General features: G+C 35.6%; 1 protein-coding gene across 8 annotated transcripts; it reads left to right on the top strand.

Annotated features, from left to right (window-relative positions):
• Nucleotides 1-678: 678 nt before the first annotated feature.
• Nucleotides 679-96,576, top strand: LOC138705152 (uncharacterized). Of its 8 annotated transcripts, none has more exons than XM_069833811.1 (11): nucleotides 690-3,974; nucleotides 9,706-9,906; nucleotides 23,213-23,312; nucleotides 27,212-27,355; nucleotides 36,352-36,919; nucleotides 48,325-49,010; nucleotides 49,859-50,095; nucleotides 50,779-50,926; nucleotides 88,887-88,982; nucleotides 89,355-89,462; nucleotides 93,515-96,576. In XM_069833811.1, the coding sequence occupies exons 1-5, from the start codon at nucleotides 3,821-3,823 to the stop codon at nucleotides 36,425-36,427; spliced, it is 675 nt and encodes a 224-aa protein (XP_069689912.1). In that variant the 5' UTR covers nucleotides 690-3,820; the 3' UTR covers nucleotides 36,428-36,919; nucleotides 48,325-49,010; nucleotides 49,859-50,095; nucleotides 50,779-50,926; nucleotides 88,887-88,982; nucleotides 89,355-89,462; nucleotides 93,515-96,576. The 8 variants fall into 8 exon arrangements, with proteins under 8 accessions (XP_069689916.1, XP_069689912.1, XP_069689915.1 ...); XM_069833814.1 differs by having other exon boundaries at nucleotides 690-2,895; nucleotides 3,745-3,974; nucleotides 48,325-50,095; XM_069833813.1 differs by having other exon boundaries at nucleotides 690-2,895; nucleotides 3,751-3,974; nucleotides 48,325-50,095.
• Nucleotides 96,577-144,179: the final 47,603 nt, after the last annotated feature.

Consider the following 144,179-nt stretch of genomic DNA (forward strand, 5'->3'; position numbering starts at 1 on the left):
TAAAATACAAATTAAGTAAAAATTAGTATTTTATCGTGGACTTGCTTAGTTAGACAAGGTGAATACGAATTCATGTTCTTTAATATTTGGAGGATGCTTGAGGAATAGCTTTCACTGTTTCATCAGCAGAAAGTTATTTTAGAAGAGTATAAACAATGAGTTGTTTGTAACATTTCTCACTTCTGTTCAGTCGTAGTCAGAGAGGCTTACTATGCGGGTGAAAAAGAGTCAATTGTTAGTGATTTATCGTGTTTGAGAAATGGAATCTGTTCAGATAGGTACGTTCTTACTAATGAACCTTCAATTTGGAATTTGGAAAGTATATTTCTTTGTACAGTACAGCTTAAATACTACAATGGAAAACATATATTTTTTTCAAAATTCTTCAAATATGATGTAATTTTAGTATAGCCGGTCACATCCAGTTACAACAATTATTTTGACATTTAATACAGCATCATTTAGAGTGTTGAATCCTGGTTTTAAAGTTTGAGCGTTCTTGCGCATTTATCAGTAATTAATTTCTTTTCAGTAGTGGGGCATACGTTGCTGAAGCTGCAACTGCCCCATGTTTGGCTTAACAGCAGAAAAGAATCATGGAGTAAGGAAGTTTCTAATCACTGTGTAAGTGTTTTAAGCATGCATCTCAAGACATCGAACATGAGGTTAAAATATATTGGAAAAAATTGTATCTAACTTAAACATACTGTGGATTAGAACGCAAATCTAGTAGCAGGACAAAATAACTTCTCTGCGTTCTAACTGATTGTTATGAAACATATATTTTTGTCTACAAAGTCTGATTATGTTTCTATGAGAGAAACTGCCCATTTAGGAATGGTGCATTTAGGCTACACAGAATTAGTAACACCTCTCCTATATAACATATCTTTATGAAACTCTGTACAACAATTAGCTTACAGGTAGCATACAGTTGTAACCAGAATTTATACACAAACCATATGCTACTTGTAATTATTCTTGTACAAATCTAATAACAATCTCTCATGTAGGAGAGAAGTTAATTTTGTGTAAATGTATCCCCTATAAATGGGTAGTTCCTTTTATGGAACAGTAAATATAGTTTGTACACAAAAAATATATGTTAGCTGTAACTTTCGTACAATGTTTAATAAAAATCTGTTAGAAAGGAGAGAAATTCTTAATTTTGTCTAAAATTATTTATCACTTATCTTACACAAACGTAATCAGAGTTTGTACACAAAAAATATGTGCTACCGATAAGGTCTGTACAAAGTTTCATAACAATCAGTTAAAATGCAGAGAAATTACTAATTTTGTCCAGCTAGATTTGCGTTTTTGCACACTGTGGGTCAGTGGTCGTCAGCACTCGCTGAATTGGATTACAGGTACCTATGCAGTGCATCGTAATATGCCCGGTCGTGCAGAAAAAGAAAGAGAGAGCATACCTGCGAGCAGGCATAGTGCAGTAAGGGATTCTAGACCGAGGGTGCACTGTGCTGATGACCGCTGCTCTAGGTTATCCTAATGGTTAAGAAAACGGAGTGCCATGAAATGGTGTTTCCATCAAATGTGAGCTCTGCTGGACATATTTTCACTGAGGGACACCAAGACCCAAGGGGCTTTCATAGCACAATCAAAATTACCCCATGCCTATCTGTGTGTCCCACACTCCACATGAATATATAAATTGAAGTTAAAACTTATTTTTTCAAATTTCTACAAATAATATAATTATTACTTTAATAAATTATGTTCAGGTCACGATTTTTCCTTTGTTTTGCTTCACAAATGTCCTTATCACTGCATAAAGTAATAATATTGAAGTGCTAGTTTGGTTAATCTTTACAGAAGTTTAACTTTGTCTTGTTCTTGTTTTGCATCTAGGTATTTCGCAAACAGAATACTAATTAATGGCATTTATGAATTAAACAATGATGTCGTTCTAGCAATCTTATTATTAATGTAGACAGAACATCATGTTTATTCTTTAGTAATAATGTTAATTTTACATATCGAGTATTTCAATGACATGACTTTAATCTTAAATCATCCTTACTTACTTACTTACTTACTGAGAAATGGCTTTTAAGGAACGTGCAGGTTCATTGCCGCCCTCACATAATCCCGCCATCGGTCCCTATCCTGTGCAAGACTTTGCTGTTATTGTGCCAGAGAATCAATCCCATTCCGAGGCTTTTTGTATGGATTCGTAAGAAGCAGTTTTTTACGGTGATGGGTTTTAGCTCTTCGTCCAACCCCCAATCTGGAGGACCATCCCTTATCGACTGTCCATGAGTGCTTATTCAATATATTCGCAGCTACCCTCCATATCTGGAGGCCGTCTCCTCTATCCGCAACCTGAGGACTTGCCATGCCGTAGTGATAGGGACCCACAATACATGGCTTAAATCATCCTGCAAGACTAAATTTCTTGGTGTCATGTTCGATAAGGATCTTAGTTGGTCTTTTCATAATGGTGACAATTATAATGATTTAGACTCAAAAAGGGGGACAAAGGCTAATTGGGATTTCTCGGTCTGTGATCGGGTCAAAAACCCTGATGAAAGTGATATTTAGCCCTTGCGGTGAATTTCGGTGAAGTCCGGAGGGCCTAATTAAATCCACTCCCCTCACCTCCACACTGGGGCCCCCTGGGATCTTTTACGATGCGAAAGAGAGAGTGGTGTGCGGACAGCAATGGGAAGCTGAGTCTTTCTCCGGTAAAAGATTCCAGACGTAAACTATCCCCCCAATCAGATGTCCGGGAGGGGGATACTGGGGAAGGACATATCATGGCCCAAGCCAACGTACAGGAAGAAAGAAGATCGACGAATGCAGCCACACAAGCTCCCGAAGTGATCCAGAAGATCCACGCAGCCACACAGACAGGAGAATCCAGCATTTCTGAAGGTACACTAATGGTTTACATCAAGCTGTAGTAATATTTCAAAGTAGGGAAGAAGTAACTAAATACAATATATATTTAGAAAATAAATTACCCACTCATCTGTCTTTTAAACTGCAGAACGATTCTCCCTTTTTGTTTGTCAAATTGTCTATGACGACATTGTAAAATCGAAATTGTTGTGACAGTTCCTTAATAAAGAGTTTTCAGTTTCAAAACTGCCGACTCAGATATTCGTTCTTGGCCTATAGAGTTTCTCACAAATGCCTTTACCCTCTTTAGAATAGAGAGGAAGTGGTGGTAGGAATTGTTAGTGCAAGTTCACATACTTTGACAACTGCAGAGTAGGCCGCTTCTAGTTAATCTTCCTTACTAAATTTCAACAACTCACTCACGCACCCAAAGATAATACAATATAATGGATTTTGAAACTTTTAACTTGTTGTGCTGTAAAAATAGTAAAACGTGACTTATCAGGTTCTTCCCCTATGGTATTCATATGACATGGCACAATATATGATACAATATGATATATGATACGATTCTTGCATTTCACTTTTCCTCCTTCAGTGTCCTATGTCTTTCTTGAATTCTAATTGTTATCTTTGTATACCCCATTTTTTTCCACATATTGCCCTTTTTCTATTTGTATTCACGCTGTTCTCCTTGTATTCAACAAGTTTGCTTTGCTTTGGATTTGTTCCCCTTGTACTCCTGAATTTTACAATGTTAAATTAGAACATAATAATGCGAACAAAGTAAAATATTTGAGGAAAGGGCACTTCAAAATTTGCAATGTAGTTATGATGTTCAATGTTATATTAATTTTGCTTTACTTAACTGATTCGATGGAGACCAAGAGCCCGATTGTCATCCGGACGGCTCTAGAGAAGGCGACCACCAACTACAGCAGTACCGGTACCAACTTAGATGAAGACGATGGAGGCTCTTCATCTGGACCGGCATGGCAGGGAAAATCATGACAGAAGCAGCCACTCAGACCAGCAGAACTTGTACGTGGAACCTGTACTTATTGTGCTGACGCAGGCATCCATACAAATAATGGAATCTAGCATTTCTGAAGGTACAGTCATTGTTTACATCAGTAATATTTCAAAGTAGGTAAGCAGTAAATAAATACACCCCATAGAGAACAAATGCTTAGGGTTGTCTCTACATTCGAAGTAACCGGTACTAATTGCTTCATCTTTGATTGATTTACTTTTATGATTCAGTTATTGTTAATATTTTGATGAGGTACATGTTCTCATGTTACTGTCTATCCGAGTTATTATGTTGCAGGGATATCACATGACAGTTACTTACTTAACGTGACCCTTATCTTTAAATTATTTTAAACAGTTGTATAGGCTCCATGCATATAGCAATGTGCTGCTACAGGCGGACACTATGAGAACTACTTGTAGGCTTGTCTTCAACAGCTGTATGTGATCTGTGTTGACAGCCGACTGCTGGAAGATTCGAGTAGGAGTGATTTTATATGCATTTATTTAATCTTTCATAAAGTGTTGCCTTTAGATTGCTATTTTAAAAATGTCAAAGCGGTCCAACAAAATTATATGCTGTGTTTTTAGCTGTAACAATAGATATTGTAATACAGAGCAAAATGTGAGGTTTTATAGTTTTCCATCATGACCCCACGAAATGGGTTTGAAAAGACGATGGATAATAGCAGTAATTCGGAAAGAGTGAGTTTAAATTAAGTATTTGGGATTTAAGTATTTTAATTAATACCTAATTAAGTTTTTACAGAACTTATCGTAATCGAGGGTTTTACAATAAACTAACAGTAACTATTGCATGCAAATAATTATGTTAATGTTATACTTACAAAATAAGCAGCTGTAGGCCATATTTTTAAACACATCATAATAGTAGGGCGCATTATATTCAGTAATTATAGCAAAGTCTTTATGATAGCCTGTATTATATAATTACAGAAATAGTCCTATATGACAAATACAGAAACATAGTATCACTACATACATATTTTACAATTACAGAATCATATTATGAATATAGAAGGAATTACATATACACAAAAATAATATAAATAAAAGTACATTACAATATTGTAATAGTCCTAAAGATATAACATTACGAAGACATAAACAAAAAATAATTTATATCATTACAACAGAAATTACAAAACATTTAATAGAAACCAAAGCTACATTGTATTATATCTATTTGAAGTGATTTTCTAAATATCATCTGCCTTTATAGTTTTGCCAAACATTAAAAAATATGTTTACATTAATATGTCACATTTACACGAATTATTTTTATAGGGCAGACGGCACTTTATGGACACCTTCCAAATCATCTAGAATCTGTAGCGAACATTTCATAGGAGGGTGTAAATCTCAAAATCCTGCTAGTCCAGCATATGTTCCAAACATCTTTCCTGATTGTTACAAAAGGAAGTCAACAGGAACAGACTCTCTCACCAGATTTAAAAGATTGAAGAAAAGAACTGAAATAATTTCACAGCCGGATACATCAGACCTTTTGGAAGATAGTGGATCTATCCTAGTTACCACCAAAACTGATGCCCAAACTCAGACAGATAGAAATTATGACAAAGAAAGCAATTTTGAATTCAGTTGTGTGCTGGATGGAAACAATGTCAGCACACAAGCATGCATATCAGCCTTCCACGCATTATATGCCAAACCTAAGTGTTCCAGTAAACTGTCTGGGCCTGACTCCCCATATGAAAAAAGAGGAATTTTTTGGTTATAGTTCAATTTCTGATGAATCACAATTAAATGTCCTGGCTGGTGTTAGCACAGAAATTTTTAATTTATTTTTGAACTTACTGTCAGACAGTACCCAGCATAAAATTAGTAAAGAAAATAAATTTTTAATATTCTTAATGAAAATGAAGTTAGCCTTGCCATTTGCTGCCCTTGCTGTAATTTTCAATGTTCACTGTAGTACTATTTCTAGAATATTCCAATCTGTTTTACCTACACTTGCACAAGCAACTAAAAACTTTGTTTTCTGGCCCAGCAAAGATACCATTAATGCAACATTGCCTACTGTGTTTAAAGATAATTATCCGAACTGTAGAGCTATTATTGACTGCACTGAAATTAAAACAGAACAACCTCCTGAAATCAGTCAGCGTGTATATATGTACTCTAATTATAAGTCTGCATATACTGCAAAAGTTCTTATTGGAATTGCGCCTTGTGGTATGGTAACATTTATTTCCAAATGTTATGGAGGTAGAGCCAGTGACAGTTTTATCACAAATGACTGAAATTTTGAAACTGATAGAACCAGGAGATCAAATTATGGCAGATAAAGGTTTTCCCAGAATAAAAACTGTATTGGAGGAGAGTAATGCAATTTTGGTAATGCCCCCCCTTATGAATGAAGGTCACTTAACACCTGATCAAGTTGATGATACTTATAATATTGCTAGTGTGCGGATCCACGTTGAACGCTGCATTCAAAAAGTGAAAGTGTATAATATACTTCAAAATTGTCCAAGTGAACTATTACATTGTATTGATGACATTGTGCACATGTGTTGTGTTATGACTAATGTACAGCCTCCATTGATTTCTGAAGATCATTATTAGAACAGTATGCCAGTTCCTTTAAATAGTGTGTGAAGTAAAACTGTTGCAACTTTTCAATACAGCCATTCAGGAACATATAATTTCTTTGAATTTCTATAAGAATGGAAATATGATTCTCTGTATAAATGAAAAAATCACAGAGATCAACGCCACTACAGTACATCAGCAGTTGACACTGAGTGAAATATGTATGACTTTGTTTTAGTTCCAAATTTCCTTGTGAATTTTTTATAATATGGGATACATTAATGTCCCTATTCTCACCTACAATGGGTTTTTCTTTACATGAAATAGGACATTTAATTTCTAATACTCTTTCTGGCTTACCATTCATCATTACTATCCCATCAGGACTAGCACACAACCAAGGTTGAGTTAAGTGAATGATAAGACCACAACCAGCAACTGTTCTGTCATATGAATTTGTGTATTTGTCAAGTGCAGTTTTTTCTAATTTACTTCCAAAAGTTACATTCCTAAGACCCCTACCATGAAGCACTTTTGGGTTCATTAGGGTATTTACCAGCTTCTCATGATCTTTTTTTTCTAGTTTTAATTGAATGTGCCCTACTCGCAGAAATCCTTATTTTTCTTTCTGTAAACCATAAGTCTGATTTTGATTGAAGCAAGGTTTTTACACAAATTTCAGTTGCTCTGGTCTTATCAATTAGGACATGATTATCATAAAAATCATTTTCTAATGCAGAAATGTTGCTACTACGTTCATTAATTATTATAGGCCTAGTTTCTTGTTTCATTAATAATGTTGTGATTAGCCTTTTACATGCATTATTCTCAACAATAGCTGTGATATCTGTTATTAAATGTCCCAGCAGTTCATTGACAACTTTAAGTGATTCTGATTTTTTCTCTTCATTTAAAATTTTTGTCAGTATACATGGAGTTTTCAGTGCAGGAATTTCAATTGCTTCAACTTCAAGCCTCTGCTTTTTTTTTTTTTTGGGAAAAAGTTCTTCTAATCTCTTCCCCTTGCTATATTTCTCTTTCCCCGCATTTGAGATATGGGGTCGAGACCATTCGCAGGGTTGATCAGTTTGCGAAGTGATGCTTTTGGAGTTAACTGCATAAACAACAGTGGAAATGTGTTTACACTTTCCTGACGATCCAGCAGGACATTCGCAGGAACTATTAGTCGCTTCTCTAGCAGCATTAACCTACGATAACATGAGGTCGTCTTTTTAAGTCAGCATCGTTTAATGTATAAATTAACATCAATCATAAATAGTAATACATAAATAACTACGTTACCTCTATGGTGACATGGTAAGGTTTCAGGCTAACTGATGTCTGTCTTATTACTAGACATCGGATTTTTAGGCACTAAAAATTGCAGTTTTAGGCGCCTAAAATAAGCTCAAAATTTGTAAAATTAGGCTCTATTTTAATGAAAATAGGCATTTTAGGCACATCAAGGTATTTCTGCTGAGATTGGATGAAGTAGGCTGTGTTAGTAAAGTTTGTTGCAGTTGATTTTTCTGCTGAGTTTTAGTCTTATGAGCCGCTCCTTGCACATGCTGCTTTAGGTGGCACTTCTTTTCTTGCAAAGTCTAAAAATCTAAAGTAAACTGAATTAAAATAAAATCCTAATTGTTGTATTGCCGTATTTCTATCACAAAGTTAGTGGGTTCGAACAATCAAAATTTTAATGACCTGCAAATACTTTAACTATCGGAATTTAAAAGGTTAAAGTGTAGTGGTCTTAAAAAGAATTATACCTCAGGATAGCTCAGTCAATGTATAAATATTATAGGCCTACTCATTAAAATTAATAGAATTTATATATTTCAACTATTGTTACATACCTGTTTGCTACAAATCTTGCAGAATATTATTTTTCCATCATAAGTGAATTCTGAATATTTTGTTAGCCATTGCCGGATCAATGTAGATTTTGCACTTATATTTTTCGGCATTTCGCGTTAAATTTCACAGGAAAACGTCCTACCGCTCAAAACTTCTCAACACAAATAAGGTGAGGGAAAGAGCAACTGTTAACGAGCATTCAAATGAACCGTTGTTATTGAGATTCAATTGGACAAAAATACAAAGTTCCACTTATTGTCGCATTTCCTGGTAGTGTTAACACTAGGAGGGCCATTCTTTTAAATATTTTGTAACGGTTTACCCTACTAATTCGCAGTTTTACGACTTTTCATAAATATTTCAAAAACACTCTTTCTCCAAAAATTGTGATTTTATGACACTCTGAAGGGCAGTACAGCTAATCGGTTTCAGACCGAAAACAGTCATTTTTATAGTATAATATATCTCTGAATCGGTAGCAGCATATGTTGTGATTGTTGCCTGCTTCAAAACTAAGGTTGGTTCTTTGTCGGCATTTATGCCTCCAAACATGTTAAATTCAGTGAAATCTATTGCGAGTGTCGTGATATTCAAAACATTTTGTTTCCTTTATCAATGGTTTCATGGCCGGTGTGAAGCAAACTTTCCACTTTTTAAATGCCTTAAATTTCGCAGTGAATGCATGTATAAATTATAAAAAGTAAGAGTAAAATGCGAAACTTTACAGTGAGTTAGGCATTTTTAGGCGAATATTAACAAATTAGGCTCTAATAACCGTTTTAGGGCATTTTAGGGCACTATAAAACTCTTTGAATACCTTTCAATTTCCATGAAACACAAATATTAATAATTATTTTTACTTTTCTCCTAAAGAAACAAAATAGGCATTTGCCCTAGAATCCGATGTCTGCTTATTACATTTGCAGTTATTACACTCTTGCAAATTCCAGCGAAATGTTTTTCTTGTAAATTTAATACATGACCACTTTCTGCAAGTAAACGACCTTCCTTAGAAGAATTTGGCCGATTATTGTCATAGAAAATACTTTGAAATCCCACTGTTATTATTAAATCTGCCATGGTAATACACTGTGAGATGACAGCTGATGCTTGCGCGGTAACACGCAAGAACTTACAATTTTCGCCACTCAGAGCGCAGCGGTGCATTTCTCCCTGCCACGCACTGAGCCTATAATACTACGCAAAGTTCCAATTCCGTACAGCAAGTATTTGCAGAGAAGAGCCTAATAGCTCATCCACTAGCCCTTACAAAGAGGAGTGGGGCAAAGCGGGATGCGACATAACCATTCAGCGGAGCAGTACCTATTTATCCTAGGCATTACAAAGATTTAAACTCATAATTACACTGCTTTTTAGGTGGACTTGGAACAACTGATAAGAAGCTCGCAGCATCCATGGGTCCCATACCAGCGCCATCATTCGAAAAAGAAGAAGAAAACGAGGAAGTTTCCATGTTTGGACTGTCAGTCGTCAAAGAAGAAGATAAGAGAAGGGCGAAGGATGGCTGCTGTCCCTGTTTAAAGAATGTATTTGGTAGGTTTCGTCGTCTTTTTAGACGTAAGTATTTACAAATTGTATGTCTAAGAGCCAGTTTCAGATAGATCGCCCTCACGTGTTTCCTTCCCCACTTGTTCATAGTTATGCAATTCTGTTACAGTAATAGTACATTACATGCAGTCCTTAATGTTACTAACCATTAAAGCTTTCGTTTTGTTTGGCGGCCCTTTTCTTTATTTGCTAAAATAAGTCTGACTCTCACGCTCCGTCCCTTGGCTCCACTCAATATGGTGATAATTAAGCACGTGTAGTAGCATTTTCCATTTAATTCTTTTGTATCCCAATAGGCACATCACGCTTAGAAATGTTTAGAGATGTAATATTATGAATTAATCATTTTTATGGCCATGCAACAGGAGAGGAGTGTACTTTTTTTCTTGGTGCGTATTTTTTTCACACTTCTGTCCCGAGAAATCTCTTTCCCTCTAGCTGGCACTAGAGTGCACTGAAAGTAATGTGTGAACGACAACAGACTTACTGCAAGCTAAGCTCATGCATTTGCTTTGTTTTCTTCAATGTAGTTAGTAATTACGAATGTTCTAGAATTTTTAAAGATTATGTGGTACTTTGTCTGAAACTAGATTAACAACTCCGTCCTAGCTCGCCATTTAATAAGGAAACATGATAAAAAGTTCGAAATATTTTTTTCTAAACTCTATGTTTGGCGGTAAAGTTATTACCACTGAACCAAGCCGAACAATCGAGTGCTCAGACTAACAAGGTTCTATCTTCTGTTTTGTAAATTTTACCGGAGAGAATTTTTAAAGCTTGTTTAGAAATAAAATGAAAATGGAAAACATTTCTAATCATCACTCTGGTCTGTTAACTTCGTAATGACTTGTTTATTATTTCGAGAACCTAATGTTCGGAATAATATTATTTTATATAGTACTGAGTTGAAGGCTAGATGTGCGTTAGAAGTAACTTTAGTACACGTTTAACTTTTGATTCTTTTTCAAACTTCACTTTTATGATTTATTTATTGTTAATAGTTAGATGACGTATATGAGGCGCTCAGTTCTAAAGTGGATCAAGTCCATTGCATATAGTTTTGAGATAATTTGACTTAAAGTTAACTTGCTCTAGTGAATTATCTAATTTGACTAGCAATAATTTTATTGTCCAACATTGCTTTAGAGATATCAACTTAAATATAGGAAATGACGTATCAGCTGCAAAGTTGTTTGTTAGCGCTTAATCATATTTTGAGAAAGAAAAAGTGGACTTGATCCATTTTAGCTCTGAATGTTTTTCATCATGAAGATGAATCAACTAGGAACAATGGCAAAATGTGTGAATAATGGAATTGTTATTGGTTCTTTGCAAGAAAATCAACGAGTCTGTTCTTCCACAACTCAGCTCATCTTTAATCGACATAGAAGGGCACATCGTCATCCGAGAGCATAATCATTTTGGTAGACCATCGACCTTGTGACTGCTTCTGTCCGCAAGTTTTTGAAGTGGTTTTGGGCCACTGGTTCCTCTAGTTGGACGAATCATGAAAGATACATCATATCTGTCTTCATTGCTATGGTCTGCCCTTGGTGCTGTCTCACAAATTTAGTATCTGGATAAGACATGGACACTTTCGAAAAATCTATCAGTGTGCTCAAAGTAGTTTTAACCTGCAGAGTCCAACGTTCTATTCGCTCGCACCTCATTCACCTTATTTCTCACCACTTAATTGATTTGCCATCATCGATCTTCTTTCTGTTGACCATGATTTTCCCAAGTATTTTGGCAGTTAAATATCTGGTGTAGTACTTCGATTACATTCAAGGGATTCCTAATCTTCGCATTCTTTATCACTTCAACTCAGTCTTGAGGTGTAAAAATTTATTTATTTTAATGAAACTTTGAATTTTTTCCCCCCATTGTTAATTTATATGTTGTAAATCTAGAATTACATATTGTAAATATGTACAAAAAATTACACAAACACAAAATACGGAATATATAACAATAGAAATAGAATAAAATAAATAATACATAAAATAAAAGGAGGTCACAATAATATTAATAATGAGAGGATATTTTCGTGAGCTTGACTCTATGACACCAAAATGTCGGTCATTAGGTGGAAATGAGTGGCGATAAGAGGAATTTTTGGTAATTTGTGTCTATCTTTTTTTACTTGTTTATTTTACGGCGCTTTATCAACTGCGATGGTTATCTAAGGTCTGAGAGAAATGAAAGTGGTAATGTAGCAGACAACTTTATGTTTCCATTTTGTCCTGTACATGAGTTTGAGTAGAGATTTACAAATATGATTTTTGGCTTTATGTTTGATATGTTTCACGAGGTCGGCTGCTACCCCTTGGGATACTCTGCCATCTTCGGTTTCGTTCCACACGTACATGTAACCATTCTGATTGTTTAGTGAGTGGATACCGAAATTGTATATGTACATATTTCTATTGTAATACACTAAGGATGTCGTCAATTAGGGTACTGGAGTGCTACTTCTACGTCAAACGTGGGAAAATAGCACGTTTCTGAACTGTAGCTTCATCAGTTTTAAGTATATTTATAACTTGATTAGCTTTGAGCAGGTGCAAATTTTTCTAGGCCTGTAACTTTTCACGCACATCAGGATCACTTTCGGCTTGTATGTGAAGTTCCATTTGGTCACGTGGACTACATGTATCCTTAGCAGGAGGTTTAAAATGTAAGTTAAATTTGTATGAAAAGATACCGTATGATAGTAAAACTTCTGCTTCTAAGACTCTTTGCATTCACACTCACAATTTCTACAGTACAAATCCCACATTTCTCTCATATTCAAATTTGTTTTGAAATACTTTCTGTCATGATTATTTTCCTGTGGTAATGGTTCTGAAAGGCCAAACAAGATTTTGTATGTGTCACTATGTCCAAATCATCAATTTTATTGCTGAGGGTCCTTTTCACCTCAAATCTAAAATACCATGGACCTGAGGTTTTGAATGCGTCGGTAAATTCCATCAAGGTTAACTTGAATATCAAGATGATACTAGAATGGCAAAAGCCTCTTCTGAATCAGAATCCATCTTTAAATTAAAAATTTATAAAATAGAAATATGTGTGATATTAATTGGTGCAACGCTTTAATGACTTGTTCAACTATGGCTCGGAAATTTCTGGACAAATATTCTGAGGCAAAGGTGACTGCTGCCATTTACTGGCGAACTCTTGAAATTAGAACCTGTTTTGTTTGTTTGTTTGTTACATTTTAAAATAATTCATGATAAAGTTTGAACAAACATAATTCAGTGGCGGCTCGTGACGTAAAAAGTACGTGAAGCAGTGTTAGGTCGATTTTTTTTAATTTTATAACAACATAAATCATGTACATAAGCCTACGTATATTAAGTGCCGGTTTATTAAAAATACGTGACATTGATGATGATGATGATGATGATGATCATAATAGGCCTAGTAATAATAAAATAATAAAAAATTAACAGTAATACGTAATCATACTATTTTTTGAAGACAAGTTGAGTCCTTCTGTTCTTCATGGCAGCGAATTTATCGGTCACATCATCGTGGAAAGGTTGATTCTTCATAATTTTGTTCACAATTTCCTTCTGCATGGAAATATTTGCGAATGACGAGAGTCTTTGTTGTGACATGGAACTACGCAAATAGTTTTTAATTCGATTCAAGGAAGAAAAACTTCTTTCCGCAGACACACTTGTTGATGGTACTGTCATAATTAGTGAAAGTAGCTTGTACGTTTCACTAAAGACATCTTTATGAACTTAATTTTCCCGCAATAATTTAATAACATTTTGAATGGGGACATTTTTGTACTGACTGTCAGAGTAAAGCAACTCAAGTTCAGCTTTAAGACGCGACATTCTTGGGAACAATGCTGGATAATGTTCATGTAATGAGTTTAGCTCACTATTCGGAAACTTTTTTGAATCATCATCATCATCATTGGCGCTACAGCCCTTGGTGGGCCTGGGCCTCCCTTAGTAATTGTCGCCATCCATCTCTATCTTGTGTAGCAGCCTTCCAATTCTTGCACCCCAACTTTCTGGCATCCACTTCCACTCCATCAATCCATCGCAAGTGCGGTCGACCTCGTCTTCTCTGACCTCCCGGATTTGTTATTACAATTTTTTTGCAAGGTTCACTTGGGTCCATGCGTATTACATGTCCTGCCCACCTCAATCTGCTAGTTTTAACTGTATTGATTATATTTGGCTCTCCTAGAAGTCTATATAATTCATAGTTGCATCTCCTCCTCCAGAGACCTTCCTCAAATGTTGGGCCATAGATCCTTCGCAGAATCTTTCTTTCGAAAATCTCCAGTCTTTTTTCATCATTTTTGGAGATTGACCACGTTTCTGCCGTATATGTCAAAACTGGTCTCACTAATGTTTTGTAATAAATGTAAGAATAACTTTTACTTTCCTGGATAGAGCATGCGAACTAAAGTGATATTTCAAGCTGAAATATGCTCTATTTGCTTTCATTAATCGATTAGAGATTTCTTTGGACATGTTATTATCGCTAGTGACCACTGATCCTAAATATGTAAAGTTGTCAACTTTCTCAAAATTATAATCTGATATCTGCAGGCTGTCTATTTTGTCAACTATCTTTCCATTATCTGCCAACATATATTTTGTTTTCCTCTCGTTGATGATGAGGCCTATTTCTTTTCCAGCCTGTTCCAAGGAAAGGAACACTTCCTTTACATATTTCATGGATCTGCCAATAATGACAATGTCATCCGCAAATGCCAATATTTGTGTGGATTTATAAAAAATGTTGCTCCGTGTTTGCACTTCAGACTTCCTGACGACACTTTCCAATGCAATATTGAATAGGAGGCATGCTAATGCATCTCCTTGACGAACTCCATTGTGTATTTGGAATGGTTTCGATGTTAGGTTCTGTATTTTAACTTGGTTGTATGTGTTACTCATTAGCAATTTAACCATTCTAATTAATTTAGTTGGGATATTCAATTCTTTCATTGCCATGTAGAGCCTTTACCTATTAATACCATCATAGGCACACTTAAAATCGATAAAAAGCAGATGAATTGGGATACAAAATTCCTTCATTTTTTCTAAAATTTGTCGTAAAATAAAAATCTGGTTAATTGTAGATTTTCCGGTGCGAAACCCTGTTTGATAGTCCCCCAATAAGTTCTCTACGTAAGGACGAAGCCTGTAGTATAAGATATTAGACAACGTTTTGTACACTGTATTTAACAAAGTAATGCCTCTAAAATTTGCACATACTAATTGATCTCCACTTTTATGTAGTGGGCATATAATTCCTATGAGCCAGTCTTTTGGGATTATTTCAGTATTCCATACTAAGTTGAAAATGTGCTCCAGATATTAATTTAGTCCTCTTCCACCATTCTTTAACAATTCAGCTGCTAGATTATTTGATCCACATGCTTTATTATTGTTAAGTTTGTTTAATGCTGTCTCAATTTCTTCCATTGTTATTGGTTCTATTTCATCTTTTACTACATTCAAAGCAGATTGGTTTGTTACTGTGGTTGTGCTTGCTTGGCCGACACTGCCCCTGTTTAATAAACAGTCAAAATGTCTTACCCAACGCTCAAGAATATCATTGTTGTTACTAATGAGAGATCCATCCTCATTCCTGCATAAGGTTAATCTTGGTTTGAACTGTTTCCTAGCCATGTTAATGCCTTTGTAGAAATTTCTGGTATCTTTCTGGTCTCGTAAAAGTTCTAATTTCTCTAATTCAGCATTCATCCATTCTTTCTTTTTCCTCTTATGAATTGTCTTTTCTACTCTCCTTTTATTCCTATACTCTTCAAGTAACCTTCTTGTTCCATGTCCCTGTTGTAATTTCCTATATGCTATATTTTTGTTTTCAGTGGCGTTTTGGCACTCCTCGTCAAACCATGTCTTAGGGCGCTGGGATTCCATTTCTCCAAATTCCTGTTCTGCAGCTGCATGTATTACTGCTTTTCCTTTTTCCCATTGCTCTTCAATATTATCTTGTATTGATATGATCTGTTTTAATCCCTGTTCCAATTTAGATTTGTACTTTTGTACCACTTCTGGCTCATTCATTTTCATTATATTATATTTTTTAGCTCTACTACCATTTATTTGCTTTGCATTAGATATTCATGCTCTTAGGCGTGCAGTGACCAGAAAGTGGTCGGAGTTTACGTTCGCACCACGGTACGTCCTAACATCCAAAAGATTAGATCTATGTCTTTTATCTAGTAAAAGATGATCAGTCTGGTTGAATGTTGAATTGTCTGGTGATCTCCATGTTGCTTTGTGAATATTCTTGTGTGGAAAGAGTGTTGTTCCTACAACCATGTCCCGAGATGCCGCAAATTGTATTAATCTAGACCCGTTGTCATTTGTTAGTTCATGAAGGCTATGACAACCAATAGTTGGACAGTACACTTCTTCCTGGCCTACTTGAGCATTGAAGTCCCCTATCACTATTTTAATATCGTGTTTAGGGCAGTTGTCATAGATCCTTTCTAAGGAATCATAAAACTGTTCTTTTTCTATATCATCTGATACTTTTGTTGGTGCATGTACATTAATAATGCTGTAATTAAAAAAGATTTCTTTCAATCTTAAGACACAAATCTATGATAGCAGACTTAAATTTATTATGAATTAGAAATCCGGTGCCCAGGACATGTTGTTTAGGTTCACAGCTATAACATATTGTATAATCCTTCCTTTCCAGTATTCCACTACCCGTCCATCATATTTCCTGTATGGCCACTACCCCTGGTTGGTATAAATTAAGTTGTTCAACAAGAGCTTTTAAAGTGCCTGCTCTATAAAGTGAGTGCACATTCCATTTGCTAATCTTTATGTCATGTTTACTCTTCGTCTTTGTTCGTGAGCCATGTTCGTTTGCCATTTTCTGTAAACGTTTTTGAATATACTTCGAATTTTGAAGTATCAATCAAAGCAACAAATTTGAGTTTGTTTATATCTTGAAACCTGATATTCATCTGCATTAGAATGTTATCAATTATTTCGTAATATAATATCTTATAACTATCATACAATTGCTCCTTTGTTAGATTCTTGTACTTTCTTGCAGAGATGTCACCATTTTCATGCGCCATTTCAAATATTTTTGCAAAAGAATCCTCACTTCTTTTGCTGCTGACAACACTGCATGTGTTTTGTATTGCTGCAGCGCAATACGCGATATCTAAGGACTTCTTTTGTAGAATATCAAAAAGGATAGTAGTAAGCTCAAAAAGTTCATGAAACACAAAGCAAAAAAATGCATATTCAAAATCATTCATGTTATTTAAATATCCCTCTGAAAGACGCACTGCACTCTCATCAGATTCTGGGTCTTCCATTATTTCTTCAAATACAGATTTCATATTATCCCAGTTTTCCACAATTACTCGGAGAAGTCTGGAATTGGAGGACCAACGTGTATCTACCACTGTCGGTATACATCTTCCTACACTTGTATCCAGTAAGCAAGTTCTCTTAGCGGAGTGGTGAAAGAATGGTGGTATTCCGCTTATGTCAGAAAAAAATATCCGACACTTTTGTATTTGTTTGCAACTCTGTTTCAGAACAAGGTTCAGGTGATGAGCTAAGCAGTGTACAAAAATAGCTTGGGGGCCCACGTCTTTAACTTTCTTCTGCAGGCCATTTAAATGGCCAGCCATTACACTAGCTCCATCATAGCACTGGCCAACAAGTTTTGATTTGTAGTCATATTGCTCTAAAACTGAGTCAACCAGCTGGAATAATGTTTCTGACGACCGATTTGAACTCACATCGTAAAATCCTAAGAATCATTCTACTAGTTCAGCATCTGAATTTAGCAATCTTATTATGATGCAGCATTGTGACTTTTGAGCAATATCGGTTGTGTCATCGATTTGTACAGAAAATAAATCTGATTCCTTTATCTCAGTTCTTACATGTCATTTATCAGTTCAGAAATGCATTCTACAACTTCATTTTGAATTGTTTTAGATTCACTACTAAAAACATGTTTGATTTTTGAATAGTGATCTTGAATTTCCTGGGAACTTCTTGAAATTAATAGATTAAGGAGTTCCTTAAAATTGCCGCGATTCAAAGAAGTAACGCTTTCATCGTGGCCACGAAAGGCCAGCTCTTGTTTACTCAGATACAGAACTGTATCAATAACAATATGCATGATGAGTCTGTTTAAACTGACAGTTCCATTGAACTGTGCGATGTAAAACCTAGAACTTTCATGCAGAACATCGGCAATTGTGTTAAGATTTTTTTCAAGCCGCTTGAGTCCTAGCACACATTTTAGGTGTTCCGCCAAATCTGCATGCTTGCGAAGCCTACGGGATATATTGAAAAAATCTGAGAATCCTACCTTATTCCAATTGTGTTTATTGACACCAAGGAGAAGGCACAGCCAGCAGAATAATTTATTTAAACATGCACTCCCACACAGCCATGAATTATCACTATACCAAGCATTGTTGAAGTGTTTAGTGTAACTTTTTCCAGTAGATGGATTTACTTTATTTTTGTTTATGTCCAGTACAGGAGTCGGCCTTCCTTTAACCAACACATCCTTCTTATCTTCATCAGTCCAACGGGAAAACTGAGTTTCTAAAACACTACACACAATATCGTTGTGTGGTTCCATGTCACAAGTATTACACAGTTCCCATTTACTGATAATATAAACAGCACTAAATTCCTAAAGCACACTGATTCTATGAATATTACTCTTAAATTAAAAATAATATCTAATGTAGGCCTAATAAGAACAGTCGAGAAACTAATGACCTAATCACAATGCGATTTTTATGCACACTCGCTCACGTAACCGCGGAAAAATTTAACTTTGTATATAGGCTACAGTAGTACAACGCTAACAACATAACGAAGTTTTTTTTTCAATTCCTCTTATATTATATTTTCACTTTCCTCAAGACTCGTGCTCGCTTCTTTAGCAAACCAGTTTTAAAAATTACAAACATATTAATTTATTATATACTTCCTATGGGCGAAATTAATTGTACGCTTTTAAATTTCTGTAATTTTCATTGTTAGAGTTGGCTACTCTGATTTGTCCCCTTGTCGTTGATTGGCAGAACATTGTGAATTTGTCTCTTTTACTATTTCACGTCTGCACAAAGCCATGATCCTAACTGTTGTTGGGGGGGCGAGGGGTTTATGCTCGTTTCCATGGTAACCACAGCTGAGTGAAACACTAACAGGATAAGAATGGAGCTCGCTTCACCAGCGCAGAACTTAAACGTATTGGAGTCTTGTTGCTACGAAGCAAGCGAAATAGAAAGTCGCAACGCAAGAAGTGGATTCACCGGCGCTACGTTCGTTAATTCTTCATCGTGGCGCGATTTTTGAACGTATATAAACATAAATATCATAAAATAAGTCGCATTGTGATGTACAGTGAACCTAAATCGAACTTTTTAATTTTTTTAAATTTCCATGTGAAGTTGTGCTTCACTTGATTCACCTGAAAAGCCGCCTCTGACATAATTCAAAAGTAGTGTCTGTACTGTACTTTTATCTATTGAAAATTGAAGTTTATGTAGTCATATCAAGGCAAATTATATTAGGTAAAATGTTAATTGTTACAATAATTTATTCAAACTACAACCAATGTTAAAGAGGAACGAACAAAAATTTCGAATCTTATAAATTTTGATAAATAGTTTGGTTCTTGAAAAGGCCAGTTTCGTGGCCTATGTTACCTTAATAAATATATACTTATTTTTTAAGAATAACTGTAAGAATACATTTTTAACGATCTGGCATTTTTTCCGACCCCTTTCACAGGTTGGGCATAAAACCTTAAAAAAAAAAAAAAAACATATTTTACCTATTCCAAGAACCTGAAATGGTCTTTTTAAAAACCTAAAAATCCGGGCCCTACGCATTAATAAGTTACTTCGTTTTCCTGTAGTAATATTTCTCTTACAATTTTTTATTGAATTTCACTTTTCATTAACAATACTGAATGCTTTATAGCCGTGGGTCGGTAGTAGCCAAAGCTGCGCTTATGTTTAAACCTAAATCCTAAAGCGCAATGAAATGTTAAAGCGGTCGATCAAGTCTTTTTAGTAGTGGTGGTTGATTGATGTTTCAAAAAGTAAAAAGTTAAATTGGTAAATACGTAGTACATCACTTCTATTTTTTAGGAAATCCCTGTTGTATTTTTGGTCTACGGAAAATACTCGTCTTTATGAAAAACACACTCCCGCCACTCCGTTACAACAACGCATTATATTTTCCCTGGACCAAAGACACAATGCGGCATTGCTACAAAGTGACGCTGAAATGCTGTACATGTTAAATGAACTTAATGTGCGGTAACAGTAGAGTGTGTAATTGCGTGTGCAGATGGTACAGTATAGGGCCGCAACAAGCGAGCGGCACTTTGTTCTATTCCTGGCTAGGCAGGACTGCACCTTCGACAGGTAGGATAATGTATGTGATATATATTTGAAGATGTAGCGAGGCAAATCTCCACCGCTCTGATATCGGCCCAGTGCACAGAAGAAATGTCACAAGTCTAACTCCCTTCTTCCTGACGCGAGTCAAGGATTTTAAATGATACACATAAGAGCGTGTTGATTTTATATTTTACTTTATTTGTAGCTGATTATTATTTCATGTTTACATTGGGATTATGAAATTTGTGGTTACCTTGGAATAAGTTATATATTATTTGTGTTTTTCCAGCTTTTACCACATTGACGTGGATCACTGTCATACCCACAGAAAGCTTGTTTAGCCAGGTGTGATACTAACAAAGAGGTGAAAGACCTAGCGCAGTAGATGAGAAGTGATGTGAAGGATGAACTAGGGTTTAAAAGGAGTCGAGTTGTGGCCCTTTAAATTGGTACTCCGCCTGGAGAAACTTCCCAAACATACACTCATAAGTAAGGCCAGGGTTTATACACAAATTCTCCAAATGTGCATAATAAAGCAAGACATTTGCAAAAACAAGCAAAATCCAATTTAACTAAAATTTACTACTATTGCAAAAAATGAGAACAATATGCCAGGCATTTTGCACCAAGATCCAATATGTGTACTTCATTTCTTTGTTTACCTTACTTTATCTAGTTATAAAACACAGCCAACAGCTTTTGAAGCTTATCTGTTGTCATAATTTGCTTCTTACAAGGAGATTTTTCAATGCTAAAACTTATCGTTTAACATCACGTGAAGTTATTGACAAAATGTTTGTGTGCAAATTGTGATATTGTAAGATTCAGGTTCACGCACGCCACATTTTCTCGTTATTTTCTACGTTGAGCACAGTGCTGTAACCAAGGTATTTCGACAGTACCATGTCCAGTTTTGTCTTCAAGTGGTCCCTTGTGCGTGGGAAAGTTAACGTGTTCTGTTAGGATTCTACTACTTGGAATAATTTTCCAGGAGGCTTACGAACAGATTCACACAATCTGCACACATAATACAATATCACACACTCGACAATCAGACTGCTGCCTTGCCAACAGAGAAAAGATGGTTATTGGTTTTTAAGTCAGGTACATAGGGGTGTTTGGAAATGCTTCTTGTTGCGCAGTACTGCAGAGGAACAAAGACAGAGAGTAGTTGTTTGAGCTTCTCCATACCTACCCTTAATATAATATGCAAGGATGTTTCGCCATCGAGTAAAATTAACGAAAAAATAAAAACTGTATTATTTGCTTACAAACAATCCAAAATATAATATTTTTCCGAAGTATGCTAATTTGGGGCTTTCTGACAGAAAATCCTGAAAATTACTACACTGTATGCTCTACAGTCTTTTACATAGAAGAGCTCTTGAAATGTGCAAACATAGGGTAGAGTAGCATAAATCACACCGCTTCCTAAATGGCACCACTACTAGTTTAAAACAAGTTACTGTAGTAGTGTAGCATCTAGTGGTATTGTTACAATCTACCATATGAACGTCCACCATGTCACTTGATTTCTGCCACTTCTTTGTGCTAGCAACGTGGTGATAGAGTATTTAATATAATCGGTCAGGTGGATGTATATTTACCTAACATTTTGTAACTAAATAACGGATTTGTTTGCAAAGGAATCCATAATCTTAAGATGTTATTGGTTAAAACATGTGGTGATTATAGGCTAGAATGAAGAAAATAATAACTTATGACGTAGTTTCTTAATTCGCACCACTTTGTAGGTGCCTAATTCGCACTGTATGAGCAACTGTAGCAATTCTAGCCTTTCAAAAGAAGGCCAAAAAATTTTAACTGAACGAGGAATGCAACAGGTGGGTGCAATATCAAGTGGTGAAAAGGGCGTTAATACAACAAGTGTGTGTTGTACAAGTGCACCAGATATTTTGTGCCACCTATGAAAATTTTTAAACGTCGAACAGTGCATCCTACATTATCAGCTGGTTTCTTCCAGGATCGTTATTTGTTTGCTCTGATTGAGGTTACATCAACAGTGAACTATTTGTCGAAGAGCTCAAACATTTTATTTGCCACTCAAACCTGCCATAGAAAAAAGTGCTATCCATCTATACAAACCATTCCAAAAATGTAGAAGCTAGATTATCTCGGAAAAATGATGTGCTCCTATTTCAGCTTCCTCGTCATAATACTCAGAGGCCCACCCTTTAGATGTTTCTATCTTCAAACCATTTCAGACAGCTAAATCATGAAGCAGTTCTTAGGTGGCTTCGAGATAATCGTGGAGAAAAGGTGATGCAGTTTACAGTTTGAACTGCCTGGTGAAGCACATGGAAAATGTGTAACAATAAAAAACGCATTCAGAAAGTTTAAATGTTAGGTAATTTATGCTCTATTTTTTCAATTTCATTTGAAGATGCGTTACTCTCTTTTATTAATTTCAATAAACTTGTAATTTGCATTTATCACATTATTCATATTAAATATGGTTCAATATATTCAATATTAAAAGATTTTCTTCATCCTGTTCCCTGCAGTTAAAGAGGTGCGATTTAAGAAACCACAGGTGCTATTTAGGAAACTAACTGCCTAAATGGCACCATTGACAAATGTTTCGAAAATGTCATTCTACTTCAAAAATATTAAATCAAATTCAAGGATTCTTTTTTACATGAAAGGTAAATGTTCTGGGAATGTATTTCTGTAAAGGAATGCAGAAAATAAAAATTGTATTGTTCAATAAAAATTATAAATGCTAAAGTGGTGTGATATATGCAACCTTATCCTATGTACGTGTACAAAATGTTTTTGCATGACTAGCCTACGAATCCTCACTCTATTAATATGACATTCAATGAAAGCCAGTGAATACATGCTTAATGATCAAGTTCATTTTGCTATTTGCAGAAATACAGTTTATGAACTATGAAGCAGAAGAGGAACTCAGAGTTGAGAAGGAGGAGAAGAAGAAGGAGACGAAGGCAGAGGAGAAGAATAGGAAGAAAAAGTATGGTATTTTCCTTAACCTACTTTGTTGTTTGTGTCTGAGGCGTAAAAGTAGTGAATTCTAAGTGTATGAGATGTGGTAAGGTGTTGTGCGCGTATCCCACCAATATTCTCGTATTTTCCCTGATCTCCTCACGTTCCCCCTAGTCCTCCCGTAATCCCTTTCTTTGCCTTGTAATCCCTTTGTTCTCTTCGAATTCCTCATTTTCCCCTTACGTTTCCCTTTGTTCCTTATGTCTCCCATGTTCTACTAGTATCCTCCATATTCCCCTTGTATTTTCCCTATTATCCTTGCATTCCCCCTATTCTTCCCATAATCACATTCTTCTTCGAATTCGCCATGTTCTTTTGGAATTTCTCATGTTCTCCTTGCATTTCCCTTGTTCTCCTTGTATTTCCCATGTTCTCCTTGAATCTCCCGTGTTCTCGTATCTTTCGTATTCTCCTCGTATTTTCCTATTATCCTCGCATTCCACCTATTCTTCTCGTAAACCCCTTGTTCGCCTCATAATCCCCATGTTGTTTTCGAATTTCCCATGTTCTCCTTGTATTTCCCTTTTGTCCTGTGTTCTCCTCGAATTCTACTCGTATCCTCCCTATTCTCCTTGCATTGCCCCCATTCTTACCATAATCCCCTTGTTCGCCTCTAAATAATCCCCTTGTTCTCTTCGAATTCCTCACGTACTCTTCGAATTTTCCATGTTTTCATTATATTTCCTTGTTCTCCTTGTATCTCTCATGTTCTCCTTGTATTTCCCTTGTTCTCCTTGTATCTTCCGTGTTCTCCTCGTATCCCCATATTCTCTTCATATCCCCCGTATTCTCCTCATATCCTCCATATTTTGCTCACATTCCGCAGTCCCCATGTTCGCCTCGTAATCCCCTTAATCTCTTCGAATTTCGCATGTTCTTCTTGTATTTCCCTTGTTCTCCTTCTCTCTCCCGGTTCTCCTTGTATCTTCCGTTTTCCCCCTATAGGCTATTTTCTCTATTCTCCTCGCATTCCCCTATTCTTCCCATAATAACATTCTTCTCTTCGAATTTCCCATATTATTCTTGTATTTCCTTTCTTCTCCTTGTATCTCCCGTGTTCTCCTTGTATACCCCGTATTCTTCTCATATTTCCGTATTCTCCTCGTATTTTTCCTATTATCTTCGCATTCCCCCTGTTCTTCCCGTAATTCTCTTGTTCGCCTCATAATCACCATGTTCTCTTCGAATTCTCCTTATTCTCTTTGTATTCCTCTTGTTTTCCTTTTATTTAACTTGTTCTCCTTATATTTTACTTGTTCTCCTTTGCTCTCCCAGATTCCTCGTAATCTCCTCGAATTTTCACTATTCTCCTCGCATTCTCCCTATTCTTCCCGTAATCCTCTTGTTCGCCTCGTAATCACTATGTTCTCTTCGAATTTCCCTTCTTCTCCTTGTATACTTCGCACGAAAACATGACGACCTTCCCTCATACCCTTCACCAGGTAATTGCAGGCACGTGCAAGGGATAAACCCTTAGCCGAGTTGGCAATTCTTGAAGTCATTGTGATTTGCGAACGTTTTTCAAACTGTGTTCCGTGAAACCGCGATTTTCAGCGAGACTATATTATCTTTGTAAATATACCTTAATTTATAATTACTAAAACAAAATTGGTATAAAATGAACAAACTTATTTTAAAAACACTGTATATTTATATTTTCACTAACATGTTTTGCCTAAATAAACAAAGACATGCAGAATTATATCCTGTAATAAGTGTTAAATTCTCATGTTATTGAAGTTCCAGAATTTTATACTTAATTAAGGATGTTTCACTGGTAAAATTTTCGGAAACTGTGATCATTGAATAGCAATTTATATTCGGAATATGTATTATATGACTTCCTTGTGTTAAATTCTATTGTACCTTGTTTACATGTTTCGACCTTTTATGGGTCATCCTCAGAACTGGTCGTTGTTGGTCTTGGCGCCTCTTGTTTTGTTTCCTGTGAGGTTGTGTTCGTGTGGTGTAATGTAGCAATTTATAGTACAAGAGAGTAAAATTAGATTTTATCCGCTTCGCCTTAGGTGATAATTTCCACGAGTGCATAAAATCTGTTTACTCTAGTGTGCTATACAATATTTTATTCATTACTGACTGGTATGTAAATTTAATTTTAAATTGTAGTCTTTTCTTTGTAATGTATTGTTGGCGAAAAAGTTCATATATATTCATTTTAACTATCCTAATATGTTGTTGTCATGTAGAGAGTGATTTAAAAACATTTAATTCACTGCTGTAAGTTATAAAACTTTTAAGCACTGCTGTGAATAATGTCATTGTTTACGTTCCTAAGGACGGTGAAATAAAGACCAGTTTGGATACCAATCATGGATAAATGTATTCCTTTTACATCATTTTTTCATAACACGAAAATCATATTAAAGCACAAAAGAATATATTTGTTTCTCTGCCAGTTTAGTTGCTGATTCTATGCAAATTTTCTATAGGCCTAAGGATCATTATAAGATACGAAATAGGACTGAATTAATTAAGGGGGCATGTACACTTCTTATACCTTAAAATTCCGTTATGTAAAATATAGGCCTAATATAAAATTTAAATTTCTACACTAACTATTGAAGTTAATTCAGGCAAAACAACCTATATTAGTTTTTTTTTTAGTTTAACGACACTGTATCAATTACTAGGTTATTTAGTGTCGATGCGATTGGTGATAGCAAAATGGTATTTGGCGAGATGAGGCCGAGGATTCGCTATAAATTACCTGACATTCGCCTTACTGTTGAGAAAAACCTCAGAAAAACCCCAATCAGATAAATCAGCCAAAGAGGGAACTGAACCCACACTCGAGTGCAACTTCGGATCGGCAGTCAACTCAGCCAACTGAGCTACGCCAGTGGCTTTGTATTAGTTCTGAAGTTATGATTTTTAATGTAAAGTGCGGCATTGGCTATAATAGCTGTTGCGTGGAAAACGACATGAGCTTTTTTTTCTTCTTCGCACACTATATTCCTTAAAAAACCCTTTTCCTGGTAATTCCGAAAGTGCTGGATAGAATCGAATGAAATTTTTTCTGCATTCTTAAAGATAATGTAAAAATCGGGCCAGAATATTTCCGCAAGTTTATTTGCTGTTGGCGATATCTCTTTCGCGTACTGTTCACATATTGTTCGACGAAGTACATCACGCATAAAATCGTCTATCTTACCGAATTCTGTTTTAGTTTATTCCCTCTTTAGTTGGTGAAGCGTAATTCTTAATTTCTATGCCCCATATATATTTTTTTTACCAACTCCGCCGGTTGCGTCCGATGTTAAGTGATTAAGATTTGTACTTATCAAACTGCCTCAACTTTCGATTACTCTATGGATAGAATTTCTAACGTTAGACACAATTTTAACACTTTGTTTTTAATAGCTACGCTCCTCTGCAAATAAGATATTCTGTTTTCTTCGACGGTGTTATTTGTTCTTGTCGTGATCTTCAGGTGAATCAGGAGGCCTGACTGTGGATCATCTGCTCCAACACTCATTAATCATGGCCGGAATAAATTACACATATTGAAGTGCACAACGGTATAAAACAACACATCGATAAATGTCTAAAAAGACACTGAGAACGGGTGAAACCCAACAGGTAGAGGCAATGACTGCTAAATTTGGCAATGCTGGGATCTATTGTATTTCTGCCACCCAGCTAGGAGTTGAGTAGAGGATGGGGGTTTATGAGAGATTACCAATTCCAAGAAGAGAGGCCGTCATGTTTTCGAGGCAAGTATATTTCTCTTGTTCTCCTTGTATCTCTCGTGCTCTCCTCGTATTTTCCCTATTCTCCTCGCATTCCCCCCATTCTTTCCGTAGTCACCTTGTTCGCCTCATAATCCTCTTGTTCTCTTTTTTTTAGTTGGTTATTTAACGACGCTGTATCAACTACTACGTTATTTAGCGTCAATGAGATAGGTGATAGCGAGATGAGGCCGAGGATTCGCCATAGATCACCTGGCATTCACCTTACGTTTGGGGAAAACCTTGGAAAAAATCCAACCAGGTAATCAGGCCAAGGGGGGATCTAACCCACGCTCCAGCGCAACTTCAGACCAGCAGGCAAGCGCCTTAACCCCCTGATCCACTGCTGTGGCTCTCTTGTTCTCTTCGAATTTCCATGTTCTCCTTGTATTTCCCTTGTTCTCTTTACATCTCCCATGTTCTCCTCGTATCCTCCGTATTCTCCTCGTATTTTCCTATTCTCCTCGCATTCTCCATATTCTTCCCGTAATTCCCTTGTTCGCTTTGAATTCCCCATGTTCTCCTTGTATTTTTATTATTCTCCTTGTCTTTTCCTTGTTCTCCTTCTATTCCCCTGGTTCTACTTGTATTCCCTATGTTCTTCTTCTATTTCCCTTGTTCTCCTTGTATTCCCCTTGTTGTTCTTGGATTCCCTTTGTTTTCCTTGCATTTCCCAGGTTGTTCTTGTATCCCGGTTGCTTTCCTTTTACTCCATTTGTTCTCCCTATATTCTCCTCTTATACTTCTTGTATTTACATCGTCCTTCTGCTTGTATTCTCCTTTTTCTTCACTTATTGTCCTTTTGCCTCTGTATTCGCCTTGTTCTCTTTATATTCTCCTTGTTCGTTTCTCATTTTTCTTCTATACGTAAATATAAGCAGCTCAGTAAAACTATGCATCTGTCGATAGGTGTTCGCACCCAAATCTTATTTTACATCTTAAGATATATATATATATATATATATATATATATATATATATATATATACGCACCTGTTGATCTTTTGTGAACTACATAGGCTATTTACCAAGAAAATAATAATACGAGTATGTACTTAATGTAGGCCTTCTCGCTTTTATATCTTGAAAGAATTTAACCCCGCAATTATTTTCATAACGAGAGTTTTTTTTCTGTGGTGATAATTTTCGTACAATCTCGCATGCCACTTTCAAAATTACGTTTATTTGTATTGAATAAGGTATCAGATTTTCAAATAATGTCATATGCTTATCTATCATAGCGTAACAGCAGAACACAATATATCTTTTACCAAATTTTCTTGGGCGCGAAAATCAATTTAAGGTCATTGCAACAACAAGATAAAATAAAACTCTTTAATTATAACATATATTTATATAGATAATAATAATAATAATTATTATAGTACTATTATTATTATCATTATTATTATTATTATTATTATTATTATTATTATTATTATTATTTTGCAGTATTGATGTAAGATTGTTATAATATTTGTTATATTATTTAGTTGTAGGACATTGTGGACGGCAATATAATACAGTGAAGTAAATAATATAATTATTACTTTAACTTTCTCTTAATGTGAATCAGTGAAATAGGCAAACTGCAACACACACGGTGTCATATGCACACACGGTGTTGCAATAATTTCCGATTTCACTGAAGACTTCTTCTAAGACTTAAAAATATAATAATTATTTAAATGAAACTCACAGCTACGTATTTCACGACACAAGGAGATGTTCTTATTTCGGTTTTGCGTCCCTTCATACCATCACTTCACTTCGCGAACTATCTGCTAAACCTACGAAGTGGAATAAAAATGGTGGTTTGCAAAGATTTATTGCCTGCAGTACGATATCGTTAAATTCATTCTTTCTTCCTGAAATAGCAGAATGGTTTGACAAAACTCAAAGTATGAAGTACAGCTAAAATTATTCCTTTATTCACACAGGCCGAAAGCAACGTTTCTAAGTTGTGGTCGAGCTATGTATTAACTGGCGGTCAAAAATATTTTTAGTCAGTCTCAACGTATATCAATAACATCAAAATATTTAAATATGTACCGAGTATTTCTAAGAAAAGCTGGACATCATTTTCTGTTAAAACGAGTTAAGTTAAGAAATACATTATTTTTCATACTTGTCGAAAAAATTCGCCTGTAAAGTATTGTCACAGATGAACTAGACTTAACACTAAACATGCACATGACATTCACTTTAATTACCATCAGAGAGTAGTACCAAAATCGCAGTCGCTGCACTAAATTCATTGAGTGTCGATAAGAGAAATGAATTTGTGAAATAAGGATAACCGATATAACTAACAACTATGTAAACTCGAGGAAAGAAAAATGATCGGCTTAAGGAAATTTTCATGGTGGTCATGCACTAAGTTTTCCATCATACTGTCTTCACGATCCCGTTGACTATTTCCACCCACGCCTTTACAAACAATCTAACCCCATCCTGTCATGTCTTTCTACTTTAGACAGTGATATAGGATAACTCACTAAACTTCTTAATACAGGAATTCAGTGGTGGTTCGTGCCTAAAATAATAAGGGTTCACTATTTTTATGATATTACATGATTTTCCAACAATTTAAACAATATCCCATTTATGAAAAATTTAAAAAATACTACAGTACTTCAAAGTAGATAATTCCCTTAAAATGAGCTTAACGGGAATAATTGTGAGCAATTATCTTAGAAGGAACATAGCGATTTTTCCTTACTTGATCATTCTGTCTTTCAATATTCTGCCTGAAAGCTGAGGTAAGCTGTCGCCTAATTTCTGTTCTTCCAAGGACTGATAAATCTAGGCAAGCATTCTTATGATGAACTACCAACTAAATAATAGGAAGAGAAACCGAAGAAAATGAATGAAGAAAATGGAGAGAGGAAGAATAAACACGCAAAGAGATATTGCAGAAAAATATAAGAATAATCACAGAATTACTGAACAACAGAAATACAATACCCTACGATAGAAAAGAAATGTACAAAGAAGAGAAGATTATTTTATATCCATGGCTAAGAGATGATACATCGTATCTACAAAAATGGTTATTTAGTTGAATTGCATTATATTATTTACAATAATTACTTTATTATTATGTTTACAAAACTCGACAGTTAACTAATATTTTGTCCTTGAGTATAAGATCTTGCGAAGGAGAACCATATATAAAAAGTTTTTCTATTTTGAGAGAAACTAATTGAAAACCTTAATAATGATAACCCTCAAAATTGTGATCGACAGTTTTTTCGTTGTTAACATGCTCCAAGTCACATTATATTATTGGTTAAATAATTATGTAAATATGTTAACAAATTATTGGAATATGCTGCTTGAAAAGTATGAAAATCCTCTTCTATTTACAGTAAAAATTAAAATGTATACAATTTATATATGTGGGTTATCATTATTTACCCCCGAATTCTTCAAGCAATTTTTTTATTCACCTGCAAATTCACAGATACGAAATTTGAAAGGCATGTTGGTCCGACAAGTTAACAAATTTAAAGAAACAAATATCAAAAGTCCTTCAATAACTGTCTATTCAAAAATACAAAATATTACATAGGTTACATGAACATATTCTGACTAGCGCTTTCGCTATTATAATAGCATCTTCAGGTCAGACTTTTGTGATGTTATGCTTTTCATATAAAGACATGGATGGACAAGTAACGTCGAAAAGTGTTAAAGTACATGACGTGAAAATATAAAAATACAATGATAAGAAAAGTAAAAAAGACTTATGAACAGTCTGATATATATATATATATATATATATATATATATATATATATATATGGCAGTAAAACCTTCATGAGGTCTCAAAAATTAATACATAAAAGTATTTGACATGTGTGCAGGTAATAGATCACAATTTGTTAAAAAATTAAGGTCTGCAAGATATATATGCAGCTTAAAATAGCGACACAGACAATAAAAAGAATAACAAATTATAACTGATCCAAAGCAATATTTTAATTTGTTATTCTTTTTATTGTCTGTGTCGCTATTTTAAGCTGCATATATATCTTGCAGACCTTAATTTTTTAACAAATTGTGATCTATTACCTGCACACATGTCAAATACTTTTATGTATTAATTTTTGAGACCTCATGAAGGTTTTACTGCCATATATATATATATATATATATATATATATATCAGACTGTTCATAAGTCTTTTTACTTTTCTTATCATTGTATTTTTATATTTTCACGTCATGTACTTTAACACTTTTCGACGTTACTTGTCCATCCATGTCTTTATATGAAAAGCATAACATCACAAAAGTCTGATCTGAAGATGCTATTATAATAGCGAAAGCGCTAGTCAGAATATGTTCATGTAACCTATGTAATATTTTGTATTTTTGAATAGACAGTTATTGAAGGACTTTTGATATTTGTTTCTTCACAGATACGAGGTATTACTTCTTAGTCATCGATGTTATGTCAACTGAATGTTAAGATACTACCTAATTCTTACTAGTGACAAATGGAAGTAAAGAACAACTTATATAGAAACAAAGAAATGTAACTAAGAATGTGATATATGTGATTAGTATAATATTATTAATTGTTATGTATTGGACTACAAGAACATCTTCATGGAGCCTTTCAAAGCCTCAGATAAAGAGTTCTAAAATGGAACGTTAATATAAATACAAGACTGACATTGTTTCACTCGAAACATTCTGAAGACATTAACAGAAAATTATACATGGGTAAATAACAATGAAGAGTCCTTGTCCACAAGGTAGGCAGGTTGGGATGGGCAGGGCGGAACTCAACATGCAGCTACCTCCTCGTGGTGAGTATGGCGGTATGGAAGCATGTTTCCACGTGGATGTGCAGTATGTGTTTCATGGTACCAAGTCATTATTTTTTGTTCAGTGGTATTGTTGAATTGAATTTTAAGTAATATTATTTCATTGTGTTGGTGAATGTAATGTTACGTAAGTATTTTTAAATGTGTTGGCGAATTTAATCTTCCACAAGGTAACCAACGATACTGGCAGAGAGCATGATCTCTGTTTTATATAGGTCTAAATATTGTAGCTTTTATTAATCATCATGCAATGACATTTAGTTATTTTTTATATTCTTGTAGTAGAAGACCTCAAGTAAATAACTGGTTAGAAACTAATGCCATTCAGTGTCTTGTAATAATAATTTACGACATGGGTTTTAGGACGATAAAAATATTACATTATTAACGAAGTCTTATTTATGTTATTTTATTGCAGAAGCTTAATTGTTGCATACCGTTCTGTACAAATGAAAGGAGAAAAACGACAGGGATAAGCTTTCATGAATTCCCTGTAAATGAAGATATGAGAACCAAATGGTTAAACACAATTTCCAGAGACAAGTTTGTACCTAATTCATATTCAAGTTCGTCCTAAGTCTGTAGCTAACATTTCACTATAAATGATTATACACCGAATTTGAAAAGGAAAGTCCTAAAAGGAGGTAGTGTTCCAAGTAAATTCCCTAATTATCCTGCACATGAAGTACCACAAGTTTTAAAAAACCAAGGCGCCGTATAGTGCGGCATAATTTGGAAAGAAAATACTAAGAAACGTAAAAGGAGCAATAGCCCGCAAGAGGAAGAAGGTTTTATAGCTTATATGACGGTATATAAATCTAGTGATGTTCATATAGATGAGGATTTTGATTCTAAATTAAAAAGTCTAGGAAAGGAAAACAGAGCTTTGAAAACTAAGATTTGGTGTCTGAATTACAAACTTGCTCGCGTCGACCAAAATTTAAGAAAATTATCAGACTGGGAAGAGTATTTAGAAAATAACGAATACCATAGGAATCTAGAGAGTATTCTGTCAGAAGAAAACCACTCTAAAAAAAAGATTTTGCTACTTGATATAATTGTAAATTATAATAAAAAAAAACCAGAGTTTCGTCTTTATTTGGAAAGCATAAAAAGGGAGAGTCAGAAATCTGAAAAAAAAAACAATTTCTAACAAATGAAACTTTCGAAGAACTGACCCATACAACAGCTTCCACTGTAAAGTGTGTACGCTATTTGTTAAATGGTGGGTTTCATTTTGTCCTGACAAGATCTTTTAATCCAGATCCCATAGAATTATTTTTCAGTGGCTTACATCAGACGTAGGTGGCAACGATCTGCTAGATTGCAGAGCAGTGACTTTTAGTATGAACAAGATTTTGAAAACTGGCTTAATTTCTACAGTATACCCAGTGGCAGCTCGTGAACTTAGTAAACTAGCGTGCTACAAAAATAATTATTATTGACTTATCCATCAAAGGCGAAAGTTAAAATCCATTCTCCACCTTTCTTTGCTGGCAAACTTCTCTATCACTTTGGTATTGAAATCTCCCATATTATTAATAAGTTTTTTCTCTATTGAAAGCATAGCAAGAGCTGTTAACCGTTCTTGGTGCATAGAATTTCTGACAAAATTCTTAATCCTGTTTAAAGTTGAAAAACATCTTTCGGGTTCGGCTGTTGTCATGGGTATTGTCACTATTATTTTAAGGAGGGTTGTAATTTCACTAAATGAATTCTGAAGATTGCTATTATAAATAAGCTGAAGAAGAGGGACGGCACCATCAATATTCTTAAAGTCTGGTCTTTCATATAGCACAGAGAGTTCGGTGTGTAGTATTTCCTTGTTTAACATAGGGTAGTTCTCTACTGTCAGATTAAGGATATTTTGAGGAAATTTCTTAGAAAATTCTTCGAAGTTCGCAGAATCCAGAAGTTTTGCTGCATTAAGATGACTTGTTTTCTCAAAACGATCGCGTGTTTCTGTAGTAATGCGATCACAGACTTCCTTTGCATCCAGTACATGGCATGATTCGATTCGTCGACGCTTGCTTTCACTATCCGTTCCTCCCGTCATGATGTCATTCACTTCATTTCGAACACGTTCAACTGCAGTGATACAATTTTTTACATTATGTTTTACTTTTATGGTGTCGATTTGCCTAGACTGAATTTGGCTGTAGAGAATATCGACATGGTACATAACTTTATGGAAGAACTGCAACCAGAACAGAAATTCACTATCTTCTAAATTACGGCGAAGAGCTTGGGCTTCATGAGCTGTGTTCTTGGAATAGGATTTTTCTAGCTCAGAAAAACACTCTTTCAGTGGTTCCAAATTCTCATACACAGAATTGACGGTTCTCGACTTGAAATTCCATCAAGTAGCCGAACTACCTCGTATGCGTCGCGATGTCACATTTTCTAATGCAGCTACACGTGGCAACCGTGAGAAAAAAGCTGGGAATGCAGAGACATTGCAAAAAAATATTCTTGCCGACTGGTTTTGTGACGCAGCTCTTTCCATTATCAAGTTGAATTGGTGAGCGTAACAGTGGACATAATGTGCCAAAGGAAAATGTTCTTTTATTTTGGACTGCACCCCATTAACTGAACCCCGCATAACTGATGCTCCATCATATGTCTGAGCAATTATTTTATTACGAGCGGCATCAGTGTCAAAAACTTGCAATTCCTTAAGGATGCATTCAGAAATTTCTGTGGCTCCTTGACCTTCAGGATTGAAAAAACCCCGAAATCGCTCGTATACTTTTCCTTCGAGTTCGTATCTGAACACTAAAACTGTTTGTAAATGCTCAGAAACGTCTGTAGTGTCATCTGCCATGAGAGCTATGAAGTCAGATTGATGCAGTTCTTTCATGATTTTGACATGACACACTTCTAACATGCATTCCAACAGCTCATTCTGAATAATTTTAGAGGTGCCTTTAAATACAGTACTGCTCTCCTTGTGTTCCTTCACAGCACTGTCAATGCTACTGACTAAGTCAACAAGACCACGAAATATTCCCGGATTTTCGGAACTTTCTGTTTCATCGTGGCTGCGCAATGCCAGTTCAAAAACAACACAGAATTTTATGCAATCTATAATTCTGGATAAAATATATCTATTTCTTTCTACTTGTTGATTATGCTTCTCTATGGATTCCTGGTATGCGAAACTAAGCCTAACTGCAATGTTTACTCTGCCTAGGGCACTGAGATTGACGGCATTATTAATGTGCTTCTTACTCTGTGAATGTTTCTTAGCACATTCATACAAGTGTCCAAGATCCTTCACGCCACCCTTCGTCCAGGAATCAGTACTCCCAAACAATAAGCAAGGGAAACAAAATAAAGCATTTCGAATTTCACATCCACACAACCATTCATATCGTTCATATACTTCTCTTTTAAATTGTGTATTATAAGAACGAGATTTACTACCCTTAGCTTGTTGAACACTGGTTAAGTACGGCGTGGGTCTACCTAAATTCTTAACTTCAACCCTCTCCTCTAACGTTCTAGAAGAGAACGGTTTCTTTAATAAAGAATCAACGGAATTCGTATCAAATATTCGCACGTTGAGCAGCTCTCACTAATGCTTTTACACAGATTTAATATTTCACATTACACATTCACTAATTTACCAGATTGTTCTGTAACAGTCACTAATTACAATAACGAAATCACACTGTTTCCCAACACCTGATTATCTGCTGTACTAACACTACTAACCGCGCTACTCTTCAAAGAGCACGCCAGAGTACGGTTCTCACATGTAGCAGCAGTTGGCTGGGGATTAAAGACGTGAGGGGAAACGCAGTGTTAAAACAACATTCTCCACGTGCTCAGTTTTAGTTAGCACGTAGTTAGTTACTAGCTATGTGTGCAGAATGCGCTAATGTGCAGCCGAAAACAACATCACAGTGTATAAAATGGCAGGCCGGCTTCGCTGGCCCACTATATCGTTTACAAAAGAATGAGGGCCATTTAAACTGAAGTACAGTTTTCGAAAACGAAAGTAATTTTATGATTGAATTATTTAGCAGATTTTAGAAGTGTGCTACAGCACGGTAGCATGTATTGAGGAACCGCCGCTGAGTATACCATTATCAACAAATCTTGATGTACAAAATAGGTCACTCTCTGGATGGAATAGTGAGTTTTCCCAAGACCACAGCGACTGAGGAAAACAGTAGCGCATCAAGTACACTGCCTAATCATGTGGTAAAAATTCAGACTGGCTTGGAAGAAACCCAACGTGAGTTGTAACATTTAGTTTCTGAAATGAAAATTGTGTTAATTTTTTATGCAATTATCATTTTATTCTTTAAAATTATTACAACTGCAACTCTAATACGTGTAGTTTTATGTCTATCTAATTTCACCATGCAATTTTCATCAAGCTAGAAAAAATATAACTTTTTATTTATTTGCAGATCCCAACATAGACAGCATCAGGCTTTCTTCAATAGTCTGTGTTGGCGGATACGTGCTAAAGAAACTATAAGCTGATGTGAAGTGCAATTTATGCAGAAATATAATTGCTACATCTTCCTGCAGTTCAGTTCTTATGGATTTAATATACAAGTGTGATGTTAGTGGAAACAATTTATATTATACCACACTTTCTTTTGTACATGTGTTAGCTTTTATTTCAGAATTTGTTGAGAATGCTGTGAGTACTTGCCCTCGTATGGTGTGAGGAAACAATAACAATCGTATTTAATACCAGAGCTAAATAGAATTCTTACAGCTGCATGTGAACACTGTGAATTGCAATATCATTCAACAATTCTAGCAAGCGGTGTATGTAAATACTTTTTGCCTACAGTGTTAAAACTTGTGGCATTTGTTCAAACTGAGACGTTTGAAAGACCAAATATATAAACTCAAAACCTCTTCGTCGCAAGGTGTTACGTTTATAGCAGCAGAACGCGAGGAGGAATAGTTGGTGATCAGCGCCACAGCGGAGAAAAAGGAAACTACGTACTACAACATACAGAGGTATGTATTGCCAAGGCTGGAAATATTCTGTCCTGGGTCCGTCTCAAAGAGCAAAGAACTATTCACTCTCTAACGTTACTCTACAAATATTCTTCTGAACTCAACACTAGCTACAGACCGTTTATTTAGTCCTGACACCTCAGCGACTCGAAAGAGGAGAAGTAATAGGAGTAGTGGGGAGAGCTCCGTAGTAGAGATAATTGCAAGCGGTCGAATGCAATACAGCTTAACTGTACTATAGACATACTGCTCTACTGCACGTATGTCATTCTATCGCTCCGAAGGCAAGAAAAGTGACTAATCCAAACATCCCTTGGCGTAACTAAATGGACTCACCTGACACAGGCGCACATCTCCGGCGACTGTCAGGACTAAATAATCGTACTGTACTTAGTTTTTCGTTTTCAACATTTGTCCTTAGCATGAAATAGATACTCGTTCACAACACCATATCATACTCTCCATTCCTAAACAAAGAAACATTCTTCTACTCTTCACCTTTCACTGTCTCTGCAGCTCATCTCTGGAACTCTCTGCGACAGCATGTCAGAGATGGTCGGACATTATCTAGTTTCAAAAATAAATCAAAATTGTACTTTTTGAATTCACATTCCCTTCAATTACTAGTTCTTTTCTCTGCGATGTTTTTCTAAAAATTAAATTTTATTTATTCTTCTTCCTTGTTTCATTTATTCATTCATTCATTCATTCATTCATTCATTCATTCATTCACTCATTCATTCATTCATTCATTCATTCATTTTCTCTTGATCACTAGATGAATTCATTATCATAGCCTTTATTGCATTACAATTGTTGTATTCTTCCTTATGTTTTCCTATTAACTATTTGTACTGAGTTGTTTTTATTATATTCCAATCTTTAGATCTGTATTTTACTTTCTTTTTTCTATTATTGTATTATTTTCATATTGTTTAGTGTTGGTTTTGTTATGCTATTACTTCTTGCAAATGGGAAATGCGTGTTATTATTCGGTTGAGAAGCTCTTATCATCCAGTCTGCTGTCCAAAAATCTGAAAGTTAGAATTTATAAAACAGTTATATTACCGGTTCTTCTGTATGGTTGTGAAACTTGGACTCTCACTCTGAGAGAGGAACATAGGTTCAGGGTGTTTGAGAATAAGGTGCTAAGGAAAATATTTGGGGCTAAGCGGGATGAAGTTACAGGAGAATGGAGAAAGTTACACAACACAGAACTGCACGCATTGTATTCTTCACCTGACATAATTAGGAACATAAAATCGAGACGTTTGAGATGGGCAGGGCATGTAGCACGTATGGGCGAATCCAGAAATGCATATAGAGTGTTAGTTGGGAGACCGGAGGGAAAAAGACCTTTAGGGAGGCCGAGACGTAGATGGGAGGATAATATTAAAATGGATTTGAGGGAGGTGGGGTATGATGATAGAGACTGGATTAATCTTGCACAGGATAGGGACCGCTGGCGGGCTTATGTGAGGGCGGCAATGAACCTTCGGGTTCCTTAAAAGCCATTTGTAAGTAAGTAAGTAAGTATTACTTCTTGCAATATGTTAGTATTCTGTTCTTTAATATTTTGTTAAATTTTACTGCTTCTAATTTTTATTATAAACAAATCAGCGTCACTTTAATTCGAAACATACATTCTCACCGAACCTTCCAATATTTTACAAAAATACATAGGCCTATTATTTGTCACATTTCTAATGAAAATAAAGTTGCAATTTATACTTTGTTTTTTGCACTAACATTCGAGAGATATATGTAAATACAATAACTTTAGTAAGTATCCAAATCGTAGAATGAAAGTTCATATTCTGAATTACTGATAATCACAAAATTAAGAATTTATTTTGAATAATGCATAGTAAGTTTTCAATTGGTACATGTAAATAAATTAATATGCATTTGTATTACTGTTGTTGTTTAGTAAACTGTACGAAGACAGGTCTGGACCTCATAAGTGGTACCAAGAAGGAACCAATTATGACATAACTACGGCAGGAGATAATGGGGTAGGGTGGCCAGATCATATCCCCCTGCATTGCATACATCACCGATTAGTTATATATTACACTAATCAGACTTCAGATGCATACAAACAATTGTTCTTCCTCTGACGTATCAATGCCCAGTATTTTTTATTTACACAAATCATCATTTCAAGTGATGTAAATGTTAACATATATTTACATTAGCCGTCCTCTGAGGTGTAGCTGTTACCAAGATTCGTGGCCGAGGCAGTGGATTTTAAAAGGTGACACAATCGTAATAACTTCTTCTAGAAGGAAAGAAAACGCGAAGGATGTATAATAGTAGCTCGTAAACGAACCCTGTCATTTTCCACTCTCACAGAAATTTGAAAGCTGCATAACGACTGATACCAGAAGCCTCAATTCACATGAGCTTCTCCCACTCTTCACCTCTCAATGTATCCATTTATAATACAAATTCCTTTAGTGGTTGCCTCAGACTTAACAATATTGTGTTTCTCACACTTAACAATATTGTGGTTATGTCAAAAGTTTTTCATCCTATAATAATGAGATGCTGTTTACTAAGGTTCGTGACTATCTGGCTTGTCTTGGTGAGAGGGGTCTTTCTTGTGACTTTGGGAAAAATTTGCAAAGAAAATAGATGTAATTTTGCTGATAAAGTTCACTTCCTCGAACCGTAGTGTCTATGGCATTGTGGGTAGCTTATTTCAAAGCTTGGAATACAGAGCCACTTGGTAATGTCCATAAATTACGTGCGTATTATTTTATATTCGCTACTTGAATGCCTATGAAATGAGGCTACAAAAAAATCCAAATATAGAAATCGCACAAAAGAAATTGGCAGAATTAGAATGTACCAGTTATAACCTATATTTTAATAAGGTTATGATACAAGGTATTATATAATATTTATGTACTTATGAATGTGCAACAGATTTTGTTTAAGGACATATTCAATTTATACAACTTGATGTTCTCTAGCAGTCAACATGAACGGAAGTACAGAAACATTAGTGTCGCCATAAATCACATAATTAAATCTCTGTATCTTCTATACCACTATTCCAATTTGTTGTAACGGACCATTCATCACTCTTCTCCTAAGATCAACCTTCCATGCAATGTCTTTATAGTATTGTTGCAGATAACTTATTCTATCAGCCACTAACTTTTAAATCCTAGTCATAACATCAAAAAATCCTCTCCCGATGCAGTAAGAATCTGAAACTTTCACTTGTAGAGTATATTGTCTCACTACACACCCGATGCAGAGAAGTTGTCGGCACATCAGGCGTTTAGACTAATATTTCTTCGTCCAGATTTATGTTAAAATATTGTGTGAAAGAAGAGATCTTTGACCATCTCTGTGCTGTATGGTTAGCATGCTGGTCTCTTACGCAGAGAATCCGGGTTGAATTTCCTGGTTGAGGCTTTTCAGAGTTCTCCCTCAATCGTAAGGGAAATGCCATTATATTGAGGCCACAACATCCCTGAATATCACTGGTTTCACTATTCACCAAAATCATATTCATAACAAATCAATGATACATCTACAGACGCCATCTAGTTCATAACAATAGAACCAGTCTCAACAATAGTACACAGGCCCACAGATTTCATCCAAAAGATTAACTCGCGATTTGATCAGAGATGCTAAAGCGAGTAAAAATAACAGCAGAAAAAAAGACATCTTTAATCCAATTCACTGGTTTATTTCTATTATATCACTTTTACCATTGAAAATGTTAACTACTGTTTCATTGTTTTAGTAAAGGCCCTATATAACATTAATTGATATGGGATCCCACGATTTATTGCTATTTTCCACAATATATAGGGGGTGTCAAAAATGTATACACTCTTTCCATGACTACAAAGTTAAGAATTATAATACAGAAAAGTTACAAATTTAAAAATAATATGAACCAATGTAGAAACCAATCATTTATTGAAAGTGTTCAAATTGTTGGCCATTGTTGTCCAGGCACAGCTGATAACGCTGACCGATGGAATCCAAAATGTTCCTAATCATTTCGATTGGTATTTGGGCATACTCTCTTTCAAAGGCTGCTCTCAACTCATTGATTGTAGCTGGTTTTGTGCTATAAACATTATGCTTGACATGTCCTCACAGAAAAAAAATCCATCAGAGTCAAATCCGGTAAGTGAGGGGAGTACTCGGTACTACCTCTTCGTCTTATCCATCTGTTCTAAAGGCCCTCACGTAGCGTGGAAGTGGGGAGGTGCCCCATCCTGCTGGAAGTACCATTCTTCATTCCTAAATATCTCTTCGATCCATGGCATGACGGATTCCTTTAGCAAGTTGAGGTAAATTGCACCTGTCACGGTACCATAAAAAAGAAAGGTCCAATTAAACCAATGCTCACAAACCACACCACACTGTAACTCCTTGTAAGTTCACATGGTAATCCAATGCCACATGGGGATTGTTTGCTGCCCAGTAGGTGCAATTATGACAATTAATTGAGCCATTTAACTTAAACGTGGCCTCATCACTCCAAATAATCTTGTATGGAAATTGATGGTTCTACTCACATTTTACTTGGTACCACTCACAAAATTCAATTCTCTGGTCATGCTCATCTTCATTGAGAGCATGGACTAATCTAGGAATGTAACGTTTCCATTGAGCATGCTTCAAAATGCGATGGACACTCGATTTTGAAAGCCCTGTCTCACGAGCCGCCTGCCGAACAGATTTTCTAAGAGATTGCTGAAACCTTTCAATGACTCTTCTTTCTCTGTGGGGCTGGTGGATGTTTGTCGTCTTCTGGAATTGTTCTTATGGATATTCTGAACAGTTCCTTCATCTTCAAACCTATCTCGCAAACGAGCAATTGTGAGTCCCGTTCGCGAATCTCGTTGAAACTCCATTATAAACCGTCTATGCACTTCACTTATGTTCTGAGTCTTCCAGTAGCACTTTAGAATTAATTTTCTTTCCTCAAAGTTCAGTCTGACTTCAGCCATTATTTTAAGCGGTCACACTTGAAAAATGTAAAAAAGTGAGTTAATTATGTGTTATTAAAGAGTGTATACATTTTTGGTACCTTCTGTATTATGATCAACTATATCATCACAACCTTGTTATAATTTATAACAGTGAAATAAATTGGTCAATTAAATCCTCGTCTGTTCAGTCAATTGTGTGATGGTTTAAATACAATCTGAGCATGATCCCATCTTCCTGGTTACATCATCAGCGTCTAATGCTACCAAGGTTGCCAGACTAAGGAAACGTAACCATCGTAACAACTTACGAAAGTTATCGTAGTTCAGCATACAATTGAAGGACTCCATGCAAAAAGGGTGTGGCTTCACTTTTTGGTCAAATTAATATTTTGCTTGTTTCATATGATAAAAAACATGCCCGATATTTTAGTTCAAGAACGGTGTGACTCTGAGCATTTGGTAGCAAGTTACAGTGGAACTGGAGCTGAGCTCCCAATCGTTTCGTTGAAAAAAAGTTAGTGGCTCCTGGAGCTATAGATTATATACATGGGGTAGAAAATGGCGAACACTGACATCACAAGGCATGACATCATTTAAATGCAAATCGTTCTAACATAGGAACCATGGATCTATCTTGAAATGTTAATGGGTCAAATGCAAAAATTTGAAGTAAATCAACCATTTATGCAACATTTACAACCTTAATCCTTATTGTCATAGAACACATACTATGCAGTACGATCATAACAGCCCTCTAAATATACTCTAAAAACGAGATTTATTATTAACAAGTGGAACATGCTTTGATAATGCTTGTAATGTGTGTTGCCTATAGAAACGACGTCATCATCGAGAACACGCTCTAACTTTAGCGACACTAGCGCTGTGTAAACATGAACAAACGTGTTTTTAGTGGCTCATATTAAATCGTCATATCAATTACCAGGTTATATAGCGTCGATGGGTTTGATGATAGTGGGATGGAATTTGACGAGACAAGGGCAATAGAGTGTTGAGAGACCGGAGGGAGACGTAGATGGGAGGATAATATTAAAATGGATTTGAGGGAGGTGGGATATGATGATAGGGACTGGATAAATCTTGCTCAGGATAGGGACCGATGGCAGGCTTATGTGAGGGCGGCAATGAACCTCCGGGTTCCTTAAAAGCCATTTGTAAGTAAGTAAGTATGGGGGCGAGGATTCTCCGTAGATTACCTTACATTTGTCTTACGGTTGAGGAAAATCTTGCTAAAAGCCTAATCAGGTATTCAATTCAATTCAGTTTATTAAGCCATTAAACATAGTGATAGGCGAGCCAAAGCGCGAATCGAACCAGCGACCGAGCGCAACTCCGGATCGGCTAAGTTTATTAGTGCAGGTAGTGAAAAATGGAAAGAGGAGAAACTTGTTGGAAATAGTTTTTGAATCTAATATGCTTGAATATTCAAAGAAGAATGCTCCATTGTGGCTGTACATTAGTATGACACACCTGCCAGTCCCAATGCTGCATTATTAGTGACTTTTCGGCTAGTTCTACCGGATTTTAGATACTGTATGTATTATTAAACTGAGGAGAATAGTTGACATGCAGAGTTTAGCTGTTATTTAACTTCTCACAGTGTAAAGAAGCATTTCTTTACATTGACAGCATAAGAATTAAGACGAATTTCATTCTTGCCTGGAGGTTTTCCCTGAACGTGTATTGGTACCAGTAACACTGCTAATCATCGTCATAATTTCGTAAATTATGCGATATGCTACGTACCTAAACTCCGGTAAAACTAGCGGAAAATCCACTAATTTCGAAACATTTGGACTGTCAGGTATGTTGTACTAGTGCACAGCCTGAACAGTGTATTCTATGTTGAAAATTCGAGAGCATTAGACAGGACTAACAAGTTTTCCTTCTTTCCATTTTTCACTATCTGCACTAAAAATGGCGTTTGTCTATGTTGCGTGACATTTGAATCATCCCGTATTGCTGAATAAATCCATGTATCTACTCTACTTTTTCTCCCAATATAATTCACTTGAAAACACCTTGAAAGGGGAGGGTGAACACCTAAATCTACGCCACAGTGAACTATTACGCCAGTCCCTGGTGAGGCGCATTTTCATCAGCACCACTTGACTACGCTAAGGTTAGCTGCATATAGACATACTGGTTTCATGTCCGCAGTCCAGCCGGCCTTATCTATATGTCAGTGATCAGAGAAGTGTTATGAATATGATAACGGCATAGAGGGCGGCCAGAAAAATATTAATGCCTAACACGGGGAAACGGAAGAATATCGAGAAGAACCGTAATTGCGACCTTGCCCGCCTCAAGTGTCGCTATGAATTTTTGAATGAAAAATCTCAAATTACCGAGACTCAAACCAAGACCGCCTGCACGATAGACTGAGGGTCTATATTACGCAGCCATCGCAGGAACCAAGACAGATCAAACCTTCGAAAAGACGTGTTGTATATTTTGGTCAGCATTCGAAAAAATCCAATTTGCGTTCATCTGTAAATAGTATAATGCACTGTTCAAGATGGCCTTGTATATAAACTGTAGATTACCGAGTAACAGTATTCGTTCAATAACATGCACAAATTGCCTATTCACAAAGAGGAACACAGAACGAAAGACAGAGATTCTGTTCGTCAAGTACACAAATAATAATAATAAAAAATTTAGCTTCCCTTATGAAAAGGTTGCCAGATTTGACAAAGCGTATTACATATAACTTGGAAACACACCTAAAAGGTAAAATTATATACATTTGAAACGGTTAGGGAATCGAATATGCAAAATGTCAGAAAAATTTACACCTAAGTAGCATTTGTGCTCATTTACAGTTAAGAAAGTGGGGGATATCATCAGATAAGTTAGAATGATTTGAATGCCATATACCGCAAGAAAAATAATAGTACGGACTGATTGGCATTGATATCTAAACCAATCAACAGCCATCGGTTAAGATAACTTGAAATTTCCATTATCACTCCCATACAAATGATTTCTCAATATCTGAACCGATCCTTTGAGGGCACTAATGGCTATTTACTTCACAATGCTGTGTGTTAGCCCCAGGTTTTTACAGGTGTTGGCAAAGAAGGAGGGTATGGTACCTCGTGCTCCCACCATCAGACCTATTACATCAATGTGGGACAGGCTATATTTATCTTTATAGAACGGGATTGTTGGTTCATAGATCCGTTTCTTTTCACTGTCCACCTCATGCGGTTGATCTGCATGTGTCTCAAATCTGATGGTGGGATCGAGAATGTATGCAGAGTTGTTCTTAATGGCAATGATATCAATTCGCCGAACACTTCCTTGTGTGGCTAATCCCTGCACCTCTTGATGGACTGTAAACCCTACTTCCTTCAGTGCCTCGGCCAGCATAGAATGGACAGCATGGTGACGGATGTTGTGAAGGGTCTCACTATAGGGGCAGAAGCCAAGGATATGGGGAAGAGTTTCAATCTCGCTGAGACAGTGCCTACAGCGGGTACCATCCCTACTTCTACCCGGTACAGCTTGGACCGGAGCAACACAGCCTACCATTTTAAGGGCTCTATCCATTCCGAGAGGGTTAGACCTTTGTGATTTCTTATCCAGCTGTTCGCTGGGGGGAACTCTTTGTTAAGAATCACTCCTTTACCCTTTTGTTGCAATGTACACCAATTTTCAAATTCTTTGTTTGGTCAAACTATATATTTTTAGTAATGCAATTGCAATTATTGTAGTAATAAACATCCATTCGATTTATCTAATACCGAATTAATCTATTTGTATTGCATTAATATTTGAAAACGTTCTGATTTCTACAGAAGTTTCTAGTTTATATTTTCTATCAGTACGGTATGTTAATTACCATACTGAGAGGATAAAAATAATTACCATATGAATGACAAAATGTAGTAAGTTAAAAAAACGGTGAAATTTAAATTGTCTACTTTCACTTGTTGCAGAGAAAATGGGGACACATGCAAAGAAATGTAATTTTTTTTAAAAAGCAAATACACACATGAACGTGGGAGAACTACGTTTCCTTAACTGCACAGTCGCAACATTAAGGTTCACCTCCTATTACGAAAACGCATCCAACATAGTATAGAATGAAGTTTCAGTTAGAAAATTAATAAAAAGAAGAAGAAAAAGAAGATCTATAAGCCAAAGAGTTTTGAAATTAATATTCTCAGAAAAAATAGAGATTTGTGATTTTTATACAGATAAAAATGTACGTTAATCAATTTCTTCAGAAAACTTAAAAAATACGATTTAAATATAACAAATTAAAACGACAATATTTAAATTCTCTTGCGCCAGTTGACTACATTTAAAATCAGATCAAAAGTTCTCAACCCAAGCAGTATTAATTTTCTTATCTACAGCTTCTACTCATTGATGCTAGTTCCATTTTTTCATTCTCTATGGAATTCGCGTTCATTGCTCCATGCGTAACAATGTCTTGTTCAACAATGCAAATGACATATTGGACCGTCATTATGAGTTTCGATTTCAGTTAAAGCAAGCAAAAATAGCGTCTTATGGAGAGTACATGCATTGAGGAGCTCGGTTCAATTCCCATGGAACAGCTAGGATAAACTTCTTCCCACTGAGGTAAGCCTTCTAAGTTATATTACGAATTATTCTTGAAAATTACAACAATAAGTAGGGAGTAAAAACATTTATCAACGTTTTGTGGCCTCAATGGCGATTCTAACATTAAATGTCTATTTTAGGGGGCTGATAATTTAGCTACGATTGGACAGGCATATTAGTTTGCAATTCTGTGAATCTTAAAATGTGTTTAAATAGTATTTTAAATTTAGAGAATACTGTAAATGTGTACAAAGTCACGAAAATACGAATCAATGAAAACATGAAACATCACCTATGTCAACAAAACAATTAAGTACTAGATTTCACATAATTACGTGTATTATTTATTAAATAATAGTTTCATTAAACATAGGGAAGTTAGAGGTAGAATATATTCTTGTCTACAAAGTCTGACTATGTTTCTATGAGAAAAACTGCTCATTTAGGAATGGTGCATTTAGACAAAATTAATAACTCCTCTTCTATATAATATATTTTTATGAAACTTTGTACAACAATTAGCCTACAGGTAGCATACAGATCCAACCAGACTTTGTACACAAAACATATATGTTACTTGAAATTATTCCTGTACAAATCTAATAACAATCTCTCATGTAGGAGAGAAGTTAATTTTGTGTAAATGTACCTCCTATAAATGGGCAGTTCCTCTTATGGAATTGTAAATATAGTTTGTACACAAAAAAATATGCTAGATGTAACTTTCATACAACGATTAATGAAAAACTGTCAGATAGGAGAGAAGTTCTAAATTTTGTCTAAAATTAGCCCTTAGTTCCTCTTACACAACCGTAATCAGAGTTTGTACACAAAAAATATGTGCTATCGATAAGGTCTGTACAAAGTTTCATAACAATCACTTAAAATGCAGAGAAGTTATTAATTTTGTCCAGCTAGGTTTGCATTTTTGCACACTGTGGGTCAGTGGTCGTTAGCACTCGCTGAAATGGGTAACGTGTATGCAGTGCAACGTAATATGCCCCTTTGTGCAGCAGGAAGAGAGAGAGAGAGCATATCTGTGAGCAGGCACGGATGCACCATAGTGCAGTCCCTTATCCACGAATAAAAGACGCTAGACTGAGAGTGCACTATGCTGATGACCGCTGCTCTAGGTTATCCTAATGGTTAAGAAAATGGAGTGCCACGAAATGGCGTTTCCGTCAAATGTGAGCTCTATTGAACATATTTTCACTCAGGAACACCAAGACCCAAGGGGCTTTCATAGCACAATCAAAATTACCCCATGCCTACCTGTGTGCCTCCCACTCCACATGATTATAAAAATTGAGTTAAAACTTTTTTTTTCAAAATTCTACCAATCATGTAATTATAATTTAAAAAAATTATGTTCAGTTCACGATTTTTCGTTCTTATTGTTTCACAAATTTTCTTATCGCAGCATAAAATAATAATTTTCAAGTGCTAGTTTGGTTAATCTTTATAGAAGTTTAACTTCGTCGTGTTCTTCTTTCGCAACTAGGTATTGCACAAACTGAATATTAAATAATGGTATTTATGAATTAAAAAATGATGTCGTTTTAGCAATCTTATTATTATTGTAGACAGAACATCATGTTTATCCTTTAGAAATAATGTTAATTTTACATATCGAGTATTTTAATGACATGATTTTAATCTTAATTCATCCTTACTCACTTACAAACGGCTTTTAAGGAACGCGCAGGTTTATTGCCGTCCTCACATAAGCCCACCAACGGTCCCTATCCTGTGCAAGACTTTGCTGTTATTGTGCCAGAGAATCAGTCCCATTCCGAGGCTTTTTGTATGGATTCGTAAGAAGCTGTTTGTTTACAGTGATGGGTTGTTAGCCCTTCGTCCAACCCCCAATCTGGAGGACCACCCCTTATCGGCTGTCCACGGCAATGTATTCACAGCTACCCTCCATATCTGGAGGCTGTCTCCTCTATCCGCAACCTGAGGACGCGCCATGCAGTGGTGATAGGGACCCGCAATACATGGCTTAAATCATCCTGCAAGACTAAATTTCTTGGTGTCATGTTTGATAAGGATCTTAGTTGGTCTTTTCACAATGGTGACAATTATAATGATTTAGACTCAAACAGGGGGGGCAAAGGCTAATTGGGATTTCCCGATCTATGATCGGGTCAAAAACCCTGATGGAACTGATATTTGACCCTTGCGGTGAATTTCGGTGAAGTCCGGAGGGCCTAATTAGTCAAATCCACTCTCCTCACCTCCATGCTGGGGCCCCCGTGTGATCTTTTAAGATGCAAAAAAGAGAGTGGTGTGCAGACAGCAATGGGAAGCTACCGCATTTTTGCATCCCAAGAAGATATGATTAAAAAAATGGCATGATGCGTCTTTCCCCGGTAAAAGATTCCGGACGTAAACTATCCCCCCAATCGGATGTCCGGGAGGGGGATACTGGGGAAGGCATATCATAGCCCAAGCCAATGTACAGGAAGAAAGAAGATCGACGGACGCAGCCACACAGACAGGAGAATCCAGCATTTCTGAAGGTACAGTAATGGTGTACATCAATAGCTGTAGTAATATTTCAAAGTAGGGAAGAAGTAACTAAATACAATACATATTTAGAAAATAAATTACCTACTCATCTGTCTTTTAAACTGCAGAATGATTCTCCCTTTTATTTGTCAAATTCATCTAAGACGACATCGTATAATTGAAGTTGTTGTGACAGTTCCTTAATAAAGAGTTTTCAGTTTCAAAACTGCAGACTTAGATATTCGTTCTTGGCCTATGGAGTTTCTCACAAATGCCTTTTCCCTCTTTAGAATAGAGACGAAGTGGTGGTAGGAGTTGTTAGTGTAAGTTCACAAACACAGAGTTGGCCGCCTCTAGTCAATCTTCCTTACTAAATTTCAGCAACTCACTCACGCACCCAAAGGTAATAGAATATATAGGATCTTGAAACTTTTAATTTGCTATGCTGTAAAAACAGTAAAACGTGACTGATCAGGTTTTTCCCCTATGCTATTCATATGATATATGACATGAAACGATATATATATATGATACTATAATGATATGATATATGTTACGATTCTTCCAGTTCACTTTTTCTCTTTGACTGTCCTATCTATAGGTTGACTTGCCCTTGTTCTCTTTGTATACCCCGTTTTCTCCACGTATTGCCCTTTTTCTGTTTGTATTCAGGCTGTTCTCCATGTATTCAACAAGTTTCCTTTGCTTTGAACTTTTTTCCCTTGTACTCCTGAATTTTAAAATGTTAAATTAGAACATAGTAATGCAAACAAAGTAAAATATTTGAGGAAAGCGTACTTCAAAATTTGCAATTTAGTTATGATGTTCAATGTTATATTAATTTTGCTTTACTTAACAGATTTGATGCAGACCAAGAGCCCGATTGTCATCCGGACGGCTCTAGAGAAGGCGATCACCAACTACTGCAGTACCAGTACCAACTTAGATGAAGACGATAGAGGCTCTTCATCTGGACCGGCAGGGAAAATGACAGAAGCAGCCACTCAGACCAGCTGCCAGAACTTTTACGTGGAGCCTGTAGTTATTGTGCTGACGCAGGCATCCACACAAACAATGGAATCTAGCATTTCTAAAGGTACAGTAATTGTTTACGTCAGTAATATTTCAAAGTATGTAAGCAGTAACTAAATACAACCCATAGAGAACAAACAAATGCTTGGGGTTGTATCTCTATTCGAAGTAACCGTTACTAATTGCTTCATTCTCTTGATTGATTTTCAGACTTTACTTTTATGATTCAGTTATTGTTAATAGTTTGATGACGTACATGTTGTCCTGCTACTGTCCGTCCGAGTGGTTATGTTGCAGGGAAATCACATGACAGTTATTTACTTAAGGCGGCCCTTCTCTTTAAATTATTTTAAACAGTTGTATAAGACTATGCAAACTTCCAATTCTTTACAGCAAATATTTGCAGAGAAGAGCCTAACTCTTTATCCACTAGCCCAGCAGTCCTCAGTGCAGAGCACCATGGGGCTTGCGTCTCTTACCCGCGGAAAACACAGTGCATCATGGTGCACTCGTAGCTGCTAGTAGGTATGCTCTCTACCTCTTCCTGCTGCATGACGGTGCACATGGGACGGCACCGCGTACCCTTTGCACATTTCAGCCAGTGCTGACGACCACTGCACTAGCCCTTACAGAGAATGTGGGGCAAAGCGGGATGCGACATAGCCATTTGGCGGAGCAGTACCTATTTATCCTATATTTATCCTATGCATTACGAAGATTTCAACTCAGAATTACACTGCCTTTTAGGTGGACTTGGAACAATTGATAAGAAGCTGGCTAAGCCAATGATGGTGTACGCTGCTATGCAGACCTCGAGCAGTGATCACTTGGCGGAATCCGACAGCCGACAAGCCGAGTGGGAGGAGCCTATCAGTGAGAAGGAGCCGTCGAGAAGGTATAGTAACTGTTTACATCCCGGGGCCTGTTTCTCAAAAATACTGCTTCGGTAGTTCACCAGTTACCAGTTACCAGAGTATATTTCACTAGCTCGAATAAATTCTGTTTCTCAAACTATTTTACCAGTCTAGTAAATTATGACAATTCTGCAGTAGTAACATCACACCCCCACTAGAAGAGTGTTACATCTCAAAATATCTTACTTTCGGGAAATGGAGATTGAAATTTAGTCAGTTTTGGGTGCTGGTGACTACTGTGGACAATGATTTGTAACTTTCTCACAACATGGGAGTTCAATCATAACAGTAATTGACTTTTTTGAAGGAATTGTGATTTTAAACATTTTTTTAAATATAATTTCACACGATGTAACCATATGCGAGAAAGGCTTTCTTCGCATTTTCGTGAGATGTAACGCTAATACCATTAATAATATTTTCAAATAATTAGGGTATTGAAAATATGTACTTGTTTACAATAATTGATGGAATTACTGAAGGGAATAATAATGGAAAACAAACTTTTTGTATGAATTTTGAGTTATTTTCTCAGAAAAAGGAAGTGTGTGTAGTTACATTGGTAGATCTATTATACTTATTTATCATCAAAAATGGAATTTATCACAGTTATACATTAGAATTATTTATAATAAAAGTAATTGATTCCACTAATTATTACATTATATTATTTTATCATCAACTTAATGCCATTATTCATGTTCATAGTCTCTGAGGTACCATGGTAAATTTATTATTTGTCTTTTTTCTTATACAGTTCGATAAAAATTATATAAATAGGCCTACTGTTGTTTATCCATGAGAAATTGACATAAATTAAGAAAATAAAACAAACACTGGAACAAATATTATTTCAGTCTAAGTGATACAGCATTACAAAGAGGCGTAAAAACTCTAATAAACCTATGGAATGCTTTCACAACTCAAAAAAGAATTAAACTTTGCTTCTTTCGAACAGAAATGAAATCGAACCATTGATTTTGAGTAGCTTTTGGAAATATTCTACAGGGGTGATCTTCCTTGCCGAGAGCAACTCCGAATAGCTCTTAATCTAGGAATTCTAAAGAAGAAAAATTATTCAATATGTCTTTCAAAATATAGTTATCAACAAATGGGAGATAAGAGTCATATTCGAAAGGCAATGGTTCCCAATATTTTTTGCGACAAACTTCAGGGTCCTCATTATTGTTTTCATCATTCATTTAGCATATAGGCTTATGGCCTAAGTTTTTGCTATTCTGATTGTTGATGGTTTCATTGAGGATCATTTCACTAACAGCTTACCTCTTTCCATTATATGAAAATGTGAGTTTAGAGTAATTAATTGATATGAAATATGACTTTAGAGTAGGTATTTAATTAATGTAAAAGTAAAATAAAAATATAATTATAGCATTCCAAAATTATAAAATTGCATTTTCAGGAGCTTTCTATCACCAGTATCGTACATGGGATTAAGCCTTTGCATTTTCAGGAGCTTTCTATCACCAGTATCGTACATGGGATTAAGCCTAAAAAATATTTACTTTAGAAAGTAAAATGAAGAGGCAAACGGTTATGATATTGCTTATGTGTAATTAAAAATGTCACATCATAAGCTGTTACAACTAAAAAATGTACATCCTATATAAGTGATGACAGTTGCATGTTTATTTATAACCAAATTTAAGAAGACTACAATGAAAACAAAATGAGATTCAATTACTCGAAGACTGTTACATCTCAACATGTAACACTGCTTTTAAAAAATCAGTGCAAGATGAATAGACTTTTACAGTGGAAGACAGTTGTATCTCTTCATGTAACAGTCATCTGGGATAAGGAATACAAAAAAGCAACTTATACAAAACCGAAGACCATTGTAACTCTACATGTAACACTATTAACACCTCACAACCATGAAAACTAGCAAAGCACTCAGTTATTCCGAAATGTAGCACTAGTCGAGCTTCCATCAATTCCCCAATACAAAACCAAAGAGCGTTGCATGCGCCTTCTAGCACCTATTTGACAAACTAGATTTACAACGTTAATTCAGGTGGTAGAATACGTTTTTCTGCATACGAAAATGGTGTTATCTCAAAATCGACAATTTCATAGATGTAACACTCTTCTAGTGGGGGGTGCGACATGATCTCTTTCACTACAGTCTATACAAAACTATAGAGGATTCCACTTTAAGAAAATAGCATTGAAGATATGGAGGCTATTCCAACAACTGTTTATAAGTATTTTTCTTGAGAACTGGGAATTAATTAGTTTCATTTAATTTTTAGAACATAATTTAATTGAGAACTAGATCGATTTCGTATGCTAAAACTGTGTTACACCTCTAAAATTATCATATATTTAATTTACGAATAACTGAGTAACAGTTAAATTGATAGTATAGTCTTCCGCTCTCTTGCCGAAGATCTCCGCTGAAAAACTCAACAGAGAATTAGGGGTGGTACAGTTAAGGCTAAGATTTCATACTGTTAAAACACTTAGCACAACAATGTCTGCACTTCTTTTAAGAAGTCACAAAATTTAATTGTCAGAAAAACAACAAAGGCATTAGATATGTAACTTAGGTTATTGTTTGATTGTAGTCAAGTGTGAAGTCAATAACGGAAAAAGTGTGCTGTACATAATACCAAAGTTGTATTATAAGTACTTCTTAACATTTTTAATAATGGAAAAGTGTGCTGTACATAATCTTAATTTTGGGTTATAAGCACTCCGTAACATTTAATAACGGAAAACGTGTGCTGCACATAATCTTAAATTTGTATTATAAGCACTTCTTAACATTTAAATAATGGTAAACGTGTGTTGCACATAATCTTAAGTTTGTACTATAAGCACTTCTTAACCCAATAAAATAACAGCTTATTATTATTAGTATTATTATTATTATTATTATTATTATTATTGTTATTATTATTATTATTATTATTATTATTATTATTATTATTACTATTATTATTATTGAAACACTTATACTATAAGCAGAAACATGAGCTGCTGTCAAGAAGTCAAAAGGAGAATAGCAATGGCAAAGGAAGCTTCTAATAGAAAAAGGACCTCTGAAGAAGGAACTAAGGAAGAGATTAGTGAAGTGCTCTGTGTGGAGCAGAAACATGGACATTATGACGAAGTGAAGAGAAGCGAATAGAAGCATTTGAAATGTGGATATGGAGAAGGATGGAGAGTGTGAAATGGATAGAGTAAGAAACGAAGCTGTGTTGGAAAAAGTGGATGAAGAAAGAATGATGCTGAAACTGATCAGAAAGAAGAAAAGTAATTGACTGGGTCACTGGTTGAGAAGAAAGTGCCTTCTGAAGGAGATGCACTGGAAGGAATGGTGAACGGGAGACGGTGCAGAAGAAGATATCAGATGACAGACGACATTAAGATATATGGATCATATACGGAGGCAAAGAGGAAGGCAGAAAATAGAAAAGACTGGAGAAAGCTGGGTTTGCAGTGAAATACTTGTCCTTGGGCAGAACACTATGAATGAGTTATTATTATTATTATTATTATTTTATTATTATTATTTGTAATTAGATAGATGGATGGATTTATTGAGTAATATTATACATACAGATGTTATATTATCGTAATTTTCTCTAAAATCCAGTGCATGGGTCTTCTGACCGTACATGCTTTGTACCCAAAACAAGTTATACTTTGTAGGTTTCATTCCCGTCACCTATGATTATATCCAACCACTCTCTAAAAGAACATACATATTAAAATGAAAATGGCACAACAAAACACATTATATAATATATCCTAACCTAAAACAGACATAAAAGTGTATAATTGGGTAGATATCATTATCCTTACTTCAGTTCGTATCACAACCTTCCACAGGTGCACTTCTAATCTGCCTCGCCTTCAAGAGAAACAATCCAGTCTTTTGTTCGTATTCTCTATTCCCCATAAGGTTAAGACATGCAAGCGAACTTCTATTCTCACTTAGCATCGAGGGTGTTAGATATTTTCTCCTTACTTGTTCCAATTCGATACACTGTAATAAAATATGTCTGCAAGAGACCTTTTCTCTGCAAAGGGGACAAAGGCGCTCTCCTTCTTCGTTGACAATTTTATTACCCTTCCATGTCCCCAATCTTAGCCACGCTAAACCTGCTCTGCTGTCTTTGTTACAAGAATTTATGTAGTCACATCTCCCCCAGTTAAGCATGAGATCTTATTGTAAATGTAGTGAGGACGTTTCCGAACATTGGAGTTCAATCTCCTGCCTCTCTATATTAATTAATCGCATCTTCACATTACGCCATATATTCCTTCTGTTATTATCACTTCTATCCCACATCCATCCCATTCCTATATGATGCAACCCTTTTCCCCACCCCTCTCTTTGTTGAACTTTGTAGCAAATCGACCGTAGAAGCGACTGATCCCCGAATATAATTTTTAACCAGTATTTTATCACCCTAACTTTCATATGAATTACTTCGTTTTGAAGCCCAAACTCCTTTAGCACCCCCGCAATTAGCTGTGCTCCTGCCAATTCCAAGTATTCATTTCAGGAAGTCCGTTTGTACTCTATTTAATTTTCCCGCATTTTCCCAACCCCAAATTTCCGCCCCATACAACACAGATGATCTGACCACAGCTCCATATACTAGTCCAATGTTGCTGCAGGAATATCTGGCACTCTACTCATCAATTTCAATACCTCCGCACTCTTTACCCCGCACTTGTGTTTCCTTATGTCAATATGCTTAGTCCATCTCCCGTTCATTGATAAAGGAACCCCTAAATATATGAAATGTTTCACATTTTCCAATGTGTCCCCGTCATAAGTCCATGTCTCATCCCTGCTATAAATAGATCCATTTTTAAAAGTAATTGTCTTGATCTTGTCTGTATTAACAGTCATGTCCCATTGACTACAATAATTCTCCAGGCTATTTGTAATTACAGTAATGTTTTAGGTCCCTAAAACTGTATTTCAGTGCCTACTTTCGATCAATATGGAGCCTAGTTGAGGTGTCTAAAAGTTGGTTAATATCCGAAGTCTAGTTATAATGTACATAAAATATAATATATGGTTTTGCAGGCATCATTATGGCATTAATACTTTTTTTATCATTTCAGCGGACTCAACGTACCTATCTTGTGCGATAAATTTTGTTAGAATGATGAATGTATTAGGAAGAGAGAGAGATAACATAGCTTAGAGATACTATACCTCACTCGTTCTACTAACGGAGCGTCTTGCGGCAACAGTGTACTAGCCAAGACTCATAAGACCAATGCTTTTTTCTTAAGGTGGAATGCTCTATAGAAAGGTATTGACAGTTCTCTCTCTCACACGCAGGAAGGGAGCGACGTTGTGAAGTTGTGCGGTAGAGCAGTGTGACTGATTGCATTGCTGTCTTCTGTGTCGGAATCAAGCATCTCACAAACTCGTAAATCTGTATCAGATTCTTTGCCTAGACAAATATAATAATAATAATAATAATAATAATAATAGTAATAATAATAATAATAATAATATATTTTTTTTATTTAAAAAGTAATAAAAGAGTGAATATGAATATGTTACAATATGCAAACGATATGCAGTATAAACCATAATAAATTCTGCATACTATAAATTTATTATTTGAAATTATAAAGGAAAGATACAGTTTTTAACTCCACAGACTGCCTTACATCAGCTAATAATGCCTCGTGGAAAAGTGTCAAGCTACATAAATTTGAGTGTCATAATGTGGCGAACAGTATAGAAAATAGGGGGATGTGTGGTTTATCTCAGCCAGTCGTCTGAGATATTAGTATCAGTAATAATAACGCTAAATCAATTAGGCCTATTTCATATTATACTGATGATTTAAATAGGACGAAAGACGATAGTGATCCTATTTGTGACGATCCTACAAGATGGATAATAAACTAATCCTTTCGCAATCATATAAAAAAATGGATGTTTTTCAGGAAACGAATTTAATGAAGGAAATCTTATATCACAAAAAATAATGACTTAAGCCCTTCTGCCCGACTACTGGAGATATGAAACCTAAATTCTTTACAATAGTGTGCAGAGAAGAAATGCTGCAGTGGAAGATTCTGCTTCTCGTAGTGAAATTTGCATCTTTTTGAACATAGTCGGTAATATAAATACACATGCCGCAGGAATACCTACGAAAACAATAGTCACGACAGAACCAATATTTCTGTGACACAGTACCGAAGATTAAACTCTTCCGAACAAAACAGCTCGCTACCACGTGCTCACTGTGAAGGAGTTGGCAATGCCAAACTGGCACCATGGATTCTGGTTAGTTGGTTTGAGTGGTTGCCATGTTGACGCCTTGAAGTAGCTGAAATGTCAATACCTTTCTAGTTTTGTATAGATTGTAGTCAGTTGATTGAGTTCTTTTGTTTATAGTCATTGGTAGGTATTGTTAATTGGAGTTAGAAGGCTAAGTTGTTTGTGTTTTAGTTTTGATTTCTCTTTTTGGCTGAATTGCCATCAATTGAAAGCAAATTAACCATACTCAATATGATTAACGAATCAAAGGATATTTTATTCGCTGCTTTTTCAAGTATATTAACAAAAAATGATAAAGTAAACGAATAGAAAAAAAATTGTAATGTGTGAGGTTCTGGACCTGATACCTCAGAACAAAGATTATGCATACATTAGGAACACTTACTGACCCAACATTAAGAAAGCAAATTTGATAAGTACCAATTCCAGTTCATAGTTAGGGTACAGCCACACAAGCTACATTTGTAGCAAGTTTTCTGCTACAAATGTAGCTGCCGTAATTGTCGCAAAATGGGTGGCCACACGGGCGCTACAATTACTGCTAGTTTCTGCATTAAATGTCGCTACGTGTGGCCACATGACATCCCACACGTAGCGACATTTGTAGCTAGTTCTTTTGCGTTTTGCAGCACTCAGCAGTAGTGTAGTGGAAGCTTTCTTCCGAGATGGATTATGAAGCCAAATTCGCTTTGCTGTGTTGTTAGTGTATATTATTACGGTGGCACACAATTGTAATGCACATGAGAAGAAAATTTATAGCAGTGCCATAAAGTTAACTTTTATTCCTGTGTCGATTTTACAACAGTCAATATTGTTCGTCATTAACAATCGGAAGTACGGTGTGGGTGAAGGATTTGCTGAAAGGCTGTATGAAGACCTAATTTCTCGTGGTTCTGTAGAAGGGTCATTGGGATTGTACAACAGATTAGACATGCTCTTCCACTGTCAATACACGAATTTCTGAAGCATCTCCAAGTAAAAAGGAGTTTTAAACATGACTCAAAACACAACTCAAAGAGGCAATCTGTTTGTAACATATTTGAGAGATCTGTCTTGTAAAATAATTGTGTTTTTTTTTTTTACCAAATGAAGTCGCTGTGAAGGGTTTACTGGAACGCTATTGTATAGATTTTATTATTGAAGGAAATATTTGGTCGAAAATGAAAGAAAAAAAATGTGTACTCTCAAAGAACGGTATTTTGAAAAGAGTATAGTAAACACAGTTCAGCCATTCCAGGTTCCATACGGGACACTTTAGACAGCAACTTTGAAAATATAATTGTCTATAAAATTTATGTCTTTGGTAAAATATGCTCAGTGATACATGAATAATTTTGTTAAAGTGTGAAGGATCCTCTCCCTGAAAACAGAATAGTTTATTGAACTTTATTTTCTGAGAAATACCTAAATAAAATAGGGTTCCGTACGGGACACTTTTAAACACCTCAATAGTCAACAAGCACTTTGATGGCAAAAATCTGTGATCTCTAACCCCTTAAGTAACTGAAATTTTTTCCATAAACTTGTAGGCACTGAAACATTCTAGAAAAGTAGTAACTAGTTAAAAAAAACATGTAACTGCTACGAAATAACCAAAAATACTTGGTTCCATATGGGACAGACATATAGTTCCGTACGGGATACTTGTGAATTAGGAGTCTTCTTTGAGAGGTTTTTTGTGTTTTGGAGGTAATAATGTAATTTTAATATAACAAATATTTATTTTTATCAATTTTACATGCATTTTATGGGACAGCAATGCGCAATTAGAGGAAATTTTGTCAAGAAACGGTCAGATTGATCTGCTGAATTTAACCATAAGAAGTTGTATGTTAATGATTATGTATTATACTGTACATTAAACTGCAAATTTATTTCAATTTAAGAACCTTCAATTAAATTTATAATACAATATGTCAGCTCCTTTTCTAACAATATCAGAATCATTTAGATTCTTCTTATGTGAGACATTTTGACAATGCTTTGAAATGAAGAGGATTCCTCATCTAGCTTAAAATGTTTGTCATTTTTGGCCATCTGGTTTTAAATAAAAAGTACTTTAATATCTTTATTTTCAACTTTGCCATTATATATATAGCTAGTCAGTGCTGTCATGGTAATTTTTTCCTTGGCCATATGCCCCATTCCTTGTTTTTTTTTCCTTGAAATATATTTTACTCTCCTCTCTTTATCTTTCCGACTGTCATTTAATGATTTTATTAATATTAAAGAAGGAGTAAAGAAATTGTTTTGCTTTACATTTTAATTGTACAACAAGCTTGATGTAAAGAATACACCTGTAGCACCACCGTAGATGCACACTTGTTTTGATGAATCTTGGAGTGTGTATTTGCAGCCCTTCTTGTTTTTCGACCATTATTTTATATAATTTTGGATTCCAGTGCTGCAGAGGTGGACAATTTTTGTTTATGAACATCAAACAAAATACATTAGGAACAGCAAGAGATGATCAAAGATCTGTACATGTACAGATCTCCACATACAAAACTTAGGCACCCATATGCTGTATGCCTCCGTACAGACAAAATTTTCTTTTCCCCATACAATTAATTTAAAAAAAAATTGTAGGTTCTCATATGATGTATGACTCCGTATGACCTCCACCATGACAGCACTGCATATAGTATGATATTTATGCTTTAGTCCCTTATCACTTGTCAATTGAACTTCAATGAACTTTCTAGGATTTAAATCTTCCAGATTCATGGGATCTTTTAGGTTGTGATGGCTTTGTTCTAGAGGAGACATATTTTCACATTCATCTGAAGACTTATATCTCTAGCTATAGCGTCTGATTCTGAGTCATTTGCTGTAAGTGACGAGTCAGAGTAAATCTCGTAATATAGGCTTCTTAGAGTGGTTAATGTGGTTAATTCTTTAAAGATGCTGTGTCTACACATTTCTCAGTGGACTGTTGTGGCAACAAGAACGCTTTCACAGTCATTGTAAAAACCAGTGACTTCGCTGAATTTTGGAAATCGCTGCTACTTTTTCCCATTGTTTGTTCTTGAGTTCTTCATATAGACTATGAAACAAATTCAAATGTTCTACATAAAACACCAATAATCAACAATACAGCAACCTCGAGTTCTGTTTGAAATTGTCCCGTACAGTACTGTCCCATACGGAACCTTATTTCCTTTAAAAATACCTTATTAAAAACCTAATTAAAATTAGTGACGTTATGAGAGCGGTACTTACTTAACTTCTATAAAATACTGTGCACCTATCTTCTTTCATTAACATGGAAAACAAACTTTTATATCTTTTCTAGTTCCGTACGGGACAAGAAGATGGCTAACTTTATACATTGTCACAATAATTATAGGAAATAACAAAACACAAAACCACACTGTTCACCATGTACCTAATAGGTTCTACCAATAAGAAGTAGCAAGCATACCATCTTAAGGAAACTGATTTGGCTATATCAATAGTGAGAACATAGGGATACAAATTTACATTTCAAGAACAAGATTACTACATTGTTTTGAGACCTTAAGAAATGAGAGTAAAAATACAAATAAATAAATATATTTTTGAAATCTGGCAATTTACACTATTCAGAAGCTCTCTTCGTCAAAATAAATTTTATTATCACAAATTTAATTTTTACCACTTAGGCTCATTTATCTTGGAATGGCTGAGCTATCATAAAAGTTCTCTTTTTCTTGGTTTTGCAGAATGCTTATTGGACGTTGCGGCAATTTAAACTTGACCCTTATATCCCAAAATACAACTCAAATTGGAAATGTCTTTATAAGTAATACTGATTTGTGAGGTCTGTCCTGCAAAAGAATTGTACGTTTTTTTACCAAACAAAATTGCTGTGAAGGGTTTGCTAGAACGCTTTTGTATACATTTTATTATTGAAGAATTCTTTAGGTCGAAATTGAAATAAGAAAAATGTATGTACTTTTTAAAGAAAGATATTTTGAAGAGAGTTAAAAAATAGGGCAACTCAGCTGGACTATACATAAGCGAAGCAATATTTATTGGCACCATATTGTTAGTAACAAAATATGTTATATATATTGGCATCGTATTGTTATAAATCTATCATGATAATAATTTCCCATCTAAAAGTCAATCTCCCTCTCTACTTCATTCCCTCATAAACACAAGTTAATTCTGTTGTTATGATTACATATACATACTGAGAATTTCAACCATTAGAAAAACGGGTTTTCCTTCAAATTTGAGAATGCCTTTATCCCATCGTAGGCCTATATCTTATCCAATAGAAAACAGAGTTTATGTTCTCTTAAACATGATAGATCACGTTTCTCAGATTATTAAACCTCGGGGGAGGGGGAAACTGAAAGGTGAATCTTAGGGTATGTTACAGTTTCATGTCTCATAAAGTTTTTTATCAACAAAAGAAAATTTTAACGCTAGAAATAAGCGGGGTGGTACAAATTGCGATATCTTATAGCTAATTCGAGAGAAAAATTTCACTGCTCTCATCAATGTCACTTGTTTTATTTTTAAATACATTAGGCCTGAATAAAATGCCAAGGTGTTGTATGCCTGGCTGCAAATTCAATTACCAGAAAGGAACTTAGTGGCGATATTTACTTTTCCTTCTGGTGAAGTAACAAAAAACAGAAGTAAGATTAAGAAAATAGTATTTAAAATTAGCTTACCCGTATATCCATATGCATTTGTAAATTTACATTGCACTAAATCATTGTAATTCTCTACTGTAAAATGAATAACTTTGATTTGTTATTTCACTCTTTTTAAAGTCTTAATCTGTGTGTCCTTTACATGACATTTGATTTTCGCTTTCTATCTCATTCCTAAAAAATTAAAGCATAACCATTCATTTTACACGGTTGTTTGTACTTTTATTACAATTTTTTTTTTTTTTCTTTTGCATGATATTTATTCTTTATTTATTGTCAGTTAGTAGATAAAAGTCTTTTGACATGTATATTCTTTGACTCGCTGAGTCTCCTCTGGGAATTAGTAAAGCGGAAATAAATATTAATGTTAATTTAAAGTTTAAAAATATGGATTTCATAATAAGAAATTCCCAGTAACTAACAACAATGTTAATTCGTTTAAGGTGGAAAATTATTGGTCATGAATAGACCTAACATGTCAGATGGCGCCAAACTTGTTACACTTACTACTCCGTGTGGCCGCTTCCATTTAACTCAATGCGGTCTATAATTCCAGCTACATTTGTCGCAGAAAACTTGCTACAAATGTTGTTGTCTAATGCCAGGCATTTGACAATGAAGTCATTAGACCTCTGGCACTCCATTATTTTTCAAAGATATTATCATGACCAGCCACTGAAGCACAGATTTTGAGATGTTCTGAATCCATTTCTTGGTTTGAGTTGCACAATGGACAGTTAGGGGACTGATATATTCCAATTCTATGCAGGTGTTTGGCCAAACAATCATGGCCTGTTGCCAATCTAAATGCAGCTACAGACGATTTTCGTGGTAAATCGGGAATTAACTGTGGATTTTGATGCAGAGAGTTCCATTTTTTCCCTTGGGATTGTGTTATTAAATTTTGTTTGTTGAAGTCTAAGTATGTAGATTTAATAAATCTTTTCACAGAGTAATACGTAGATTTAGTAACAGGTCTGTAAGTAGCAGTGCTGCCCTTCTTTGCTAAAGCATCCGCATTCTCGTTTCCCAGGATTCCACAATGGGATGGTATCCATTGGAATACAATTCTTTTATTGAGTGATATTAATTGAGAGAGCATTTTAGTTATTTCTGCTGTTTGAGATGAAAGTGTGTGTTTAGAGACTATTGATAGAATAGCTGCTTTGGAGTCTGACAATATAACTGCATTTTTAAATTTATTGATGTGGCATAGAAGATTCCTGAGACTTTCCCTTATTGCAATGATTTCACCATCAAAACTTGTTGTTCCATATCCAAGAGATCTATAAAGTGAGAAGAGACAGCACGTAACACCTGCACCGGCACCTTGTTCTCTGGAGGTCAAGGATCCGTCGGTGTATAAATGAAGCCAGTTTTGTGGAGGGTACCTAATATTAATTGTCTCTGAAGACAATTGTTTCAGTATTTCGGTGTTTAAGTTACTTCTGATTTCAGTATTTCTTCTGTTAAATTTAGATTATATTCTATATTTAATAGAGTTAAAGGGTTTGGTTTAATTTGTAAGTTTTCTTTTAAATTCGGGATATTGATTTTCTGTTTAAATTCTTGAACAATGGATATGAAACTTTTTTGAGTTTTCAATCTACAGAGAGGAATGTATGAATGCCAATTGTTTCCTGGTAATCTGATAAGTTTTTCATATTGAATCAGTGCTTTTTCTTCTATTGTCATTTTGATGCTGTTAATGTTAGTGAGGAATCTCATAGAATCTATTGGAGTTGTTTTGATTCCACCAGTAATGAGTCTGAGAGCTTGGTTTTGAACAGATTCTATGTCGTTTATGAAAAGTGAAGTAATCAAAATTTCTCCGCAGTATGTCAGCACTGGCTGTATAAACATTTTGTTTGTAGTGTTCAAAGTATTCCTAGAGCATCCCCATTTCTTTCCTGCTAGTCTTTTTAGAAGGGATAATCTTTTACGAGTTTTTTCAGAAATGTATTTCAAATGGTTGCTCCATGTTAACTTACTATCGAAAATAACTCCAAGATATTTGGATTCATAAGTCCTAGGAAGGTGTTGACCATTGTATTGGATATTGAATTCCCTTTCTTTATTACCAAGTGAAAATATTTGGTAGTTACTTTTACTTAAATTGAGTGTCATCAAATTTGATGTATTCCATTCATGTAGTTGATTTAGAGCTTTAAGAGCAGAATTTTGAATTTTGTCTCTATGTCTGTAAGATCCGGAAGTCCACAAAACTATATCATCTGCAAATAGTGCTGTTTTCATGTTTGATTCCTCTAATAGGGAGGGTAAGTCATTTATATAAATATTGAATAAAGTTGTGCTGAGGACAGCGACACCCATGTCCCTACGTGTGGCCACCCAACAGCAGTAAATGTCGCAGAAAAAATGGACCCGGACCCATTCGAGTTGCGACACGACCTTGGGATGCGCCAAACTTGCTACATTTACTGCTCCGTGTGGCCGCTTCCATTTAACTCAATGCGGTCTATAATTGAGGGGCGTTTTCACAAAACTCATTATCTACATTTTTTTCGATTTTGAGGTTTTAACGTATCCTTATGTTTTTGGGTCAGGAGAATCCAATGGTGCTATCAGAATTAAGCTAAAGTTGGCAAATATATCAGTAAATTGATGTTGAAATAAAAGAGATCTTTCAAAACTCGGTATCTACATTTGGCGAATTTTTACAAAACGTGTTATCTACAAGAGTTGGCATTAAATAAATGTTATTTTAGTTATTTTTCACCGGGTGGCCACGCTGGCTAAATAATACTTTGTATACCGTTTTCTTTCAATGTTAGACTAGTTTGTACTACTTCAGGATGCATTTAAATCTCAACATTCTGTAGACTGTTGCTCAGCAGAACAAGGTTAAATAATATTCAAGAAAAATGAGTGAATGTGTGTCACCCAGTGCAAGGGATTCCAAAAGCCGCAAGAGGTGTTGAAGTGAACAAGAAATTCTACCTAAATATTAAAGGAATGTTGATTCTGGTGATTTACCAAATGTCACTTGTGTTCACGATCTTGACATCGAGAGCAAAAAGGTAAATAAGCATTGCCCCGCGTGTGATTTATGTTAAAATGATTTGATACAGTTCACACAAAATTTTTATAACAATGATACAAAGTTGAAGCAGGATATGTTTCTAATCAAGTACATGACAGTTGCAAACCCTGCAAGGCGAACTATCACTAAAGAGGAGAAGAAGAGAAACAGATCTGTGACGATTTGCTACCATGTAACAGATGAAGATGTATCATGAGTGTTTCAAAGTACAGATTACATCTGGCTAGAAAATATGTAATCACAGGACAAATTCCAAAAGAAAATTGTGGTGGTCAGCGAAAGAATGAAAGGGTTGAAGAGCAGACAGATCAGATTAAAAGAAACATTTTGAAATACAAATGTAGCGAGGCACACTATTCCCGACGAGATACCTGCTGTTCTTTTTTGTCACCTGAACTGAACTTGATTACTTGAAAGCAATATGACAAGTGCATTCGGTTTGGTGGTTTGAGATGTTCTTTGTCTAAATACAAGTATTTCAATCTAGGATTTGGTTATCTTGGGAGGTCACAGACATCTGTTCTACATGTGCACAGTTCTTACTGAAAATTAAAGCTTCCTCTGTTGGATTAAAAAAAATGGGAACAGTATTATAGGCTTCACAAAATGAATGCCAAAATTTTTTTTCAAATATTAAAATCGACTATCTGTTTTGACTGCCAGCAAAACCAGACACTTCCCAAAAGTCCTGATATACAGAGTGTTTCATAATTCCTATTACAAACTTCTAGGGGTTGTAGAGGGGACTAAGTAGATAAAGTTTTGATTAGGAACCCATGTCCGGAAATGTATCGTTTCGATGAAAAATAAGTTTGAAGATCGAATCGATTTCACATCGCCTACTTCACTAGAAACAATGAAGATCTTCCTCCGACTCTACAGGTGTCTCATAAAAAGGTTCTTCTTGTGATCCCAAAGGAAAAAGTCGAGAGGAGTTAAATCTGGCGACCGTGATGGCGAAGGAATTGGATCACCTCAAGCTATCTACATTTCCCCGAATGTTTAGTGGAGACGTTCAATGACTGCAAGAGAAAAGTGTGGAGGTGCGCCATCATGTTGGAACCATATTTGCAGACGTAGTGGCAGTGGCAAATCTTCACATAACTCTACCAGTACCTCTTGCAGGAAGGTCAAGTACCTGAAACCCGTTAGGCGGTGCTTGGAACTACTCTCGTAGTGCACACTGGCAAGAGCTCATTATCTCTGGTGAAGAGGGAGATGTGAAATCGATTCGATCTTCAAACTTATTTTGGATCGAAACGATACATTTCCGGACATGAGTTAATAATCAAAATTTAATCTACTTAGTCCCCTCTACAACCCGTAGATGTATGTAATATGAATTATGAAACACCCTGTATAAAGAAGCTAATGAAATATTTTGACATGAATTGATAAAAGTAAAGTGTTATACCAGGATGTGTTGAAATGGTGCACACAGAATGACAATGACAAACATCGATGCAGAATATCAGGAAGGAGCTCCATACTAGCTATATATTTCATACGTCAGTATTTGTGTTATCCTGTGAAAATAAGTATTTTTTGTGATTGTTTCACCAAAAATTTGAACATCATTATCTAACAATAAAATGTGTTTATACTGTATATAATATAATATTGAGAAACACTGGTGGAGAGAAATGTAGAAAAACATTTATGCTTATTCATGGCTAAAGTGCAAATATTAATATGAAATCTAACATTTTCTAAAATTTTCAGCTTCATTGTGTAGTGACAAAGCATTTGTGTTACAATAAATATCAGTATGACACATAATAGAACAAACATTTTGGATAAATTGATATAAACCTCATATTAAGGGAAGCAGATAATGAGTTTTGTAAAAATTCAATAAATTTATTAATATATTCTAGGAAAATACAAATTCACAATTTTGTTTGAAATGTGTTTACCAATTCCATTCTAAGATTGCAATATATTATATTTTTTACGCATTAAATTTTCATCACGATATAGGTGTATTTTAAAAAACAGCTCTCCTGAAAAAACAGGTTTTTGTAGATAACGAGTTTTGTGAAAACGCCCCTCAATTCCAGCTACATTTGTCGCAGAAAACTTGCTACAAATGTAGCTGCACGTGTAGCCACCCATGTCGCTACGTGTGGCCAACCAACAGCAGTAAATGTCGCAGAAAAAATGGACCCGGACCCATTCGAGTTGCGACACGATCTTGGGATGCGCCAAACTTGCTACATTTACTGCTCCGTGTGGCCGCTTCAATTTAACTCAATGCTGCCTATAATTCCAGCTACATTTGTCGCAGAAAACTTGCTACAAATGTAGCTCGTGTGGCCGTACCCTTAATATCATAATATGAACATATGCCACTTATGACTTGTGAAAAATTCGCTTTTTTCAGTTTTACATTTCATCTATTCATAAATTAGTGTAGTTTTATATTTAATTTGTAGATTGAAGTTAACAATGTCAGAAGAACTGGCAGTGGTGGAGGAAAGTCGTTAAAAATTACTGCAGTTGAAGAATTGCTATTAGATTATTAGGTAAAAATTCTGCAAATGTTGCTGGTCTAGGATAGAAAGATCTGCTGGGATTAGAAAATAATCAACATTCCAATTTGTAGAGCAATTTTTACGCTATTTGTAGCTTTGCTGATAATGCATCACTTCTATTTGTTTGTCTTGTTATGACAGGTCCCACTATATTTAAAAAAACTCTTCAAGCTTTTCAGCACTTTATCTAAACCGTTCATTATAAATTTAAAGGAATAATAAATTATTGTTCTTTCTCGCAGTGGGGTATACTGGTTAAAGGGTTTGGGCTACCGCTGACCCTATTATTACACAAAATATATCTAACAATTACTTTAATTTTAATTACTATGGTAAAACTAATAATACAAAATTATTACATTATGTTATATTATAAACTTTTTCTTTTGTAATTTCCTTGGGCTACCGCCGGTAGCCCCGGTAGCCCGCAAAATACGCCCCTGCTTTCTCGATATAGTTTTAGATCTTCTCACAACTTCATCACTTCAATCACAATCAGTAAACCGCAATTAAAAAAAATAACTACAATAGTTTGTTTTGATTACACCGTTCTGCATTTCAGAACTTATTTTCTGTTGTTTTCAATCTGATAGGCGATTCTAAACGGATTTTTTATGCTGAATTCGAAAATATCTCAATTTTTTCCCCATCACGTCAGGTTTTCAGACAATTCATGAATAACTAGAAATGAAGTTGTAGCTTTGTGAAAAGTCTTAAAAATTATTTTCAACAAGAATTTTGTGAGAAAAACTAGGCCACAATTTGCTATTTGTCACTAATTAATCATTAATTAATATTAATTAACTAGCGGGCCCGGGTTCAAATCCTAGTTCGGGACAACAGGGTTACCATGAGAAGAATTTCTATAGGAGGACATGGAATCTAAAATAAAAGGACATTGCTGAAAAAAGGATGACTTTTTAAAAATTGGTATGAATAAAATTAATTAAAGATAAAAACAATGGCTCATCTTAGTCAGTTTTCTCACTAGTTGCTGTATCAGTATTACATCTGTACCCTACTTATCGGTTGGAGCCCACTTTGTGCACAAGAGCCTGAAGGGACCAACTTATATCTTGTAACAAATAACTATGGAACTGTTCATAGGACATGTCCTTGAAATTATATTTCACCATGATGATATCTCTGACTGTCTCTGTTAGCATACGATTTCGTTCTTTTGTCCCTTGAGCAGATATTAGGGAAAATACTCTCTCAGCACTCCCATTGTGACTTGGGATAGAGAAATAGAATTGACATATTTTTAAGATTCTGAGAAAGTTTCAGTGCTCGCAGAACTATTGGAATTGAATTTGCACTTCTGTTTATCTAAACTTAAATCTTTGTCAAAATTAACTTGATTGGCATATCTTTGTACATTGCAGAATAAAATTGATAAAATAGCTTAGAATCATAAGTAGTAACGTTTTTAGAGTGTAAGAATTCAATGCATGTCAATAGATCATCAAATTTTATGTTTTTTACTAGCCGTACCTGTGCGCTCCGCTGCACCTGTTAGAAATAAATATAAAGTAATTACATAATTAAAATAGGACGTTTGATCCAGGGAACATTCGTGTTTGATAGAAGGATAAATCGTTTAATATGTTACTTAATTTAAATTGCATCCAGATAATTAAAATGCCATCATTTTGGTCCAGAGACACTCATTTGGTGCAATGACAATTCCTTTAACCCGTTTCTTAATTTTTATTACATGCAACCATAGTTTAATGAAGATTGACATCATTTAGATTTAATGTGTATATTTTATTTTACTTGTTATAGGTTTCCATTGAATTATGGTAATAACTTAATTTTAACCCTTGTTTTCTACGTATTCAGTAAATGGCGCTTGGCCCACTATGGTTGTGAACCCTTCAAATAACTTAAATTATATTATATAATATTACATATTATATTATATTATATTATATTATATTATATTATATTATATTATATTATATTATATTATATTATATCAGAAGTTACTGTAATAACATTATAGCATTATGTCCATCTAGAGAAACTACACTTTCCAATGGTGAAATAATAATTAATTATACAAATCGGTTAATTTAGCTTCCGATATTACTTCATACAAACACAGAAACGTTCTCTGTAGGCTATCTTTCATAGCTTTCGATTGTTGCTGTCCAAGGCCCCGTATAGACGAAGTCATTTGTTTTTTAATTCATTACACGGCCTTAGATGGCAGTTGTTTTAATTTTAAAACTCATTTATCTCATTAAATATCAGTCCTATCAAAATTTTTCAAGGAATAAAACTTATCGCAAATTATGTTTAAAGAAACTTTTGTTATGTAACATTTTTCACAAAAATCAATAATAAGCGAGATATTTCGATTTATTTAATTCAGGCCCCCTTATAACTCCCCTTTTAAATAATGAATTTTGAATGTCATATAGCCTAAAATCTAAGTTACAAAGAACTTAATTTATATTCCAATTTTCATCGAAATCCGTTCAGCCATTATCGCGTGAAAAGGTAACAAACATACAGACAGACAGACATACAACAAAAATTTCAAAAAAGCGATTTTCGGTTTCAGGGTGGTTAATTATATATGTTAGGACCAATTATTTTTGGAAAATCGAAAATTACCAGAAAAATTTCGACTACAGATTTATTATTAGTATAGATAATTATAAGCGCTTTCATAACCTTACCTCAATATTGCACTTCAAATTTTGTCCTCCTTGACCTTGCATGTTGTGCAGAGCAGTCCCTTTTTAACATCCAGCAATAGTCCGCAATGTTTCCATTATGAAGCAAAACACGTTTAAGACTTTTCTGAGAAGAATCTATGGAGAACCTCCACTCTTTGGAATTATAGTTTATGTTATGAAATTTTAAGACGGCAAGGATGTCTTGGAAATACACTAAATTTTCTTCTTCAGCAAAAAAAGGGACAAGTTCCTTCTGACGATCCCAGTTCCATGAAAAATATGTACCTTCAGCCAATACGTTTTTTCATTAGCCTAGAACCTAATAGTTCTGCTGATTCTTTAGGCAAATTTAAATCCCTCACTAAATCATTAAGCTCACTTTGATTAAAACATCTATCATCACCAGTATTACCTGGTTCATAAGTATGATCCACTGGAGATTCAGTTTCAGTGCTTCTGGATCCAGATGGCAGTGTATCTGGTTCAGGGGGTAGCGGAACAGGAATATCAGGACCATGAGGTATGGGCCGAATGGCAGAGGGAACGTTAGGATATAGAATATCTTTCTTGTTTTTAGCAGTATATCCAGCTACCTTAACTGTACAAAAATAACAGTTGTCTCCATGATTTGTAGGTTCCCTCCAAATCATAGGGATATCAAAGGGCAATGACTTCCTTTTTCCATTTTTCCAACTCCTCAACTCTTCAACACAACTATGACATTCTTTAAGGGGACATCAGGATTTGTCCTGGTCTCCTAACTTAATGCCAAAATGTTGGAAGTAAGTATTCTTTACAAAAGTTGTTATATTCTGTCTCTGTTTTACTAACGTATATGACCCACATATATAGCAAAACAAATTTGGATCATTTACACAACCACGTCGACATTTCCATGACACAACACTATTATGTTGTACTCTCCCAGAAAAATGAGAACTTGCACACTTCACTTTTACACGACAACCAACAACACAAAACTGAACCTCTAATTTTAAAACAACTTTTAAAAGGGGGTAGGTTTATTATCTCAGTAAGGCCGGGTGCACACAGAATCAGACGCGGCGCGGCACGACGCGACATTTTGTCTCGTGGTACTTGTCTCCCATTGATTTCATATGATGCGATGCACACAGAATCAGACACGGTGCGACGGTCGCGAGCAGACACAAGGAGACACGAAGAGACAACATCGAATGACTGCTTGAAGTTCGTCGCGAGGAGACTGTCTGATAGCTGCAGTGTACTGCGCATGCGTTAGTAGTGGCTATGATTGCACGCTTTCATTATCTACAAAAAATACTATTGTTGTGTAGTGCACATTATTCATAATGGAGCTCGATGCGGATAAATTAGTTGATTTAGTACAGGAAAGATACATTCTGTACAATCTTTGAAACAATATCACGAGAATAATGTGGTTTCTGAAAATATGTGAAAAATTGCAAATGAGATGAAAGCACCAGGTGAATAATAATTTATAATAATAACACTGCGTAACAAATGGTAACATTTTTTTTTGCGCTAGGCATGTGATATAATATGTTTTCTATATAATTTGAGCCTCCTGAATACGAATATGACAATAAAAAGAGTTGTTGGTTACGGTTTTTGAGAAATTTTAGAATTTATATCTATTCAAAATATTGTTTTATATAATGACAATAAGGCTAAATATTCACTGTTCAGAAGATTACAGCTTTCTTTTTCTACATTTTCTTTTACATCACGAGCTAAAGTCCAACAATAGTCTGCTAGCATATTGGTACTCCATTGTCCTTGATATCTTTTTTCCATAGTTGAAATTTCTTGATGGAAGCGCTCATCATGCTCATCACTGAAATTGCACAATTCTCGGGAAAAAAAGTCAAGATATGAGTGAAGGAAGTGAATTTTCAGGAAAATTCTACAATCCCTAGTCTAATACGCCAACAGTAAATTTTTCACTAGTTCTTCATAGTTCTCACTTCTACAGTTGTCCAGAAAATTAATTCAACCTCCTTGAATGCTATCCAGACGGCTGTCTCTTTTCCTTCCAGCAAAGATTCGAAGTCCTTCATTATTTCTCTAATTTGTGGTCCATTGAGAGCTCACTCTTTTATTTTTGAATCACTAATAGTAGGAAATGTTAAGGAATGCGCGCTGGTCCGAGTCCTCATGGGGGAAGAAATTTTCTCATGAAATTTCGGCCAGTGTATGGGACCAGTGCCACCTAGCATCGTGATGCACTTGGGGAGCTACGATATGTAGCGAAAGCCAGATGTAACGACTGGGGGGGATCATCGTGCTAACCACACGATACCTCCATTCTAGTTGGATGATCGTCCACCTCTGTTTTGGCATGTGGACGTGAGGCCAGCAGCCGGCTGGTCGGTCTGGGCTCTTCACGGGGTGTAGCGCCACGGATTATTAACAGTAGGACATTTTTCCTGGATATTTTTAAATACTTCAGTTTTATAATATATCCCTTTAACAAAATTCTTCATTAACCCTAACTTATTGTGTAAAAGGGGTAAAATTACTTCGCTTTGAGGTACAAGGGGTTGATGTATAATATTTTTCTTCCTTGGCTCTAGTGATTGTCGTTTTATTTTATAATGCTTATCTCGAGCGCGAGTCCACACCTGTGGAGTAACGGTCAGCGCGTCTGGCCGCGAAACCAGGTGGCCCGGGTTCGAATCCCGATAGGGGCAAGTTACCTGGTTGAGGTTTTTTCTGGGGTTTTCCTTGAACCCAATACGAGCAAATGCTGGGTAACTTTCGGTGCTGGACCCCGGACTCATTTCATCGGCATTATCATCTTCATTTCATTCAGACGCTAAATAACCTAGATGTTGAAAAAGCGTCGTAAAATAACCCAATAAAATAAAATAAAAATAAAATATCTCGAGCGCAACTGTCCAATTCGTACAGAAAGAGCAAAATTGTGTGTAGCCTAATTGCATTCCAAAAATCAATGCTACAACCTTCAAATCCGCACATATAAACCATTCATACTTTGAATATTATCATTAAAGCACACTTTAAATAAATACACATCTTACACAGAATAGTAACACCACAGAAATATCCTGGTAAACTGAAGCGTTTTCATACGGCGAACCTGTTTTTTCCCCCCTCCAAATGGAACCGAAAAGGGCAATAAAACAATTTCCGCTTCTAGAAGTGGTTTTGACATGGTGGTATATTGCAAAATATAAACTACAGTAATGTAATTAAAGCTCACCGTGAAAGAAATGCACATCTCAAGTAAAATCAGGTAAACTCAAGTGAATTTATACCGCGAACCTGTTTCACTCCCTCTTAGAAGGGCAATAAAATAATTTCCCTTTCTACAAGTGCTTCTAACATGGTGCCCTACTTATACTAATATTGTTTTCAAATAATGGGTCTTCACATTTGTAAAACAAAATAGTTACACACGAAATACGGTGATTTTTTAAATAAAATGGATAGAAAATTAATTATATTGTTCATCTCGAAAACCCGAAGTGATGGAACATTTTGCTTGTTATTTATTGATTCAGGAGGTCGAAATTAGTGAGAATTTGTTATATATATTATTTTAATGTACCGAAGTACATATGACATTTCCATGCAGATATTCTGAGTCATCATACGATGAAAGAGTAATGGAACGGAGAAAAATTCTCTCCGGCGCCGGGATTTGAACCCGGGTTTTCAGCTCTACGTGCTGATGCTTTATCCATTAAGCCACACCGGATTCCACCCCGGCGTCGGACAGAATCGTCTCAGATTAAGTTCCAACTCTTGGGTTCCCTCTAGTGGCCGCCCTCTACACTACGTCATAGATGTCTATGAACGTAGGACCGAAGTCCACATATGTGCTGAGGTGCACTCGTTATGAGCGACTAGTTACTCTTTCATCGTATGATGACTCAGAATATCTGCACGGAAATATCATATGTACTTCGGTACATTAAAATAATATATATGATACGCGTAAATCACTTCGTGATTTAAGACGGCGCTTATTCCGTCGGATCCCGGCCAACTAGTCACTCATGAGTGCACCTCAGCACATATGTGGACTTCGGTCCTACGTTCATAGACATCTATGACGTAGTGCAGAGGGCGGTCACTAGAGGGAACGTAAGAGTTGGAACTTAATCTGAGACGATTCTGTCCGACGCCGGGGTGGAATCCGGTGTGGCTTAGTGGATAAAGCATCAGCACGTAGAGCTGAAAACCCGGGTTCAAATCCCGGCGCCGGAGAGAATTTTTCTCCGTTCCATTACTCTTTCATCTTAAGAATTTGTTAGTTTATGTCTGGTGCAAAGTGACTGTTGGCCAGTGTAATTTGTAGTAAGCCTAATTCTCTGCTCTATACTATCACTCATTATTGACTTAATATATTATTTTTCTTTATTGTGAGTCGTGAAGTAGTCATAAACATAAAAAATGACGATTGTGCAGTACATTTTAATTTTAAGATTCTTTCAAGTGTATAGATTTTTAGGAGCTTGCGTCCTTAGGAAATAATAAGCAAATACAATAGAATTTTTAATATAGACTTTCATTGACTCCATTTTTTAGCCTAGGCCAGTTTTCCAATCCCACAGCCAGCAAATCAGTTGTCACGAGCAGACAGTTTTAAGCTGTCGTGAGGCGTTGTAGAGCAAAACGTAGCGTCGCGCCGCTCCGTGTCGCGTCGCGTCTGATTCTGTGTGCACCCGGCCTAAGGAAATCTGTAACCTCATAAGCTGCATTGCACTTCCATAAATAAATAAATAAATAAATAAGTATATATATATATATATATATATATATATATATATATATACAGGGACCCTATGTCATTTCTGTAACTCATTGTTAGTTTTAATAGCAATCTCTAAGAGTAAATATTTTCTTCATAATTTTTTATGACCTGAGTAACTAAACATTTCGACTTCCTGTTTATAGATAAAGTTGGGTGCAGACAGATAAAAATTCTCCAAGAACAAACAACGGATGTCTTAACCTCGGTTCATTTTAAGGGGAAGGGTACAATTTTGTACATCCCCTAAGGGCGGATACAGTCAGTAGATTTTAATAAATGAATCACTTATTTATGAAAGGCCTGTTGTCCAAAAATATATTTTTGTGGGAAATTAAAAAAAACTGTTTATTGAAAATACTAAATATTTTTAAAAATCTGAAAACATGATATGTTATACTACAAAATAAAGGGAACATGTTAAGGAAATTTTCAGTTACTATCATCAAAATTGTCTAGCATACAGCTTTTTGAAAAGGCTGGACAAAGGGCCTTTCTTAAATAAACACATTTTTTCCATTCTTCAATGAAACATTTATTACAAAAATAAGAAGAAAACATGAGATGTAGGCCTGTGTTTCCTTTTTTCTTTCTTTTTTTTTTTACCCCTTCCCTTCTGTGTTTCCTCCACTTGCCTCCTACTTTGCTTTTTGACCATGAAGATGTGAGAGTGCGGAACAATTCACTTTTGTCTTTGGGAATGTCGGGCAAAAGCGATTTCAGGTCACGAACTTTGTCCTATGTAACTGGTTGACAATCAGTGTAAGCTTTTTGGTTTAGCAAAGCTATTTCTACTCCAAATGCAAATAGAAAGTGTTTGGTTTGTAACCCTCCGATGTAAGGTAGTGCCTCTATGTATTCATTTCTTTTTTTGTCCAGATGAACTCGTGGTATGTTGATATTGCAAAGACTTCTGTTTCCTTTCTTAGAATTCTTCAATCTGTGAACTTGGCTTTCTTCTGATACAGGAGATTTCTTATACATAGTGGAGCACCAAGTTTGGAAGTCCAAGATGTCTTCAGTTTTAACAAGCCTAACACGAAATTTGTGACTTGCACTTGCAATAATTTCTATCACATCTCTGACTGTATAATGTCTAGACTGCGCTTCACCATGCCAAAATCCCTGTCATTTGGCAGGTATGAATGTCCACGTATTGATAGTCTGTACACATCTCTTGAAAAGCGACCCGCATGCACAAGTGTCATCAAGAAGCAAATCATGGAATGATTTTTGTTTTGCTTTGCTGCTTTATCACTGTAAATAAACAGCTCATCGATGTTGCTTGACACCTCTTCCCTCACATATGTGAGGAAGAAAGTGCACACATCACTACTCCCTTTCCTTGCAATGCCTTCCGTGTATAAAAAAATAGGCCTCACCAGACTTAACATTGTGAATAGAAAATACATTCAGTGTCAGCGGCCTTAAGTAAAGCACCTGCTGGATTGGAATATGAGGCCGATATATATTCTGCATATAATTAGTGGTCAAACATAAAACATTGTCTTTATCTTTGCAATATTCCTTCATTTGCTTTGTCGGTCTTGTTGGTGCAGTTGGTATAGCGCTGGCCTTCTATACCCGAGGTTGAGGGTTCGATCCCGGGCCAGGTTGATGTCATTTAAATGCCTAAATGCGACAGGCTCATGTCAGTAAATTTACTGGCGTGTAAAAGAACTCCTGCGGGAAAAAATTCCAGCATACCGGTGACGCTGATATAACCTCAGCAGTTGCAAGCATCGTTAAATGAAACAACATTTTTCATTTGCTTCAGTGTTGCATACGAGTAAAATTAATTGCTCCTCCTTTTGTGAACAATTAGTTGAGCTTCTGCCACTCTCTTAGCAGTTTCATTAAGAGTGAAGCTCCTCGCATTCACAGTATGTATCTATCTGCGCTCTACCAAACCTGTAGTCAAAATGCTCTTTAAAAATGTTATAGTAAAAACTATATTTTACAGAACAATCAGAATATTTCTCCTTAAAAAGAGTTTACATTTTTAATGTCGAACTTTCCATCAAGGTAGTGTACTTCCTTGGATGAATAATGACTTGTTTTCAAGGGAAAACTTTCAATGTGATCTTTCACTTGCATCACTGTAATGATTGGAATAGTCTTCTGGTTCTGTTGTTTGCCTCTGTTGTCCTTTGGGGATTTATCCAATAAAATGAGTTTTTGTAACCTTCTCATCAATAGCTAACAGATTCATGAATGCGTTTTTACATACTTCCAATTTCTGTTCACCAACTATTACAACCCAAGTTTATTTATGAAAGGTCTTTACTCCAGGACATAGGGCCATTCGTAAATAAACAGTTATTATGAAACCCCATATTACACACACAATGAGTTGGACACGCGGCCTTTCTTGCCTGTATGAAGCGCCTTGGTATACAGATTTCATCCATACAATAAAATGAAAATGCCTATTTTGTGGACAAAGGGCCTTTCTTAAATAAGCGATTCAAATATCAAATACAAACAGAATAAAATATATTATGATACATTTTAAGTAATTAAGTTTAAATTATAAGCTGGCGTGCCTTTTTAACAAACGACAAGCACACTGTAACATTACTATATTACGAAAAATATTGAAAACATAAAATTTTGAATTGTAAAAAATTCTGACGTGGTACGCGAAAACTGATTTCATTTTTGCAATCAGTGTGAAATTGTCAATCAGAAACGCTAATTTATTTCAAAACAACAAATTCCATGCAGAACAGTGTTCTGAGAAAGGTTGTCACTAGTAACTGATAATATAGAAATCAACAGCCTATAGAATACCAGTATAATCAACTACATTAGCATTTTGAGAAACAGAGTCACTTATCAACTGGTGAAATCGACCAATACTACTAGTCTGTGAAGTGGCTAAGCAGAATCCGTGGATAGTGCAATCGGCTAGTCGACCGCCATTGTTATTCCGTTTCAACATGGTTGGAATATGTATATTTAAATTAGAACTCAATTCAGGCCAGTGTCCGCGGCCCTTAAAATTAAAGTTATTCGATTCTGATTTAGGCTGCATTCATTCCCTATAGGGTAAACATTGGTAATTTCGTGATAATTTCATGAAAATTAATATAAAATGCAAATGCATAAATATATCCTTATTCCGATGTTTTCATCTAAAAGACGATAATTTGTTGTACAAATCTGGACACATAAAAGATTGGACACGTTCTTGAACAAGTGCCAAAAACCACTTTTACAACTTAAGCTAAAAGGTTGGTTATTTCGTGATAACCTTGGTAATTTCGTGATATTACATTGATAATTTCGTGAGAGGTAGAAGAATTGTGGAAAAATTCATTAAAGTCAAATGAAATTCTCATTTATTGTTACAAGCCTTCAAACATAGTAATTCCGGCTAATATTCATAGCAAGAAAACATAGAAATACATATCAACACATAATAAGAATGAAATCAAAGTAAAAATTGAAATTGAAAAGGGATCTTCTTTGCCCTGATAGGGAGAACACTTTTATTATGGACTTTACTATAGCCTATTTTCCTACGGTAACTCCAAAAGTAATGCATAACATTTGTTTAAAAATTATATTAATTAATTAATACTGAGGGTAGCCCTTACGGACTCAGTATATCCTCAAAAAAATTATTATACTTATGTAAACATAGGTATTAAATTTAAAAAAAAAAGGGAAACAAAGAAAAGGGCATGAAACATTACAATTGCTGTTAATGTGGCACCATGTGATTAATTAGGATTTGGCAGGATTTTTTTAACACAATTATCACAATGTCATCCCTCAAAGATGTTGGCAGAACAAATTTCCATCAAAATTCTTCGATAAAAGCTGGTATAGTCCCTCGAGCACGTATGAGCAAGCCGAATACTCATCGTGAATTAAGGCATCTTGCAGCTTGAAATAGTTGACTGTAGGCTCATAGATCGACTTCTTCTCAAGGTGGACCTCAGCTGACTGATGACATCCTACTTCAAAACGTATCGTGGGGTCCACAATGATGCCCTGTTTAGTGTCAGCATTGTACAACTTTGCTATTTTCACAGAATGTAGATACATCCTTTAGGAACAAGATGTCACTTTTCCACATAATCCCCGTCCCTTTCTACTGCCTTACATAACCTAGGAACGAGGGCCTGTAGACCAGCACGGTAAAAGTCTGGACCAACACATCTGAGCCACTCTTTAGCAGCGTGCACAAGGAAGTCATCTTCTAGCCTCGTTCCATGAAGGGATCCTTCAGTTTACCAAAGATATGGTAATCGCACGGTGCCAGTTCAGGACTGTAAGGCAGATTTTCAGTGTTGTGTATCCGAATTTTCTGATCTGGTCTGTGGTCTTGTGACTGACATATTATGGCTGTATGTTGTCGTGCAATAGCAGAACATCCTGCCTCTCCCGATGTAGTCGAACACGACTCAGTCGAGCTTGAAGTTTCTTGAGAGTTGCCACATACGCGTCAGAATTAATGGTGGTTCCGTGTGGCATGATGTCCACAAGCAAGAGCCCTTCTGAATCGAAAAAACTGTAGCCATAACTTTTCCTGCCGAAGGTGCACTTTTGAATTTCTATTTCTTTGGTGAATTTGCATGATGCCACTCCATTGTCTGCCTCTGTCTCCAGTCAAAATGGTGGAGCCATGTTTCATCTTCTGTCACAATTCTTGCAAGTAAGTCATCTAGCACTTATCATTGGCACTTAGCATGATAACAAATCAAACAGAAGGTACACTGAACCCATTGCGTCCCCCTTTTCTTTTTTGTTATCACATCTTATCTTCAGATTTCTAAAATTCGTATTGTAATACAATTTTTAAAATAGTATAAAATGTAACGCTTAAAGGCCTCCCCACACCGACACGAAATATTCGCACCGGTGGCGAATGTTTTGCTTCGCAAAGTTGCCACTGCCTCAGTGTACATTGCGGTATATGAGTGTCCCCACACCGACGCAAAAGTATCGCCGGATGGCTGCAAATCTGCAGTGTTGAAATTTAGATTTGCCGCCTGCACGGTTTTTTTTGCTGCCGCCGCGAATTTTTTGATAGTGTTCTGTGAGAAATTGTAAGGAAACATCCAGTTTTATACGATTTATTCTAGAGGATTACAAGTAAGTAAGGTAATATGAGTTGCAATCCAACTGGAATTTAATGAAAGTGGTAAGTTATTCACATCTTTAACGTATCTTAAGAGAAAAATTCTAGCCTACATACCAGTATGGCCTGTCTATAAGGAATGATTTCATATTCGCACTTTGTTGCCTTTTATCAGTCCTTCAGAATATCATAGCATTGCTTAGTACAGAAATATATTTCTAGAGAACCTACCTATATGAACTTTGCGTCATATAACATCTTACTAAGGTTTAATAGCTCAAAGTTAATAATTTTCTTAGTTTAGGAAAGGTTTCATTCTTGAAAGCAAACATATAAGCCTATATTTATTAGCAATTTTGTCAAAACTAGTCTCATTCATATTTTATTCCTATGAAATACTCTAGGAACTTTTGTATTAGCTAGTACAGAAGAGTTGTTTCAATAAACATAAATAGGCCTATTAATTGTTTTCATTAAACCTTACGGATTCGCGCTGTATCTCCTAACATTAGTACTCGCGTTTGGTGTCACTACAACTCAATGAATAATAATCACTGTTCTGGACTTAGGCTAATATTTTTATTTTATTATGCGATATTTGTCTACATAATGTTAAAATAACCGACTTGCAATTAATTTTTTAATATTAAATACAATATTATAGGATTGTTGTTTAGTCAATTTTTCGAAGAAAAGTCTGAATCTCACAAATGATACCAAGAAGGCACCACTTATGAGGCAACTAGGCCAGGAGATAATGGAGTAGGGTGGCCAGTTCCTTTCCCCCTTCATTTCATACATCGCCGAAAAAATTTGCAAAAATCTACACCTAGCAGATACTGCTTCACACTACACTTACACATAAACAGGATAATTTTATTAATTATGCGCGAATATCACTACTTGTGGGACAAATTCCTCTCAGATTTTAGACTTAGCATCATCTCTTGTCTTCCTTCTCTTAATGGACGCATTATAACAGAATCAAAGAAAAGGTAGAAAAGAAGAGACAAGTAGAGTCTCTTCTGTTTTCGAGATTTTGTTACGCACTTAACACACGTGTATTGTAAACTATTTTTGCACGATCATATATTTAGAACTGCAAATACTGTATGAATTTTATGATACTTTTTGCGTTGAGAGCGCATTTTAGTGAATGTAGCCATTATACATTCAAGGGAGTATCAGTTTGCTGAAAAGTTTAATAAAAGTCAATATGGTTTTCTTTTTGTATCTAATGATAAAAAAACATGAAAAATATGTTATTGAGGGGGTTTAGACGTATTATATTACATTATAATAGAAACGCGGACAATTAAAATATAATAATTGTTTTCAAATGTTGTTGTTGTTGTTGTTGTTTTCTAATGCCAGGCGTTTGACAATAAAGTCATTTGACCTCTTGCACTCCAATATTTTTCAAAGATATTATCATGGCCAGCCACTGAAGCACAGATTTTGAGGTGTTCCGAATCCATTTCTTGGTTTGAGTTGCACAATGGGCAGTTAGGGGACTGATATATTCCAATTCTATACAGGTGTTTGGCCAAACAATCATGGCCTGTTGCCAATCTAAATGCAGCTACAGACGATTTTCGTGGTAAATCGGGAATTAACTGTGGATTTTGATGCAGAGAGTTCCATTTTTTCCTTGACATTGTGTTATCAAATTTTGTTTGTTGAAGTCTAAGTATGTAGGTTTAATAAATCTTTTCACAGAGTAATACGTAGATTTAGTAACAGGTCTGTAAGTAGCAGTGCTGCCCTTCTTTGCTAAAGCATCTGCATTCTCGTTTCCCAGGATTCCACAATGGGATAGTATCCATTGGAATACAATTCTTTTATTGAGTGATATTAATTGAGAGAGCATTTTAGTTATTTCTGCTGTTTGAGATGAAAGTGTGTGTTTAGAGACTATTGATAGAATAGCTGCTTTGGAGTCTGACAATATAACTGCATTTTTAAATTTATTGATGTTGCATAGAAGATTCCTGAGACTTTCACTTATTGCAATGATTTCTCCATCAAAACTTGTTGTTCCATACCCAAGAGATCTATAAAGTGAGAAGAGACAGCACGTAACACCTGCACCGGCACCTTATTCTCTGGAGATCAAGGATCCGTCAGTGTATAAATGAAGCCAGTTTTGTGGAGGGTACCTAATATTAATTGTCTCTAAAGACAATTGTTTTAGTATTTCAGTGTTTACTTCTGATTTTAGTATTTCTTCTGTTAAATTTAGATTATATTCTATATTTAATAGAGTTAAAGGGTTTGGTTTAATTTTTAGGTTTTCTTTTAAATTCGGGATATTGATTTTCTGTTTTAATTCTTGAACAATGGATATGAAACTTTTTTGAGTTTTCAATCTACAGAGAGGACTGTATGAATTCCAATTGTTTCCTGGTAATCTAATAAGTTTTTCATATTGAATCAGTGCTTTTTCTTCTATTGTCATTTTGATGCTGTTAATATTAGTGAGGAATCTCATAGAATCTATTGGAGTTGTTTTGATTCCACCAGTAATGAGTCTGAGAGCTTGGTTTTGAACATATTCTATTTCGTTTATGAAAGGTGAAGTAATTAAAATTTCTCCGCAGTATGTCAGCACTGGCTATATAAACATTTTGTATGTAGTGTTCAAAGTATTCCTAGAGCACCCCCATTTCTTTCCTGCTAGTCTTTTTAGAAGGGAGAATCTTTTACGAGCTTTTTCAGAAATGTATTTCAAATGGTTGCTCCATGTTAACTTACTATCGAAAATAACTCCAAGATATTTGGATTTATAAGTCCTAGGAAGGTGTTGACCATTGTATTGGATATTGAATTCTCTTTCTTTTTTACCGAGTGAAAATATTTGGTACCGGTAGTTACTTTTACTTAAATTGAGTGTCATCAAATTTGATGTATTCCATTCATGTAGTTGATTTAGAGCTTTAAGAGCAGAATTTTGAATTTTGTCTCTATGTCTGTAAAATCCGGAAGTCCACAAAGCTATATAATCTGCAAATAGTGCTGTTTTCATGTTTGATTCCTCTAATAGGGAGGGTAAGTCATTTATATAAATAAAGTTGTGCTGAGGACAGCACCTGAGGTAGACCTCGATATGTTTGTCTGTAACTAGAAAGTGAGTTATTGAATTTAGTGGCAATGAATCTTTGACTAAGGAATTCTGATATCCATCTGAACATATTGCTGGAGATACCTAATTTCTGGAGTTTTAGTAATAATTTATTTCTCCAAACAGAGTCATATGCTAACTGAAAGTCAATAAATATTGCCAAGGTATCTTCTTTCATGTTAAAACTATCTTTTATTTCTTGGCCAAGGCGTATGACTTGTTCATTGGTAGAGTGTAGTTGTCGAAAGCCGGCTTGTCTTGGTGATAAAAGATTTTGGGATTCTAAATACCAAGTTAATCTGTTGGAGATCATGGACTCCACGGTTTTTGCTATCATGCTTAACAGTGCTATTGGTCGATAACTTTTAACATCATGAGCAGGTTTCCCTTTTTTGTGAATTGATACAATGATTGCTTTTTTCCAAGCTGCAGGAATTGAGGTGTTCCATGATAAATTGAAAATGGATAAAAGTACAGACTTGGCTTTTTCCCCCAGATGTTTAAAAAATTCGGAATGAATGTTGTCGGGGCCAGGAGATTTCTTGGTTTTTAAATTTTGTATAGCTATATTTAATTCTTTGGAAGTAAAATTGTGATGAAATATTTCAGGTTTTGTACTAGTAATATTGTTTTTATTATTTTTATGTAATTCTCTTTTGATAAATTTGTCAGTTTTTTTTATATTGGGACGTAATCTGTGAGAGTTTGAGTAGTGTTTATTAAATGCATTTGCTATATCTCTACTATCTGTTAGTGTTTTGTTATTATGAATAATAGGTTGGCTAGTATTTTCCTGTGTATTGGAAATATTCTTCAGAAATTTATATGTTTTAGCGCTATCGGTTCTGTAATTAATATTTTCAATAAATTTATTAAAACTGTTCTTTTTTGCTGTTATGATTGCTTTTTTAAGAATGGCAGTCTTCTTCCTCCAATCTTGAGTATCTTCTGGTGTTTTGCTATGTTCTGCTTTGGTTCTTGCTTTATCTCTATCTTGTTTCAATAAATTCAGGTTTTCTGTCCAGAATGGGGTGTATTTTTTTGGTTTGCCCCGTGGAATGTGCTTTTTTGCAATTTTAAGAAGAGATTCACAGAAATATTTGTTCACTCTATCTGAGTTTGTATTTTCCATTAGTGGTGTGTTGAGCTTGAGGTATTTGTCGAGTTCTGTTGTAAATAGTTTCCAATTCGCTTTCTTAAAGTTCCATGTTGTTTTGTTATTGTAGGGTTTTTTTCTTTGGTTTTGGTGGAGATGGATAGAAGCGATGATGACTCTATGGCCAGATCCAGGGTCTTCAATTATTTTTTTCTTGGTTTCATGATGGATATCTGATGTTACTAGTAATAAGTCTGGATTTGTACCAGAACCAGAATAATGAATGAAAGTAGGGGGATCTTCTTTTCTGTAGACAAGTTCTGCAGTTGTAGTATTTAGGAGGTCCATGATCATTTTTCCAGGTTGGTTTACATTATCGTAGCCCCAAAGTTGGGAGTGGACGTTAAAGTGAAATGTTTCAAATGTGAATGTATTGATTTCACGACACTAAAATGATTTATATCGTGTTAGGAGTTTGTTGAACATACTCTCATCAATTCCTAGAAAATTGCTAAATGACCGAGAATCTTCCAATGTCATCTCTCTGAGTAGGAATAAAAAATATATTACCAATAAAGGATCTTTTATTTCATTTCACTATTTTCAATTATTTATATGTCCTGGGATGGTAATTCATGTTATGAGGGATTCTCTGAATATTCGTTTCATAGGTAATTTATCTTTTCAGACATTCAGATATCTTTAACTTCTTGTTTCTGATGCACTTTTGTATTTTTCTACGTGGACTTCACTTTCTCACCCGCACGTCTTTCTTTTTTCTATGTGTTCTCTCCTCCAGAGCTCTAAGTTCTTTGACAACGTTTGCAACCGCAAGCACAATATCTAAGGCTAAATACTAGGTATCATCTTTCGCCATTTTGATTCTTTTCTTTTAATAAATAATTTAATTAAATGTATTCTAATATTTCAGTTACATTTATTTTAATATTGTGACTACATTTATTTTAATATTGTGATTACATTTATTTTTAATTGCATTATTTATATTTTAATTACATTTATTTTAATATTTATTGTTACATTTCAAAACACATACAAGTAATTAAACAATTTAAGTGATGGAAGTATTTTGTAAGCGGATTTGAAATCAGAGCAAAGATTTCTGTATTTGCAGACAAGAGGTTGTCTTGAGTTTTTCACCAAGTAAAAAATACTCTTTTCTTTAACTCGCCGTAACTTGAAAACCAGTAAAGATTTTGAATAGCGGCAACTTTTAAAAGTAATTTCCATTCTTTCTCAACATTTCATTCGCTTTGACCCCCCATCTAACGTGAAAAATAAAAAAGTTTACCGCTAACAACTTGTGAAGGTCTAAATGTCTATTTTGAACAGATCACTTCCAAATTTGTATCTTTCTATTCCCCCGCGTTATAAAAACAATTTCCATTTCAAAATTTGTTCCATGCTTTCCTCAGACATTGACCTGCCAATCATAAAAATAACAGTGCCATTGATTGACTATCATAGGAGCTACGACATGATATTCCTCTGCATACGCGAAATTTGGTGTCTGTCAGCGCTGCGAATATTTCGCGTCGGTGTGGGATAACGTGCGAATTTCGTCGCCACCACAGCTGCGAATATTTCGTGTTGGTGTGGGGAGGCCTTAACGCTCAACAAAATTTCGCCTCAAAGAGCTAGGATTTCTATCAGTAAAGCTAAGCGTATATGGCGACTACAGTTGTACCTAAAATTCCAAAAACATTTCCTAAAATTTCATTAAGATATAATAAATCATTGCACCAAATATCATATGCTTACCTTTAGTAAGAAGCCTGTAATGTAATTACAAACATCCACAAAATTTGTATCCCTGAGAAGTCGACGCTAACTTGCTCTCTCCATACATAAAAACTCACTGAAGCAGCTACAATAGTCACACAAAGAGTAGCTGTATGTGTATGGAAACCGGACAACATAATGCAATCCCTTGGCGGAAATTTAAATCTCGTAACTCCATTGGTTAGTTCACGAAAGAGCAAAGAAAAAGTATCACGAAATAACTACTCCCACGAAATTACCAACGTTTACCGTACAACTGTATACGGCAAATAGCGTGCGCTGGAATAAAAAATAGCTGATTTGTCGAGATTTCCGGCACAAAGGATTGCGGTACTCTGAATATCCATGGACTCCTTGTACAGACTTCAATTCTTACTGGTAGCGAATAGGGCATTTATTCAGTGACATCATTCAGCCAGTTCTCACCAGTCGCCCGAGTCACTTGTTCAGTTTGTCACAGATCGGAGAACCTGTTGTTAAATGTTTGAAGTTGAAACAAATTATGTTCTTGACAGAAACGAAGAACATTAATTTATAACATTTTAACACGAAATTCTCTAGAATTTTAATATGACAGTAAACATAATAATATCATATTATTAAATAGTTGTTTCTTATCCAAGTGTGCAGACAGTCAGAACAGGAATACAGTATCGACGTCCCAGTTCGAAAGTGAAACAACTCAAAATTTAAATATTTGAGAAACCTGCATTTTGAAGCTTTAAGTAGCTGTAAAAATTCAGACGATAGTTTAACTTAATCCAAATTTAAATCATGTTTTATATATGCTGTAAGTTTCAAATTAGAGTGTGTTAATTGGAATTGTCACACCAACATGAAGCTTTGAATTACAGATGTATATATTATTCTTACTGATTATTGTGGTTTTCAGTGGCTCTAATGATACAATATAATAATCATAGTTTTATGTCTCTCCTGAACATTTTGGTAAAATCACATATGTGATACTAGATCTAGGTCATCGATATGCTAATTTGGGGCTATATGACACAAACACTGAAAATATGCTACATTGCATGCTCAATAGTCTATTATATACAGGAACGCCTGAAATATGCAAAAATATGTACAATTAATTTTGAATATTCGTCATTACAGTCGTTAAAACCAGAAAAAAATATTTTATATAATGCACAGTAAAATATACGGTTCCATATGAATGCTTTCCCTATTAATATGTCATTCAGTGAAAGCCAGTGAATGCAATGACACAGGCTTAACGATCAACTGCTAATGACTTCGGGTCTTTCTTAATTATAATCTCCACCCAAGCCAGGAATCGACGATCAGTCATACAAAATAGCTGTACGTAACGATCCCAACAGTAGGTTTTTTCTCTTCTCTCCTTCCTTCCACCTGAAGACGAAGGGAGAACCACCCTTCGAAACGTTGTGTCTTAATTTTTTGATTGTGACAACCAGCAATGGAAAAAGTCCAGACCCCTCACCTAAACCTTAACGATCAAGTTTGTTTTGCTCCTTGTAGCCTATTACCCAGATGCCATTCGAGCTCCCATAGCAGCATCCATGGGTGCCATACCAGCTTCAACGCCAGCACAATCATTCCAAAAAGAAAAAGAAGAAAACGAGGAAGATTCTATGTTTGCACTGTCATTCGTGAAAGAAGATGAGAGAAGTGCGAAGGGTGGCTGCTGTCCCTGTTTAAAAAATGTATTTCGTAGGCTTCGTCGTCTTTTTAGACTTAAGTATGTCTAAGAGCCAGTTTCAGATAGATCGCTCTCGCGTATTTCCTTCCCCACTTGTTCATAGTTATGCAATTCTGTTACAGTAATAGTACATCATGTGCAGTCCTTAATGTCACCAACCATTAAAACTTTCGTTTTGTTTGGCTGCCTTTTTCTTCACGTGCTAAAAATATGTCTGAATCTCACGTTCCATCCCTTGGCTCCACTCAATGTGGCGATAATTAAGCTCGTGTGGTCGCATTTTCCATTTAATTCTTTTGTATCCCAATAGGCACATCACGCTTAGAAATGTTTGGATATGTAATATTATGAATTAATCATTTTTATGGCCATGCAACAGGAAAGAAGTGTACTTTTTTCCTTGGTTCGTATTTTTTTCACACTTCCGTCTCGAGAAATCTCTTTCCCTCTAGCTGGCACTAGAGGGCACTGAAATTAATGTGTGAAAGGCAACAGACTTTCTGCAAGCTAAGCTCATGCATTTGCTTTGTTTTCTTCAATGTAGTTAGTAATTACGAGTGTTCTAGAATGTTTAAAGATTATGTGGTACTTTGTCTGAAACTAGATTAACAACTCCGTCCTAGCTCGCCGTTTAATAAGGAACTATGGTAAAAAGTTCGAAATATTTTTTATGTAAACTCAGTGTCAGGAGGTAAAATAATTACCACTTAACCAAGCCGAACAATCGAGTGCTCAGACTAACAAGGTTCTATCTACTGTTTTGTAAATTTTACCGGAGAGAATTTCTAAAGTTTGTTTAGAAGTAAAATGAAAATGGGAAACATTTCTAATCATCACTCTGGTCTGTTAACTTCGTAATGACTTGTTTATTATTTCGAGGACTTAAAATGTCCGGAATAATATTTTTATATAGTACTGAGTTGAAGGCTAGATATGTGTTAGAAATAACTTTAGTATGCGCTTAACTTTTGATTCCCTTTCAAACTTCACTTTTATGATTTAGTTATTGTTAATAGTTTGATGACGTACATATTGTCTACTTATTTAATATTCTCCTATTTATCCTGTTCATCACATTAGCTAACAATCAGTTTATTACGACGGTTTAAACTCAGAATTACATTGCATTTTAGGTGGACAAGAAGACAGCGAGATGTCGAGCAGCCATGACAAGGCCAAGAGAACATCAAGCACATTCACATCGTCGAGCATGACCAATCACTATGAAGGTACAGTAATTGTTTACATTCTGTAGTGTTGGCGCTATCATCTACGAACAACTTCGATTTTTACTGTAAATAAAAGAATAAGGATAAATTAATTTCATCCTTTAAACGAAATTTAAAAATTACTCATACTTTAATTTAATTTAATTTAATTTAATTTATTCTCTTTAAGGCTATATATACGTTAGAAGTACTTTATTACGCGATTAAACTTTTGATTCCTTTTCAAGCTTCACTTTTATGGTTTACTTATTGTAAATGTTAGATGACATACATATTGTTTACTTAAAATGCTACCTATTTATCCTGTTCATTAGATTAGCTAACAATCAATTTATTACGACAATTTAAAATCAGAATTATGTTGCATTTCAGATGTGTCCAGACGGATACACGAGGAGCTTATGTATGAAGCCAACGTGACGTCGAGCGGTCAATATCTGGACAGAAAAGCAAGCACGATGACTTTGAGCAGTGAAGAAGGTAGGCTACTGTAATTTTATTGTTTACATCCTGAAGTGGTGGCGCTTTCAGCTACGCACAATTTCGATTGCTGGTAGCGAAGAGCAGATTTATCGAGTAGTGCCATTCAGCCAGTTGGCCCAAACCGCTTGTTAAATTTGTCGCAGTTCGTAGAATCTGCTGTTAAATATTTGAATTGAGTTCTTTACAGAAAGGAAGAACATTAATTTAACACGCAATTCTCTAGCTTTTAATATGGTAGTAAATATAATGCTGAAATGCGTGTTATTATTCGGTTGAGAAGCTTTTGTCATCTAGTCTGCTGTCAAAAAATCTCTTCTTCTTCTTCTTCTTCTTCGTGTTTTAGGATAAATCCTGTATTTTTCAACTTTGCTGTCTTAATCCGATGTTGGTGTCCAACTTTCCTTCCTCCGTTTAGGGGGTCGTCCCAAAGGTCTTGGGGTGTCCAACTTTCCTTTCATTGCGATTTTCGGGAGTCGGTCTTCCGTCATCCTTAATACATGTTCCCGCCACCCTTTTCTTCTGGTCTTGATCCATTTTGTCACGTCCTGCACTCCACATTTTTCCCTAATCTCATCATTCGTCTGCCTGTCGTATAACGTAACGCCAGTAATACTTCGTAATGTCCTCATTTCTGTTGTTGTCATCATTTTCGCAGTTTTTTTTTTTTTTGTTTCTGCTCGAGTTTCAGTTGCATATGTTAATACTGGCCTTATATACGTTTTATATATTCTGATCTTGCTTTCTATGTTCATGTATTTATTTTTCCAAATTACATCTCTTAGATATCCTGATATTATGTTTGCTTTAGTATTCTGTTCTTTTACTTCTTCCTCCAAATTTTTATTGCTTGTTATTTTTGTTCCTAAGTAACTGAAACTCATTACTTGTTCTATGGGTTTATCATATAATGCAAGTTTACATCCGAGTGGCTGCCTTGAGATAGTTCGTGATTTTGTTTTATTTTCTGATATCACCATGTTAAATCTTTCTGCTGTTGTTTGGAATTTATATAGCAATCTCTGTAGGTTATCTTCGTTATCTGCTAAAAGGATCACATCATCAGCATAACATATTATTTTAATGTCTTTATTCCCTAATCTGTAGCCCCTAGTTCCTGCTTTAGTTTCCTTTATTATTTCGTCCATGATCACACTGAACAGAATAGGGCTAAGGCTGTCACCCTATCTCACTCCTGTTACTATAGGTACCTTATCAGTTAGGTTGTTATCTACCTTTATTCTTGTGTAGTTATTAACATTGAGATCTTTTATGAGTTTTATAATGTTATATTTGGTTCCTTTTTTCTTTAGTATTTCCAAGACATCTTTTATCTTAATTCTATCAAAAGCCTTTGTTAAGTCTATTAAAACATAGATAAGCCAGCTTATTGAATTCGACAGCTTTCTCAGCTATCTGTCTCAATGTGAATATGGCATCTATCGTATATCTATTCTGCCGGAATTCTTGTTGTTCTTCAGTTATTCCTAGTTGGGTTATTTCTTTAGTTATTATTTTTGTTAATAATTTTTGGATAGAATTCAATAGACAGATACCTCTGTAATTCTCTGGATCTGTTTTTACTCCCTTCTTAAATATTGGTATCATTATGCTTTCTCTCCATTGCTTTGGTATTTTAATATCTAAATATATTCTCCTGAACAATTGGAAAATTTCTTCAGTTAATTTGCTCCCCCGTATTTAATCATTTCGTTGCTTATATTTTCTATTCCTGGTGCTTTCCTGTTTTTTAGTTTTATAATTGCATCTTGAATGACTTCAATAGGTATTACTGTAATTTCCTCTTTTGTATCTACTATTGGTTCATTATCCAAACCATTATCTTTGTTATCATATAATTTCCTGAAGTATGTTGTCCACTCTTGTGGATTTATCGATGCTATATGCAGATATTCGTTTATTGGTTTCTTTCTGTTTCTTAAAAAGGTCCACATTTTCTTTTGTCCCACATAGAAATCATGTTCCATATCTTTAGAGAACTTCTCCCAGTAATTTTGTTTTATCTGCTTTATTTTATAAGTTACTTCATTTCTTACTGTCTCATATTCATCCCAAGTTTTTATTTTATTCTTGTATTCCACATATGCTTGTCTTTTTTCTGCTGCTAATTCTTTTACTTCCTCATTAAACCATGGTTTTGTAAATCTTTTTTTATTATTTATATTAAGTCTTCTTTTTCCTATTGCTTCTGTTGCAGCATTAGTTGTATTATCCCTTACTTTCTTTCATGTATCTTCAACATTATCTTCTTCCGTTATTTTATTTTCTGTTATCTTCTCTTTTAACCTTTTTGATATAAATATCTTGTCATTTCATCAGAGAGTGAGTCGATATTGAATTTTTCTATATACGCTGGTGGTTTTCTTTTCTGTGGACAAATTGAGTCTCTCAATTTGCCTAGAACAAAATTATGCTGTGTTCCTACATTAGCGGAGCTTAATACTCTGACATCTAAAATTCTTTGTGGACTCACTTATTTATTTGTTATAATATAGTCTATTATGGATTTTTGTCCTCTTGTGTTTTCAAATGTATACTTATGTTGTTGTTTATGTGGAAAAAATATGAAAGTTAGAATTTATAAATCAGTTATATTACCGGTTGTTCTGTATGGTTGTGAAACTTGGAGAGGAACAGAGATTAAGGGTGTTTGAGAATAAAGTTCTTAGGAAAATATTTGGGCCTAAGAGGGATGAAGTTACAGGAGAATGGAGAAAGTTACACAACACAGAACTGCACGCATTGTATTCTTCACCTGACATAATTAGGAACATTAAATCCAGACGTTTGAGATGGCCAGGACATGTAGCACGTATGGGCAAATCCAGAAATGCATATAGAATGTTAGTTGGGAGACCGGAGGGGAAAAAGACCTTTGGGGACGCCGAGACTTAGATGGGAGGATAATATTAAAATGGATTTGAGGGAGGTGGGATATGATGGTAGGGACTGGATTAATCTTGCTCAGGATAGGGACCGATGGCGGGCTTATGTGAGGGCGGCAATGAACCTCCGGGTTCCTTAAAAGCCATTTGTAAGTAAGTAAGTAAGTATAATGCAAAATTAAACGACAAAATACAACTCGAAACGAATGATATTTATTATTACATTTTCTGTCCAAGTGTCCAGGCAGTCAGAACAGAAATATGATAGCCTATAATGCCTGTAGCCTTGAAACACAGTTGCGCTTATTTTGGCTGTCGTTTAACCCTACACTTTCAATGATAATACCACATACACAACAATGAAACGTAGTAAGTCATTCAAAAACATAATTAAAAATAACAAATGGACTTCCAACTACAAAATGGACTATTGAGCACTTAATAGGGACTGGATTTGTAGGTCTTTACCTTTTTTTCCCCTTACTTCTCAACTCCTAATTTCTAATACTTTTCCGAATCATGAAAGTAGGAGTCGTATATGTGAATTCTATTGAACCTAAAAAAATCTCAATCGGACTTAATACCTAAAATAACCTAAATCATTGTTGATAAGCATTATCTTGCATTTACTGCGTTTTATATTGACCTTTTTTTCAATTTTGAGAGAAATATCAATACATTGAGAGAGAGGGGGGATGGAGAGAGAGAACACCCTCGACATGGAGGAGGCTGCCTTAATCCCTAAGGCAAAATCTGTACTTAGCAGCGACAACATCTATGGCTCACTTGCTTTCTTCAAGGCACATTTCAGTGACCTTCCAAAATATACTGAGTACTTGGAATCTTCGTCGCCACAACTGAAAGATGTAACTGGTGTCATTGATTCGCTTCTACAGAAACAGGTACCATGGGTGAAGCCGTGATTTTAACACTGAAGAAACTATTGCATAGGAATCCAGTTTATATAGAACGCCTGAAATGTGCAAACATATGTACGAGTAACTTTAAGTATTTGTCACTGCAGACGTTCAAAACATGTACAAAATGTTTTTGCATGACTAGCTTACGAATCCTCTCCCTATTAATACATTCAATGCAAGCCAGTGAATGCATGCTTAACGATCAAGTCCATTTTGCTCTTTGCAGAAATACTGTTTGTGGACTACGAAGCAGAAGAGGAAACCAGAGTTGAGAAGAAGGAGAAGAAGAAGAAAAAGTGTGGTATTTTCTTTAACCTATTTTGTTGTTGCTTGTGTTTGTGTTGTTTACCTATTCTCCTCGCATTGCACTATTCTTCCCGTAATCACCTCCTTCTCTTCAAATTCCCCATGTTCTCTTCCAAGTAAGTAAGTAGTAGTATTGATTTTTAAGTGTACGAGGTGTGGCAATTAAATAACGATGCTCGCATCTCCTATCGCGCAGCCATATGGGAGGAAGTTGGTACCGGAATGTAGTTGACTTCGATCCTTTCGGAGCAACTATGTTTAATTTCATCGTTGTGTGTATTGCCAGTTCAGCGATTTTCCAGCTAGATCTAGCGTTTTATAAGTCACCAGCCGCTACTGAACAGTTGTCCGGTATTATTATAGTAAGGTATTTGCTTGTACTCTCAAATGCAGGATTCTAGTAATAGAATGTGATGTGTGTGTTAACCGTATAAAGCTATCGCTTGTCTACAATGATCTTCGCCAAACGATCAACACTGACAATTAAAATCGCCAGCTTTCATCGTCAGAGTCTGGTTTCTTTACCGGCAAACTTCGTAGGTGGAGAGTAAATTGTTTTATATAGTTGACCATGTCTGATCAGCTGATAAGTGGATGATAATATGAGAACGTTATAAGTTTTTTTTTTTTTTTTTTTTTTTTTTTTTTTTTTTTTTTTTTTTGCAATTCATTTTGATTAATTTTCAGAAAAGTCTATGATATATAATACGAATATTTATTTTCAGTCAATGACTTTACTATTAATATATGTAAGGTGCAAGTCCTTACATTACATGATTAATATTGTATGAACGTTTTCGTCGGTATCATACCAACATCATCAGATACAACATTCTATATAGCAATATCATCATTAACAGGTACATATGTCTCTACAAACTAAAATACAATATATATTAATAAGCATACAATATGATAAAAACATGATAAAAACCAACATCATTAGGATATAAATGTGTCTTTCTTGTGTGACTACACCCTACTGTCAAATGATTAAAACACACGTGTGATTACAATACTTATACAAATATGTTTGCAGGTCTTCACTGATAAAATAATAAACAATAAAATGAAATCTGTATACTATATTGTGTGAAGGGATGCATTACAGTAATTGAACTATGTTAACTGATTTTTTCGTGCCCGTATTCTTGTTTTATCATTACTGCATGTCGTTTCACCTTCTATTGTATGTACGTCATAATCAAAGCTCGGAACTTGGGGACTTGTGTCTTTGCACGTGACTAAGCGACCAGACTTCAATGTCAACATACTCCTGCTTCCAGCACGGAGGTACTGTCAGGTCTGCTACAAAAGTAGTTTCTGGCTGCAACAACATATTGATAATATTATGGTAGGTTGAAACACGTAATTTCATAGCACATATATAATAAAAATAAACATGAGAACTATATCAAATTTACTGTTCTGCTGTGTACATTTTATTACAGTGTATGACTATCTACATTCGAAGATTTTTCGGTAGCAGACTTAAAATACTGAATGTTTTCACTGTTACTGTTTTCTGTTCGATTTTCAGCAGTTGCTAGCTGATCTCGTATCTGAGAAAGATAAGTATATCCTAAATTTTTCTCGAAAATAGTTTTCAATTTGTGTGTCACTACTAGGGCAAGCCCCTCTACGACTTGATCCATGGCTGTGGACAGACTTTTCTACAATTTGAGGGACTGCAATGCCTTTCAATGAATTTCGTTTCCAGCCTCTAGTTTGTGTGTGGCACAACTTACAAAATATAAACTCTCCATTCGAAAAAAATAATGTATCTCCTCCGAATTCTCCACGAAATTCTGACTCTTAAATTTAAAACAAAATGTATTTTCAAACTTCTATAATACCCATCCGAAATAACACGTATTTTCTATTTCCTCAAACAGACCGTTTACCTTTAATTCTCTGAATGTCATTTGCTTCGACATAACAGTTTCTTCGTCCGTCTTCCTGTCATTAGTTGTGGCCACTTTCTTAGTACGTACAACTGTCCCTGAGCACTTCCAGCATGAGCTTTGTGTACGTTTTACCTGTAACCTTACTCATGCACACGACACAAGTCCCCAAGTTCCGAGCTTTGGTCATAATAAGGTTGTGGCTTGAGTCTAATTATTCAAAGTTGTTATGGATATCATTTGTATCCGACTATATATTTTAATATTAGGTTGTCTTATGATGTTGAATTGCGGCATATACTTGAACGTGCATTATGAGCGGTGATGCTCTTCAATCTAAAATAGAAATAATAGAATTATGTAATTAAATTAAATAATGTGTATTATCATTAAGTTGATGACTTGACTTTAAATGAAGAGTTATTGAAAATTGTATAAGATTAATTAAATTTCGTGTGACGTGTTGAGTAGATGGAAACTTACATAGTTAATTTATGGATGGTATCCAAATACTGTAGTTGTTGTGGACTATTATAGTAAGGTGAATGTCAGCGTTCAAATTAGCTGGAATAAGATAAAATGTGAAGTAATTAATATTAATACAATGATAAAACAAATAAATGTATCTGGGATTTGTGTCTATGTAATTTAAGTTAGGATAAATATAAATGATAAGAGCATTAAATTGGGTAATTAGCTATGTTGCAATAGTAGATAATTTACGTGTATTATTGAATAATAACAAAGTATTTATAATTTAATGGATACATAAATCAAGCTTTTGGATTGTATTGTCTAAAGGAAATCAGTTTGAGAAAACAAATATGTGAAACTTACTTGTATATGAGCGTGTGTATTCGTTGGATGTGGTTGTATGGAGGCTATGTGAAGATTGTAAAGACTGCGTCTGGCTTGGTTTATGGAGGTTGTGGATTGTGTGCGTATGAATACATTACGTCACGTGTTGTACAGTGTGTTCTGTAAGTTAGGTAAATTTTCATTAATCAAGGATTTTTCTCTTTTGTGATATTTTGAAATGTAAAACTCTTCAGCTATATTTATATACATGTTATCTTTGTATGTTTTAATTATTGTTAAGGTATCATGATACCTTTGTTGGTTCTTGTTTTTAAGATATTTTGAACTTTATAATATATTATAAATAATTTTCTCATTCGCCAGCAAATAACAAGTAATTTTTTTTCATACCTTCGAGGTCAAGGTAGCTGATTCTTACGGAAATTAATGTGCTGATTCCGAAAATGTGATTGGAATTTTTCTTGTTCAAAAGATATTCAAGAAAATATATTCAAGAAATTTGAAATATTATCACAGTCTAGTATATACAGTCGCGAAGCTCAATACGTAGTAAATATGCAAACATTAGGTAGTTGCTCACCACTAGCATCGCTAATATCGCCTCATTACAGGCAATGCAAAATAGTATCGTCACAGTCTAGCTTCTAGCACCCTCAAAACTCAAGCTTCGTGACTGTATATAGTAGACTGTGATATTATGTCATATTAAGTTCATACCTTACAGACTCAGACGTGGTTTTTTAGCCTTTCTTCTGTATTTTAATTATGGGGCATCCCTTATTACTGACAAGCAATCATCGTAGTGCTTCATTTACCTATGTTAATCACATACTTTTCCGAGATTGTCAAGGAAGAAGTCCAAGTGGAGTGGAGGAAATGCATTTTATGAGACATGTTGCACCCCATTCTAGTGCATGCGATCAGTATATTGTCCACTAATTTCCTGTAACTTTTCGCTTTGTTGTTTCCAAGAAAATTATGTACAAGTGGAATGATTCCCAAATGATTTTCTCCTTGCCTGTTAGAAATTCATGAAAATGTTCATCAAGCATTGACTTTCTAATTTGTGGACCTCTTTGGTTTTAGAATCATTGAGTCATGGAAATTCATGAAGGAGTTACCTAAAAGCTCTTTTCATATCCTTTATATAGTTTTTCATAAGTCCCAGATTAATATGCAATGCTGGTAATATTATTTTGCTCTCATTTATCAGTGGCATACGAATGATATTTTTAATGCCTGGTTCTAACTTTTGCCTAAGGGGCCACAACATAGTTGATAGTGTTTATCTCCTGCACGACTATCCCACTTACACAAAAAGCAACAGTATTTTGTGTAACCCTGCTGAAGACCTAATATTAACACAACTACTTTCAAATCTGAATACACACCACTTGTATTTATCATAATTCAAACAGTTAATTAATACCTTAATGTTAGCACATATCTCTTTCATGGATACTTTTTTTAGTAGGTTATTTTACGATGCTGTAGCAACATCTCAGGTTATTTAGCGTCAGAATGAGATGAAGGTGATAATGCCGGTGAAATGAGTCCGGGGTCCAGCACCAAAAGTTACCCAGCATTTGCTCAAATAGGGTTGAGGGAAAACTCCGGAAAAAACATCACCCAGGTAACTTTCCCCGACCGGGATTTGAACCCGGGCCACCTGGTTTCGCGGCCAGACGCGCTAACTGTTACTCCACAGGTGTGGACTTCATGGATACTGAATGTACGACTGGAATACTTGGGAATATATTGCCATTATGCAGTAATACTGCTTTAAGATTGGCTTTGAGTGAGTTTATAAAAAGGCGCCACTCGTCTGCAATGTGTTGAATCCCCATGGCATCCATGAATCCATCAACATCATTACAGAATACAAGATTATCCTGCACATAAAAAAAAACATCTTTCGAGGCGATGCTGACAAACTCGAAATTCGGTAATTTTAACATTGTTTTTTTTCATCTGCTTAAGTTGTGACCGTAGTAACTCAGCCTTGTTTTTACCGTAGGTACTTCTAAGTCCATAACGAGATCATTTAGTTCAGTTTGAGTTCATTCTTATTTTAGGAAGGCTTACTTTTATAAGAAATAGCCTATCTCTCGTTGGCTGCTAGGTTGCTGAATAGGGCATATTAGTAAATTTTGTAATTGTGTGAGAACTGATTTACAAATGTGTACACTGTGTATTTATATATTTCTTACTATGTCATTACACTATGTGTTTATCCACATGCATATAAATATAAATAATATATAAAATGTAAATAAAATAACATCTCGAGAAAAATCGAGAAATTCGAGCAAAAACACTATGCAAAATCGAAATGAGAACTAATCCACCAAAATGAAGATCATTTTCGTTTTATCACCCCAAAATTAGTAAGAAATGACCAATTTTATCTGCGATACATTTTGACTGTTGAGCAGTGTAATATTACAAATAAAAAAAAAATAATGTGAGAAGGAGGTTGTTGCACTTCTCTCCTTTGCATGGCATTCTACTTGACTGACTATTTTACAGGGGCGTATTTTGCGGACTACTGGGGCTACCGGTGGTAGCCCAAGGAAATTACAAAAGAAAAAGTTTATAATATAACATAATGTAATAATTTTGTATTATTAGTTCTACCATAATAATTAAAATTAAAGTAATTGTTAGATTTATATGTGCTCTCTGCTCTCGAAAAGAAACAAGTTGTCAAGGCGGCATCGCTGGAGAAACCGCTTGCTACGTGAGGTAGCCTGTGACCATTCCGCTCACGCTGTCCTTCGCACAACTGCCCGTCCCCCCCGCTCCCTACTATTTCTATCGTGCAGTGTAGGCCGTGAGTTGCCGCTCTCATGATCGGTTTCTTCGCAGGCGCGAAGCAACAATACGCTTAGTACGCTAGCTCTGAATGTGATTGTGTTCTTGCAGTGCATTATTTTAAATCTGTGATTTGTTCGAGTGTCTAAGAGTTATATTAACTGTGAATTATTAAATTTTTAATTTCCCAATTAAGTGATATTGTGAAAAATATGGCAGAACAAGTTTCTGGAGAGGTTTGTGTTGAAAATGACTGTGTAATAAAAGGTTTATTAAAAGTGCCTTTTAACCATCGTACATAACAACGAGAAAGTTGAAATTGTGAAAATGGAAAGACCAACTCCTGAGTTAAATTTGTCCATGGACGTAAAAGAAAAACAGCGTGAGTACACACGCCATTTCACTTCAACATCATATGGTAAGTGGAATTGGTTGTGTGGTACTTCTAAACTGTCTAAACTATTTTGCTGGCCATGTTTGTTATTTAGCCGCGAAACTAATGTGTGGTCAAAAGAGGGGTTTTCTAATATGAACTCCCTTCGAACGGCAGTCCTAGAATACGACAAATCAAAAGCTCATATTTGTAGTAGCATAAACTTTGCAAACTTTGGAAAGCAAGAATTGATTTACAGCTAGATAAGCAAAAAGCTCTCACATCAACCAACACAATGCTCTTGTGAAAAAAAAAAATCGGGAGATTTTACTGCGTCTTAATAACGCAGTCTGCTTTCTAGGAAAACAAGAATTGGCTTTTCGGGATCATAACGAGAGTGTGAAATCAGACAATTTAGGATATTATATTGAATATTTAAGTTCCTTAAGTGAATTTGACCATTTATTGGCCAATCATCTTGAGAGTTCAACAGTATTTCGTGGTACTTCTCCCGCAATTCAGAATGACTTAATATTTGCTATAAGTGGGGTTATGATAAAGAAAATAAAACCTTTTGTGGCCATTGTTGTTGATGAAACAAGTTACTGCTCTAATCAGAGTCAATTGTCCACTGTTTTAAGATACGTCGACAGTACTGCCAATGTTCAAGAACGGTTTATAGGATTCACAAATGTCAGTTCGGACAAAACTGCTGCTGCTTTGTTTCAGCATGTGGAAGGTGTTACAGCAGAATACAATGTCGGCAATAAGTTAATTGCACAGACATACGATGGTGCTTCAGTTATGGCGGGAAATATTAATGGCTTGAAAACAAAAGTTCAAGAAAAGTATCCTCAAGCACTATTTGTCCATTGTTACAGCCATGTTCTCAATTTAGTTTTGCAACAAACTACTTCATCCATTCCAGAATGCCGCATTTTTTTCAAAACACTGTCGGATTTAGCTGCATTTTTCTCATCATCTCCTAAAAGATAAAAAAACTCAAGAGATTTATGAACAAGAAACTCCCAAAAGTAGCACCAACTAGATTGAATTTTACATCTCGGCTTGTAAATACAGTAAAGGAATACAGAGAAAAACGGACTGCTTTCTTTAAAAATATCATTTGTAATGACTCTGAAGAAAACTGGGATGATGCTGTAATTGTGCAGGCTCAAGGATATTAGAATTTTTTCACACAGTTTCAGAATATATTTCTTCTTGAAGTCTATGCTAGAGTGTTCGCACATACAGATGTGCTCTACAGTATTCTTCAGACAAAAAGTCTAGACATAGCAAACTACTTGCAATACTTGCAAGAGGTATCAAAGTTAAAAAAATACTATATCCGAGTTCAGACGTAGTGGGTTTCCGTCCATATGGAGTAATATGGAAAATGAAAATTCTTCAGCCAATACAATGGAACCACCATTAAAGCGAAGAAAAGGAGATGATGAATTGAAATACAGGCAGCTGTACTACAGCGTACTAGATCGTATGCACATGGAAATTACTGACAGATTTTCTGATTATGGAAAGCTTCAGTTCACACATCTTCTAGATTCTCAAAATTTTTCTGCTTATAGAGAAAACTTCCCGAATGAGGCACTAAACAAATTATTTCAGTCCTCTAACAGTCACTTTGATCAAATACGTTTGAAAAATGAATTACGTGTAATATATTCAGCAGAAGTCTTTGATTTTTCGAACAAACCTATCCATGAAATATTATCTGCCATATATGAAAACCAGCTGAACCAAGTTATTCCTGAAGTCCTTAAATTGGCAACATTAATTGTGACAATACCAGCTACGTCAGCATCAGTAGAAAGAACATTTTCTGCGTTGAAGAGAATAAAATCCTACTGTAGATCAACTCATACACAAGAACGTTTATCCGGCTTGGCACTGATGTCCATTGAAAAGTCATTTCTACAGAAACTTTGCAAGTGGCCCAACTGTAATTTCAATGACGAAGTCATCAACGTATTTTCGTCCCAATCAAGAGGTCTGGAATTCACATATAAATAGGTAAGGAATTTTATTATAGGGATTTTAAAATATATTTTGTGTAATAATAGGGTCAGTGGTAGCCCAAACCCTTTAACCAGTATACGCCACTGCTATTTTACAGTCAAACCTTTAATTCAGTACCTAGCTAAATCTGCCGCATCATGTGTGTGTCCTTCAATTATGAATCATTTTACTCAATTGTATTAACAGTTCTGGTTGTTGCAAAATATAGATTAGTTATTGTTTACGTTGGTTCTTCTTTTTGGCTCATGTCGAATAGGGATTTGTGTTTAGAAACATAATCAATTAATATCTGTCTTCATTTGTGGAGAAAGTGCAGAAAGATTTCTGTTTTACTGCCAATATGATATGTATAATGTGTAGATCACATGTTATTAAATGATTTAGTTCATGATTTTGGCCTTAGAAATGGATTATTGGAGACGATCAGCAGGCATTTCAAGAAGAGACAGAATTAGGAACGATATAATCGGAGAGAAAATGCAAGTTAAGAATGATATTGTAGAGGATATTTTCACAAAACAACTAATATGGTATGGGCATATGATGCGAATGAATGCGGAAAAATTACCGAGGTTGGCATTTGATTGGACCCCATCAAGAAGGAGAAAAAGAGGAAGACCTATGACAACATGGAAAAGGGCATAGGAGAAGACCTATGGAGAGAGAGAGAGGGAGTGCGATACATTTATCAGTGACTGTAAATTAATATTTGGCTGTCAGAAAATGTCAAAAGACATTATAAACTGACTAATATATATATATATATATATATATATATATATATATATAGTTCATGACCTACTGTAATTTTACAATTGGTTTCTCGGCGATGATCGCCAAGTTTTTGACTCGAAGGCAAACTCCCACTAGACTGTGGGAAGTGACTCAATGTGCGCCTTTAAAGGTTAAAATGAAGTTGTTTTCGAACTTATGGCATTGCAAATGAGACTGTGCTACAGCTTCTACTCACTGACGTTAGTTCCATTTTTTCATTCTCTATGTAACTGGCTTTCATTGCTCAACGCATAACAATACCGTCTTCAACAATGCAAATGACATATTGAACCGCCATTTTGAGTTTTGATTTCAATTAAAGCAAGCAAAAATAGTGTTTTATGGACTGTATGTGAATTAAGGAGCTCGGTTCGATTCCCATGGGACAACCAGGATGAACCTCTTACCATTGAGGTAAGATTTCTAAGTTATAAGTAGGGAATAAAAACATTTACGTTTTATAGCGTCAATGGCGATTATAGGAATGAATATTTATATGGGAGCTGATAATTTTAAGCCTCGATTGGACAAGCACATTTAAAAACACTACCGAAATCGCGACACATTTTAAAAATTACTGAGCACAGTGATGTTTTATGGTTTTAATACATTACATTGTTTTATGGCAGTCCTTTCTTATCAATAAATACGAACAAAATAAATCGTATAATGCAGCGATTCTGACAGTGTGGCATTCGATGAATCGTAAATTATATTTAAATAGTATTTTAAATTTGGAGAACAGGCCTACTGCAAAATGTAGGTATACGAAATCACGAAAATACGAATCAATAAAAACATGAAACATCATCACTAATAATAATTATAATATAATCGTAAAATTACAAAATAAATATTAATAACTTAATTATTGTATTTCATTTTGATTAATATCATTAATACTATTAAAGATCTAAAGAGAAATATAATATTTATCAGTTTCACATCTGAATTCTCTGCATATTTATCCTGAAAACAAATTACTGCAATAGAGTAATGCAGTTAAGCAGAAATGAGGCTACAGCTTTCCGCCATAAAACCAGACTATTATAAAAAATTTGTAGCTTTTAAAAAGGAAATATTCATTCCACCGATGAGAATAATTGAGATGTTTTATAATTACGTGTGTTAATATTATTAAATAGTATTAAAATATATTAACATTTGTATTGTAAGGATTATTTTCTTTTGTTTTTCTTTTAACGATCTTATAAAAGTTCATAGTAGGTCTACCGATTATAGCAAAATGCAAGTTTTTGACAATGTATGGTATGTACAGTAGTGGCAAAAAAACCGGATCGACGGAATAATCAAAGTCCCTGAAATGAGCCACTGCGCATGCCACGCCCTCATTCACGAGATAATCAGTGATCTATTGAAATTGTTGTAGTTTCGACTGCTGACGTAGCCCATTTCGAAAACCATTAGAAAATAATCTGGTAAAATTCATGTTCTGGGAACAATAAGTTAATTAAGTAGTAAAATATCGCTGCAATCGAAAAGTATTGGGAATAAATTTGAATAAGGAACAAAAAAAAGTTTCCTTCCCAGGCAGGATTCGAACCACGAAAGTCTTAGTTACCAGTCTATCATGGCTCTGGAGTGAACAAGGCTCTGAAATCAGCTACAAGGGTCGGTCCGGTTTTTTTTTTTTTGCCACTACTGTACGTATTAACATAGTTTAAATTCTATATTTAAACCCATTTCAATAAATAATAATAATTCTAACACTAATGAAACTTCGAAATCCTCCCTAACCACATATGGGACTGTTATCTGATTTGCGTTGCGTTAATTCATGATCAAATGAAAGTGAGCATTGTATTAATATTACAAAGGATAGCACTTTTTAGAAAAGAATGAAGTCAAAATATGCTACATTTTAGAAGATCAAAGAAATTTATTTTCATGAATATGCTAAATACGAGTGTACCAGTCCCGTACTATAAATGTCAACTTGCTGTTAGGGATACAGGGAAAGGTTTGACTAAGTTCCTTTCTTTGCAAATCAATACTTCATGGAAGTATTAATCATTTCACCACAAACAAGTGCAAATTTTTACCTAGTTCCTTTCTAAATTATGCGATTAAAATATACAGGTGGTACATTCATTATAGGGTACATAAATCAATTTTTTTCTCATAAAATAATACTTTTTATTAAATTTCAATATAATAATATAATAATAATAATTATTATTATTATTATTGTTATTATTATTATTATTATTATTATAACAATATTAATAATATTTAATTACAAATGGCTTTTAGAGAACCCATAGGTTCATTGACGCTCTCACATCAGCCCGCCATTGTTGGTCCCTATCCTAAGTAAGATTAATCCAGTCCCTACCATCATATTCCACCTCCCTCAAATCTATTTTAATATTATCCTCTCACCTACGTCTCGGCCTCCCCAATGGTCTTTTTTTCCTCAGCAGCCATTCCAGGTTCCGTACGGGACACTTTAGACAGCAACTTTGGAAATATAATTGTCTATAAAATTTATAAATGAATAATTTTGTTAAAGTGTGAAGGACCCTCTTCCTGAAACAGAATAGTTTATTGAACTTTATTTTTTGAGAAATACCTAAATACAATGAGGTTCCGTACGGGACTTTTTTAGACACCTCAATAGTCAACAAGCACTTTGATGGCAAAAATCTGTGATCTCTGACCCCTTAAGTAACTGAAATTTTTTCCATGAACTTGTAGGCACTGAAACATTTTATAAAAATAGTTACTACTTAAAAAAACCTTGTAACTGCTACGAATTAACCAAAAACCTTGGTTTCGTATGGGACACAAAATGTTCCATACGGGACACTTGTGAATTAGAAGTCTTCTTTGAGAGGTTTTTTGTTTTTTGGAGGTAATAATGTAATTTTAGTATAACAAATATTTATTTTTATCGATTTTACATGTATTTTATGGGACAGCAATGTGCAATTAGAGGAAATTTTGTCAAGAAACTGTCAGATTGGTCTGCTGAATTTAACCATAAGAAGTTGTATGTTAATGATTATGTATTATACTGTACATTAAACTGCAAGTTTATTTCAATTTCAGTTAAATTTATAATACAATATGTCAGCTCCTTTTCTAACAATATCAGAATCATTTAGATTCTTCTTATCTGAGACACTTTGACAATGCTTTGAAATGAAGAGGATTCCTCATTTAGCTTAAAATGTTTGTCATTTTTGGTTGTCTGTTTAAAAAAAAAAGTACTTTAATATCTTTGTTTTCAACTTTGCCATTACATATAGTCAGTGCTGTCATGGTAATTTTTTCCTAGGCCATATGCCCCATCCCTTGTTTTTTCGCTTGAAATATATTTTACTCTCCTCTTTTTATCTTTCCAACTGTCATTTAATGATTTTATTAGTATTAAAGAAGAAGTAAAGAAATTGTTTTGCTTTACATTTTAATTGTACAACAAATTTGATTTAAAGAATATACCATGTAGCACCACTGTAGATGCACATTTGTCTTTATGAATCTTGGAGTGTGTATTTGCAGCACTTCTTGTTTTTCAACCATTATTTTATATAATTCTGGATTCCTGTGCTGCAGAGGTGGACAATTTTTGTTCATGAACATCAAACAAAATACATTAAGAACACCAAGAGATGATCAAAGATCTGTACATGTACAGATCTCCGCGTACAAAACTTAGGCACCCATATGCTGTATGCCTCCGTACAGACAAAATGTTCTTTTCCCCATACAATTAACTAAAAAAAAATTTGTAGGTTCTCATATGATGTATGACCCCGTATGACCTCCACCATGACAGCACTGCATATAGTATGATATTTATGCTTTAGTCCCTTATCACTTGTCAAATCAATTTCAATAAACTTTCTAGGATTTAAATCTTCCAGATTCATGGGATGTTTTAGGTTGTGATGGCTTTATTCTAGAGGAGACATATTTTCACATTCATCTGAAGACTTATATCTCTATAGCGTCTGATTCTGAGTCATTGGTGTAAGTGACGAGTCAGAGTAAATCTCGTAATATAGGCTTCTTACAAGGGAAGGGTTTCGGCTCGAACAGGAATTTCGTATCCAAAATTTGTATACAAGCCCATCTTTACATCTCTGTAAAGCTCCCAAAAGCATTCGTTTGTGTAATGTGTGGTTTGTCTGTTAGAGCACTGTACAAGTTGAGGGATGGGGAGAGCACTGCACAAGTTAAGGGGATGGGACACCTTACCCGTAAGCCTAGCCTAGCCTAGAAGCTAGTGCGACTGGTAAAATGTCTGAAGCCCATTTAAAAACATTTCTCTCCAACGTTCTATCCGAAAATATTGCAGCTAATCAAGAATGTACACTGTTGTGTGAGTCATTGAATGCGCACAAGAACACGACCTTAATAAATGAATCATTCCAAGACTAGGACATGGAAATGTATGATCGTGCCACCTAAAAAAACTAAATATATCCAGCCTTTGGATATCTATTTCCTTAGACAATATTATGCTCGGAATATAGCAGATTGCATAAGGACTCTTGCTGAGAATCCAGAACTTAACTTGGGAAATCGAGTGTTTATAATGAAAATGCACTCTGTTATTCATAACCAGTTGTCTGCTCCAGTGTACCACCCTATGCTTCAATAATCCTGGCAGTCATCTTGTTACGTGAATCCTGAACAAGTCTTGGACTTCAAAAATGTAATTCAGGTGGCATTTGATTTTTCAGCACTGGAGTGTGATTCAGAGGATTGTTTAGGTATTGCTTTTGCGTGTTGTGCTTATTGTTCTACTCCATCCTGCATCATGCATTTTATGGAGAATCCTCATGTACATTTTTAAAGAAGTGTATTGACCAATACCAACCAAATGGAGGGTTACACAAATGAATGTTTTTACAGTCTTCATCCCCATTGTGAGGTAAGTCTCTGTACAAATTTTTAACCAAAAATTCCTGTTCGAGCCGAAACCCTTCCCTTGTTAGAGTGGTTAATGTGGTTAATTCTTTAAAGATGCTGTGTCTACACATTTCTGATCGGGCTGTTGTGGCAACAAGAACGCTTTCACAGTCATGGTAAAAAACAGTGACTTTGCTGAATTTTGGAGATCGCTGCTACTTTTTCTCATTGTTTGTTCTTGAGCTCTTCATATAGCCTATGAAACAAATTCAAATGTTCTACATAAAACACCAATAATCAACAATACAGCAACCTCGAGTTCCGTTAGAAATTGTCCCGTACAGAACTGTCCCATACGGAACTGTTCTGTACGGAACCTTATTTCCTTTAAAAATGCCTTATTAAAAACCTAATTAAAATTAGTGATGTTATGAGAGCGGTACTTACTTAACTTCTATAAAAGATTGTGCACTTACCTTCTTTCATTAACGTGCAAAACAAACTTTATATCTTTTCTAGTTCTGTACGAGACAAGAAGATGGCTATCTTTATACATTGTCACAATAATTGCTGGAAATAACAAAATACAAAATCACACTGTTCACCATGTACCTAATAGGTTCTACCAATAAGAAGTAGCAAGCATACCATCTTAAGGAAACTGATTTGGCTATATCGATAGTGAGAACATAGGGATACAAATTTACATTTCAAAAACAAGATTACTACCTACATTGTTTTGAAAAATACAAATAAATATATATTTTTTTGGAATCTGACAATTTACACATTCATAAGCTCTCTTCGTCAAAATAAATTTTATTATCACAAATTCAATTTTTACCACTTGGGCTCATTTATCTTGGAATGGCTGTCAGGTCTTCCTTCTAACACTCTATATCAGAGATGCAGAACTGCGCTCCAATTGTTGCATTCGTCACGAGCCAGACTACGTCATTCATTCCTTCCTCCAAGGCCACGCGTCATCCACATGACAAAGTACAGAAGATTTGTATTCACTGTCTAGAGATGGAATTCGAAGCAATATCGGTCGGAAAGTAGTAGTTTAAAGAACAATGGGGAAAATGAATACTTCTGTATACAAAATAATCACAAAGCACGTTGTCTCATTTGTGATCAGTTTATTGTTATAATTCTGTAGCCGGGAGGAAAAAGATTAAAAGTAAAATTTTTTTTACTTTTCAGGAGAGCAGTAGAAAGATTGAAATTGCTGTAAATTATAGTTTTTTTTTTTAATTTAGAGGTTTTTTTCTGCATATTATTTGTTTATATTTCTTCTAAAATAGGTAATGTTGCTCATTTAACAATTTTCTTGATTATTTCCAAAAATAGCCGCACTTAAGCCCTTTTAAAACTAGAATCCAAACTGAGTAGAAGGGACTATGTAAACATAAGACCTTTTTCATATCAAAATAAATGAGAAATGTAAATTATTAGGAATGCAAAATAGCTCTTAAACAATATAGGACTGTTTACCTAGTGCTTAAAGTTTTAAAAGGAAAGGTCATCAATATGTGATAAAATAGCTAAAATACAAGTTAGACCATTTTAATAGAGATGCATGGAAAGTAAACATGTGATGTTTGTAAGGAATAAAGTATTGAAATATTCTTAAGTCTTTTATTCTGTGTGTGCTCGATTCAAAAAGTAGGCCTACTTAGCACATTTGGTAATGCTCTATAAATCCAGTCAGGAGTCTTATTTGACTTTAACCGTTTTACCAGATTGTAGAGAATTGTTTCCGCTTTAAGAATATATAAAAATCTCATAATCACAAAAAAATTTCTTAAGACCTATTTCCTCCCGGCCACATTTATTGTGGTCGGAAAAACTTTCGTCATTTTTTCCGTGACCACGAGTTTGTTGTATTCCACCACATGGTTGCAGACAAGTCATGGAGAAGTCATTCAATGCCGGTGGATTGTTGAAGGGAAACCATTGCTTTCCTCATGCTTCTACCCCTATCTCTTTGAGTTCTGCATCCTGCTCTATATGTATTTCTGGATTCACCCATACTTGCTACATTCCCTGTCCAACTCAAACGTCTGGATTTAATGTTTCAATTATGTTAGGTGAAGAATGCAATGCGTGCAGTTCTGCGTTGTATAACTTCCTCCATTCTCCTGTAACTTCATTCCCCTCAGCCTCAAATATTTTCGTAAGCACCTTATTCTAGAACACACTTAACCTCTGTTCCTTTCTCAAAGTGAGATTACAACCGTTAATATAGCTGTTTTATAAAATCTAACTTTCCGGGTTGGCGCAGTTGGTATAGCGCTGGCCTTCTATGCCCGATGTTGCGGGTTCGATCCCGGGCCAGGTCAATGGCATTTAAGTGTGCTTAAATGCGACAGGCTCATGTCAGCAGATTTACTGGCATGTAAAAGAACTCTTGCAGGACAGAATTCCTACACTCCGGCGACGCTGATATAACCTCGGCAGTTGAGAGTGTCATTAAATAAAATATAACATTTAACATTTCTAACTTTCAGTTTTTTGAAAGCAGATTTGATGACAAAAGATTCTCAACCGAATAATAGCAGGCATTTCCGTTATTTATTCTGCGTTTAATTTCTTCTCGAGTGTCATTTGTTATTGCTGCTCGAAGATATTTGAATTTGTTCACCTTGTCAAAGAATAAATTTACAATTGTTACATTTTCATTTCGCGCTATGTTCTGGTCACACTACTTTGTCTTCTCGGGATTTACTTCCAAACCTAACTCATTACTTGATTTGAAAACCATGTTGGGTCCTATAAGCTGTGCAATAATATTCAAAATTTATGTAACAACCGTCAAGTCCACCGTTGTGGCTGAGGGGTTAGCGAGTCTAACTCTGAACCCAGCAGGCCAGGATTCGATCTCCGGTAGGGACGAGTTGCCTAGGTGTGGTTTTTCGGGGTTTTCCCTCACTACTATTGATGAATATCAGGTAACTTTATCAGGCGATTGGAACTCCACTCATCTTCGCCACTTCCTTTCCTCCCCTATCATCCTTTCATTCATCATTCCGTTACTTCTTCTGGTTTTCAGATCGCTCTACAGGCGGCCCTCCGAAGCTGCTGGCTCTCTCGACCGGCCTCTGTGGATTGTATTCAAGTGATGACGGATAGCTTCTGCAACGGAACCCGGGGCGAGGACTTCTCGGGGTAGGACTTACGCCTCGGATCGTTAAGGGAGCCTTGGGTGGGCGTTGCCGAAGCAGGAGTGGTATATAGACTCTGTTGTCTTGTAGGGATCGGTCATTAAGAGGTCAGTGTGCATAGAGGATCGGTGGGCACGCAACTCATCCCATATTGGGGGATGTAGTCCTAACAAGGAAAAAAAACAACCGTCAAACTTATCAGTATACAAATGTGATTGAACACACAGATGTTATTTTTACATATTGGAAGATAAATTATTAACGTTTTCGGTTCGAAGGAAGCATCTTCAGATCAATTAATAAACCTACAGAGTACGTTATATTGCGAACAAATAGTGAAGTATATACGAAGTGAAATGGAGAACATAATGGAAAACAATGGTGCATGTAAATGTCATTGGTTAAAATAGAATAAAACGAACATTAAAATAGTATCTATATATAAGGTAGGATCCCCTCAAGGATCTGCTTCTGGTATTGATGGTCTGCGACCTCAGCATCTAGTTGATTTAGTGTCCATTTCAGCTGGTGACTCTGGTAAAAAGCTCCTTTCATCCATAACTAATCTCTGCAATTTTTTGTCTCAAGGTAAATTAAATGATAATGTACGTACAAGTTTCTTTGGTGCCTCTTTGCTTGCAGTTAATAAACCTGGCGGTGGCATACGCCCAATCGCAATAGGTAATACTTTCAGGCGCCTTGTTTCTAAAATTATTTGTCACGCTATTAAGATTGAAAGTGGTCATATTTTTCGACCTCATCAACTAGGATTTGGTTCTCCTAAAGGTTGTGAATCTGTTATACACTCTGTACGATCCTTCTTACATACTTATGATAACTCAGATAAAATTCTATTGAAGATAGATTTTAAGAACGCATTTAACAGCAATGAACGTGATATCATGTTAAACTCTTTTTTAGAAAAATTCCCCAGCTTTTACCCTTTTGTTTGGCAGTCTTATAGATATTCGTCCAATCTATTTTTTAATTCCAAAATTATTTTATCACAAACAGGCTGTCAGCAGGGAGACCCTTTAGGGCCTTTACTCTTCAGTCTTACAGTCCACTCCCTCATTCAAAAATTAACTAGTGACTTAAATCTCTTTTATTTGGATGATGGGGCTTTAGCTGGAGATTCCCATGATGTTCTTTGTGATCTACAGAAAATCATTCATCTTGGGTCCGAACTTGGTCTTGAGATTAATCCTAATAAATGTGAAATTTATTTTTGTTCTGCTATTAACCCAAATATTTTATCTTCTTTCCAGAATATTGCTCCTGGCATTAAAACTGTCACAAAGTCAAATCTGTCCGTCCTGGGTTCTCCCATCTTTTTAGATTCTGTTGATGAAATAGCTACTCAAAAATTGGAGCTCCTGAAAACTCTGTTTGGTCGTCTTGAACATTTTCACCCCCAAGTCTCTTATTTCATTGTCAAAAATTGCCTATTAATCCCTAAATTCACTTATTTTTTAAGAACTACACCCTTATTTCTTTTTCCTACTTTTCTCCAGCAGGCAGATGATTTATTAAAGCAGTCTTTACAATCTATTTTAAATACTTCTTTTGACAACAACAGTTGGGTACAGGCTTCTCTCCCAATTAAATTAGGAGGCCTCGGTATTCGTACACTTACTGATATTTGTATACCAGCTTTTTTATCTTCAGTCTTTGGCGTTATTGACTTCATCAAATTTATTTTCCCTATTTACAGTGATGCTGTCGACATTTGCTATGTTCCTGAAGCCTTAAATAAGTGGTACGAAAAAACGAATAACTTTGCTCCTCCCCAGAATCCAGCCATTCAAAAAGCCTGGGATGAGATTATTGCAGGTCAAATACTTGATTCTCTTATATCCTCTTTCACATCTGACAAGGACATCGCTCGTATTAAAGCTCTCCAAGAGAAGGAATCTGGATCTTGGCTCCATGCTCTGCCTTCCTCCTATGTTGGTACCTTGATGGACGGTAAATCTTTCCAAATCGCTACTGCATTGCGTCTGGGCTGCAAAATTTGCCATGTACACCAATGTATATGCGGAGAGACTGTGGATTCCTTTGGACATCATGCCTTGAGCTGTGACAGAAGTAAAGGCCGCCTTCCTAGGCATTCTGCTATTAATAACATCATTAGTAGATCTTTAACCTCCTGTGACATTCCAACTCTTCTTGAACCATCTGGTATTAGCCGGTCGGATGGTAAACGACCTGACGGCTTGACATTAATTCCTTGGTCCAAAGGTAAATCACTCATCTGGGATTTTACATGTGTAGATACATTAGCCCTTTCCCATTTAAAATCTTCTGTCAATTGTGCCGGATCTGCTGCTGAATCCGCTTATCATGCTAAACGACGCAAATATGAACATTTAACATCAAATTACATCTTCGTCGCTTTTGCAGTTGAGACCTTTGGTCCGTGGTGTAGAGACGCTAAAGATCTACTCACCCAAATTGGTACACGCCTACTGTCCCGTACCGGCGATCCTAGATGTATCAATTTCCTTCGTCAACGCATTGGAATAGCGGTTCAGCGAGGGAATGCTGCCTCCATCCTGGGATCATTTCCTAACTCTATTTCGTTAGAAGAGATCTTTCTCATTTAATGTGTAGCGTACCTGCTTGAGCATGGGTAGAAAGTTCGCAAGAACAAAACTTCCACGAAGAAAGGAGAGAGGATGTCCGATCTTTAATGAAGCCATGGTCGAGAATATCCACAAGGCGAGGTGCTCCCCATCGGCAACATGAAGATCAACTCTATGTCTGAGTTACAACGGCTGGCCGGCGTCAAGAGCATGGGCGATGCGGAATGCCCCACGCTGCTGGACATCGAGATCTGCAGCGAGCAGGACGACCCCAGGCAGCGCCCCAACTTCGGCGTCAAGTGCAAGATCTTCGAACTGGACGCTTGCCAAGGCATCGGAAAGGTGTGTCTGGTGTACCTTCACAAGAGCGAGTGCGAATCCGATCTAAAACGAGAGGACCCCAAGATCTGGCTGCTGGACAGAAGTTTCGAGTGGCACTACCTGGCTGCAGACTTCACGCAGTACTTCCGCATGATGCTGGTACACCAGGGTCTCCCCCAGTGGCAGTTCAAATTCACGCCCATGGACCATTATTATGAAATTAGTTTACAATGTTATACTTATCGCATGAGCTAATATATATATATATTTATTTATTTATTTATTCGGTTATTAGAAATACAACAAACTAATATATTTAAAAAAAATATATATATATATATAAGGTAGTAAAATTACGTATTGACAGGACGTAATGTAATTGATCATTGGGAGCTTATGTGAGAGGGAAAAGTGTGAGATGAGCAAGAGCAGAGGCGAGGTACATAAGGCAAAATAGACAGTCGCCTAGGGTCTCGCTCCTGAAAAGGCCGCGCGACTGCAAGTATTTAAAATTAGATTTTTCATTCAGATACCTATATCTCCCTTTATTTACGTGTTATGTCTTTTTATATTTCCACATTCTTATTTATTTTCATCCTTAATGGAATACAATAATATGTAATTGACACCAGAGTCTAGCTTACAAAGTGCATTCATTCATTCATTCATTCTCACTCGATCGCCTTTCTTGGAATTCGTATTTCCATTCCTCCTGCTCCACACGCACTTTCGATCAGCAATGAGGAAATATTATAAATAATGATATAACTAAAATAATTACCACAAATTGTTGAATTAAATTTGAAATGTTCAAAACACGTTATACAACGCCAATAAATGTATATTTTATTGAATTATAAAGTTTATAAATATTCCATTACCTAATAATGAATGTAAAATTACCTCACATTGTCACTCAATATAAATTTTATTGTGCCATATTTATGTTACAAGCTATATCACAGACTAAAAATGAAGGCATGGTCAGAATTCAGCTTCATAATATGGCGAGTAGTTTAATATACTACTACTTAAGTTATTATTAATTTATTATTATTATTATTATTATTATTATTATTATTATTATTATTATAAAAATATTATGGGTGTAGTTTATCCACAACTTTATTTAAGTTATATATACAACAAGCTTTACAAAATTGGAAGGAGTGTAAAGATATAGGAATATCTACTGAGAATTCTACAATTTATACTCTGTTATTTGCAGACGACCAGCTAGTTATAGCACAGGGCTATGAGGACATAGAATATATGACCAGAAAACTTATAGAAGAATACAATAAATAGGGTTTAAAAATAAATTTAGAGAAAACACTTTATATGTCCTGTGGGGAGAAAATGAAAGATTTGGTTTTGGAAGATGAAATGGGATGTATCAAAGGATGTGAGGAGTGTGAATATTTGGGGGTAAAAATTAACTCAATATACAGCCAGGAAAGTGACATAAAATATAGAATTCAGAAAGGTAGATCGGCAATAGATATGTTAAATGGGGTTTGGTGGGATAAGAAAGACAATAACAATTGAAACAAAACTCCAAATCTATAATAAGGAGTACTATAACATATGGGGCGGAAACGTGGCATTTAAACACGAATCTGAGATTGAAACTCCTCTCCACTGAAATGAATTGAAGAGTCCACTGCAAGAATGATGGATGTCACTTTCTTGTCGAAAATGAACCAAGACTGTCAATGCATACCTTAAGACATATAGAATGTACGTAGAGAGTTATATGACATTAACACTGATAGTCATTGTCCAGTAATGATTGGAAAATCAAGTTAAGCTTTGAGCGCTAAGCATTTCAAACTTTCAATTGCTTTTCCTGCAAAAAGTATTCCAAATGACATCCATCATTCTTGCAGTGGACTCTTCAATTGTTTTAGACGTTCCACTAGACATTCTAAATTGGAAAAAAAAAATTCGAAACACAACCATTAGACAAGAAATGGGAGTTAATAGTACATTGTTAGATTTCGTTAGCTACAAGCAATTAGAATGGTATGGCCACGTACGTAGAATGCCAGAAACAAGATTGCCCAGACAGATTTTGGAATGGATTCCGCCAGGAAGAGGAAAGAGGAGAAGACCAAGGAAAACCTGGATGGACGTTATAACAAGTGGAATGAAGGAGAGAGGCTTGGAAGAACGGGATTGGGAGGCAAGAGAAGAATGGAGGAACAAGATATGTAGTTTACATTGTAGCCCTGTTAATAAAAATTATTATTATTATTATTATTATTATTATTATTATTATTATTATTATTATTATTATTATTATTATTATTATTATTGTCGTCATATTGATATGGGGTCTTGAATACAGGTTTGCCTAGGACCTTGCAAAGCCTAGTGCCATCACTGATCAAGAGCATCATATAGCAATGACTCATGAGATATATATTCGTAAAAATTACAAGTACCAGATAAAAATGTGCACCATTGTTATCCATTATGTTCTCCTTTTCACTTCATATAATATTTCACTGTTTTTTCGCAGTATAATTTCCTTTGTAGTAATTGATCTGAAGATGGTTTCTTTGAATCGAAAACGTTTATCATTTATCTTTTAATGTGTAAAAATAGCATCTGTGTGTTCAATCACATATTTTGTATACTGATAAGCTTGACGATTGTTACAATACATTTTGAATACTATCTCATTACTTGCTTCAAGTAAAATCGCCACGTTTTCCCTAACAGTTTGTTGGTTTTAATAACGGTTTTAATCCTAACATATTCACGCCATTCGTATAAACAAGAAGCGGATGTAATCCGTTCAATTCCCGACCCTCTGTGTTTTCCTGGACTTTCCTAATGTCATATTCTAGATCTAAGTTAAAAAGAGAAGGTGATAGTGCATCTCTTTGTTTTAGCCCACAGTGACTTCAAAATCCTCAGGCAGAAATTGGCCTATACGACTCTGCCGTGCATTTCATTGAGACACATTTTAATTAACGAACTAGTTTCTTGGGAATACCAAATTCAATAAGAATATTATATAAAACTTCTCTCTTAAACAAGTCATATGCGTTTTTTAAATCTACGAATAACTGATGTATTGTGCCCTTATACTTCAATTTTTCTCCAATATCTGTCGAATACAAAAAAAAAAAAATTGATCGACAGTCTATCTATTAGACCTAAAACTACATTGATGTTTCCCAGTAATTTCATCTGTATAACGAGTTAAACTTCTCAAAATATTTTTTTTTAATTTATGGTTTATTTAACGATGCTTGCAACTGCCGAGGTTATATCAGGCCGCCATTTTGTGCCAGAATTTTGTCCCGCAGTAGTTCTTTTAGTTGTCAGTAAATCTACTGACATAAGTCTGTCGCATTTAAACACACTTAAATGCTATTTATTTGGGCCAGGATCGAACCTGCAACATGGGGCACAGAAGGGCAACGCTATACAGACTACGCTACCCAGGCCGTATTCTCAAAAGTATAGTGGACAAATTTTCGAATAACGTCAATAAAAGTGATATTCCTAAAAAATTACTACCATTAGACTTTTCCCCTTCTTAAAGAAAGGTATAATAATTTATTATGGACTCCTTCATTTGTTCTGGTATACTTTCCTTTTCCCAAATACCAAGTACAAGCTCATTTCACCAGATAATACTTTACATTCTCTTCTATTAGACTAATTTTGCGCACTGGAATTTCATCGATACCTGGAGACTTGTACTTTTTCAGCTTTTCTATCGTAATTTCGACTTCAGAAAGTGTGGCTGGGCTATGAATGGCTCAGAAGTTTGTATTTGAATATAGTCCCGATCATTTCTATTTGTCCTAGGTATATTTAGTAGTCGCCCAAAATAGTTTTTCTATTTCTTCAGGATGGAATGAGAGTTTGTATGCAAGTCATCATTCTCATTCTTGCTTGATAGCCTTTTTTAAGTCTTTTATATAAATCTCTAATGTTTTTATTCCTAGTATTTGTTTCTGCCTTATTCAGTTTTTCCATCACGTAATCACTCTTTTGGTTCCTACATTTACAAATTGCTTCCCGTCTTTCATTTAAATCAGTGGTTCCCAAAGCGCGCTCCGCGGAGCCCTTGGGGCTCCGCAAGTAAGTCTCAGGGGCTCCGACCGCGGATGACAAGAATTTCTGCTTCCATCTAGCCTCTAGTGCGAAAAACGTAAACTACTTCCATCAAGCGAAAAGTACTTCACAGAAATTAGTTTGATTTCTTCTTGCTAGATAGAAGCAGCAATAATAATAGATCTACTATAGCCATTAGTCATCAACTAGTGCTCAGTCAAAGGGGATAGTAACAACTGTAACCTTACTTTTGAAGAAAATAGTGCGAATTCTTTGGGATTGAATACAGAATATACTACACATGATCCTGCTTCAGAGTTTACGATGCCTAGTGTAGAAGTACAGAAAAAGAAGTAAAAAACGACAATATTGTGATTCATATTTGGATATGGGATTCACTGAATTTGTTGATGGACGTCCACAGTGTGTGATATGTAACAAAGTTTTGCCCAATAGTTCTATGTTCCCTGCCAAGCTTAGGCAGCATTTCGAATCTCATCCTGACTTCACAAATAAAACTGCAGACTACATCAAAAGAAAATAATATGACGAACTCCATGCAGTTTAAAAAAAAAATATCTCGTGTAAAGACAAATAACTATAAAACACTGGGAACGTCGTACTTGGTTAGCCATGACCTGGGTCTTACTGGCAAAACTCACACCCTTGCCGGAATTCTTATAAAACCACTATTAGTGAAGGTAGTGAAGTGAATGGTGGACGAAAGAACTGCAAACTTGATCTCCAGTGTGCCCTTATCAAATAACACTGTGCGTAATGGGATCCAGGATCTATCAAATAATGTTAAAAATACCATAATTTCCCATATCAGTGAAACGAAATTTTTGCTACAACTTGACTAATCCACAGACGTTGTCGGATTAGCTGTGCTAATGACGTTTGTGCAGTACGAATTTTCAGATTCCTTTCATGAAGATACCTTGTTCTGCAAGCCATTGCCATCCTCTACAAGAGGTTCTGAATTTTTTTCCCTGTTAGATGTCTTCATTGAAAACTCGATACCGGTACCATGGTATTATTATGATGTACCAAAATATATCATAATAATATTATAATATGCGTAAATAATCACCTAGTGATTCAAGACGGCGCTCATCCCGTCGGATCCCGGCCACTTAGTCACTCGTAATGAGTGCACCTCTGTATATAGTGCATTGGACATTGTGCCACTGTCACATATTCTGTGACACAGTACATGAGGGTAGGCCACCAAAGGGAAAACTGAAAGATAGAACTTAAACTGAGGGGATTCGATCTTGCATCGGAACTGGAATCCGGTGTGGCTTAGTGGATAACGTGTCAGCACATAGAGCTGAAAACCCGGGTTCGAGTCCTGGTGCCGAAGAGAATTTTTCTCTGTTCTATCCATCCTTTATCGATACCATGGAACAATTGAATTAATGTACGCACAGATGGTGCAAAGCCCATGGTAGGTCCTGCTGCTGGCGGTGTTACAAGGATCAAGAAAGTTTAAAAAAACTGCAAAAGTAGTTATTGTGTATTACACCGACACACCCTCGCAAGGAAAAAAAATACCAGCGTTATTAAGGCATGTACTAGACAACGTCGTCTAAATTATCAACTTTGTTAAGGCACGACCTTTGCAATGTAGGCTACTCAAAATTCTGTGTGAATATAGGGAAGTATACACAAGTCATTGTTATTAATTATTTATTACACATGGTTGTCTCTTGATAAGCATTGTCTTTAGTTTTGAATAACCAAAAGAGTTTGCAAGCAGATTATTTGAATGATCAGGAATCGTTACTTAGCACATATTTTGTAAAAAAATAACGAATTCAGCACATCTATACAAGGGAAACAGAAAACTATATTCAATGCTAATGATAAAATTGCCGCACTGAAGAAAAAAATAACGTTCTACATGGAAAGAGTCTAGAATAAGGATCTGATATGTTTCTCATTGACTTCAAACTTTACAGAAGAAAATAACATAACCATGAATAACTCATTCATAGCAATAATAAAAGAGCACCTTGACAATTTTCTTCAAAATATGAATTCATACTTTCCAAGGGAAACTCAGGAAACGATTCGAAACAAATATGAGTGGATTGTAGATCCATTTTCAGTGAAGTCAAAACCATCAGCCCTCACTGCAACAGAATATGAGATCCTTATAGACATGGTTTCGGATAGCCTGTCAGGCATCATTTAAAAGCAATCCACTTCCCGAATTTTGGGTTCAGTTAGGGGAGGATCTTTCGATATTAAGATCAAAAGCTAAATTGATCTTACTGCCTTTTGGTACTACATACCTCTGTGAAACGGCCTTTTCGAAGTACACGGCTACAAAAACATAATATCGAACTCGTTTGGATGCAGAAGTCGATATGCGTCTTCAACTGACTGTGACATCGGACATTGACAAACTCTGTCGCAAGAAACAGGCACATTCTTCACATTAATTCGGGTGTAAATGTAAAATTGTAACATTTTTTACATATCTTAACTACCGGTACTATTTGTAATTATCATTTTGTACTTTTAAATAATATTGTCTCCAGTTATTTTTTACTATTATTTCCTTTATATATATATATATATATATATATATATATATATATATATAATAATAATAATAATAATAATAATAATAATAATAATAATAATTATTATTATTATTATTATTATTATTATTATTATTATTATTATTCATACTTTCGATACATATCGTGTGTATTATGCTTCATAGAACGTATACAGATAGAACTAAACACTAAACATTTCTTGGGGCTCCACGAGAAACTTTTGCTTCAAAAAGGGCTCTGTGGCTGAAAAAGTTTGGGAACCACTGATTTAAATTATTATCTGTAATTCTTTATAATAAGAATAATAATAATAATAATAATAATAATAATAATCATCATCATCATCATCCTAACAAGTATTGGGCAATCCATTACGGTCTCAAGCCAGCTCTTTAAAGATGGGCTATTCCATTTAGCCACGGACACACATTAGACACTCCATATTACAATTACTTAAATTCATTGGCTTTTTTTCAGGTTCTAGATATAACAGAACAAAACATTACATATAACACTTTCTTTGATTAAAAGTTCATGGTTTATAATCAGTGTAAATTTAAAATATTTGGATTAATGTATTAACACATGTATTAACGGACACACCTCACACAGAATAAAATTGTATAACTCTTGTGAGCAATGAAAGTTTTCTGTGAATTTAACAACAATGTTTATTTATTAACAGTACTACCCTAGACAGGAATGAACAAGACACTATTAGGTACTAGGCATTAAACTGAAAATCATCTGTGTACATTGTAATCGATTAATATTTATTGTCGCGGACACACACAGAAATGTCACGGACACACACACTGTGTTATTATTATACACTGTTTATTAATTTGTTTAACATAAAGTGCAAATAATGAAGACTTATTACATCGTCTATTATAAATGTTTATGAATTTTTATGTTTATGTTTTTCGTTCAAAGATTGAACAATTCAAAATCGCATCATCTGCTTGACATTTACATGGAATGTCCCAGATCTTCCTAGGGTTCTCTTTCCTCTTGGACAGTAGGTAGAAATGTGACGAGGAATGCGGTGAACATGTTGTTGCCAGCTAGTTCTGTAACTATAGATGTAATCCAAAATAGAAGATATTTCAAGCTCTTGAAGAACATCTTCTTTCCTCTTGCGGTCTAATTAGTATAGCCAGCTGTTCTTCGCAGAAATTTCATTTCGTTGGCTACTATTCGAGTTTTATCTCTTCCCCCCCCCTTATAATAATAATTTATTTTTATTTATTTATTTATCTATTATTAATATTTGTGTGCTGAACAACAGCCAGAGGCCAATTATAGTTCAGCACAATACACAAACAGAAGATACAAAGGTGCAAAACAAAAATAAATAATATCATAAATAACAAAAACATACATGAATACAATTGAGTACAAACAGTAAAAACTAATAATCAAAACGAAACTAAACCTTAAAAGGATCTAAATTGTGCCCATGCAAATTGGCATATTTTATGCATCTACAGACTGGAGAAAGTGATTTTGAATTTCGGTTATAAAAAATTTTTTGAAATCTTAAACCTTTTGTAGGAATACGAAGGCTGATATTGTTTATGATAGACTCACAATCAATATCACCCTTGATAACTTTGCAAAAAAATTGATAATCAAGATTTAGACGTCTAGCATAAAGGCTACAACAGTTAAAATATTTACAGGTAATATCATAGTTAAAGCCAGTGGAATTGGGTATATATCGAAAAGCACATAAGGAAATCAATTTTCTTTGAATATTTTCCAATTTAACCGAATCGGTTGAAGTAATGGAATTCCAGGCTACAGATGCATATTCAAGTTTAGAGCGAGCCAAAGTAAAGTATAGAATTAATAGTGACTCAGGAGTAGAAAAAGAATAAGTTGTAGACCTTATTAAACCAAGCATTCTTATTGAATGATTATAAATATATTGAACATGATCGTGAAAGTATAATTTAGAATCGAGTAGTACACCAAGATCTTTTATAGAATTTTTCCTAATAATACAGGCGTTATTAAGAGAATAATTACATTTTATGGAAGTAGTTTTTCGAGAGTACGAAATGACAAAAGTTTTTGTTTCATTAATTTTCATTCCATTAATGTCAGACCAAAGTTCAATGGAGTTAATATCATTTTGAAGAGTTTGGCAATCGGCAAAACTATTTATTGAGCGAAAGATTTTGAGATCATCAGCAAATAAGATAAAGATAATAATAATAATAATAATAATAATAATAATAATAATAATAATAAAAAGAGAGAAATAGAAATGAACTACAAGAACTCCAAGTTTGTACAATACGTTAAAAGTGATTCGAGTGGAAAATGTTTGAGAAACATTGGCATAATATATCACAAAATTTTTACAGTTATTATTAAATTTAATTCAAATTCAAGTACTGTTATGAAAATCTTTATCTATCTCTAATTTAATAGGAACATATTGTACGAATGAACAGCTGACGTCGAAATGCTTGTAACTTTTCATCTAAGTTACGAACTCACAATAGAAAAGGTCTTACGGGGGCCACGAACTTATCACAGATTCTTGGAATAACAGCTAAATTGACATGTAGTTAGTTATCTTTCTTCTTTGGTGCTCCTATTATTGAACCGGTTTGAACGTTGACAGAAACTGAAATATATTGAATCACATTACGTCTGATCACTTGTTTAGGTCACATAATCCCAAGTTCATCATCGGTTCATTTTGGGGGGGGGGGAAAACATACATTTTATCTTTCCACGTTCGAAAGTGGAAAGCTGCACTGTGTACTGCATTTTCGGCGAGAGCGTGGAAAGAAAAAAATATGTCCACATAATATAATCAATCAATCAATCAATCAATCAATCAATCAATCAATCAATCAATCAATCAGAGTGTAATAAACTGACATCCCCAGCACAAGAGTCCCTTTCCCTACTCCATCTACGCCGCTTATCACTAGCTGTATTAAAATAAATTCCAAGGCGGCTTTTACAAGTCTTTCAGAACTTTCGAAACAATTCCAGGAATCTACATTGTAATTCACTGATTCTATCATCAAAGTTTCTTGCATTATTGTAGGCCTACAGAGACATCTCCTGTACCTGCGACAGAGGACCTTGCAACTGACCCAGCCTACATCTGGCTACATCATGATACCAGACAAAGGAATGGCATCCCAACGGAATTAATAAGGTAAGATCTTGCGGCTTTCATCTTCTTTTTTAAGTGAAATAATTGAATTAGCAAGAACTATTACTTCCGCAGTATTCGTGGTCCGCATTGCAGTAGTAAGAAACTGACTGTTTAAGATCATTTACCTCCAGAGATATAATGCTTTTGCGTTGAGAATACTCATGTCAAATTGTTGTATTTTCATTAAAGACTTGAACGGGCAATTCTCTTTAATTCTTGAAATTAATTTGTATCGATTTTTTAATAGTTTGCATGTTCAAATGTGTGAAAATATGTAGATTTTAACGACGATAAAACAGTATATGTTTCCGTATAGGGTTTTGTGTCTTTAGGGTTTAGGCAACACATCTGTTACAAACCGCGTACAAAAGTATTAACCGCAGATCTACGAGTATATACAGATACCGAAAAAAACTTTGTAGATCCCTGATTGTATAAGTTTCGCTTACAACACAGTGAGCATGTGCAGTAGCCAAGACTGCAATCTTATCCAGGCGAAAAATTTCCTAGAACTCTTCTTCGCTATATTATGTAAAGAAATCTACCCGATTTCTGTACACCTTTGATCTATTAATATTGTATACAATAACGAATCTTTTCCATCTTAATACGATAAACGTATTATGAGAACTTCTAATATTGCTATAGGAATAATCACCATAGTTGCGTCTCCAGTAACGTAAATATTTCCGATATATTTAATAGGCTTTTTATTTCAATGAAAACGGCAGAAAATCGAAGTCCAATGCATTCCTTCCATAGGTCACAGCATGTGAGAAGAGTCACGGATTCCGTATTCCCCACCCAACATCGAGAATTTAAGTTACTGAGTGATTTAAGCAATCATTGGGCCTGCTGAACGTTCGAGAAACTAATTTATAACACTTAATGAATATTTAGGCCTAAATATTGATCGAGAAACCGGCCTTTCCTTTCATTCTCACTAATTGCTTATTTGCCAGGTAATTGCCTAAAAATTAACACAGTAAAGAAGTTGAAAAGTTAATTAGTGATATGTAAGTGTTAAAAATGTACCGTATAGGAGAACAATGGATAAAATTTTCTGTCTTGCTTCAGGTGAACGAGAGGGTCGATAACAACATTTAAGGGCAAGATGTGAGCCATTGGAAATAATTACGAAGTTATGATAAAGCGGTTATTTGTCTTCTTAACACTTAAGGCTTATTCCCACACATTTATTAACAACCACGTGAAGATTGTGACAGCAGTGAGGCAATATTTTGATTCCGGTTATGTATACTTGATACATCACCACGAAAATAGTGAGTCAGTTCTTCATTTTTTTCTCTTAAAGGGTAAGACTGCGTAGTCTGTGATGATATGAAACTACAGAGTTCTCCATATATTATAACGTCTCCCTTGCACCGCAAGTTAAGCGGTATTTTTCTGATGCGTTAAAGAAAAAAGTATATTATGGCTTCAAGCATTGCTTAAAAGCATCACATCGTTTTGTTTATCTGTATTAAGGATACCGTTGTTTTTAACTAATGGTCAGTACTTGGCCGTTCGTCATTCACCCATATGAAGCCGGTTATGTAATGTAGGCCAATTTTCCGATAGGGTACGCACACAAAGGAAGCAGGTTTCCTGCTTTCAGGTTGCCGGCGCCAAGAAGTATTACGTGTTAGCTAATGAGATCCGAACAGAAAGGAAGCAGGTTCGTACTTGTCAACGCGTGCAACAAGCGCCCACAAGTTTCCGGAATGGTACGCACACAAAGAACGCTGGTTTCCCGCTTTCAGGTTCCCGGCGCCGACACGCGCTTACCCGCGCCAAGAAGTTCTGCATGTTAACTAATGGGGCCCGAACAGAAAGGATACAGGTTCGTACTTGTCAACGCGTGCAACAAGCGCCTACAAGTTTACCGGAATGAATCTTTAATTCCTGCTCGCTTGTTGTTGACGCCTGTATTCTGTATTATCGGTACACAGCAGAAAGTAAAATGAATAGTGATGCATTATTGCTGCTGTTCATAACAAACCTGCGGTATGGGATAAAAAAGACAAGACAGTATCATAGCAAAAGGAATGTAGTAATTGTTTAGTCAACTGTCCGAAGACAGGTCTGAACCTCACAATTGATACAAAAAGCATCATTTATGAGGAAACTAAGCCAGGAGATAATGGGGTAGGGTGGCCAGTTTCTTTCCCCCTCCATTGCATACATCGTCGATTAGTGAAGAATAAAGTTGTTGGAAAGGGATAAGTGCAGAAATGAAGCAGGACGGTAAGTAAAATATCTCAAGATAAGAATAGAAAATGTTTCACAATAATTGAGGGGTTTCTAGATTAAACATCACGTCACAAAAATTTATTTTTAAAAGGTTTATATGATCCTAATGGGGAAATTAGATTAAGCAGACTATTAGAAACCTTTAAATGGGGAATTTCTTAAAAATATTTTACAAACATTTTTTTTTTCTATAGGTAAGATGAGATTACGTTTTTAAAATGTTTTCTGAAAAATCTTATCGATTAATTTGATAACTTTTATCTTCCAACATTTCGGTTGTTGATTTGATTGCTTACGAAATGCTACATTAGAGCTAATTAATTCTCACTCTTCTTAGAAACAAAGCTGAGGGTGATGTGGATGTATAGGCTACTATAAGAGATTAGTTTGCAGTCCATTAGTGTAATATGTTTCTAGTCAGCGATGTATGCAAAGGATGGGAAAACGAACTGTCCACCCTACCCCTTTATCGTCTAGCTTAGTTGCCTCATGAGTGATACCTTATTGGTGTTACTTAATGAGGTTTATATCTGTCTTCGGACAGTTAACTAAACAACAAACAATTTGCTGTCAAACGTGGGAAAATTCCACCTTCTCGATGTGGAGATCCTGGTAACCGCAGCGATCACACAATAAAATGATCACATTTTTGAAGCTATGAAGTTCCTTAACATGTAGTGAAGCCCAGGGAATTTGAACAAAGTGTCTGTAGCTCCTGGTAATCCAGACGAGACACAATTCTCGGCAGCGACTGAATTCGACGACCATCGTAGTGCAACACCATCTTCACCTTCACCGAATAAAGAGGATATTAGTGACATTAAGCCCTAATTTTTCCCACAGAATGATGAATAGATCTCGGATTTTTAGGCATTTAAAAACTGACTTTTAGGCACCAAAAATAGGTCCTGAATTTATCAAATTAGGCAGTAAAAACATGGATTTAGGCAACTAAAAATACAATTTCAAGTAGTTAAAATTACTATTTTTATGCAGCTAAAATTACTATTTTGTGCAACTAAAATGTAATTTCTAGCCACACGAACTACAGTAACTATAAAAATGCAAGTGAGTATTGAATATTACGGTATACAGTGACAAAACAGTAAGAAAAATATTGCGGTTAGAAACTCCATTTCTGTTAAGTCTTAAATTCTGAATACCGGTACATAATTTTTAAATAATTCATCGGCCTCAGTGCTCTAAGGCTGCTAATACATAAGTGCTTATATTACAATTAAATTAATTAATTTACCAATGAATTTACAGGTAACACATTATTCATAATTGGCATTTCAATACATAACTACGTTTTTCTCTAATTTTCTATCGTCGATCTTTGCCTTTTCTTATACAAAACCATTTTATAATGGAAAAAATGCTTCTCAATGATACTGAAGCAATGGATACCTATTTAAATCTAGCAATATTTACCATGCTGATTTCTTTAGGAAGAACTACGTACACCCTCCCTATTCTTCACATTTCTACTGTCTGTTCAAGTGCTCAACAAAACCAGTCCTTCCAGGAATTTCTTCTTTCCTACAACCAAATTGTTACAGGATACTTGTACCATACGCACCCCATGACATTCAAAACTTTCTCTTTCATGCTACACGAAAATTTAAAAATATATAGGCCTACGTAACAAAGAGAAATGGAAAATTTTACGCTCTAAAACCTTAAAAATAGGCATTTTTAAGAACCATAAAACCACTTTCAAATATTCATATTGTACATAAAATATGAAGATATTTAACTAGTTTTGATTTATCTCTACAAATAAAAATAGGTATTTAACCTAAAATCCGAGATCTAACGATAACCCACGGCCTACTGTGTCAGAGCCCCTGATATTAGGCCTACTACAACGTTTTTGGAATCCTCTTGTGTATCTGTTACAGAAAAAAAAGACGTAGGCCAACAGATGTATTAAATGATTCTTGCTACATATTGAAAGGCAGAAGCTTCAATATTTACAAAAGAAAACAAGTATAAAACGTTTTTTTAGTTGGTTATTTAACGACGCTCTATCAACTACGAGGTTATTTAGCGTCGATGAGATTGGTGATAGCGAGATGGTATTTGGCGAGATGGGACCGAGGATTCGCCGTAGATTAACTGGCATTCACCTTACGGTTGGGGAAAACCTCGGAAAAACCCAACCAGGTAATCAGCCCAAGCGGGGATCGAACCCGCGCCCGAGCGCAACTTCAGACCGGCAGGCAAGCGCCTTAACCGACTGAGCCACGCCGGTGGCAGTAGAAGACGTGATCAAGAACGTGAGGAGATGAACATCTACACATTTTAGAAAAAATCTACTACCATAGATATCAATTACACCAGTTTTTGGTTAAAAGATGTTCCACTGCATTAAAAATGTAATAAAATGTGTCCAAAGTGATTCTGGTATACTGAAGAAATGTATCTTCGTCTGCATTCAGCTCACTAAAGAAGTGATGTTATTCACAACACCGTTTTTTTTTTACAAAGATTTATCGATGAATGCAAATTGCTTTTCTTGTCTCTCTTAATACATCTATATGAGACTATCAAAATATAGAAGAAAGTCTTCATCAGACGAGCTAGTCATCGTGAAAGCAACTGGCAGGTTTTACCGCTTTAACACGCGTTCTCTGTGTCCACCACTCAGCGTCGACAGGCGCAGGCAATCGGCGCTGGCAGCCAGCGAGCAGGTTACCAGCGTTTGCATGCTTCCTTTGTGTGCGTACCCATAGAGTCGTGGGGCAGGGTGCGCCATACGAGGCTGCTCTACGCTACACCCGCTATGAGATGAGGTGATGATGGAGATTTGTTGGTATGCCACAGGGCAACTGGAGCTCTCGGAGTAAACCTCTGTGTTACTTGGACCACGGGCTTGCACAACACAAGTTATAAATCTGGGATATTACGCCAGAGATGAAACCTGCGTCTACAGAATTGTAAAGTTCATAGCTCGCGAAGAATAATGAATCGACGTTTGTATTCTAAGTTGGAAGAAGAATAGTTTGGCTTCAGGAAGGGAAAATGTACGAAAGATGCAATTGAACTGCAACGAACAATCGTCGAAAAACACCTAAAAATAATAGTATATGTGGACCTAGAAAAGACTTTTGTCACAGTGGGTTGGAATTAACTGAGGGAATCATAAAGAAGAATTCGCATTGATTGAAAAGAGAGGAGGCTGTTCATTAACCTTTATATGAAACAACGAGTTAAAGTCAGGATAGGAGAAGAAATGTTAGAAGGAAGCGAAATAGGGAGAAGAGTACGTCAAGAATGCCCTTTATCACCTACTATGTTCAACATCTACTTTGAGGATTTAGTGAAGAACTGTTTTCAGATCATGGGACGAATGACAGTAGGAGGAAAAATAATAAAGTGCATAAGATTTGCTGATGATATGGCGTTGTTAGCTGAAGAGGAGGTGATGTTAGGGATATGCTACTGGAGCTAAATGACAGCTGAAGACAGTATGGGATGAAGATAAATGCAAATAAGACGAAGGCCATGGTCATAGGAAGAAAAGTAAAGAGGGTAAACTTGCGAATTTTAAATGAGGCACTAGATCAAGAGGACAGCTTCAAATACTTGGGATGTACAATAAGCAGTAATATGAGTTGCTGTCAGGAAGTCAAAAGGAGAATAGCAATGGCAAATGAAGCTTTTAATAGAAAAAGGAGTATCTTTTGAGAACCTCAGGACAAAGAACTAAGGAAGAGACTAGTGAAGTGCTTTGTGTGGAGCGTAGCATTGTATGGGGAAGAAACATGGATATTACGAAGAAGTGAAGGGAAGCGGCTAGAAGCATTGAAATGTGGATATGGAGAAGGATGGAACGTGTGATATGGACAGAGAGAATAAGAAACGAAACTGTGTTGGAAAGAGTGAATGAAGAAAGAATGATGCTGAAACTGATCAGGAAGAGGAAAAGGAATTGGTTGGGTCACTGGTTGAGAAGAAACTGCCTACGGATGAAGGATGCACTGGATGGAATGGTGAACAGTAGAACAAGATGTCAGATGATAGACAACAGTAAGGTATATGGAACATATGCGGAGACTAAGAGGAAGGCAGAAAATAGGAAAGACTGGAGAATGCTGAGTATGTAGTGAAAGACCTGCCCTTGGGTAGAACAATATGAATGAGTGAATTTCTAGCTACTAGACCACCGTGTCGGACTGTTCTACAAAGGTATGGTATATCCAACAGTATTATCCACCCTGTAACTATAAATTAATGCGTAACAAAGAAACCATTACAATGTTGCTGACCTCGTGCTCTCCAATTTTGATCGACAGGAAAGCTATTATTTTCTTTTATGAAAGTAGTTAGCATATTGTCGTTGATTTTATGAAATCTCCTATGTGACAGTACACAACATAATTTTTCAAGAGGAAGATAAAATGAATTCTGTGGTGTTTGGGTAAAGGGAGATAAGTCATAAAAACGAGTTCGGAGATAAATGAAAATTAAACTTGGAACCCTTATTACAAATAATTTTCTTCACAACTAAAACACATCAACTATTAGTATTCTTTGATTTTTGCACACCCACTTGTATAATTTAACTTGTGTGTTCATCTGGGGAACAAAATTCCACCTGGACAAAAAAATGACTTATACCCCTTTACCCGAACACCACAGAATTAAGAAGCAATGGGCCTACATAAGATTATGAAGTAATCGGTAGAAAAAGGTTGGTGAATTTGACGAACATGCTCAAAGATCAGTATAAGCGTATTGATATTTAATTAATTCTTTATTCGTACTGAAAAATTATTTTCTGTACTGTCATATAGGAGATTTCATAAAATCAACGACGATATATAAATTGACGCGTGGTACATTATCAGATTTTTCAGCTGAATCCGTCATCAAGCATCATTTTAAAGTCAGACATAAGAAAAATAAATTAATCGCCATGCAGCAAAGAATGCAAACACGAAACTAGCATATTATGAACAACAGCAAATAGATTACAATGATATCTGATATACAGTACAGCGTGTAAACTAATATGTGGGATAGCTTTGCGGAATCGGTAGAGGAACTAACAACAAGCGAAAAAATTGAATTTAGCCTATATTAGTCTACATATATAAAGTCATTTTCGCTTTTTTTTAAATTACAGTACCTTTTACGTCATACACACTTGCTTATTACAACTACATTTTTACATCTTCATATACGAACATCAGCCAAAATTCTACAGATAGTGCTCTGATTCCCTTTGCTTTTAATTTCAATACTAGTTACCTCACACACATTTGCTTAATAGAACTTTATTTTTAAATTTCCATTTGAATCTATTGTGGTCAAATTGGCATTGTTCTTAGTTAAGAATAATAAAATGTAGGTATGTAAAGAATAAAAGATGCTACATAGTCCTATATTCCTCATGTATACGCATACAGATTAATTCAATTGTTGAATTTATAATGCTTGACAGGTTCGGTCGAAACCAAGAGTCTAGAACAGTCATGTCAACTGATGCCCATAGGCGCAAGCGCGCGCTTTAGAGCTCAGGGGAGCCTGAGCGCTTTACAGTGGAAAGGAAAGAGACAGACGCTTGGTCGAGCTATATTCAGGGATGGCCAGCACTGATTCAATGGATAAAAGGAAGAGAACTTACTAAACTGTATCCATGTCAATCTTTAGATTTGTCTGAGAACTATAAGTGCATTATAAGAATGTAAGTTTTAATTTTAATCCTCATTTTTCACAAGTTTGCTTTTTTATTCAACAGGAATATATATTTTCTCAACTTCTTTTTTTACAGAAAAGTGAAATTTTCAGATTTGTTTATTTAGTAGTCTTACAAGTACTGAAATAATGTTTTCGTATATCTAATACATTGTAAATGCATATTACTGAAGATAGTGTATTGCAAATTTTGAAAATATTCGCATGGAAAATGTTGTAAGGAAATGAATTAACAAAACAATTATTATTACATCATAAACAAAATATATGTGCCCATGTGTTGTAAAAATGTGAATTCTATAGCTTCAGTAGATTTCGAGAAAATAATTTAATATCCTGATGATAGGAAGTTGCGCACCAATATCATTTTAAAAGCATAATGCGATAAGAGTTTTGTTATGTAATATTAGTTACAGTTAAAAAATATACCTAGGTAACTTTGCTTTGTACTATAATATTGTTTTGATTAGTTTATTGATTACTTTTATAAGGCTAAAGATACCATCAATATCAATTCCAACTTACCATGTCATACTCACTCTCTTTCTTTGGGATATCAGTTTCTTTATGAATGATGTGTTTCATCCACTTAGTAGAGTATACGTGTAGTTGTACTGCTATGGAATTTATGTGAATATTCCTTCTTAACTCTTTATTATGTTATTAATGTTTAAAATACAACTGCAATATTAAGAAATTGGTGTTAGTACTTTTGTTTTACAGACAATATACTAATATCAAACAGAAAGAGGCCATATAAAAATAAAGACAAAAATTTCACGTTCCGTTCGAAGTTTGTGCACCATTGTTTTCTTAATCCAACAGGCTGCTTATTCATATACAGTGAATTTAAAGAGTATTCGCACGACGATTGTCTTACTACAAATTAAGACCTAAATGAAGTACTACTACCTCTTGGTATGAAATAAACTGTTCACGTATAATAATAATGCATCACATAGCAAATACACACAATAAATTTTCATAATTTTGCGTGTAGGTTCTGTCATAGGTCAATAAGTTGAATGCCTAACAAAATTACAGCGTAAAAAGTAATCGCACACTCAACTCTGTTGACTAATAAAAGCACTCATGCGGAACGCACTAGGCACATGGTACTAAGAAAACGCTCGTAATGTATGTTCCAAGTCAGTTTGATTCTAGAATAACAAGTAGTATATTGCTATCACGTCAAATAAGACTAAGAGGGAAAGAAACTTCTAAGAAAGAAAGGGCTACTATCATTCGTCTGTGTAATCAATGTAAAACACTGAGTGAAATACCAACGATTGTGAATAGAGGTATGGAATCAATGGAATGGAATTTAACTGAGGGGGCCACGGATGGCCCAGCACTGCGACTTGTTGAGATCTATTGCTCTAACCCTCGATATGGAATGAGTTGCATGCCAAAGATCCCCTAAAAGCACCAACCCTAATCACATGACTCCCTTAACGACCGGTCCCTATAGCTGACAGAAATCCATATACCATTCCTGCTTCGGCAACTTCCCCCACGGCTCCCCTGTTGGTCCGAGGCGGAACGCCTCCCCCGAGTAAGTCCGCCTCGGATGCTCGTTGCAGAAGACATACAACGTCGCTTAACTTCATTCCACGGAGGCCGTTCGAGAGAGCCAGCAGCTTCGAGAGATCGCTTGTAATGTGGTCTGAAAAACCAAAAACAGGATGATGAGGAAAGGATGATGGGGGAGGAAAGGAAGTGGCGAAGATGAGTGGGGTTTCAATCGCCTGATATTCATCCATAGGAGTGAGGGAAAAACACCGAAAAAATCTCACCCAGGCAACTCGCCCTGACCGGGACAAACCCGAGACCGCTGTTCGGAGTTAGACTCGCTAATCCCTCAGCCACAATGGTGGACGTGAATAGAGGTAAATCAAGCATCAAGGGAATCATAGACAGATATGGGGAAAGAAAATCGAACGAAAATTTAGGGAAAATAAACGAATACAGTGACAGAGCAATCATACGAAAAATTAAAAAGAATCCGCTTATTAGTGCCGCAGAGCTTCAATGTGATCTCGGTATAAGTATATGTGACAGTACAATCCGAAATTATCTAAGGAGCAGCGAATACCATGGTAGAATCGCCCGTAGGAAATACTATATCAGTAAAATTGATAAAAATAAAAGATTAGACTTCGCTAAAACAAATCTTAACTGGCCCCAAGAATTTTTGAATAGAATGCTTTTCACTGAAGAAAGTAAGTTTATTATATTTCAATCTGATGGGAGAAGGTTTTGTGTGGAGAAAAAAAAATGCTGAACTGGAAATGAGAAATCTTTGTCCCACATTGAAACACGGTGGAGATTGAGTACTACTGTCTTCGCGCTACGAGTTGGCGCGGGAAGTAGATAGGCGGGACGTGGGAACTTTACGCTACGCTCTGACCTGAAAACTTCGGTCCACTTACTTGGCTACAAGGGAACGGAGTCAGACATAAAAGATTCCGCATCTTCGGTGTTGTCGCTATGACTATCATAACATTTTTTGAAATTGTTGGAGAATCATCTGTCCATGATAATCGTCTGTATACTTTCCAGCCGTGTATATTAACTGGAATCTCTGAACAAAGCCATTAGCCCCACCGCCCGCACCCTGATGGACAACAATGAGTCTTCTGGACATATTTATGGTAGTCAAAACTCACGTAACATTTTTATTCTGCCAGCACTTGGGAGAAGTTAAATTGGTAGGCCTATCTATCCGCATCTCGTCCAGACATAAAATTTGTTTTTCCACTTCCCTAGGCTTTCTTATTTGCTGTAGATATATTCAAATATTCTAATTTACAGTGTTTTCCTCTTCAATTATTTTTTTTTCTCGATGCACACTTCTTCCACCCGAAATCTTTTCCCTTTAGTATTCGTCTGAATGTTGTCTTTCATTTCAAATCAATTCTCTCTTGTAGTGGGGGTAAAGTTTGTTGCAGCTTGTTACTACTTTTTTTTTATTTGGTTACTTAACGACACTGTAATAACTACTAGCTTCTTAGTGTCGATTTAATTGATGATGGCGTGATGGTATTTGGCGAAATGAAACCAAGGATTCTCCATAGATTACCTGACATTCGCCTTTTGCTTAGGAAAACCTCGGAAAAAACCCAACCAGGTAGTCAGCTCAAGAGGAAATCGAATTCACGCCCGAGCACAACTGCAGATCAGCAGGCAAACACGCTACCTCCTAAGCTACGCCAGTGGCCCTCATTCTTTTCTCAAGTGAAATTCTTAATTATATCTTTTTTGTCAATCTCCGGTCAAAGTCATCTACATTTGCGTTTCGGTAGCCTGGACGTTTCCGTTTTTTTGCTCCCTCAGGTGTCGACAACGCACTTTCTTGTGTGCAATCTTTCATTTCATTCATTATACGCTGTATTGTTCTTGTGGCTAGATTAGAGTACTTTTCTGCCTTTAGTGTAGGTTTCGTAAGAGGAATGCAAAGGCACTGTTGTTCTTTTTCTTCATCACAGAATTAATTACACTTGCAATAATATTCCTTGCTTCGCTATAGATTGTCAATCCTTGTTTCCTCTTTGTCGACATATTTAAAATAAACAAAAAACTGCTATAAACCTAAATTAACAGTATACAATAACATAAATTCTATTAACTATATTATTATCAACACTATTAACACGAAAATCAAACGATAACTAAAGCTATACACAGACTTGCGATATATTGAAAACAATCGTCCTGTTGAAACTAATAAAACACTACAATAAAAACCCACTATTATTTCACAAAGTCGCAAAGACTCATAGACACGTGCAGTAGTTGTTTGTGAAACAGGAATATTGCAGTGAACAGCACGGTGCGCATGCGCGACTGTTTCCCCTCCGCCCCGTCTAAGTACTTCAGGCGACTTCTCCTGGCGTGACAACAGTAGTATAGGGTGCATGAGTTCAGCAGGAGTGGGATTGTTGGCTTTTATAGAGGGCAATATGGATCACCAACTTTACATTGATATTCTGAAGGATCATGTACTACCTAGTGCCCAAAAATTAGGCATCAAGGACAATTTCATATTCATACAAGACATCGACCCCAAACATACGGCCTACAATACTCGACTGTGGATTCTCTATAACATCCCTTCGAAACTTTAGACACCTCCCCAGTCACCAGACATCAACCTAATCGACACCTTTGGGAATATTTAGAAAGAAGACCTAAAACCAGACATATTACCAGCAAAGAATCTCTAAAGGCTGCAATCATAGAAGAGTGGAACAACATTTCAGCAAGTTTTACTTCCAATTTAGTTAATTCTATCCCCAGAAAGTTGGAGGTATTGTAAAATCGAGGGCTACCTTACTAAGTATTGAAATTTAAAAGGAACTGACTACAGTGTGACCAGTGTGCGAATTCTATTTGTTTGTATGTTTGTTTGGTAACGTGTTTTAATCAAATATAATTGTTTATTTTGACAATTGTACAATTAATTTTGTATTTATGTGCAAACAGAGAATGTATATACTTGTACGTAACTTGTGTTCATGTCTAAAAAGTTGAGCGTATAGGATTTGAAGCATATTTATAACGTTTAGTTTGTGTTTAGTTGTATCACAAAGTTTTTGTACACAAACTAAACGTTATACATCTGTCAACATTTAAACACAAAATAATCTTATAATGAATGAAGACAACAAAGTAATTAGAAAAATAAGAGGACCCTTTAATTTTCCACTTTACCGTCACCAAGAGGGCATAGTGGAAACTCGGAGAGGGCAAAGTGGAAATTACATAACACACTATATAAATGAAAATATTGTTTAAGATACGTAAAACATAAAATAATTGTCCATATTTAAAACGTTTTCAAGCACTGCAGTTGTCACATAGGCTAGCCTACATAGTCTGGAGATTAATATCAGCACAAAGTTAATGAGTCCAGTCTTTGCATTTACAACACATGATCTAGTCTTCCGATGGTGGGTCAGAATATTGCTCTCCACAGCCCAAACAGAAAACATCTTGCTACCTAGGCGTGTGGTTTAGTGTACTGGCGGCATCGTCTTACCGGCCTTCGTTTTCACTCCTTTGACACCAGGTTTCCCATCTGCCTCTAGCGGACTGCCTTCTTAAATGGAAATGTCAGTATTTCAGTTTTCTGACAACGTCGTTTTCGGTTTGTTTCACCAGTCTGAAGCAGTACGCCTTGGCTTACTTTGGGGAGTGGAGCAATATTTTCTGGTGTGACATGAGGCTGCGCATTCGATGTTCCACACTTTAAGCATCTATCTGTGTATTCTCCTGCTTCATTGGGAGACCTATCTTCGCAATGTAACTACTAGGCTGTACTGGCAATAATGGACAGAAGATGGAGCAAACTCATCTTCATGTGTTGCGTCCATATGGAAAAATTTCAGTCCTTGAGAATCCGCTAGTGATATTCGGAAGCACGAACGATTTCTCAAAGTCTTCACGGATCAGACTTGCCACATCATATTCACCGATGTGTCTTCCTGGATAGCTCTTCTGGAATTTGTCTACTGCAACTTCAAAATGCGTCTTGAATGGCTTGTGAACTGCAACTTCGACAGGCTGCAGCTTGTGTGTTGTGTGTGAAGGAACCGACAAGATTATGATCCAAATTTCTGAAGCGAATTCAAGAGCTTGAAATGACTGGTGAGAAGTATGATCGTCAAGAACCAACAACACTGGCTTTTCTTTGTTAGGTCTGCCAATTTCTGCAAAAGTTTCAACCAGTGCAAAAAATTATCTGCATTTGATCCAGCCAGACTCGGAGCACCAATTGAAGCAGGATTACTGGGTAACTTTCGGCGTTGGACCTCAGACTCATTTCGCCATCATTAATTCACATATCAATGATATCATAATTATTGATACCATATCTCGGGTTCAGTTCATGGTGCAGTGTGCTGTACTTGTACAATACGGCCGTTCGGCAACCCAATCATTCACAGAATAGGAGTGGTGAGCACAATAAGCCTCAGACAGCATTGTAAGCCTTCGGATCCCTCCTCCGTAGAACAGGAAAGAAACGTAAACTATAAGCCAAATGCATTAACTATCTTGCAATTGCATATTAGGAGGAAATCCAAACTCTATGAGTGAATTCCAAACTACATGGGCAAAGTGGAAAGTTCACTTTTTCAGTTTCCACTTTGCCCTCCACGTGAGTTGCAGGTTAGATGTGGTTGTATCTTGCCAAATGAATTTTTAGAAAAAAAATTAGCCATCACAGCTTCTTCCCAACACTTGTAACTGTGCTTTAAACATTAATAATAAAATCAGATGTTATATATATGACGATGCCTACAGATTACTTACCATAGACAAATAATTTCTTGCAGCTCGTTTCATTGTAATCACAATTCCACCATGTACAGCGATACTAGCGCTGTGCGGCTAAGTAGAAACATACATACTACCATAAGCTTTGAATATTATACTGAATAGTGCTCCTCTCTATTGTTGTAAGAGCATAACAACGATTTTCCACTTTGCCCTCCCCTTCCACTTTGCCCTCGGCTCCCCTACTCACTTTTAAGGAACCCGGAGATTCACATTAGCTCGCCATTGGTCCCCATCCTGAGCAAGATTAATCCAGTCCCTACTATCATATCCCACCTGCTTCAAATACATTTTAATATTACCTTCCCATCTACGTCTCAGCCTCCCCAAAGGTCTTTTTCCCTCCGGCCTCCCAACTAACACTCTATATGCATTTCTGGATTCGCCCATACGTGCTACATGCCCTGCCCATCTCAAACGTCTGGATTTAATGTTCCTAATTATGTCAGGTGAAGAATACAATGCGTGCACTTCTGTGTATTGCAACTTTCTCCATTCTCCTGTAACTTCATCCCTCTTAGCCTCAAATATTTTCCTAAGCATCTTATTCTCAAACACCCTTAACCTATGTTCTTCTCTCAAAGAGAGGGTCCAAGTTTCACAACCATAAAGAATAACCGGTAATATAATTGTTTTATAAATTTTAACGTTCAGATTTTTTGACAGCAGACTAGATGATAAAATCTTCTCAACCGATTAATAACAGGCATTTCCCATATTTATTCTGTGTTTAATTTCCTCCCGAGTATCATTTAGGCCTATAATTGTTACTGTTGCTCCCAGGTATTTGAATTTTTACACCTCTTGAAATGATAAATTTCCAATTTTTATATTTCCATTTCGTACAATATCCTCGTCACGGGACATAATCATATAGTTTTTATTTATTACTTCCAAACCTATCTCTTTACTTGCTTCAAGTAAAATTCCCGTATTTTCCCTAATCGTTTGTGGATTTTCTCCTAACATATTCACGTCATCCGCATAGACAAGCAGCTGATGTAACCCGTTCAATTCCAAGCCCTCTCTGTTATCCTGGACTTTCCTAATGGCATGCTCTAGAGTAAAGACAAAAAAGTAAAGATTATAATACATCTCCTTACTTTAGCTCACAGTGAATTGGAAACGCATCTGAAAGAAACTGACCTAAACGGACTCTGCTGTATGTTTTGCTGAGACACATTTTAATTAATCGAACTAGTTTCTTGGGAATACCAAATTCAACAATAATATCATATAAAACTTCTCTCTTAACCGAGTCATATGCCTTTTTTAAATCTATGAATAACGGATGCACTGTACCCTTATACTCCCATTTTTCTCCATTATTTGTCGAATACAAATTATCTGATCAATAGTTGATCTATTATGCCTAAAACCACACTGATTATCCCCAATAATTTAATCTACATATGGAGATAAATCTTCTCAAAAGAATTTTAGGATACAATTTCGTACGACGTCAACAAAAGTGATATTCCTCGAAAGTTACTACAATTAGTCCTATTACCCTTCTTAAAGATAGGTACGATTATGGACTCTTTCCATTGTTCTGGTACAATTTCCTTTTCCCAAATAGCAAGTACAAGCTTGTAAATTTCGTTAGATAATGCGCTTCCACCCTCTTGTATTAATTCTGCTGGAATTTGATTGATACCTGGAGACTTATAATTTTTCAGAGTTTCTATCGCAATTTCGACTTCAGAATGTGTGGGTTCGGGTATAAATGGCACAGTAGTTTGTATTTAAATTTCATCCCGATCATTTCTATTTGGCCTATGTATATGTAGTAGTTGCCCAAAATAGTTTTGCATCTGTTCAGGATTGCATGAGAATCTGCAAGCAAGACACCATTCTCATCCTTGATCACGTTTACCCTTGCCTGATACCCATTCTGAAATTCCTTTATGTCCTTATATAAATCTCTAATGTTTTTATTTTCACTATTTCCATATACCTCATTAGGTTTTTCCTTCAAGTAACCTCTCTTTTTATTCCTAAGTGTACGATTTGCTTCCGTCTTTTATTGAAATAATTATCTCTATTCGCCTCAACTGGATCCTGTAAGAATTTAAATTTTGTCTGTATCCTTCTTTCTACTACCATGCAACAATCTTAATCAAACCACGATTTCTTGTTCTTAGTATCATAATAATGTATGCTCTGCTCAGCTGCAATTTTGATATTATCTCGGATATTTCCCCACACGCTATTAACATCCAATTCTTCCTCAACTTCGTCGGAATTTGCTAATACGGCAAACTTATTTGAAATTTCGATCTGATAATGTTGCTTAGTTTCCTCATCCTTTAATTTCGGAATATTGAATCTTCTAATATTAACTTGTTGCTCTACTCGCTTGGCTACTGATAGTCTTTCTCTTAGTTCTCCAATTACCAAATAATGGTCAGAATTACAGTCTGCCTCCCTGAAGGTTCGAATGTCTACTATACTAGAATGCCTTCTTTTATCTATCAAGATGTGATCTATCTGGTTATGTGTCAATCCATCTGGAGAAGTCCAAGTATATTTATGCATATCCTTATGGGGGAATGTTGTACTTTTGACAATTAAATTTTTCGACGTGGCAAAGTTGACTAATCTAACTCCATTATCATTACTAGTTATGTGTAGGCTCTCTTTTCCAATAGTCGGTTTAAAAATATCCTCCCGTCCTACTTTAGCATTGAAATCTCCGATTAAAATTTTCATGTGATATCTAGGTAACTGATCAAAAGTGTGTTCCAATTCCTCATAGAAGCTATCCTTTATATGGTAGTCTTTCTCTTCTGTAGTGTTGTTGGGTTATTTTACATCTCAGGTTATTTAGCGTCTGAATGATATGAAGGTGATAATGCCGGTGAAATGAGTCCGGGGTCCATCACCGATAGTTACCCAGCATTTGCTCGTATTGGGTTGAGGGAAAACCCCGGAAAAAACCTCAACCAGGTAACTTGCCCCGACCGGGATTTGAACCCGGGCCACCTGGTTTCGCGGCCAGACACGCTGACCGTTACTCGACAGGTGTGGACTCTTCTGTAGGGGCGTGAGCATTTATGACTACGATATCGCACCATCTACCCTTAAGTACTAAATACGATAACCTATCACTGATAAATTCGACTTTTTTACTGCTGATTTTATTCTTGCATGAATAAAGAATCCTGTTCCTAATTGGTGATTATCGTTTCCTTCCCCATAATACAAGTAATCTCCTATTTGTGTTATGCCGTTCCTATATAACCTAACCTCCTGTACTCCCACAAAGTCTATTCTATATCAAGTTAGTTCTTTTGCTACTAATGTCACCCCTCCTGTTCTATGTAGACTTGTAACATTCCAAGTACCAAATCTCATAACCTTATTCCTTTGCTGTGGTCGTGCCAGAGAATCAGTCCCATTCCGAGGCTTATTTTGAGGTTTCGTAACAAGCTATTTTTTACGGTGATGGATTGTTAGCCCTTCGTCCAATCCCCAAACTGAAGGACCACCCCTCATCGGCTGTCTGCGACTGCTTATTCAATATATTCACAGCTACCCTCCTTACCTGGAGGCCGTCTCCTCGATCCGCAACCTGAGGACACGCCATGCCGTGGTGATAGGGACCCACAATACATGGTCCAATTCAATACTATACAAGAAAACTTAGACTGATATGTATAGAAAAAAAGTGTTTTTCAAAGATTATTTCACATTGCTAAAGATTTGACAAGATTTTAACACATGTACTTCAAGTTCAAGAAGAAGGGTAATGTCTTCTTCATTTTAGTTTACAGATTTTGTTCTTTGAGGCGTCAGAAGTAGTAGATTTTAATTCTGTGTAGTGATGACTACAATTCCTTCTTAAACAAGGTAGCTGTACAACCATGAAATTCAATTTGAAAATGCGTGACGGTCCTCATTCTATCTTAATAAAACTGCACTGCACGTTACAAACGTATCTTCACTCGCTAGCTACCAAACTGTTCACTTAAGAAGACATTACAATATGTTATTGAACGGTACCTTGTTTACGAAAAATTTGTTCCATCTCTACTTATTAGATTGAAAGTGAAATTAATAGTGTGTTAAGAAGTGACATACTGTAATTACTATAGTTAAACAGAAACTGCAATGTCGCCAAAAATAATAACGATCGATCCCCAATTTGGCCAATGGAAGGGCCCTCCTTTACACTCCTTCTATTCCCTTTGTCATCCTTGACTTAAACTTGATCTCATTTGATTCCCCTTGTTCCCCTTGTATTCCTCCTCGCATTCACTATATTGTCCTTCATTCTCCTTTTCCTTCTCGTCTTCCCCTTTCTCTCATCTTCCTCTTTACCCCTCGGCTTCACCTTGTTTTCATTATAATCCCCTTGTTCACTTTTTAATCCTTTAGGTCTCTCTGCATTTCATATATTTTATTATATTATAACTTTGTTCCCAATATATTCATCTTGTTCTCCATTTATCTGCCATGTTTTCTTTGTGTTGCCTTAATTATCCTTGCATTTCCCCTTGCTATCATTTTATTCTTATTGTTAATATTGTATTCCTCTTGTAATCCTTATATTCTAATTGTTCTCGTTGTATTCGTCTTATTCGCCTTGTATTCCTCTTGTTCTCCTTTTTCTCACTCTGGTGTCCTTCATTCTCCTTTTATTAATCTCATTCTCCTTGCATCCTCTTGTTCTCAGTGCATGTACTTTTCCTCCTTGTATGCTTTTTGTCCATGTCTTTAACTTTCCTCCCCGTCCTCGCCTCGTTCTGCTTGTATTATCCTTGTTCTCTTTGTTTTACTTCTCTTCCAATTGTTCTCCTTGCATTCCCCTTGTTGTCTTTATATTCGCTTTGTCCGCCTTGCATTTCTGTTGTTCTAGTCTTTTCCTTTGCTCTTTTTGTTTTCCCCTTTCTCTTTCCTCGGACTTCTCTTGTTCTTCTTGCATTCCCTCTCTTCTCTTTGTATTCCCTTATTCTCCACGTATTCCATTTTCTCATATTTCTCTTCTTCCATTCCACCTTTTCTTTTTCAAAGATCTATGTCGTCCTTGAATTCCCCTTGTTCTCTTTGTACATCCCGATGTCTCCATGTGTTCTCCTTTCTCTGTTTGTATTCATCTTGTTCTCCACAAGTTTCCTTTGTTGTCAACTTGTTCCCCTTCTACTCCACTTAATCTCCTTGTATTCCCTCCGTTGGACTTGTATTCTGATAGTTATGTCTGTATTCCGCTTGCTTTCCTTGCATTCTCCTTGTTTCTCTGCCATACACGTTGTTTACCTTGCATTTCCCTTGTTTTCCTTGCATTCCCTATGTTATCCTTGCATTCTCTTTGTTTAATATGCGTGCTCCTTGTATTCCCCTCTTTTCCTTATATTACAATTGTTCTCCTTGTATTTCCCTTGTGTACTCCTTGTTTGTTCTTTTATTACCTTCGTTAACCAGATATTCCTCCTGTTCTCCACGTATTCCCCGCTTAATCCATGCACTCCATTTTTCTGTATGCATTCACCTTCTTCTCCTTGTATTCCTTTCTTCTCTTAGATTTCAGCTTGTTCTTCTTGTACTCCACATAATCTCTTTGAATTGCTCGTGTTCTCCCGGTATGCTCTCTGTTCGACTTGTATTCCCATAGTTATCTTTGTATTCCACTTGTTTTTATTGCATTCTTCTTATAATATTTCCAGTCCCCATGCACTTGTATCTTCGTTGCTCTTCTAGCATTCCGGTTGTTCCCTTGTGTTACCTTTGTTACACTTGTACGTCGCTTGTCCTCGTTGTATGCCGCTTGTTCACACTTTATTCTTCTGGTATTTATCGCGTTCATCTTGTTTGTTTTTCTTGTATTCCCCTTCTTCTTCTTGTATTCCCCTTTTTCTCGTGTTCCTCTTTTTCTCCTTGCACTATAATTTTCTCTTTGTATTCCACGTGTACTTCTTGTATTCCCCTTGTTTTTCTTCTATCCCTCACCTTCTTCTTCTATTCTCCTTTTACTCCCTCCATTCCCCTTTTTTCTCCCTGTTCCCCTCTTTCTCCTTTTAATAATCTAATTCTCGTTGCATCTCCTTCTTAATATTGCGTGTTTTTTTCTCCTTGTATTCCCCATTGTCTCCTCGTCTTTTCTTCTTTCTGCTTGTATTACTCTTGTTCTCCTTGTATTGACCTTGTTTTCCTCCTCTTTCATTTGTCATCCTTGTATTCAACTTGTTGTCCTTACATTCGCCTTGTCCCCCTTGACTTCCTCTTATCCACCCTGTTCTCCTAGTTTCACCGTTGTCTCCTAGTATCCACCTGTTCTTCTCGTATCCCCCGTGTTAATTGTATCCTCTCTCTTGCAAACTTTTCTCATTGTATACCCCGTGTTCTGCTGATATCCTCCATCTTCCTCGTATCCCTCTGTTCTCCTCGTATTCTCCTGTTCCACTCGTATTTTCCTTGTTCTTCTTGTATTCCCCATATTGTATTACTTTTATGTTGTTTTATGATCTAGATATTAATGTAATAACTATGTAAGCAAATGTATTTAATTAGAATTAGAGTCTGGCTGGGCGGAAGAGAAGGCCTACTGGCCTTAGCTCTGCCAGATTAAATAAATAAATAAATAATAATAATAATAATAATAATAATAGTAATAATAATAATAATAATAATAATTATTATTATTATTATTATTATATTATCTTTATTCTCTTTGTATCTCATGTGTTTTCCTCGTGTCCCACCTGTTCTCCGCATATCCCCCGTATTCTCCTCGTATTTCCCCTGTTATCCCTGTATTCTCCTTGTTCTTTCTGTA

Source organism: Periplaneta americana, chromosome 8 (genome assembly GCF_040183065.1).
Source record: "Periplaneta americana isolate PAMFEO1 chromosome 8, P.americana_PAMFEO1_priV1, whole genome shotgun sequence".
Classification (NCBI taxonomy): domain Eukaryota; kingdom Metazoa; phylum Arthropoda; class Insecta; order Blattodea; family Blattidae; genus Periplaneta; species Periplaneta americana.

Excerpts from the sequence above, each read along its gene's own strand:
- LOC138705152 (XM_069833811.1), top strand. The coding sequence starts at position 3,821 with ATGAAGACGATGGAGGCTCTTCATCTGGACCGGCATGGCAGGGAAAAT. Across the intron at positions 23,313-27,211 it reads GAGAAGAATAGGAAGAAAAA|TTGGTTATTTAACGACGCTG; the intron begins GTATGGTATTTT and ends TCTTTTTTTTAG. Across the intron at positions 27,356-36,351 it reads CTTGGAAAAAATCCAACCAG|ATCCCAACATAGACAGCATC; the intron begins GTAATCAGGCCA and ends ATTTATTTGCAG.